At 40.1% G+C, this 144,179-nt stretch overlaps 5 protein-coding genes and 1 non-coding gene across 15 annotated transcripts; 2 read left to right on the top strand and 4 right to left on the bottom strand.

Annotated features, from left to right (window-relative positions):
* Positions 1-49,345: 49,345 nt before the first annotated feature.
* si:ch211-195b13.1 (STKc_SGK domain-containing protein) lies at positions 49,346-55,005 on the top strand. Its single transcript, XM_068333410.1, has 13 exons — positions 49,346-49,542; positions 50,039-50,114; positions 50,964-51,039; positions 51,127-51,167; positions 51,264-51,321; positions 51,412-51,495; positions 51,631-51,762; positions 51,862-51,974; positions 52,071-52,194; positions 52,301-52,396; positions 52,489-52,644; positions 52,738-52,827; positions 53,164-55,005. Exons 1-13 carry the CDS (start codon positions 49,473-49,475, stop codon positions 53,326-53,328), a joined length of 1,281 nt encoding a protein of 426 aa, XP_068189511.1. The 5' UTR covers positions 49,346-49,472; the 3' UTR covers positions 53,329-55,005.
* A 474-nt stretch (positions 55,006-55,479) lies between these two features.
* Positions 55,480-70,343, top strand: eya3 (EYA transcriptional coactivator and phosphatase 3). 3 transcript variants are annotated; one of them, XM_068333802.1, is made up of 19 exons: positions 55,480-55,598; positions 57,779-57,877; positions 58,623-58,669; positions 58,831-58,925; positions 59,004-59,084; positions 59,181-59,229; positions 60,343-60,449; positions 61,865-62,002; positions 62,187-62,272; positions 62,563-62,734; positions 63,549-63,718; positions 64,201-64,284; positions 64,375-64,464; positions 64,763-64,821; positions 64,974-65,134; positions 65,431-65,545; positions 65,643-65,764; positions 65,873-65,973; positions 66,570-70,343. In XM_068333802.1, exons 2-19 carry the CDS (start codon positions 57,830-57,832, stop codon positions 66,648-66,650), a joined length of 1,806 nt encoding a protein of 601 aa, XP_068189903.1. In that variant the 5' UTR covers positions 55,480-55,598; positions 57,779-57,829; the 3' UTR covers positions 66,651-70,343. The 3 variants fall into 3 exon arrangements, with proteins under 3 accessions (XP_068189903.1, XP_068189902.1, XP_068189904.1); XM_068333801.1 differs by having other exon boundaries at positions 55,484-55,598; positions 57,782-57,877; XM_068333803.1 differs by lacking the exon at positions 61,865-62,002 and having other exon boundaries at positions 55,484-55,598; positions 57,782-57,877.
* A 6-nt stretch (positions 70,344-70,349) lies between these two features.
* LOC137607808 (XK-related protein 8-like) lies at positions 70,350-73,377 on the bottom strand. The gene is made up of 3 exons (XM_068333804.1): positions 72,841-73,377; positions 72,183-72,376; positions 70,350-71,557 (listed from the first exon to the last, which is right to left on the bottom strand). The coding sequence occupies exons 1-3, from the start codon at positions 73,134-73,136 to the stop codon at positions 70,779-70,781; spliced, it is 1,269 nt and encodes a 422-aa protein (XP_068189905.1). The 5' UTR covers positions 73,137-73,377; the 3' UTR covers positions 70,350-70,778.
* Positions 73,378-76,240: 2,863 nt separating this feature from the next.
* Positions 76,241-89,730, bottom strand: thrap3b (thyroid hormone receptor associated protein 3b). The gene is made up of 11 exons (XM_068333800.1): positions 89,382-89,730; positions 86,801-86,949; positions 83,165-83,950; positions 81,908-82,501; positions 81,398-81,540; positions 81,134-81,245; positions 80,952-81,027; positions 80,131-80,312; positions 79,808-80,039; positions 79,198-79,350; positions 76,241-77,791 (listed from the first exon to the last, which is right to left on the bottom strand). Exons 2-11 carry the CDS (start codon positions 86,920-86,922, stop codon positions 77,561-77,563), a joined length of 2,631 nt encoding a protein of 876 aa, XP_068189901.1. The 5' UTR covers positions 86,923-86,949; positions 89,382-89,730; the 3' UTR covers positions 76,241-77,560.
* Positions 89,731-94,634: 4,904 nt separating this feature from the next.
* Positions 94,635-130,049, bottom strand: map7d1b (MAP7 domain containing 1b). Of its 8 annotated transcripts, none has more exons than XM_068333374.1 (18): positions 129,695-130,049; positions 114,034-114,243; positions 111,040-111,108; positions 110,759-110,779; positions 108,341-108,504; positions 107,397-107,505; positions 106,488-106,592; positions 103,553-103,672; positions 102,691-102,818; positions 101,828-101,952; positions 101,108-101,346; positions 100,126-100,477; positions 99,834-100,014; positions 96,545-96,649; positions 96,378-96,428; positions 96,240-96,297; positions 95,884-96,150; positions 94,635-95,241 (listed from the first exon to the last, which is right to left on the bottom strand). In XM_068333374.1, exons 1-18 carry the CDS (start codon positions 129,759-129,761, stop codon positions 95,231-95,233), a joined length of 2,382 nt encoding a protein of 793 aa, XP_068189475.1. In that variant the 5' UTR covers positions 129,762-130,049; the 3' UTR covers positions 94,635-95,230. The 8 variants fall into 8 exon arrangements, with proteins under 8 accessions (XP_068189475.1, XP_068189477.1, XP_068189476.1 ...); XM_068333376.1 differs by having other exon boundaries at positions 95,884-96,147; XM_068333375.1 differs by having other exon boundaries at positions 96,240-96,294.
* A 4,996-nt stretch (positions 130,050-135,045) lies between these two features.
* Positions 135,046-135,117, bottom strand: trnaq-cug (transfer RNA glutamine (anticodon CUG)). The gene has a single exon. It is a non-coding gene; the product is annotated as a tRNA-Gln (tRNA).
* Positions 135,118-144,179: the final 9,062 nt, after the last annotated feature.

Raw genomic sequence — 144,179 nt, 5'->3', positions numbered from 1 at the left:
AATATAGTTCAATATTAACTCCACCAGGTGGTGGGAAATCTTCCACTTGGACTTATAAAAAATCATTAAAAAGAGTTAAACATAAATTAGGTTGTTATATGAGGTATGTTGATGTAAACAAGTAAAGGGCTATCCTGTAGTTCAGACTGCAAAGAATGAGAGGAAGTGGCTTTTTTGCTTTTTCAAAAGTTGCTAGAATGGAAAAAATGTATATAGCCTGGGTATTAAGTTATTATCAGTGATTAAGTCATTGTAATGCACTAAGATAAATCACTGCACTGTCTATTACACTTCTTGTCTTTACAATATTCCATTTTTTGTTAGCACTCACGACACCCTGTACCTTGTGAGCAAGTTAAACCAGAGTCAAAGTCCTTGTTTGTGTGAACAGACTGCCAATAAAGTCAATCTGATTCTCAATAAAATCAATAAAACAAACCCTAAGATGGAGATTTCAAATTCTTAACCTCACCAGGGTTGTTTTTATGCGAAGTGAGTGTGAAGTTTACATGAAGGGGGTAATGGTGTTTATTCTTGTTTTCTTGGTCAATTAGTTCTTTGACTGTTCTGATCTCACATTCTGTACCATCTTATTCCTCTTTGTGGTAGCAAGAAAACCATATCTGCTCCTGTTCCAGACAGTTCCCGACTGTCATCACTAGTGCGCTGCAGGTGAAAGGTCATGAGAAATCTTACAAAAGCATGACTAAAGATAGTGAAGAGGATTAATAAGCAACAGCAGGACATCTCAGTTACATGAGATTAGTATAATTCAATTAAGGATAATGTTGTTCTGATATTGATGTGGTATTAAAAAAAATGAAAAATCAGTAATCAAACAGTTAATTACAGACAGCCCACCAAGCTCTGAGATTCCATAACACTTTCAACTGAATATGTTTGCTTTTGAACGTTTCTTGTCTGAACAACATGAGTTAGGAGGTTGAAAATCAGGATTTTCTGAGTCTTCAACACAACAATGAACAGCACTGAGACAAACAGCACATGTGGACCATTAAGCTTTTCATCAGGGTGCAGGCCATTCTTTAATAAGCAGAAGGAAATGAGGAGATGGATCAAGCATTAAGAAGGTTTGTCGAGATCATTTTCACAACATCCAGACTGAGTCATCCTCTTAGTGATGCACAGGCCTCAATGCAGGATGTTCTCTTTCTCTGACTCTGACTCAGCTTCTCGGCTTAAATTCTTCTACCCTATCACCCCAGGCCGTGTCCTTCTTCACCACCTTAACAGCCTTTACCTTCTCTTTTAGTTTCAATGACGATACTGAAGGCTTAGATCCTGGTTATTTAAGGACAGCAGAACCGCTAATATTCTTCTCACATGGTATATTGTCCTGGCTTCATGTGTCTAACCTGAGCTGATCTGCCAGAAACATTTCTCTCTACTGGTTTGAGAGAACAACATGATGAGTGAATAACATGCAGTCAGTGTCCTACTGCTGGCATCACTGCTAGATGCTGAACAGCCCCCGTCAGAGTAACGTGCCCAGCATTCATGAGACTTTGTGTCCGTGTCAGCACAGCACCTCTTACCGGCTTCTGCGTGCTGTGTTTGGATTTCACAACCTGCAGTGCTGGAAATAATATTAGACATGAGAGTTTACAATGCATTTGATCAAAATGTTTTGTTCTTGTTCCAACTAAACAGGAACTCTTCACACACAAAAGATATTTCACAAGGTAAAGCAGTAAGCCTTAGAGATAAAATGTCTTTTATGAGCAGCAGCCCAAGTTTTATTGCAGCTTGCTCAAATAGCTTTTTGCAACAGATTTCTGGGAGCTGATTATTGCTATGTTGTCACCTTTTGTTTGCGATTGTGGGTTGCCCTGTGAAATACAGCCCATAAAAATACCAGAGAAGGTCAGTTATTTACAAGGACAGGCAATGAGGGCCATCATGTTTGTTTGTATTCCAACTTGTCTGAAACAAAATATAGGATTTATAGGTGTTTGCTGTGTCATATCACCTTCTACCTATTTTGTACTTGATGGAAAATATGCTGCAGTCACTCCCTTCTTTCATTCATACGTAGTTGGCACATGAACCTGTTTTCACAATTGAGCTCAGCTGATGGAAAACTACTGAGATGCTTACCACATCAGTCCTCCATTGCACAGCAATTTACTTACATAGAAAGTTCCTTATTTGTTTTTGTTGTTATAGTTCTTCTTTATCAGGCACATTTAGGGGTTTGGTGTCTGCGAGTACAATATTTAACAATTTGGAGCAGATTAAAATAAACATTTATTTGAATTGAATTTTTAAACATGTTTTCATAGAAGACTGGTCTATTTAATCTGCTTATTCAAACTACAGTAATAGGGATACAAACCCACAACCACCAAGAGTGTATCTGAAGTCATTTGGATTCTGTATGTTTTATAGTTTCACAAGTCTAACCAGTTCAATGGATTTGTTATGAATACAGATCCATAAGTTTAATAGAATAATAATAGTTAAATTTTCTAACTGTTATTGACCATTACAGCAGTAAGAATAAGTCAATCACTAAATAATTGAGCTTTAAAACTATTAGAAACCTTCGAACAGATTTGCTCAAAACATTGTGGAGGAGTGGAGGAAGGCCAGATAAACCAGATTTTGGCACAGATTTGCACTCCACTGAGTGACGTTCTCCTTTTGTTTTTGTCTTCTGCCTATTCTCTGACTGAGTCTCTATGGTATGCAGGGAATCTTTACAATGAAAAAGAAGTTCCTCATAAATATATTGCTATTTATATAATCAATGTCAGAACTTAGCTTGGAAATAATGTTCTGCAACTACTATACTATATTGTAAACATCCCTCCATCTGCTTCACTACTACTTTGAGAGCTAAAAGCAGCTGTTTATCCTATCCATCACGTTCACAAGGAACAGATCTCAGTATTAGCTTGTTTCATTTCACCTCTATAACAAGATAAAGCTCAGTAAAGACATCTCCGCTTATGAGGCTGTCATTTTATTGCCATGAGGGCACGTCTGTGAGAATCGAATTACAAAAGGGTATGTTTAACCTCAGGACATAATAAATAAATGAATAAAACATACAAGTTAGTACAGAAGAAAAGTAACATGATTCATTTGATGTACAGTTTGTCAGGCTGATACTGTAAGGCTGCAGCAGAAACACGGGTCTGGATCTGAAGCCTGATTCGATTGCTGCAGCGATAATCACTCCTTCGGACAGGCTGTAATTGTGAAGCAGATGTGAAGAGGCAGAAGGAGGCAGGGGGCTAAGCACGTGCAGCTTGACAACAGGCCAGGTTGGGCAGAGGGGGGTCTGGGACAGAACATACTGATCTGCAACTCATAATTGGTCATTTGTTTCCTGGCCTACCTGTGGGCGTCGCAATGAAGACAAAGGCACAGAGTGGCAGTGACTCCTGCCCAGAGTCTAGCTCCCCCACCCCCTGTCTCCCGGGGTTTAATGAATCCACTGCAAAGACTTTTTCATCCACACAGGAAAATCTGGGAAATCAATTAAGAGTGGTTAATGGCGATGCAGGTATTTTTTTCTCTCATGGCTTTAATCCTTTGACACGTGTTTTAGGGACAACCCTGAGAGGGGAGGGTGGATGCTTGCGCCACCAGAGCTCCACATTTCTAAATGCATCACTGACTTTGACAGATTACTGGGTTTTTTCCTTCTCCTCCTGAAAGGTGTCCTGAGTTGGATCATGTTTTTACTCACACCACATATTGATACTGCAGAAAGCAAGTAGCTACAACTATTAGAAAATAGAAAAATATTTGTTGATATATAGATAATGGATAATCTTGCTGCCTCTGATGCGATTGTGTTCTTGTCTGACCAAATATCACTGAATGCTTTAGTGCACTCAGATTTTTCATGATTTAGTTCTGTGTCATTTAAAAGAGTAACTTATGGGACTTTGACAGAAGAATGAAGTCCTGGACCTACTTTTGTTGGTATCTTGTGGGGCGGCAGTGGCTCAGCTTCCTGCTGCTCTACATCAGCCTCACCTGCATGCCCACAAGCCTCGTTTGTGTGTGTGTGTGTGTGTGTGTGTGTGTGTGTGTGTGTGTGTGCGTGCGTGCGTGCATGCGTGCATGTGTGTGTGACGGGCCTGTACACACTATATATACAGTAGATGCATGCAAAGTACTAACCTGTGTGTAGAGTGGACTTCTAATTTCCCTTCGGTGATTAACAGAGTTTATAAATTCTTTAAAAATGTTTAAAAAAGAAAAATCTTGGGTGTTCATAAAGATCTGAGAGGTGTGAGGATTTTGTTAATGCATAAGCTGCAGCAACAGATGTGACAAACAATCTCCAAAATGACTGAAAAAATCAATATTTCTCATATAAATGTACCTATCAGTGTCAAAAGTTCTTGGCAATAAATGTTATGGTTTACTTAAGAAAAGGGTTGGGAAAAGAACTTTATACTACTCAACTACTACTTGGTTAGCGATTAGCCAAGGTCTGTGTACCACTAAGCATTAGCACAGAAAAAGCAGATAGCTGGTTCACTGATGTCGATACCCCCTACCCTAAACCCTACTGAAAACACCTTCATTAATAGAAGAAGAACAATCGGAGTACTGAGACAGAGAGTGAACCACCGCTAAGGCTGCTAGGTTTACCAGTTATGCCGCTGCATCTAAAATTTTACAGTTACACTATAAGAGATCCCCTCTAACTATAATAGGTTGTTCTTTGTTACATGTCCGTTTGAATCCAGCACCCACAAACACACACCAACAAGTATTATGTGGAGCTAAGATAATTTATATTTGATATATGAAATAGAAATGCATGCTTTTTTTCAATAAACTGCATTATTTAAGTATTGATCAAGTTTAATGTTTTCAGTTATGATGATCTCTTAAAAAAGTCATTCAGCCACATGTGTTTAGTCAAATTTGCAGAAATATTCATTAGTCTCCATAGTGTGGATGTAATGTACTCTATAAATAGGTTTCAGTGTTTCACATAATGTTGTGTTTTTAGTCCCCTGTCACTGATCATAGAGGGTACATGTCCAACTCTGCTGGGTGGAATTTTCCACCACGGCTGACGACATCTGATCAATGAGACCACCATAGTCTGCTGCACCCACAAACTCTGATTGAATGGAAGTTTCCACTTCAGCAGGCAGTGACTGCAGCTTTCAGTGAGCGCAGGCGGACAAGGAACTGTTTGTAAGTCTGTTATCTGAAGCCCAAATCCCACAGGATCCTTTGCTAATCTGACCTGAAACCTCTATTCATCACCCAGAACCAATGCATGTGTGTTGCTTCATAAGCAGAGTGACCACAAGACGTATAACAATTATTTCAGGTTTGGTGTATGGTCTTCAGAGCATAAACCTCGTGAGTGTGTTTATCATCAGCATGAATGTAATCTCTCAATAACCTCCCACTTCCCATCTCAGTCTGCTACATTTACTGTTTATTGCTAGTAAATGTTAGCTAACACACCAGACTAATGTGGAATTGTAAACTTTATACCAAAATAACACTAGCAAGTTAGTATTACCAATGTAAGAACAGGGGGGAAAAGTTTTCATTATTTTTTTTTCTCAACATTTTTGATTGTTGTTCAGATAAAATAGGAAACCTGAGGGCATGTCACTCAACCTGTTTAACCTGATTGTGTTATGACAATGAAGAAGTTATCATTTGAAAAGAGAGCACAATGAGGCAATGAGGAAGATCAATCTTACATAACATGATCTGTGGGCACAATAAAATAAAATTCATACAGCAAAAAAAAAAAATATATATATATATATATATATATATGTGTGTGTGTGTATATGTATATATATATATATGTGTATATATATATATATATATATATATATATATATATATATATATATATATATATATATATATATATATATATATATGCATTTGAGTAAATGTTCATGTTTTGCATTGTTTCATGACACTATCAAGTGTCCTGCATCATTTCTGTATGATCCTTCATAGATAGACTTTTTACATGGATACAAGTCACCAATATGTTGAATCATTTTGTATTTTATAATACAATTAATGCTTTATTTTTCTTTTAGTGCCTTTCAGTTCCTTTAAGGAACTGTTTAACGGCACATCAAAAGTTTTTGTGTCAAATGTATGAGCTCTAAAGCACACAACCAGATTATAAAATACTGACAACTTCTGACATCTGTCTCATGTGGCAGCTATAAATTTAAGTTAAGCTACAAAACCTTTCTGTTTGTGGTGAACAGAAAACAGTGGAGTGTTGTCTCTAGGCGAACTTTACTTAACCAGAGCCAATCAGAAATGAATAACAAATATTCATAACACCAGATGTCCAAACCTGTCCTGGGTGGCGAGCTGCTATGATTAACCAGACTCTTGTGAGTCAGAACCAAAAAATCCTCAGGTTGGAGGAAACTCCATCACCTACAGGGCTGCTGGGAACCACTTGGCTCACGTTTGATTTCACTCCAGAAAGTACTCATGAGGTAAAAAGAAGAGACTTCTGGAAATAGATAAATAAGACTCCCAGAGATTCCACCTGAGACGGACACGTTTTTAATGACCAACTTCAGCGTGTGTCTTTTCTCTGCATTAATCCATTCTGTGCTGCGAACAGATTGTGTGCAGCAGTGGCACACAGTGTGTCAGTTCACTCAGAACAGTTAGTACAAATCTGTGATTTAATCTCCTGACTCTTGATAGGTTTCTGATTTCAGCTTGTTTATGACCCGACTCCTCCAGCTGTTGTTGACCGACCTGATGACAGGCAGCGGCTCAGGACAGATTGAATGGAAAGTCCACAGAGACAAACAGCTGCCAGGAATGGGTGATAGCGAGAGTGTTATTGTTTTCAACAAGGTGATGTATTATTAAAAGTTGAGGTCACTAATGAGAAAAAATATTGTTTCCAAAAACTCTTGGTGCTGAATTTAGTGATAATAGAAAGCCTAAAACTATTATTTTCCAATGTGTCATGATCATAGATGACAATATGAATATTAATTAGTTGGATTCAGGTAAGACAACACAAACAAAACCAGCCTGGATGTAGAGGGAGATCAGCTTCACACAACTTCTCTGTTTAATCTGAATCCTGAATGACACCTGACAGGTCCGGTTATGGATAATATCTAGTCCAGGAGTTACATCACTGTGAGACAACTGACACAGCCTCCTGAGTCTCTGTATTTACATTCCACGAGGCGGTGATGTATTGCAGTTGTCAGTGTTTGTGTGTTGGTCCATCTGTTCATCCACCAAATACCTTCACAACCATTGCAGATAGAAAGATGAAACAAAAAGCACATTACTCGAGCGGCAAAGGGGATGAAAGTGAGATGATGACCTTGACCTTGAGAAAACTAGGTCAAGGTAAAATTTCAACTTTTGTACACTCAGGAACCCGGATTGGATAGTGCTTTGATCTATCTATGCACTAGCTTTGATCTATGGTCTTACTCACACTGGCTTTCTCCATATGAACTAGTCTATGCACTAGTCAGGTACTATTTTCAGGGTAGCTGAAAATTCAGTCAATTGCTTCCTCCAGGATTTTAGGCTCCTCTTTATGCTTAAATAAAAAATGTGCACAGTTGTAGGGCTTTCATCACAAAATTATAACAAAATGGTCACAAAGTTCAGCAACAGCAAAAAGATTGCCCACTCTTGATAGAACACAACAACCAGCAGTATTTTGTAAGTGGCAGTCAAACATCAGATTTAAAAATGAAATACAAATGATAGAAATATGACAACTCTGCTTCATCCAGCTACTTACGTGCAGAATAACAGGTCAAATGATTACACAACAATATAATTGCTGTTAGCTGAATTATGTAATGACTGTGACAGGCCTCATTCACACTCTGTTGATTGAGTCAGTGCTTTTCTAAGAACTGCATTTCTCTGTCGGCTGTTTTGTGGCAAGCCTTCCTGGTCTGACATTCCAGTTCCAGTGTGCATGTGTTTGTATGCTTTTTATTAATGAACTGTAATTGAATACACCACTTGTCAACAATGCATATATGTCCATTTTAAATAAATGTCAAAGTTATTTGAAATATGAAGGTAAATCTTATTGTTTTGACTCACACACAAACACCACACACACACACACACACACAGACACACACACACACACACACACACACACACACACACACACACACACACACACACACACACACTGGGACGTAACAGACCAACATGGTGGTGTAGGGGTTAGCTCTTCCGCCTTTCTTTACAGCAGGACGAATCTGTCTTTGTGGACGGAGCTTGAAGCATGCGGTGAAGATTTGTTCCTGGAAGCGGAACCAGCTGGTGAGAGGCTGATGGGTAAGGAGGAAGCATGTTTCCTTGAGCACTGCTAGATAAGGAAACGGTGTTTGGCTTGGTTTGCATTAAATGTTGTAATGTAGTGGGAACATGGACAGGTTGACTCCAGGATGCTGATTGTCACTGTTGAGCCTTCCTGAGGGGTCGTGGCCACTTGATAACCCAGTATAACCCAATGTGTTCTGTGTCAAGTTTGCTGACTGTTTTTATTAAATGTATTTTTCTTTTTAACATTTGGTTCTGCTGCTTTACTAAACTGTAAAGTCTTTTTTTCTGTAAAATCTGCCTTGAAACTCCCTCTTCATTTATCCATCCATCCATTCATAAATTCATATTAAGTGCTGCACTCTTCTCATGAACCCCTTCATCATCCTTCTGACAGATGATATCTAAGCCTTGTGGTTGAAAGTGGCTGCCGCTTTTTTTTCTGAATGACGGCGTTGCAGTGAGATTATTTGCCAGAATCATGCACAGAAGCTGAGCTAATCCCAATTACGCAGAGTAGATGTATAATCCAACCAACACCCACTCCCATCTGTTCAGGGAGAGGTAGAATATCGGCCAGTCTTCCACCTCAGACACATTAGACTGATGTGAAAGCTATCTGTCCATTTTATTTCAACCATTTTATTCCTTCATAATGTTGTGCTTTTAATAATTCTGTGGAAAGTGTCCAATGATCGTATAAATGTAATTTTTTTTTTAAAAGGATAAAGCGTATTTTAAAATAATGACACTTTCTTATTTTTCCACATGTCAAACAAGAAGATGGAAAGAGGTGGACAGCGCTGTTGTATGTATGCTGCATGGCTTATAATGATTGCACCTTTTATAATCAGACGTGCATGTCATCATTAGCATGGTCTTCTTAGCATACTGATCTCATGATGATCCTGGACGGTAAATTAGAGAAGTCAAGTTTTTATTGTGTTTAGGGAATGAATGTCTGTATTAGAATCGATCAATGATGCAGATATGAAAAATTACACTCTCAGACACTCCTGAAGTCTGCAGAATTCATCCTCGAATAACCAGGAATATTTGTACTAAATTCCATGGCAAGTCATCTAAAGATTGTTCAGATATTTCAGTCTAACCTAAAAGTTTTCTAAAAAAAACTTTGGGTAGATGAACTATAATTGAAATTCAATGCAGAAAAACTATTTTTATTGGCCTGTAATCCAGATTTTGCATGTTAAAACACTGCATCATGTGACAGAAAAGACTGATGACTTGTTCACTGTCTTGTTCACTCTTCATACATGAGTTATAGAAGGCACATGAATGGGTTAAGGTCTAAACTCTATTACTGATGCAGCCACAGAGAACTCTCTTCTTCATTCATGACATTGCTTCTTGTGTTCGCCAGCTGCACCAGATCTCTCTCGTGCACCACAATCTGAAAATGGTACAATAAACTTCTGTCATCTCTAAATAAACTAGCATAAACATTTGTGTATGGATACAGTGGGAATACCCAAAACCTCCTAGACAGATTTTCTTAAAGTTTGGTGGAATGATAGGAACGAAGCTGGAAATAACCCAATTAAAACTGAAAGAAGATACAGACAAAGACAGATCCAGGGATTATGTTTTTACTTTCTTAACACTTATAAATACCAAAAAATTGTAGGTATGTTCTCTACTGAGAGGCCTTCGTGGTTGATCCTGGGTTTGACTTTAAGAATGTGTTACATAACCATCATTTAAAGCCTGCTATTTCTTATATACTAGATGGTGTTGCTCATTTATTTCTGCCTCTCTGCAGTAAAAAGATTCTTCAACAGTTCAAGAACAGAGGAGGTTTTGCTGGATAAAATAGTAAATGCTTAATTACCTCTGTGGAATCTATGTACAGTAAAGTCCTTATTTAAAATCAACATAATACAACATTTACACACAGAAAGAGACGACATTTTCCCCTGTTGAACATTAATCTGATTTTTTTCCTGTTTTGTCACACAGGGTTGTGGTCCCGTGGGGTCGCATTAGAGTAATTCACGCAAATAAACGTTACAGACCAATCTCCTGCAGAATGAATGAAGAATTATGTAACTCTCATAGGACATTAGACTAATTCCACTCATGTGCTCCCAAAAAGGAATGCAGCTAAAGGGTTCTCGTGAGCAGAAACAAGCTGTGTGAGTATATATTAGTATACATAAGGAGCTGAGACTTTCATGTCTGCAGGCGCCGGTGATCAGCCTCTGGTTCCCGTGATAACGCTCATTGACCCTCATGATCCAATTGTAAAAAGCCCTTAGAGACCGTTCAGTTATGTTTATACTGTACTGACTATTTTGTGATAAACCATTATCTGAAGACTTCAAATGATGGTATGGCTATCTAGGATTGCAGATAACAGTCACATTGAGATAAATTTGCTCTGTTTGATTATATCAAGAGTGGCGTAAGGCTACTGTCATATCAAAAGAAAAAAAAGAACCACCATGAAGTTACAGTCCAATAACATTGTCAGTAGTATAACGTGATTAAATGAGCTTGTTGATTAATTGATGAAGTAAAATCATCTTTATTTATTTTTTATTCATTCGTTCATTCATCTTCTTCAACACTGTTTCTACATACGTGGGTCACGGGGTTGCTGGATCCTAGCCCAGCTGACTTACAGGCGAGAGGCGGGGTGCACTCCAGGCACAACGCCAGCACACCACAGAGTCACATGAAAGACAAGCATCTATTCCAGCATACACGGACACCTACGGACCCGGAACCGTCTCGCTGTGAGGCAACAGCAGTACCTGTGCCACCCTGTATTTATTTTAAAATTCATGAATCGTTTAATGAATGTTTTAATGCAGAAATGTCAAACGTTGGTTTCAGTTCCTGATGTGAGGATTAGGTGCTTTACTTTGTTGAATACATTTTTGATCTATGTATCCACGTCCATGCAACAGCATGTTTTCATGTATCTATAACACATAACCAACCAACTCTTAAAGGTCTCTAAAATGGACTTAAATTACAAACCTTTGTTTTCCAGCTGCTGTTGTGTACATGTAGCAGCACTCCATTCATATTTTCCTCACCAAGAGAAAAAACAGCATCTTTACATTGGGTATATTTTCACAGTGACTGAGCATTAAAATCACTATTGATGCTCAGAACACAAAGCAGAAGCTATACCAGGAAATAATCCCTCATGAAACACATCACCCTTTAAACATTATGGTCTGTGTCTTCTTCTGTGGAATATAATGCTTGTTTTATAGTTCATTCATTCATTTTCCACAACGCTTATTCTGCTTTCGCGGGTCACAGGGGTTTCTGGAGCCTATCCCACCAGACTTACAGGCATTAAGCAGGGTGACACTCCGGACATGTTGCCAGCACATTGCAGATCATGTCTGCAGTTCTAAACTGTTAAATAATCTTTATTGTAAGCACAGAATTATAAGCCTGTGCATAATGCACTTTAGGCTGGAAGTGTTTCCAAATGGGCCAAAAGAGGCGGTTGTAACCTCATCAGATACACTTCTTGCTCTGGTACATCCAGCATCACAGTGGCTGAACCCATATTGCACTGGGAGATCAGATTGGTCATCTCTTAGGAGCTACTGGAAGCTAAGCAGCAGGATCTGATGGATGATTGACTGAGAGGAAGGAACACGGCCCTTTGCCCCCTGGCAGTCAGCAGCTGTGTCTTCCCAGCGACTTTGAGCAGTTACATCGAACAGAATTCAGGTTTGGATCCAAAACAACACAGAGAAGCCACTGTGGGTGTCACTTTGGTTCTCACCTCCCCACTCACCCACTGTGTAGAATTTGCTGCCGTTTCTGCTTGTAGCAAAGCATTTGTTGAGGTTGATTTCACATCAGTTTTAAAGATGAAAACCTCACCACAGACATGAACCTACTCCAATTATTCTGGCTGATACAGACTCCCATGTGCCCATAGATTCAATAATTTAAGATTTTTACACTTTGAAGTGTGGAGGTGCCTGCAGCTCAGCGTGTCCAGACGGTGATATTTTACACTGGTGAAATCACTAGATAATTACTGCCTGTGGGAGTTGAGTGGTGGAGTCACCTTGAAAGTGGGACAGTTACATGAGTTATCCATCGTCCTTCATTACATAAACACACTCCATCCTGTGGTATCAGGTTGATATCAGGACACACATCAGAGATTTGCTGCTCGATTGCTACATTCATTTGCAAGCAGAGATTTTCAAAGTACCTGGACATGATGCAAGATGCTCTTTTATCCCAAATGGAAGCTGCACACAGCAGACTTCAAAGGTTGTGGAGCATCAGACGGTGAAACCAGAGACCATCAAAGCATCCTGTGCGGTGTTCCCTCTAAGCTAAGCGCCTGCGCAGCTCACACACTCAGCACACATGAAATTCTATGCTGCGCATAAAATAAAATTCGATATAAACGTATTGTGATATCCCGTGTGTTGTTACTGTTGTGTGTTGCTGCCCTGAGTTTTCCTGTGCGTGTGTCAGTTGTGCATGAGTTCACAAGACTTGGGGGGGGGGGTGAAAAGTGAGTGCTGAGTGGGATTTGAGAGTTCTAGATTATTCCCTGTTAAGGCTGAATGCCGAAATGAAGCTCGTCAAAAGATGTCCGTGGTTGTCATCCTTGCCCACATCACATGACACCCGGGGTGTTACAGTATTTAATACAGTAATATCTCATATTAAACCTAATCTAATTAATTAGACCAGTACTATTGTTTTATGTACCATTTTACATTGTAACTCAGTAAGTGACAGGTGTCCAGCCAATGATATGATAAAGTTCACTGATGCGACATAGCCAATCAGAGCATTAACGGTGCTGCATGCGCGCCCTGCTATACGCGCCATGCAGGTTAGCCAGGTAACGACTGGAGACAAACCTGCAGCAATACATCCACTCACCAAGCCAAAGTAAAAAAGAAACGCAGTTCTTTTAAGATGGAATGGCTGTCAGAGTTTATGCAAATTAAAGAACAAGCGGTGAAACGGTGAGATTTTTTTTCTTTTTGAGAAAGTTCAAAGCAAGAAGCAGACAAAGCCATTAACCTGGACAAAGTGTACAACTACGTGAAAAATAATGTGAAATTTAAGTCAGATTTGTGCATATTGTAGTAACATTTCTTATGATTTTTTAATTTATTGGTAGTAATCATTGAATAATGTTACTACTAGATAATTTATGGAGAGCAAAAATACTAATAAAAAATGAATTAGATATTTTACAGACAAAGAGTTACAGGAATTTACACTGTATCACAAGCAACAGCATATGTCATTGTGTAAAATGTGAACGTTGTGAACAAAATGTTATGTCTGAAAGGTGTATTTGTGTCATTTCTTCCAGAACAGGACCCTAAGCCAGACCACAATTGGACCTCACAAAGCAGGACCCTCACATATGACATACTACGCATCTCATGGAGGACAACATTTTTGTCCTTTCATTTCAAGTGGGCCAAATCACTTATATTAAAAGTAAACTAATGAAACTGTTTGCTGTAATTTGGTTCTTTTAATAAGCCATGTATCTTGCTATGATCCAAGGTTTTAAACAAGTGTGATACTCCTGTGAGGCCACAGTGTGCACATCTGATGTTGGTCAAAGTGGTACTCAGTGCGCTCAGGAAGCTTGTGTGTTTGCCCAGACACATGGAAAATTAGAGGGAACATTGATCCTTTGATCTCTGATCTGGTTAAATTAACCACCAGGCTCAAAGACATAGTTGTCTCTGGAAAAACAGACTAGGGGATGAAAGGTAGATGGAAGATGCTCGGTTTGTAAAAATTACATTTTAAAAAATTGTGCATAAATTTGTTTCAGGCATCAGATCAGCGCAATTTTAAAACTGCGATGTGCAGAAGAAGCATCTGCAAACACTCTGCATGTGAAACCGTGAACAGACTCGAGAGAATTGAACAACAGAAGTTGGTGAAAACATTGCCTCATCTGAATAGTCTCTATTACTGCTATGACATTTGATCAGACATTTTATTTGCACACTTTGGTCTCCTGTGTACCAGTTAAGCAATGTTTGAAAGCCACAGTCTACAGTCTATGACTATTAACCATGATGCACTGTTACGACCCTGAATGATGGAACTGTTGGGACAATAACAGATAACCAATGATAACCAGGAGTCCGGATTGTATACCAGGAGGAGAAAGTTTTATTTTTACAATCCAGTGTTCTCTAAAGACAAACAAAAGAAAACAAAATGTGCAGGAGGAGGGGAGCAAACGTCATGCCAAGCTTACAATAAAAATATTCCTGTCTGGCAACCTTGAAAGAAAACAAACAAAAATCTGCCTTCTCTAAAATTAGATATGAATAAATATAGATAAAATGGGTGGCACAAGCGCTCACCTAGTGTTTGTAACACAGAAAAATCTCCGTGCTGAAAAATGTATAGGACGCCCCCAAAATTACCTACTCCCTACCTCTTACCAAAGACATCACTCTTAGTCCTGCAAAACACATGACCGGCTGAGGCTTCCAGAGCATAAAGGAGAGTGAGATTCTGCTGTGTGCAGCTTCTAAAGGCCTCAGCCGGATGCTGATTGGACCATCTCAGACAACGGTTTTCAACTGGGCCACACAGGTGAAAATATTCCCTCATTCTCCTCCTTAGAGTAAACAGAAAAGGGGAAGAAGAAAACAATCAGGCTTCTACTGGAATGTAACATACACTATATCACAAAGTGACTTGAACATTTCAATAGCCTGTTGGGTTGAGACCGTCTCAACCCAACAGACCATCTTTGGGTTGTGGTGGAACAGGAAATTCACTTCACAGATCTGCAGCCAATAAATCTGCTGATGCTAGCATGTCAATATGGACTGACATGTGTATGTTTGTTGGCTCTGATCAGACCTCTATGTCCCACTGTGTAGTCAGCAAGGTGAATGTGTGTCTGTGAATGTTGTACTGTTGGCAAAAACCTAATCTAATCTAGGTTATTCACAAGAATAACACTTACTGCGTTATGGATGGATTTTTTAACGTCCGAAGGCTGACGTCCGTCCGTTAGTCTTTTTCTTCTTCTTCTCCTTTCGGCTTTTCCCTTCAGGGGTTAGTGTTAGGAATCAATCAATTGTAAATTGTCTTCTGCATTCTCTTCTCTCACATCAATTACCTTCATGTCCATAAACCTCTTTGGTCTTCCTCTAGGCCTCCTGCCTGGCAGTTCAAAACTCATCATCCTTCTATCAATAGGTTCACTATCTCTCCTCTGGACATGTCCAAACCATCTCAGTCTGGCCTCTCTGACTTTATCTCCAAAACCTCTAACATGTGCTGTCCCTCTGGTGCATTCAGTCCTGATTCCATCCATCCTGGTCACTCCCAAAGAGAACCTCAGCATCTTCATCTCTGCTACCTCCAGCTCTGTCTCCTGTCTTTTCCTCATTGACACTGTCTCTAGACCAAACAACATCGCTGGTCTCACCACAGTTTTGTACACCTTTCCTTTCATTTTAGCTGAAACTCTTCTATCACACATCACACCTGACACTTTTCTCCACCCGTTCCATCCTGCCTGTACACGCTTCTTCACCTCTTTTCCACACTCTCCATAGCTATGGACTGTTGACCCTAAGTACTTAAAATCCTCCACCATCTTGATCTCTTCTCCCTGTAACCTCACTCTTCCACTTGGTTCCCTCTCATTCACACATACTCCTAACCCTAACCCTAACCCACCTCCACCTTGAACTCCTCTGTCACACAGATGTCCTTTCGTTAGATGTCCACCAAATATCTTCACAACCGTTGCAGATAGAAAAATGACACAAAAATCACATTACACGGGTGGCAAAGGGGATGAAAATGAGATGATGATCTTAACCTTGAGAAAAGTAGGTCAAGGTCAAATTTCAACTTTTGTACACTCAGGAATCGGATACGAGGGAGAAGGCCAGTTTGAGTAAGACCATATATCAAAGCTATTGCTTTGATCTATGAAAATAGGTCAGGCAGAGCACTAGCCTTGATCTTTGACCTATGCAAGTATGAGTAAAATTTTGAATTCAGGGGTATTGTGGGATGTTGCAGTCTCTGGCTGTATTGTTTCTTGTTTTAATTTTATAAATATTGGCTATGAGGAGAGCGTCTTGTTGGATCAGGTTTCCAGGTTAGTAGTCCACTTCTCTAACCTCTGGGCTAACTATATTTAGTTGCCCCTATTCTATTTTAACTGGCCCACCAACATAAAGATGGCTAAACCCGACCCTGTCGTGACTTGGATGAGAACATGTGCAGGTTTGCCATTTCAGTAAGTATGTGTTCACATGAGTCACTTACAATATAAAATCAAACTGTCAAGATCACCAAAATTGATCTGAGGAAAAAAAAGTGCACAATAAGACTCGTATTGACAACCATTCTCGTTGTATGCTTACAAACTCAATGTTCCTTAATGTTGCATTAGTTGTTGTCTGCATGGAAAGTTCCAGCTGATGTCAGATAATGGTGGAACCATTTATTCAGCTCAGTTCAAGCCTGCAGATAAATTTAGATTGGCTGACAAACGCTTAAGAAGATTAGGCTGGTGGCGTGATTGTGTGATTTGGTGTCAGTTTGAAAGCAGTATACTGTCGTTCTCTCCACAGTTATTTTAAATGTGTGCATGAGGCTTCTTCACCATATCTGAACAGGATCAGAGCCAAATGGGCAAGGTAGATGCAGCATTGGTGTGGTGAACTGTGCTATTATTAAATGGTATTTACAGGCCATTGTCACTATAAATTAGTGGGTGGAGGTATAATTCTGTTGATGACAACGTGGTAATGCTTCACAATTATTTGATGTCAAACAAAAAGAAAAGCAGAGCAGCCTTGACATTGAGATGTAAAGACTAACATTAGACACTCGCTAATAAATCAGCGCACGATTTTGAACACTCACTCTAGACTATCATCTGTCTGTGTGACAGAAAGATTCCCACCAGGTGCAGACTGGTGTCTTCTCACAAATACATTTCAACAAAAGTCACATGCACTGCGGTGACCCACTTCCACCTGTATCTATAAAACAGTACAAGTAGAAGGCCGCTCTCTGTGGGGGAGGCATGGAAAATTCCTGTCTGTGGCCAAAGAAACAGTGTGAGGTCTCAAAGATCCATGCACAAACTTAGTATTGTTCAGAAGAACGGCTGCCTTATCTGAGGAATCCCTGGGCTTGAGGGATACAGATGCACTTATCAGTACAAAAACATCAACATTCCTCTGAAAGAAAGAAAGAGGAGACTTAAGATTTGATGGGACAGTGTTTGAATTATTGATTTGAAGACATGTGAACTTTAATGTGACCTAATGTCCAATGAACAGTAAATGTTTAACCAACAGCAAAGACGTAAAACCAGTAAACATGTAAAACAAGACAGCAAACATCTAAAACCAGACTAATGATGTTTGCATGATGAAAAAATAATGGACCTGTCAACCTCTTCCTTTTTTCCACAAAGCTGTTTTTTTTTTATCCTCACCCTCCTTGACCATGTGAGCGAATCTCCAGACGACCCCAACTTTTAACCCCATTTTGTAAACAATCCAAAGGTCATTCCCATGCTTGTGACTTCCACATATCAAGCATATTTCCACCCACTGGACTGTTTATTGCTATGCAGTAAATCCTATTTCTCAAAACACTGTAAACCTTTTGATTAAACACATTTCATCGAGGCAGCTGTTGCCTCACAGCAAGCAAATCCTGGGTTTCTACCTGGAGCCTTTCTCTGCTTCTCTATATTTTCTCCCCGTGTCTGCATGGGTTCTCTTCGCACCACCAAAAACAGTCTAGATTTTGAAAACTATCTAATACTGTTCTACAACTCTCTTAGATTTATTCATTCATTTTCCTACCAGCTTCTTCCTCTTGCCCGGGTCAAGTGGAGCTGGAGCCTATCCCAGCTGGCATAGGGCGTGAGGTGGGGCCAACTGCGGACAGAGCCATGAAGTAGGTACCAACAGATATATCTTTATTTCGATAGATTTCTGTAATTTCAAATTCTCAAAGTAAATATTCGCAAAAAAAATCCAATATCTGTCATGATATTTTGTGCTTTACTGCTACTTTAAAAACTGCACAAAAACTTTAGTGGTGAAAAAACAAATTCTTTGAAAGAAGAGCACAGAAAGGGTCCCACTACCAGGAAGGAAATAGACAAAAGTAGGAAAAATGAGTGCGGACCTCAGACAAGGCTGGTCTACACACGTTTTTGGGTTTCCTGTCCCATGCATCCTCCCATCAAGTTTCATGGAAGTTGAAGTTTTGGTTCAGTAGCTTCTGCTAAAAAAAACAACCAACTAACCAACCCACCAACTAACCAACCATGCAAGCTGCATACAGTGAATAGAGTGAATACAACATTTTGTTAAAATGTCAAATTGATCACTAGAATGTACAGAAGAAAAAGTTATATTGTGAGTCCTCACTTCTAATCAGGATTCATTCAGCACTGTCACAATTCATGAGAGAAAGTGCCGGTTAGGAAAAGTGTGTCATGACAGGTAGCAGCTATGAGAGAGTCTGCACCTCCTACATTTGTTCCTTTGTGCTTTCATGCTTTAACCCACATTCAGTAACAGTGACATTGAAAGGGAATATTCTCTTTAACTTACTGGTAATTCACTGTTATTGTAAACTAATTGCAGGACTGTGGTGTTTTTTCTAGGGTCACACGGAATAACCTGACATGCATATAGAAGAGACAGCGCTCACAGAAAGACGACCCAGCACGGAGACAGCACTTAATACTTGGGATCATGTCAGAGCTTTCAGCCTTCAACATCACACAGCTCATAAGATGATTCAATTACTGGAATGGGGGGCAGTTACATAAGAAGAAGCTTGAGTGATATACGAGACAAGGCTGAGATGCCAAGCAGTCCCTACAGTCTTCTCAAGCCTTCAGTTAGGGAACAAATTAAACCCAAATGGGCAAAGAAGATTGAATCAAGTTGTTCTGCAGCACGTCTGTGGGGCTGAAGTGTGTTGAAGTGGCACCAGCCTGTTAACGAACAGCAGACTCACACAGGTGCACGGGATGGAAAATGGTTCTGGATAACATCAATGTTGTACAATAATAATATCTGCAGTTTATTATCTTGTCAGTCCAGCATGGTTTTGACGCTCAGTGAGGTAGCATGACCATTTATCTGACTCTGTGCACAATTGCCCCTCAGTTTTTGCGCTATAGAAATCTAATCCATCATCATCATTATCATCATTTGTGTTTTCATTTTACCAATAACATATTGGCCGGTCCTAAATTGCCCGTAGGAGTGAGAATGTGTGTAAATGGTCGTCTGTCTTTGTGTGTGGCTTCGCAGTGCACTGGCGTCGTGCCCGGAGTGTCCCCCGCCTCCCACCCTATGCCAGCTGAGATAGGCTCCAGCTCCCCGTAACCCGACGCGGCGGAAGATGAATGAATGAATGAATAATTAACTAGAACCAAGGCAGTCACAGACTGCAACCTCTCGCGACACCTTGAATTCAAAATTTTAGCCTGACTTACTTGCATAGGTCAAAGATCAGAGCTAGTGCTCTGACCAACTTTATAGATCAAATCTTCTTCATCTTCTTACCCTAAACCCAACCCTCAAGAAAAAAACAGCCGACCTCCAGTGGAGAATTTTACATGGTGCCATCGGTTCCATGTTTTTAACCCTGCTGTGTCCAGCCAGTGTCCCTTCTCAAAGCACTAGTTTGAGACAGTCTTCGTGAGACAGTCTTTCATGCTTTTAGTGAGTATGGGAGAGTATGGGAGAGTATAGCAGTGCTCTTCACTCTTCTAACAAATGTTTTTCATCTTTTCAGTGAAAATTTTAGTATCAGGAAATTCATCTATGGTGCTGGCTACAATAAATTGAATCAAAGAAAGTGGCAGCTTTTAAATTTTATCTCCAGAGAGGCAAAACTCGCAATTTATGTGACCAGGAAGAGGAGAGTTGAAAACAATACTGTTCAAGAAGCAGCTACTGTTTTTTGCTGTAACATCAGATGTCGTTTAAAACTAGAATTTGGTTTCTATAAAATGACAAAAGACCTAAATAACTTTAGGAACATCTGGTGTCACAAAAATGTCCTATGCACTTTAGTTGATGATCAACTCACTTTTACAAACTTTCTGATATAATGCACTAATTTTTAAATTGTATTTCCTTTTATTTATTGGTTTTTATTGTTTTTGAAGCACTTGAGTACTTTCATCTAATGAAAAATTGTAAAATGTTTGAATGTGATTAAAGTGTTTTTGCAAAAATAAAAAAAAATCTTATTCTTATTCTTATTCTTCTTCGTTGCCCTCCTGCCTAAAAAAGGTAATCTGCAGGACATCAAGAACTGGTAACCCATGTCACTGCTCTGCACGGATTACAAGATTCTGTCCTAGGCCTTAGCTACCAGGCTGAGGGACGCTATGGAGCAGGTCATCCTACTGTGTGCCCGGCAGGTCCATGGTAGACAATGTCTACCTAATTCGAGATGTTTTGGAGGTTTCCAGATCATTGGGTATGAATAGTGGTCTCGTTTCATTAGATCAGGAAAAGGCATTTGACCGTGTTGAGCACAGCTTCCTCTGGAAAACTATGGAGAGGTTTGGGTTCAGCACCGAGTTTATTGCCAAGATCCAGGTGGTGTACAGTGACGTTGAGAGTGTACTGAAGTTTAACAACAGTTTGTGTGCCCCCTTCGGGGTGCATCGGGGCATCCAGCAGGGTTGTGCCCTGTCTGAGATGCTCTATGCACTCTCTCTGGAACCCCTCCTCTGTTAAATCCGCAAAAGCATTGACGGTTTGATTTTACCTGGTGTTAGAGAGAACATTCTTTTATCCGCCTATGCTGATGATGTTGTTGTTCTTATCAAAAACCAAAGGGATGTTGATGTTTTGGTGGGTTTGACAAACTCATTCAATGTTTTAACTGCTGCAAAAGTAAACTGGAGCAAAAGTGAAGCCCTTGCTGTTGGTGAGTGGCATGGCAACCCCCCGGTTCTTCCTCAAAACTTGTGTTGGAAGACTGATGGTCTCAAATATCTCGGTGTGTACCTGGGAGATGAGACAACAACCAGGAAGAACTGGGAGGGCGTCATTGAAAAAATAGAAGGGAAACTTAAGAAATGGAAATGGTTGCTCCCCAGAATGTCGTACAGAGGTCGAGTTTTAGTGATAAACAACCTGGTGGCCTCACAGCTGTGGCACCGCTTGGCCTGTATGGACCCTCCATCAGGGTTTCTAGCCCAAATCCAGACCAAACTTGTTAACTTTTTCTGGAATGGGCTGCATTGGGTGCCTCAAGGAGTGCTGTCTTTATCAAGAGAGGAGGGGGGACAGGGCCTCATCCACCTGGCTAGTAGAACAGCCACGTTCAGATTACAGTTCATCCAGCGGTTTCTGACCGGACCAGCGGATCTGACGTGGAGAGAGGTGGCCAGCTGCATATTCAAACGTGTGAGTAACTTGGACCTGGATGCTGAACTGTTTTTAATGGATTCTAAGTTTCTAAAGTTAAATGGTTTGCCTCCGTTTTATCATGGTGTTTTTAAGTCGTGGGCCCTTTTTAAAAGCAGCCCAGGAAAAAGCTCTGACTCTCTGTTCTGGTTACTGAAGGAACCACAAGTACATGGAGCCAGGCTGGACGTCTGCAGTGGAGCCACACCTGGTCTGTCTGCTGCGCTTTGCAGAACCAGGACCATGACCCTCCAGCAGCTGGTGGACAACGCCGGGCCAGCGTTGGCAGATGCCCAGGCTGTGAGCTCCCTGCTGAACATCCAGTCCACCAGGGTGGCTCAGAAGGTGCTACAACTGTGGAGGCAAAGACTCTCCGGGAAGGAGAGAAGCCTCCTCCTGGACTATAGTACAGGGACTGTGCCGGACAGCAAAGATCCTTTCCCTGAGGTCCACATCAGTCCCCTGTTTGGAGAACTGGGGGGTCCTCTCCTCGGAGATGAACGACAAATCAGCCTGCACACCGCCAACAAAAAAATACTGTACAAACAATGTGTAAAAGTAATCAACAAGAAAAACCTGCGTGACAGAGCACCCACTACCTGGGCCAACAGGATGACGGGAAATGGACCTGACCCACAGTGGAGACTTCTGTACAAACCTCCCCTCAAGAAAAAAACAGCCGACCTCCAGTGGAGGATTTTACGTGGTGCCATCGGTTCCAATGCTTTTATCTCTGTTTTTAACCCTGCAGTGCCCAGCCAATGTCCCTTCTGTCCCCTTCGTGAGAAAGTCTTTCATGCTTTCAGTGAGTGTGGGAGACTTCACTCTTCACTCCTCTAACAAAAGTTTTTAATCTGTTCAGTGAAAATTTTAGTATCAGGAAATTCATCTACGGTGCTGGGTACAATAAATCAAATCAAAGAAAGTGGCAGCTTTTAAATTTTATCTCTGGAGAAGCAAAACTCGCAATTTATGTGACCAGGAAGAGGAGAATTGAAAACAATACTGTTCAAGAAGCAGCTACTGTTTTTTGCTGTAATGTCAGATGTCGCTTAAAACTACAATTTGGTTTCTATAAAATGACAAAAGACCTAAATAACTTTAGGAACATCTGGTGTCACAAAAATGTCCTATGCACTTTAGTTGATGATCAACTTCACTTTTGCAAACTTCCTGATATAATACACTAATTTTTAAATTGTATTTCCTTTTATTTATTGGTTTTTAGTGTTTTTGAAGCACTTGAGTACTTTCATCTAATGTAAAATTGTAAAATGTTTGAATGTGATTAAAGTGTTTTTGCAAAAAAATATATTTTTTTTTTTCTTCTTCTTCTCCTTCTATGGTTTCACGCAGATCAAAAGCTTTCTTTCCGAAATTAATATTTTTTGACAAGCTGCTCTATTTCTGAATGTATCTATGTCAGTATAAAAAAACAAAGTCATAATATAAAGCTCATCGAGATCAGACCACAAAGGATTGACATGAGCTGAGTAAGAAATCCATATTGAATACTAAACATCAAACTGTTTCAGCCGTCAACAACAAAACAAGCTGGAAAAAAGATACTGCTTGTAAATTAACAGCAACCTTGGAAAGTGAATGCAAACATTATTACAAAATCATTTCTTGAAATGAAATATGTTCATTTGTTTTTTTGGAACCTAACAGGCTTGTCAAAATGAGTTGAATGAGTGCATATGATTACTCCTGTTTTGTGATTGTTTGCTTGGCTGCAAGATATTTCAAAATGTGTCACTGTGGGATGAACTAAATCAATTTGTGGTGGATCCTGATAGAGATATAAAATCTAGTAAACCGTCTGAGAAACGACGTTCTCCTGGTATCAATTTGGGAGTATAATATAACCCCCTCCACTTTCTGAGAGCGCCCACCAGCAGCCTGCACAATACCTGCCCATTGTCAGCCTGCACACCCTCAGCTTTGAGTGTTTTACCTAGTTTGAACACAATATATCAACAAGAACCACTGCAGTCAGACTGCAACATCCCGCGACACCCCTGATTTCAAAATTTTACCCTGACGTACTTGCATAGGTCAAAGATCAAAGCTAGTGCTCTGACCTACTTTCATAGTCTTACTCACACTGGCCTTCTCCTTCGTCTTTCTAACCTATCCAGTTCCTGCGTGTACAAAAGTAAAAATTTGACTTTGACCTAGTTTTCTCAAGGTCATCATCTCATTTTCATCCCCTTTGCCGCCCAAGTAATGTGCTTTTTGTTTCATCTTTCTATCTGCAACAGTTGCGAAGATATTTAGTGGACTGATGAACGGACGGACGGACGACAAACGGACGGACACACAACTGCTGACAATTACAATCCATCTCCGCTTTGTAGCAGGATGTAAAAAACCTTCTTACCATTCATGCACTGTAGATGGATTTGACACAGCGCTACAAATTACTTTTTTTAGAAACCCAGTTCTCTGACTACTGAGTGCATAACATTATTTCAATTAAGTTTATCTTCCTCTTTATGGTCCATTTGACTGAAAATGGCCTGAAATTACTGATTCATCCTGCAGTGACTGGTCACGTGTGGTTTTGGTTCATCCTTTTTGCGCTTCAGAGCAGGGAATGGAGGTCAGCTCTTTTCATCGGCTGTCACATGTCTCAGATCAGCCAGACTGAGACTGGCAGCCTCCCACATGATGCGTGACCTCATCAAACTTCATTTCATCAAACTTCCACTTCATTTTCATGGTGAATGCATAACTGGAAAATATCAGAGGATTTTGGAGTTTATTGCTGCAGAAATATTAAATAATGTAATTTTATCAAAAACAATGCACAATTATGATGATTGGTTGGTTGGCTCTATGTTATTCATCATTACAGTGGGATTCCCATTTATTTTTATTTTCCCTCCAATAACACATAAAACGATGTGGTTAAATATTTCTGATCTTATAATTTAATCATGATATTGATCCATTGTATTCATGATTCATGTTCTTTCTTCACTTTTGGTCATAGAGTGCTGCTGTGATCAAAGACAGCAGTTTTTGTGTATAGTTTAAGTGACAAAAAAGATTTTGAAGGTTAATATGATAAAAATGGAATGTCTTTGGGGTTGCCCTGCCTTTTTTTTTTTGGATAAAACATCAGAATTGTTTTCACTTTCGGTGTATGAAGATTTTTTTGTGTAATGAAGGAAATAAACAGATAAATATTTCATGTGATGAGATTATAATAAAGCAGGTTAATCAATAATGAAAAGAAATGTTTATTCCCATGTTTACAGTATTCCCATGCTATTGAATTATATGACAGATTTGTGTGGAGAATTGAAGCATAGAATGAAGTCTGCAGGTAAAATCTGCAGACAAGTAATCTGTACCTGTCCTAAAGAGCTTGACACTTATTGCTTCAATGGTCCATCTGCCGTTTTGTGACGTCTGTAGAAAATGATGGTTGAATAGTTAAGAGAAAAAAAAGTTAAAATCCGGCATCAAACGCTAGAAAGACTTTAATCTCTTCGTAAATACCTCCTTTAAAAGAACCCCTGAGGGGATTAAGGCAGGGAGAGAGACGCATGAAAACGACTGAAGCAAGGTTTTAGAATAAATCACAGCATTTAAAATTTCATCCATGCAAATCTTTCAACAAAATGCCAAATATAATATCAGAGCCCGATGGTGCTTTCAGCTCAGTTGAGATATCTGTTATTTTCTTTCTGACTAATCTCCTTATCATACAAAAAATAAGTCCACGCTGCCATGTCTTCCAGCCCCACAGTGGGCCAATTACATGCTGTCAAAATGAATGGCAGCCCATACCAGGTCTCTGAACTAATGTTCAATTAGAGAGGCAGCAGCCATTCAAATCGACTGAACTGCAGGGGTTTCATAACTGCAATGGAAAAATTAATGAGATTTTAAAAATGATTCAATTGTTCTCTGAAAGTATTCAAGTGAATTAGACACAGCAAAAGCAGAATTTAGTTCATATAAAGGACTGCATGTATTATAGGTGTATGTATATCATATGAAAGCAGGTTTAGAGGATGCAAAAAATGCATATAGCTGAGATCAGACTGACTGGAGCTGCATATAAATAAAGACACCCTCCACTTGAGTGGAGAATTTCAAGGTGAGCGGTTCCAACAGTGGTAGTGCTGGTAAAATCACACCTCATCCTGCAAGGGCTTTAGCTGCAATATCACTTCATCATCTGGCAAGGAATCAAAATTGAACACAGTATGGAGAGGGCTTCAGTAAATAACTTAAAGGCTCATATTTCTCATTTAAAATGTGTGCAACATTAACAGCAATCATGTAATTTGGCTCTCTCTATCAGGACGTCTCTTGTTAAATGTATGACTTTTTTGCTCCATCAGTCAAGCAGCGTTAACCCAGATAAAGACTGCAAAGATGTAGAGAAAGCTTGCCTCTTATTCAACCCGAACATTCCAGCACCAGCGGTATGATCCTCAGAGAGGAATCAAAAGAATGACAACACAAATGGAACGAAACTCACTAGCAGATATCTTTGAGTAAAAGGCACTGCGTCACTGACTGCAGATCCCCAGGCAAAGCAGCCATGCATCAGCTAAACTGAAGGAAGCTAAAGAGCTTTTCTCTTTCACAAGGACTGGAGTTCCTCTGCTGCGCTGCCTTCAGTTTATGTAACAGAGAGACAAGCACTAAGAATATTCAGCCAAGACAAATCCAACAAAAACATTTCAAGTATTTTGATGCTGTAAACTTAATTGTGGTATTATTATAACAACTTTCTTTTCTTTTAAACAGTCACTGAGGCCCATTATGTTCTCCTCTATTATACAACCAGCTGTCTGTAGCATCAAGGAACTAAAAATGATTTTTTTGTACAGTTTTGCAAAACAAAAAGGGTTATGTAAACGCTTCCATGACTGCAGCTGAAACTGAGCTCAGCAGGAGCTGCATTTTCTATTCCACTAAGCCAGCATATTTGAGTTAAACATAAACACTGAGTAGGTTATTTATTAATATACAAACAGGAAAACATGACTCACATGATGTTTTTTTACTCCAGCTTTAATGGAAGTAGTACGAATATGTTTTTCCCTGTAAGTGGACCTGCAGCCTAACATGACCGGTCAAGAAGAAATGTCCAGCTTTGCTCCTTTTCCCTCCCCACAGCTGTGGTTTTTGACAGATACTCCACATGATCAATCTCTGATTTATATTTCTCAGCCTAGGTTTAGGGTGGGGAAAGTTAATCCAACAACGTAAAGACACTGTGATGAGCCTTTCTAGAAGGAGTCATATCATTAACGGGAAACACACACATGTGCATTTGTGCACAGACACACACACCTCTTGCACACACTCTTTATGTGTCACTGTAAACGCGTATTTTCATTCTATATAAACACATATACAGATCAGTCCATCTGCATACATTACATTCTATCTGTCGACATTAATGCAACCACAGGAAGACGATGTGCGAAAAGGTTTGTGAACAACAAGTATGTGAACAGTTCTTAAAACAGCCAAGAAATACAGAGCAGTAAAACCAGAGGTAAGAATATATGTGACAGTTGTCTCTGAAGGTTCAGTTTACCTCTTAAATTTAAAAGACTAGTAGAATTCTAGAGCAGCAAAGACTAAAGTGAATTACATAAGACATAGTTAAAATTCTATGACAACTGAGTCACACCAGGTAGAATGCAGATTGGCAACCCCTGACAGCTGCCAAGATGAAGTCACAATTTTTGACTGGGTTTCAATCAAAAAAAAAAAAAACAGACTAAAAACATGTAAAAAAGAGCTAAAATAACATGAATCTGAATTAAAGGAGCACTGGTGAAAAGATAGCAATAAAATAAACATAACTTGTGTCTAAAGTCCCTTCAATTAGAGGTAAGATCGGGCCTAAAAAATCCAGCCCGACCCGACCCGAGCCCGCGGGTATTAAAACCCGACCCGAACGTAATAATTGACATTTTAAGACCGATTTCGGGCTGGGTCAGGCTCAAAATGTCTTCGGGCTTAAGATCTTACCTCTACTTTCATTGCGTACAATCGGAAAGGTAAAATGACATGAGAAGATACAGCGGACGCACGGAGGGAACTGAGGTTTTGTAGATGGATGTTTCTCATACAGCGCCTTCTCTGTTTTATCTAAATTATTTATTTTATAAGGGTATTCCTTAGTTTAATATCTATAGATCATTTGAGATACATAATAAATACTGTAAATATACAGTGTACAGTCGTTAAAAAAATTCGGGCCGGGTCTGGCTTGGATCATAAGATCTTAAGCCCAAACCCGAGTCAAAAAAAAATACAGCCCGACCCGACCCGAACGTAATTACTGACTTTTTGAGCCTGACTCGGCCCGAATTTCGGGTCGGGGTGGGCTTGGACTCGGGCTTAAGATCTTACCTCTACCCTTAATCCTCCAGCACTACAACAACAACCAACTCTTGTCACACCCTTTGGTTTGGTCGCCAAAGGTGAACAATGTTCAATGAGTCACAGCTTTGGTGTCTTAGCCAGTGGGTTGAAATGTAGATTACTATTGAATTATCCAAATTTGAAATCTTAATGAACAGCCAAATGATCATGAACAACGAAGAGCAGACGGCAGCAACAGACATTGCAGCCTCCAGACTGATACCACCAGTCATGTTGTTGCTGTCATCATTACCACAGTCCATTCCTGTTTTCCTGAAAATTATGTATTTGAATACTATTGTTAGTGCAGTCAGGTTCCAGACAATATAAATGCACCACAAACTGTTTCGGCTTTCCAAACAGTATTACTGTTGCTTGGGAAGCTGAATGTTGTTTGGAATACCCCACTTGCGTCAAGCAAGGTAGTTGTTATTCATTCAACAAATCAACTAGGTGATGTATTATGTGATGATACTGACTACTCACTAGAGGTTTGTCTGTCATCATGAGCTTTATTCACAACAAAAGGTGTCTAATATTGGCTTCAAATATGTGAATTTTAGCAGCAAATGCTGCAGCTGACTGACTGTGACTGACATGATGGACTCTAAGGGTGTTTCCCAGGTTAGACAGTCAGCTTTAGATTTATTAGCAACGTCTCAGAGTGACACTATATTGACTATTCTTCATACACATGACCGTTAAGGTACTGAGTTCAAATTTGTTTGTCAGCCTTGGAACTCATTCAGGGAACAGACTTCAGTAACTAACACTACTCAGAAGTTTCTGAATGTTTCCCAAAAGTCACTCGGGTCTCATCCTCTGAACCTGGGATGGGTATTTTACATGAGCAGGTCACATTGCTTATAATTTTGAATAACTTTACCCAGGAGGGCCTTCAATCGTGTCATGGGGTTTAAATAAGGATTAACAGAAAACAAAGGGCTTATTTTGCAGTGATTTACGTTACGTTAGATGCTCGATATCTCAACTCCCCATCGGTAAAACAAGGATGATGTTTAGAAAAGGGAATTGGGATTGGGCCATAATGTTTGGTCCACAGAGACATCAGATAATTTAGCTTACCTTTGTGAAGATGCAAGTTATTAATAATGTTAAGCTGAATATATTATTTATATTATTCTCTGCTTTTCCAACAAACTTTTGTTGCTCTCTGACGTAGTTTCAACAGCAAACTATACATTTGTTGACATATGGCTATCAAAGTGTTGAGTAGCACTCAAATCTTTTATCCTTGTCATGCATAACTGATTTTATTACAGCATAGATAACATGAAGATGGATAACAAGTCGTAAGTACATATTTAATAAATTGTGTGACGGCACAAATTATTAATTAGTTGAGTTAATGTGAGTTAATCACGTTGGAAAGTTCTTGTGTAAACTGTTACTGAAGGTGTGATGACAAGTTTGAAGCCACTCTCATGTCCATACAATAATCATGAAGCTGCAGTCAGCTGTCAGTTTTCTTAGCTTAGCTTAGTTTACCATAGCCTGGCATAGTTTAGTTTAGCTTATCTTATCCTAGCTTAGTTTATCTTAGCTTAGCTTATCTTGACTCAATTTAGCATTGCATAAAGACATGAAGCAGAAACAACTAGTCTTTTAAAAATCAATAACATCAATATGTATGACCATGGGTCAGACTGTTACTAGTTCGCTTTAATGAGAAGAACTTTTGACAGTGTTGTTGTTTTGAGTTGGCGTAGGCGGTAGACTGATTCTGTAAGCAATGTCATCTATGATTTTTATTGTACAGTTCATGCCTCCTCTTCTTTCACTCAGTTTCTCAGCTTCAGCTATACAACTCGTAATCAGGTATAATCAACTCTCTGATGCACAAGCTTTTGTGATTTTTTTATTTTTGTAAAACACTGGTTGTTTTCACCTCCTCAGACTTGAAAACATTCAAACTAAACAGTATAATAAGGAAATATCACTACTGCCGTATTACTGCCATGATCTTTGATAAGAGGCAACAATACGGCTTCAATTAACAGAATTATAACCACAATTACTTGAGAACTGCTGTTTCATACAGGATTGGATTGATGCTCTTGATTATGAAAGAAAACACTTCAGTCAGAGACAGCCCACAAACTTTTGTTGAACCCTGCAGAGCCACGGTAGGATTCATCTGATATCTCTTCAACTGCAGCCAAAATTCTCTCTGGACAATGGGTGGTGATTCCAGTTTTGTTGATTTTCTAAATCCAGTTTACTCTGTCTGCATATAAAATGTTGGCTTTACTGTGTGATTCAGTATGAAGTGTGTTGGCGGGGTACGGCAGCCAAAAACATTTGGTCCTCCCACAGCGGTGGCACCTGCTGGTCGGAGTCCATTCTTCCCCGCAGGCCTCTTCTCTTGGAGCCTCTCCACTGTGGACTTTACATAAGAACCCCCACCATCCGTAAAAAGACAGAATAGTTAGAACACATTCAATTAAACCTTTATAGAAGAGGAGATATGTTATTACATAATCATTCAACTTGAACCTCAACCAGCTAATGATGAACAGTTGTCCAAAATTCCAGATGAATTATTATACGGCAGATTTAGAATTTTCTGTTTAGGCATCATTATGTAATATAAATATTTATGACATCATCTCTCCTAATTCCTCCCTTTGAGCCGAGTTTAAAATGGGTTTCAAGCAAAAACTCATGAATTTCATCTTTTCAAACATTTTCAACAAGGTTTTTTTTTTGTATTTAAGAAATCTTCAGCATTTTGACTGTTTAATCAATCAATCAACTTTTATTTATATAGCGCTTAATCACATCTGAAGACATTTCAAAGCGCTTTACAGATAGAAAGCCAGCAATGCCCTCCAGAGCAAGCATAAGCGATGGTGGCGGGGAAAAACTTCCTCATTGAGGAAGAATCTCCGGGCAGGACCCAGTTGCTCATCAAATACATGACATGAACACATCTGAGTCAACTTTTGTCATGCGAATTTTCAAAAAGAACCAATTTTTTATTTTTTTTACATTATGTCCTTTGTGAGAGTTTCTATCACTACTCATATCTAGTGCCCCAAATAAGGATTATTTTGTTTTGTTTATTTTAGGATAGAAATTGACAAAGAATGTCCAGCATAGTTCTAGATGATCTGGATTTAGATGTCTTGTTTCGTTGCATAAGCACACCAAATGTGTAGTTTACAATGGGATTAAATTGAAGGGAAAAAAGTACCCATAAATCCTTATGGCCTTATTATGACAGGCTAATGATCACCCAGACGGTTTTTCTCAAAGATACAAGGACGATGTGAGCTACTTGTTCTTCCTCTGTAACACTGGACGTCAGAATAAGTGTTTGTACCCATAAACACATGAGTGAATGTTCCCATGAGTCATCGTTACCACTTCAGGCTTGCACCTGCTCCATGACTCTGATCTCCAGAGCTTTTACCACAAACTCTGTCATGAGAGACAGACTCATTAATATTAAACTCATGACTCTGCAGCCTTGTTAGCAGCTCTCTAATGCCTAGCAAGAGTCATGTTGTCAAACTAAGATGATTCACACGGATGCAGCATTCACTTATTTGATGTTCACCTGAAGTTGTGAAACAGATTTTTTAACAGAAAAAATTTCTACTCGGCAGGTTTTGCAGAAATTGTATTTTCCAGCAATTAAAGAAATATTCAACACCATTAAGAATACTGTTCATTGGTGTCTGATGGGGTTAGGTCCTGCTTAAGTTCCAAATAAAATTTGTTTATGTTGGATATAAATATTGTAGTGTATTTCTTTGCAAATGAAGAGTAACCACTAAGGCTACCAACCATCAGCAATCACAAGTATAAAAGTTTGATGTCACTGTGTCTATAATAAAAACGATGGAACTCCATAAATGTGTAAAACACTGCTAAATCTAATCTAAGTTAAAACAAATGTATTGATCCATGAACCATTCAAATCTCGGAACTTAGTATTAAAAATCTCCTATTTTAAGCATTTATTGATCAAAATAATAATTGGTATATTATTACATGTTTGAAGTCACTGTTATTTGAGTTATCCTACCCTCAAACTCATCCCAGTTGGTCTTGAACTCAACATCACAGCTGCTGTCATTTATCCCAAACAGACAGGAGCTCTGGTCAGTGTTCAGCATCAGATGTTTAAAGAATCTTTTCCAGACACGGAAACTGGTGGTGTTTGGCAGACAGACTAAACACAGTATGAAGAGTACATGAGGATGACAGAGGTGGAGCTCAGGAGGAGTGAGATGAGATAATAAACAACAAATTGCTCCATACAGACAGTACAAACTGCACAATGTGTGCAATTACAATACAAACATATGCAGTTGAATTTCTTTACATTTTTTTTCAAAGACTTATCCAAACTAAATATCTCAGCAACATTTGGATGTATTTCTGTTCATTCATGATGGATGATGAATCCCACTGAGCTTGCTGTTCTCTGACTTTTCCCCCAGTAACACAAGCTAATGAATGACATGAATGAAAAATGAATGACAAATGACAAATCATTTTATAAATTGACATTTTTATGTTGATGTTCTTGATCCATAAATGCCAAACCTTGAAAATTGTTAAGTGCATTCGTATTCCACAGAGGATGATTCATATTAACTTAACTTATAGCCCCTGACTTTGTACAACTCCATCATAAACTCAGAGTTTCAGTTTGTCCAGGTCAACAATTTATATATAAAATTAATCCCAACCAAACAGTTAACTTTACATATACTGCTAATTGGCCAATTTTAGCACGCTAACATGCCATATTAAATATTATGGTAAATATTCTGCCTACCAAGCATCACTGTTAGCATAGACATTGTAATGCAAACACCTAGATGTCAGCATTAATTTCAAATCATTGAGGCGGTAGCTTAAATGCATATAGAAGTAATTTCCGAAGAATTTTGCATATATATACATCCTCAAAATAAAACAACATACATGTATAGGATTAGTGGTACTAATGCAGACTGTTGCGTATTACAACTGCTGTCCCCAACACATTAAGGGACAATTACTGTAAGTAATCCTACTCATTCTGTGAAGTGTCTTTATTAATACTTGCTGCTTCGTTTTAGCAGATACATTCATCTGAATTTGCTTCTGTCTCCCCCGCACACATACACACAACTGCATGAACATTCACATCATTCCCACTATCCCACAACATCCCTGTAATCCTCCCCAGTGGTGCAGCAGTTAGATAAGACTATGAGAAATGTTGTATAACTTTTTCAGTACAAAGTCTTTATGACAGACTTTTAAATACATCCTGTTCACTAGTCTGCAGCGCTGCACACACGCGCAATTTAATGCATGATCGTGCCCGACACACAAGGGTCTATAAGCTATCATATAAAAGCTATCACATAATTACTTTTTTAATGGAGGGGTTTAAGGCAGGACACAGTGACATCAATGGTCTGACCTTTAAATGTGACGCAACGCTTTTTTTCTGAGCAGAAAAAGAGAATTACATGTAATTGAGCAGGATTGAGCCGGCTATTTTTATCCGTTATATTTTCCATGCTCCTCTATCCTATGGGGAATGGCCACATGCCCTACCATAGTTGAAGCAAAGTGTGGTGTCCTCATTACAGACATGAATGAGTTTGTCACATTTTTAATAGTGCAAATGGCACAGCTGTCCTGAACGTTTTTCTTCTAATTCATTGAGAAGATCTAAAGTGGGTCAGTTATACTACAACCTTGACCTTGCCTGTGAAGACTGATACTTGTTTTACTAAGTGCAACCAAGTGGTCTACCACTAACATATATCCAGGGTGGGATTTGTTGGGGGTGGGGGGGGGTCTACATCTCTATCTCTTCTAAATGAATTTTATCCTCGGGGGTGTAGAGGCTTAGACAAGCTTTAATACACTGAGGTATTCCACCACACTTACGTGAATGACACACTGGTGCGCTTCCTGGTCAGCTTTATGTTTGATTACACTGTTTTATTTCTATTAAGATTCTCAGTTAACTCAACCAATAGTTAACATCAAAGAGCAAAACATTCAAAGTTCAGTGTTCAGTGCTCAAAAAAAAGTTAATTCTGCCAGGCTGAAACCTAACCCAGCCAACATTGGTTCCTACTTACAGTATATCTGAACACAAACTATCCCCAAGAGACCCAATACATCATTTAGTTCCTACAGGGGGACAACATCGTTAACATTTTTTTTAAAGGAAAAAACAGGAGGTTGTGACAGAGTTTTCTTTCAGGTAGTCTTCTTTTCCTTTTGGCTTTCAGGTAATTCTTCTTCTTCTTCTTCTTTCAGCTTTTCCCTTCAGGGTTCGCCACAGCGAATCAGTTGCCGCCATCAAACCCTGTCTTCTGAGTCCTCTTCTCTCACACCAACTACCTTCATGTCCTCTTTCACTGCATCCATAAACCTCCTCTTTGGTCTTCCTCTAGGCCTCCTGTCTGGCATTTCAAAATTCAGAATCCTTCTACCAATATATTCACTATCTCTCCTCTGGACATGTCCAAACCATCTCAGTCTGGCCTCTCTGACTTTATCTCCAAAACCTCTAACATGTGCTGTCCCTCTGATGTACTCATTCCTGATCCTATCTATCCTGGTCACTCCCAAAGAGAACCTCAGCATCTTCATCTCTGCTACCTCCAGCTCTGTCTCCTGTCTTTTCCTTAGTGACACTGTCTCTAGACCAAACAACATAGCTTAAAGGTAGTCTATAGTCTGGCATTAACTTTCAACCTGACCTGAATTGTCGTCAGTCTTGATGTTCCCCAACATCCCCATGCACACAAATACATTGTGGGTTAGTTTCCTGTGAATTAGGCTAAATCCTCTCACCATGTTGCAGTGATCTGCCCTTATCCATGATCCAGAAGTCTAACTGGGACATCTTCATCATCTTCATTGTCCACATCATGGCCAGTACAGAAAATTAAATTTTTCATGTCTTTCAGAATTTGTGTTAAACATAAATGTTCACCTCTTTTGAATTTTGTCTCATAGGGCCTACCACTGACCTTTTTTAGAGTAATGGTAATCCTGTTGAATGCTTATTTTTTTATACTAATACCTCTCCCCCCTCTGTTTTTTGACAAATCACACCCTGTATATATCTGTTGACAAACTCAGGTCTCTGTATTTCACACATAAATGTAACGTGATCGTGGGATTTGTAAATCATACTTATCTTGCTTGACTCCTTTCAGCATGTACGTCTCTAGTGGCTCTCAGGGTCTGATTATGTGTGAAGCCTCATTTATGTGAGGACAACACAAAGCATCTTTGTTCAACCTGCAATTACATACGCACATAGCTCACACACATACAACAAAAGATGCAATTATAGAGTCCAGGAAGTGACTCTAGGATATAAACAGTAGCTTATTTTCTCTGATATATTGCAAATAAAAGTGATCAATGACTTCTTTCAACATAACTTTCAGGTGCATGAGAGGATAACCTACAAAAGTACATTAAGATTGATCTGGATTTTTTTTCTGTATATTTTGGTAAAACTGCACACTGCCGTGCACTAAATACTAACTTGAGGATTTTTGCATATTTCATACATTTAGTAATATAATGTTTACCTAAACACATCTAGTGTCACAGGCAGATAACATCACCAGAGTGATGATTTATCCTCAAGGAAATCAAATTCTTATTGTGCTGTTTCCCTAAAACGTACAAACATTATAGTAACAGGAAATGAAGTCCTAGGGTGTCAAAAGTAACAAGGATCACTGATAAGGAACCCAGAATGTTGATTATGTTCAATTACGATAAATACAATTATTATAATTAGCTGAACTACTGCATTTCAGTGTGGATCAAACTGAGGGACTAGCCACCAAAATGAATCGATATATTTTTAATACACTTCCGAAAATCCTGAAATAAGCTTGATTGATTCCCCAGCCCATTGATTTTCATAGAAAAATAAATTTCAAACATCACAAGTTCAGATGATATTCTTATAACTGATCTCACACTTTCATAATTTACACTGTTAATTCAGCTGTGAGTAGTTCATCTTTAATCCGACAAAACTTTTTAAAACATACTGTATGTTCTCTCTGAGCAGAACAGTTGTGACTCAACATTTCACACTGAGGATCACACAATATTTAAGCTACTGAGGAAGCCCTGCCTGGTTCTATTTATGTGGCAGCTGGCGATAAGCTCTTTCATTTCTCGAGAGCATCCCCCCTCACCTGCTGGGTGACCCTCATACAGAAACTGACTTCAGGTTTCTCTTCAATGTGTGAAGAAATGCCAATATTTTTATTTTGTGCAACTATCCAGAAAGACAGTTGGTTTATATATGAGAGTCTCCTTGACTTCTACAGTGAGGGGTGAGTGACTGTACTCACACACTCTAACACACACACTGAACAGGTCTTACTCTGGTATGACTGTTGCTAATCAGGTTAAAGATAGAAAGAGATGAGCTGACGCTGTTCTGGCGGTGACCCAGTGTACAGACAGACTGATCTCAATCCCTCCTCCTCCATTCTCCTTGCTGCAGCTCACAGGTCGTCTGCCCTTACCATTTGCAAGCTGTCTTAGCAGCAATGTTCTGGCTGCAGTGTTGAAGGTGAGACAGCAGAATTCCAACACAGTAGAAGTATTTAGTCAGTAAGACTGACACAACGCTTCATGTGCTTTATGTAGAGTTGCCATCCATCAGAGGCTTAATTCCACAGACTTTTATAGTATTAAATATTGCTTTGCTGCAAAACATTATTGTCATGTCTACTAAATGTATTTATTATATTGTCATATATTTATATTATTATTATTATTATTATTATTATTATTATTATTATTATTATTATTATTATTATTATTATTATTATTATTATTATTATTATTATTATTATTATTATTATTATATGAACAGAAGAAGGGAGATGTTCAGTTTGTGGCACCTACAGAGGACTAAAGCTGATGAGCCATACAATGAAGTTATAGGAAAGAGTAGTTGAAGCTAGACTAAGGGCAAAAGTGAGCATCTGTGAGCAGCAGTATGGTTTCTTGCCAAAAAGGAGTACTACAGATGCAGTATTTGCTTTGAGGATGTTGATAGAGACTTAGAGAAGGTCAGAGGGTAGTGCATTGTGTTTTTGTAGATCTGGAGAAAGCTTATGACAGGGTGCCCAGAGAGGAACTGTGGTATTGTATGAGGAAGTCTGGAGTGGCAGAGAAGTATGTGAGAGTGGTACAGGACATGTATGAGGACTGTAAGACAGTGGTGAGGTGTGCTGTAGGTGTGACAGAGGAGTTCAAGGTGGAGGTGGGACTGCATCAGGGATCAGCTCTGAGCCCCTTCTTGTTCGCTATGGTGATGGACAGGCTGACAGACGAGGTTAGACAGGAATCTCCATGGACTATGATGTTTGCAGATGACATTGTGATCTTTAGTGAGAGAAGGGAACAGGTGGAGGAGAAGCTAGAGAAGTGGAGGTTTGTCCTGGAAAGGAGAGGAATGAAGGGACCCAAGTGGAAGAGTGAGGTTACAGGGAGAAGAGATCAAGATGGTGGAGGATTATAAGTACTTAGGTTCAACAGTCCAGAGCAATGGAGAGTGTGGAAAAGAGGTGAAGAAGCGTGTACAGACAAGATGGAACGGGTGGAGAAAAGTGTCAGGTGTGATGTGTGATAGAAGAGTTTCAGATTAAGTCAAAGGAAGGGTGTACAAAACTGTGGTGAAACCACAGAGACAGTGTCACTGAGGAAAAGACAGGAGGCAGAGCTGGAGGTAGCAGAGATGAAGATGCTGAGGTTCTCTCTGGGAGTGACCAGGAAGGATAGGATCAGGAATGAGTACATCAGAGGGACAGCACATGTTAGAGGTTTTGGAGATAAAGTCAGAGAGGCCAGACTGAGATGGTTTGGACATGTCCAGAGGAGAGATAGTGAATATATTGGCAGAAGGATGCTGAGTTTTGAACTGCCAGGCAGGAGGCCTAGAGGAAGACCAAAGATGAGGTTTATGGATGTAGTGAAAGAGGACATGAAGGTAGTTGGTGTGAGAGAAGAGGATGCAGAAGACAGGATTAGATGGAGGCAACTGATCCACTGTGGTGACCAATGAAGGGAAAAGCCGAAAGGAGAGGAAGAAGATTATTATATGAACAGAACAACAATCCACAATCTAAATGCATTCTGTTTACATAGCAAAAGTTAAATATATTTTAGTTTTTTGGTGGACTGATCAGTTAAAGCAACAGCATGTGTTTTTCCCTTTCTCCTCATGAGTCTGTCAGAATGGTCCGTTCTTCAGCTCACTGTCTCCTCCTCCTCTTCCTCTAGTGAACCCCCTGCAACTAAGGACAACGTTAGATCACACCTGTCTGATGTTGTATTCCTGCCCTGGCTTACCATCGGGTATCCCCGCATGTCAAATGTTAATATGTCGGATATCTGTCACGTGTAATTCTGTATAATCTACTTTTAGAGATTTTTATAAACTGCCTCTCGGGCATCAACTGTTTTCTTAGGAAACTCCTTATCTATCTGCTGTGTTCCTGGAAGTCTGTCTGTTCATCCGCCACCCCAGCATCTACTTGTCTCACTCTCAGCCCTGTCTGTGTGTCTGCACCACTTACTGGATTCTTCAAGTACACCTTTGTCTACAATAAACTTGAACTCATTTCAACCCATTCTTATGATCTGAATTGTGTATTTGACTCGTGAAATACAGCCATTGAGTACATTTCTGTCTCAATTACTTTCATGGGGTCCTTATTAATGTTTTGATGGGTTGTGTAAAGAAAATGAACAGTATTCAATTAATAGACTGTAATGCTTTTAAAATTATGTACTATATATCCTTAATCTGCACATAAATTGTGACAATGACAAGACTTGAGGACAACATGATGAGGAAGACATTTCGTGTGGCCATAAAATAACAAGATTAAACCAAAATTTGCTTCTATATTTGTTTTAAGTTCAATCCAAAAGCATTTAAATGTGAGCTTTAATGATGCTAGATCTTAGGGAGACCTAAGATAGGAGTTAAGACAGCACATCCTTTGTTACTGTTCTCTGTACTAAGCTAATAAATTCCTGGCTATTTGACAGACTATCGATTCCTTTCTCTCTCTTCCTCATTCTCTCTTTTCTGTTGCAGCAAACATGTCAGTTAGCTCTTTATGATTTACAAGCAAAACTTAAAATATTCAGTCAATTTTCCCAGCTGTGAAGCCAAAGGTTGTAGGTGACTAACAATCACATGTCTGGATCAACATGTCAGTCTGAAGATGCATCACTTCCCTGCTCATACTCTCCCCTAATTTAAATAACATGCAAATCTGTTCAGTCAAAGTACTTTTACACGTCCCACTTCTGTTTTTTGGTCTCATCTTGAAACACGCAAGTTCAAAATGAAATCACCACCACTTTTATCACTTTTATTCAATTTTCATATCAATCCATATTTATTTTCACTTTCCATACTACGAACCTTATGTCAAACAGTGTTGTTCGAGGCGATGAGCAGACTGGAAAAATATGTTTGTTGCCAACATTGCTTCATTTCAACTCCATACCGCAGATACAAGAGGTCTGAGTAAAAAGTTTTAGTCTTTAATATGAATCAATATTTTTATACACTTTCCTTGACCTCTTGAGATTATGAAATTCAAATAAGGCCTGTTCATCGATGGTGGTGGAGTTCAGTAGCAGTGAAGAAGTGAGCACAGCAGAGATTTGATTCATGCACAACACATGGGCCATGAAATACTTCACATTGCAAATGCAAGTGCAGTGTGTTCTAAATGTGCCTCAACACATAGCAGTGTGTATAAACCATGTCCTACATCAAAGGTGACCTACAGTCCTTCCTCCATGGCTTTTGGGTAAAATAAACTCTAACATGAATTCATTATAGGAAACGTGCTAGTGGTAAAATAAATGTTAAAAAGACAAATATTTTTACTTAGTGACAAACACACAATGACTCCAGGAAGGTAAAGGTGAATTTGGTTGAAGTTCATCCAGATTTGAGCAGCAAAGTCAAGCTTCAGAAAGTTGTTCTAATGATAATAACATTTTATCCTAAAGTAAAGGCTTATTTATGTCCCATTTATGTGACACAGTAAAACAGATCCATCTGTATCAAATAACAAACAGGGCATCATAGGAGAGGTTTGTGATGAAATGTGTTAAATAAAATGAACCAAATATAATGATGTATCAGTGGATGAGGAAATCATCTATAACTGTCACACTTTGGAACTCCTCAATGAATTAAAAGAAAAATGTTCAAGACAGTGCGGCACAGTGGTGCAGTGGGTAGCTCGCCACATAGCAAGGCGGTTCAAGTCCCGCTCACTGCAGAGTCAGAGCTATTTGCATAAATAATATCAGTTGAGTTCTTTTTCATTGTATCCATATATAATTGTTGGGCCTTTTTTGAATTGTAGCTGCAATATTCCTGCCATTTTTGTGGTATCACTCTGTTTCAACAGAGTTCTGAATCTCTAAAGGCTAGAAAGACTAATGATTGAAATAAATAAATCATCAAACAATGTTACTATTTGTCATTTGGTGTCAGAAAGTTCAGTACTTAGACTCTTCAATAAGATTGAGATCAAAGTCCTCAGAAACCACAAGATATAAATCTCCCCTTTGGAATCCACACACTGGTGGTGGTGGCTGATGACACTCAGTAATGAAGACAGTGATTTTGTGAAGACTTGGAGGTGAAGGTTAGGAGGAGGTAAACCTAACACCAGGGAGACATCAGAGAATTGTGTTTAAAAAGGCAGCAGCAAGATGATTGGCTGATAATGAAGGTGTGTCGCTATGCTATTGGATAGATGAGACCAACTGATGCTAAATGACTTTATGCTTTCTCTGGAGGGCATTGTTGGCTTTCTATCTGCAAAGCGCTTTGAAATGTCTTCATAAATGATTTAGCACTATGTAAATAAAAGTTGATTGATTGATTGAATTTACTTAGAGCTTCTATTGGGATTTTTGCAGGATTCAATGCAGCAATGACTTTGCTTTCAAGTATCAAGTTTTCAGTTAGTTCTCTCTCATGCAGAGTACAGTTTGAAATGTAAATTAAATCTCAGACCTTCATGTTTTTCATAGTCTGACGTTAAGTTTTATTTACATTACATTTGAGTGTTGATTCATTGTCCTACTCACTTGTAAATGAAAATGATTTGTCATATCCTATTCTCTTTGTACACTACACGCAGTGTGAATACAGTTCACACCTCCAGCCACATAGTAAAATCATAATTTAGGTCAGACTGTGACAAATGGCATCAATGATGCTGTTGTTTCTGTTTCTTCTAAGGTGGTTCTTGTGTCATGGAAACTGGTTCCCCCTCCAGCGGGAATCCCACGCTCATGGGAGCCGTAACCAGACACCTGCTTTTGTTTTGTTTTGTACCATGTTCTTCAGGTAGATAATAGAACATGTGAGGGTGGGGTGGCGGATGATTTGGGTATATAAAGGAAGAGAGGCAGGTGCATTACAGATCTTTGGTTTCAGCTGCTTGCTCCATTCAGAGCACTAAGAGGAAGAAGCGACAAAGGGAAAAGGGAAGTGTGGCGGGGAAAGTTATTTGCCTATGAAGCGAAGACTTTTCTGACCAGAGCTGCAGTGAAGGAGGAAAGAGACAGAGGAAGGCACATTTACAGGAGGATTACATCTTTCTAGTGGATTCGATCACCTAGACGTTCTACAACAAACAGACACTCAATCATCAGAAGGTGGAGGGCATGAAGACTGGGAAGAAATCCTTCATCGGTAGGTGCTCCTTTAATTCAAAGTCCATGTTATGAGCTAGCTCGGAAAATGATTTGTACCATCACCACAGCATAGGAGGACATTTTCCTCTTTTTTGGGTTAATACTCATCCCTATCCAACCAGTCTATCATCTGATGGATTGGTTGGATAGGGTATTTTACCCGTTGTTTTTGCTTGTGTTATTTATGACTGTTTATAAACAGATTAAGTCGCCCTCCCTTTTGCGTTCACTCTGCTTGCTTTGACGTCATTCGGACTACTTGTATTGCATTTTGACCCCACATGGAGTGAGAAGCAAAATTCAAAGGCATTATCTGTCTCTTTTGTCCCTGCTTTTGCATTGTCTGCTTAATGTTGTAACTTCAAAAGCAAAGCCTTTTACCTGCTCTCTGCAGCAACCAACCTTTTTTTTATAATCTCATTTGTCACATGAGAGGATAAAAGCTAATGCAGAGCCTCGGCATTGTACCCAAGACTGAAAGGAATTGGGTGTTCAGAAATAACTCCAAAAAATACTTTCATTCTCACAGTTACAGATGTACAGGGTTAGGGTTAAGAATGAAAATTGAAAAACTACACATTTTTCATTTTGTAAACGCCCATGAACCTTAAATGAAGTCTCTGAAATTGAGAAATGTGTTTTGAGAATTGAGAAATTGTGTTTTTTATGGCATTAAACAAACAGATATACAAGCAGACAGTCACCTTCAAAAGGAGCCCTGGTAGTTGTTTCCACTTGTTTGCATTTTTATGTTATACACTAAGGCTGTTTGCTATACTGTAGCTGAATTTTCTTTATTTTGCTTTGTTTGTTTGTTTGTCATCCTGACATTATAACACTTTTCAATAAGGATTGGACATGTGAGTTCTTCACATGTCCAAAAATTGGTGAAACAATACTGTTCATTGTCATCCCCTCACAATAACAATCAAGTATTAGAGTCATGCCTTTTGTTATTTCTTATATTTTCTTGATAATGTTGTTTGTTTTTGTTTGTATTTATTTCCTGTGACTTTATTTATCACTGATGATGGTTTCCAGAGCATAACTCTCAACTGCTAAACTGTCTCTCATTCCTAACTATTTCGGTAATGTGTTTTTTCTAACTTCTATGAAATGCAACGTGGTGCATCCTGAATATCCCATGCTTGTCGGCTGTGCATTTAAATGCCACACTGGATTAATTCTGAGCAGCTGTTTTCCAGATGAATACCTCATAGTGATAACTGATCTCGTGAGCCTCATTTGTGATGCTTTCAACACCCAGACGAAAACAGAAACTGGGTAAAATAATTTACATGGTGGTGGCTGACGTTGAGAGTAAAGATGGGTTTTCCACACACCGTAGTTCATGTGATGATCATGAACAGAGAAAGGGAACTACTCATAATAGCGGAAGTGTCCGCTGTCCGCTGATTCATGACGATTTGCCTAAATGGGAGGTGCAGTTAGTGAATGAGAGTCTGGTGATCTGAATTAAAATGTCTTTTTATCTGTTTCCTCTTCACTGACCTTTTCAGTAACACAGAGACCTGTATGGAGTCTGGTGTGGAATTATTTCATCAAACGAAGCTTATGAGTTGAAAGAGAACAAAAGTCACTGAAGCAAAAAAATATATAACAAATATGTCCGCCACATATTGCAATCATAAAATCAATAGTAAACCTTTAAAATCACATAATGTCATGTTACTGTACAATAAATCCAACTAAAAACATATAATGTCATATTATTAGCCCATAGCCCGCAATCCAGAAAAAGCGACTGACGACGTGACAGATATGTACAAGACGGTTACATTTTTTCAGTACCATATTAAAAAATAAACTTTAATTGTTTAAATATATTTGTATTAACCAAAGATTATTGACAATGTATTCATGGATAAGTACAGTACCTGTACATAAGTGGGAATGGACATCTTTAGTTTAGCCTGGAGACAAGTTAATTCGACTTACGTCTTTTTTTTCAACTTGCATTGCGTATTTCGGCACCTCTCCAGCTATCAGTTAGAAAAGTTATAAATAAGATGTTTTCTAACTGAACTATGCCACACAGTTTAGTTTTATTTTTACTGATCAGTCTTTTATCTCAATGCCAGCAGTGGCAGGCCGTGCAGCCCCACTCCTTTTATTGTCGCTGGCACAGAAGAATCCCACAGCCACACCTTTTATAGACGTCACACAACTACGTCACAGAACAAAACCGACTTAAATGACCATCATTTATGACACCACAGCTAGAGAAACGAAATACAGACATAGATTGACACAATACTAGATGTTGCATCACCTCAATCATGTATTAAACAGGCTATTTTCCAGCAGGGACACAAGTCTCTTTGTGTATTTCCACTACAATCACACAGCAGCGCAAGTGCACCACACTATTTACACACATTGCCGAAGAGCAAGCATTTTTTTCATTTTTAGTACATTTGTCATTTCATTCTAATTGATTTGATATAAATTAAATTAAATTTCAAGAACATTAAACCTGAAAACTGTTGAAACGGCTTATTTAAACACAAAATCCATCCTTCTTTCATTCCTCTAGAACATTCCGTTAGCTAGAATAGGTTAGCTAGTTCAGGTCAGCTAGCACAGTTTCCTCCGGGATTAATAAAGTATCTATCTATCTATCTATCAGGTTGGCTAGTTCCGGTTAGCAAGTTCAGGTTAGCTAGAACAGGTTAGCTAGTTAAGTTTAGCTAGTTCAGGTTAGCTAGAACAGATTAGCAAGAACAGGTTAGCTCCTTCAGGGATCGGACCCTTGTCTCACTACAGCTTCTCTTCAAATGCGTCTGCATGGCGCCGCCTTCTCAGAGTGAGTATCCAATCACAGGACACGTACATGTCAGGTGAACGTGAAGCCAGCTAGAGAAGGCCTTAGTGTCACCAACTCATGATCTGATTGGCTATCGCATCTGTCTGTTAACTATATGTTCCCGTTCACTCACTGTGCAGGGAGACCTGCATTCTAGATTCTGATGGTCCTGAGCAGATTTCATTCAACCTGGCAACACAAGCTAGCTGAATTACGATTGGATAAAACCCCTCTGATCTAAAAACAGAACACTGACCCAGTGATGGCCTGTCATATTATATCCAAGTGTATAATTATATATTTAAACATATATTTGAATATATTTATTTAAGGAAGATGCATTAAAATAGAATTGACTTTTATCATAAATATAATCATGATTTCTGGTTATGATCTGACTAGCAGGCATTAGATGCCTGCCTGAGTGCATTTCAATATTGAGAAACTTGTGGCACAGATTCGTTATTAAACCTCAAAAATAAGGTCACATTGTGGTAGCAACACCCAGAATGAAACCCACATGATAATCACCCACATGACCTTAAACTAAAGAGAATTGTTCCAACTGCACGCACGAGTGCCTTAGGTTTCCCGGGGGAAACATCTGATGAGTCGAAGAAGGATAAAAGGATGCTTTATCAAAAAAAGAAAAGCTCACATTACTATCCAAGCTTGGACATTATCAACTTTGAGATGGATTTTTGATTTTTTTATAATGAGTTTTACTCTCTTAGAAATTAGCATTGACATTTTACATAATGTTTATATTTGCACAAACAAGGCTGAACTTATTTAAGGCCTGCTCTATAGATTATTTTCATATACAGTGCCTTGCGAAAGTATTGCCCCCCACCCCCCGGACTTTTTTGACATTTTGCCACATTTCAGGCTTCAAACTTAAGGATAACAAACTATTTACAACAATCAACAACATGTGAGACACAATTGTGAAGTGGAACCAAATTTATTCAACATTTTATACTGTGTTTTGTTCCACTTCACGATTGTGTCTCACATGTTGTTGATTCTTGAAAAATCTTTTCAGTTTATTATCCTTAAGTTTGAAGCCTGAAATTTGGCAAAATGTCAACAAATTTTTGGGGGACCAATACTTTCGCAAGGTACTGTAAGTCACAAGACTACCTGTAATGTGAATCCTGGTCTACTCTGTTACACTTCAGCACCAGGACAAAATTAATCTGACCATAATCACAGCAATAATAGCATTCACATTAATGTGATTAATAGAGGCTTTGTGGTCAAAAATGGGCAGGATCATCCCTTTTTCTTGGCAGCAAATTAAAGTATTGCATGATTTGTAATATTTTGGTGACAGAATGTTTTGTGAATCATCACATGAGCCACCAAACACTTGGTTTCTTCTTGTTATTTCTGATGAAGCAGGCGCATGAACATGCATCTAATCCCTGTGCAGAATGGGGAAAATAAATTTTGCCTTAAAACATCAGTGGGGAAACAATCTCTGGTGTCATAAGTCAAAATCTGTCTCACTCACGGCAGCCTGAGGCTGCACTGCGATTCTGTCAGACCCGACCGCCACCTCCGCTCTGCTTCTCTGTGGGTCTCTATATGAGTAATGCAAAGTGGAAAGTGTATGTGATATAACGAAGCAGGCCACAGGCCGAAACAGAAAAGAGGAACTAGAGAGAGAAGGGGTTTTTTTTAGAGATCGGTTCTCCTGAAAGATCAGAGCTGATGATGTTACCACGACTACTTATGGGGGTGTGAAACTCACAAGGCTGTGATCCCTCCTGAGAGCAGGTCGACAAGACTCTCATTTTAATTAGAGATCATTCACACCATTGGCCAACAGTCTTTCTGCCGGCTCAACAGTTGGTCGCTGAGGGACGACTGACTAAACGACTCATTCGCCAACCTTCTGTCGCCTCCCACCCACTGCACACTGCGGGCGGGCAGCGAGGTAGGTGTAGGTTCAGGTTTCGTTTATCACTAACAGAGACATGAGTCAAAGACTTACACCTTCAATCTTCTGTTGAATAAATACCAGACCACCTCACAAAAGACCACCTCACAAATAGTGGTGAGTACTTTTTGATAAAAGAAATCCTAATTTTCACGTGGCAACACTCTGACACTGGGGGGTTTTGGTTGTGACTCCCCATGAGAGTTGAACAAGCTTTTGTTGAACGTAGTGGTGGTGGCAGGTGACTCACAGGACTGCTGTCAGCGAGAGGGAGTACTGCCTGTCTGCTCAGCATCGACCACACCATTGAGGAGAGTGATAGGAAAACGAGGCGGCTTTTGTGAAGCTGCTAAATAAAGCGTGATTAATCTGACACAGGAACAGAGGGAGACCTAAAAACAGACACCTGTAGAGTGTGCTGCTAGTATCGGTAGTGACACCCAAAACCCCGACAGAACAGATCACCACAAAGGAAAGGTTCTGTCAGAGTGACGTCTTTCACAATTTTTTAAAGCGGAAAAATACCTACAAGAAATAAAAAAAAAGGGGGGGGGGTTCCAACCACCTAAATATTGCTCTACCATAATCCACCTTCTGTTCCATCCCAACAGAAACCACACAAATCAAGAAAATACAGAATAATACCGTTTGAATGAAATAGTGTCTGTCCTGTGTGTTACCGGAGAGGATAGCATGATACGCTTGAATAATTCAGAGAGGCTACATGAGGTGAGAAAACGTCCACAGCCCAGTAGAGGTGTCGCTGCCGTACAGTTGGATCTGGTGTGAAAAAGAGCTGGAGATGAACCTTTGCTCAGGTGGACTCCCAGGAGGGCGGTACGCCATGGTATTTTCTCTCTCCACCACTGATAATAGATCTTAACTTCCTCTTTCGCCGATACCACAACTATCAGTCCAGTGAAGTCTCACTTCCATTAAATCAGGCGTGACTGTCACATGCCACACTTCGGGACATAACACAGGGGTTCCCAGGGTCAGAGCTCAGCTACACCAAAATGTAGTTGAGATAATAGGGATGTATCTCCGACAGATTTAGAAATGTACTTTTTTGCCGTTTTTGTAAAGGTGAGATCAGGCATTTTCCCAATTTTTCACTAATTACATAAAAACTGAAAGATTTCTACAGGAGTTAGTTCAGAGATAGACTGCAGATCAGGAACAAAGCCATTAAATCAGGATATAAGCTTGGTAACCAGGAAATTACAGTATTTTCCGAAATATAAATCGCACCTAAAAGCCTTTAATTTTCTCAAAAACCAACAAGCGCGCCTAATAATCCAGTGGGCCTCATTTTTGAAAAAAGTTTTGAAATAGGCCATTCATTGAAGGTGCACCTTATAATAAGATGCACCTTATAGTCCAGTGCGCCTTATAGTGCGGAAAATACTGTATATTATTTCATGAATAGAACAGATTCCTAAATGCTGTTAACTGGTTGGTCATGGGTCGGGCAAACAGTGCTGGAAAATTCAGGAGTAGTGATTTCCTGTCTAGTTACAATGCAGTACATAATTTCAGCAACAAATGTATCTAAATGACATCATTTTGGTATATTTAATATTAAAAAACACTGTAAAGAAAAAATCTGGTATTTTCTAACATATTACCATGAAACAGTGGAGTTCAAGTATTAAGTGGTGCTGGGATTCTTTGTGTAACGGAAAGCAACAGCTCCAAGGGAAATGTTTCATCTCTGTCATTGTTCTCCCTGTGGAATAAAACACTAATCGATCACTCTGAACACTGATCCAAATGCAACGCAAGAGACACCAAGTAACCTTTCACTCATGGAAAATTTGCTGTGTGGCTCATCATCCTCCTCCTCGGGGAGTATATCTCTGCATAACGGTACAGTTATATAACTTACAGGGTTAGTGGACCACATCTGTGACAGCTGGACTTACACTGATCCAGAGCATGATGTCATGTGTAAGTTCCCTGAATTTATGTAATTTGTGTGCCTTACAAAGTCACTTCATAACCTTGATCTCCTTGCCCAGGAAAATCCACTAATTATTTAGGATCTATAGCATTTCCCAGAGATTTCTGGGAATGGAAAGGATTTAAATGGGGGGTAGTGGGTTGCATGGAATCTGTTCCTTGGGGTGGCTTTTTCTGGCCTTTATGTGTATTAGCAGGTTCTTTTCCTGCAGCCTCTACGCACAGAAAATCCACGTACTGCGGGGAGGGAGAAGTAAAATGCGGTACTTTTTTTGGGGGGGGGGGCTGCATTCAATAAGGTCATCAGTTTTCTAAATCATTACATGAGTGATTTTAATCCCATTGTGGTCATGGTAATCACAGATGGAGCTTTCCACTGAGAGAAAACGAAAGAGAGGAGGATGAGGTGTGAGAGGCTCCCTCTTTGTCTTCCTCCTCCTCCTCCTCCTCCTCCTGCTCCTCCTCCTCCTCCTCCTCTGCGGCTTGCTCTCTTCGTCATCCCTTGCCTCCTACAGGCAAAATATGGCTGCGGCGGAATTCCGTGACGTCACGCCCCCTCCAGTAGTTGTCTTGGTTACTTGTGTGACGAAAAATGGGCGGTGCCTCCCAGCCCCACGTGATCCCTATATTTATTTGAACGAGCTGGCTCTCGCCGAGCAGCGTCAGTCGGTGGGAGCGTCTCTGTTGGTGGAGGTGTGACCGTGGGAAGATCGCGGGAGAACCGGAGCTTGATTTATTTCCTGTGTGTTTTTATTGGATACTGTTGCTCACTATGGCTGTGACCGAGGCTGGATGCGATTTCACCTACTGCAAAATGAGGGGGATAGTCGCCGTTCTGACTGGTGAGAGACAATTGTCACGACTCCTATTTAGAGCTGCTGAATTGCGTTGGGAATCAGAATAAAACTGTTCATTCATATGTGTTGGAAGGCAAATCCACACAGCTAAAAATAAATGAATGAAACATAAAAGTAAACTGTATTTTGGTTGGTATTTTATTGTCTTTTTTTTTTTTTTTTAAATAAAAATGTCATAATTCCCATTGATGCATGGCAAGAAAATTTCCTGAAAAAATAAAGAGCTGCGTTGTGGTTAGAATCCAGAATGGGAAAAGGCCTGAATGAGTGACCCGTCTGGTTGCATAACCTATAAGCTCGCTGCATTAGAGGTGTACAGTATAGACACGGAAATGTAGCCTATATCCGGATATGGAGAACTCAAAAACCAACAGATTAAATCATTAACACTTTATTCCCTACTGGAAGACAAAATATCTAGTACCATGAGTCATGAATGATTCTCACACTGACTTGAAATGTCTCCCACCTCTTTGTGCAGCTTTCATCAAGGAGAGAAAAATGGGGCTGAATGACTTCATCCAGAGGCTGGTGTCGACCCCACATATCTGCCAACAGTGAGTTCTTCCTTTCTTCTAAAACAAACCCTGTTAGATAGAAGATTTCATCTGTGCTGTATGTCGTGCATATGTGGTACACTTGACAATAAAACTGACTTTGACTTTGATTGGTCTTTAAGGACAGTCTTAAAAAATCTCGGTGTCCATTTGTTGCCTTCTGGCTTTTTTTTTTTTTTACTTCCGAGTGTCAGCCCATTCATTATCTGTCCAATCCTGTTAGCCACCTGGGTTTGGCAGGATATCTTGTGAACAGTTGAACGGTGTAGCCAGGGTAAGAATAGTCCTTTCATGACAAGCCTGTTAGCAACCTCTCTCCTGCCTAATCACCTTTCACGTAAATCCCTTCTGTTCCCTAGACAAAGATAAACCTATAATTCGGTTGTTACATGATGCATGACTCCTCCCTTCATAGCGTCCTGACATCTGGGTCGGGTTCCCCCACACACACACATACACACACACATGCACAAATACCCTTTAAGGAAAGGACATGTGAGTTAGAACACTGAATCCCGCAGAACCCGCCTGAGCCTTCTTGTATCAGGTCAGCGGCTTAAGCCTTTTCTCAGACAGGTTAGGCTGTTAGACGCCCATGAGCCTGTCTTAAACTTGACCTTCCTGGACGTTTCCGATGGTCATTCATCCCCCAGATGGGAAGGTTCATTCAGCTTTTGAGACTGACAATCATCCGTTCAACAAGAATTCAAATGCAGTCGCCGGTAATGAGTTTGTGAAGCTAAAAAAAGAAGAAAAAAACCCGGCCGATCACTAATCAAAGTTGGAGAAGGATCAAATTAAAGTTGTGTTAAAATGTGTCATGTGACAGACTGTGTTTTTTTATTCCAGTGTTGAAGTTAATAACTTCCTGAAGATTGATGAAAATCAAAATGTGGAGCATGAAAATGAACTTCCTGAAAGTCCGGTAAGCAGGAACAGGTTTAGTCCAAAGTATGTGTCAGTTTTCCCAGTATGATATTGTAAATTAAATTTTTCATTCCTTATCTTTCAGATGTGCCTAAATTCTCGAAGTTCATTAGCCGAGGAAACTCAGTGAGTAACCTTATAAATAAGTTTCTTTTTAATATACACTAAACTATATTGTTGAATACATGTGGGCTAATAAAATTCTCATTGTCTCTATGTTAGGATTAAACCTAGTGATTTTGACTACCTCAGAATCATCGGCAAAGGCAGCTTTGGAAAGGTGAGTCTATCTAATATCTCTTATAGACAGAACTTCACTTTTGTCATGGCTGTGACGGCATCGCTGATACAAGTTATTTGTGTATTGCAGGTTCTGCTAGCTCGACATAAGGAGTCCACCAAATATTATGCTGTCAAAGTGCTGCAGAAGAAAATAATCATGAAGAAAAAAGAGGTAAACTGTTCAGATATGTTTAAAGTCCATATCGGGAGATCAAGCCTGCAGAGATTTGTCACAATCTTTCTAGGTTTTTTTTAATGTAACGTAAAATGATAGAACTTTATCTTAACCTTAAATTTATCCTTCCAGCAAAAGCACATCATGGCTGAGCGCAGTGTGCTGATGAAGAACATCAAACATCCATTCTTGGTGGGCCTGCACTACTCCTTCCAGACTACTGATAAGCTGTACTTTGTGCTCGACTATGTCAACGGTGGAGAGGTGGGTTCAGATTTCACGATACCCAGAAATCAACAGAAGACAAAGAAACACATCAGAATATCAATCAGAATATTCTGACTGTTGTCTGTTTGCCTCCAGCTGTTCTACCATCTCCAGAGAGAGAGGATCTTCCTGGAGCCCAGAGCCCGGTTCTACGCCGCTGAGATTGCCAGTGCACTAGGCTACCTCCACTCCCTGCACATTGTGTACAGGTGATGGTCCAACACTTCCCCCTAGTGGCCATGTGCTAACATAATCTGTGCCAAAGGAACAACTTTGACGCTTGTCCTTTCTCCTCCCCTGTACAGAGACCTTAAGCCTGAGAACATCCTGTTGGACTCACAGGGCCATATTGTCCTCACAGACTTTGGCCTCTGCAAAGAAGGTCTTGAAGCCAATGGCACTACAACAACATTCTGTGGAACACCTGAGGTACGAAACAAATTACACAGTTTTATGGCCTTATTAACAACGCAGATCCTCCGCAGATTGTTATTATTTGACATGGTTTTAATTAGATTTTTTGCTTTTTACACAGTACTTAGCACCTGAGGTTCTCCAGAAGCAGGCGTACGATCGCACGGTTGACTGGTGGTGCCTGGGATCAGTGCTCTATGAGATGCTCTATGGACTTGTGAGTGAATTCTCAAAAATGTAGCTCTTTGTGCAATTCCTACTGCTTTTTCTGAAATGCAATCAACTCAAGTTATTGCTTTTGGCCAACAGCCCCCATTCTATAGTCGCAACACAGCTGAGATGTACAACAACATCCTGCATAAGGCTCCTGTGCTCAAGCCCAATGTGTCAAACTCAGGCCGGGAACTGCTCGAGGGTCTCCTGCAGAAGGACCGGACCAAGAGACTGGGAGTGAAAGATGACTTTGTAAGTGTGCATGGCTGACTGTCTGTCAAATCTGGAATCTACTAACTTTGTTTTCCAGCAGTCTGCTGATCTAAACTTTATTTTCTCCATCAGATTGAACTCAAGTACCATTCCTTCTTCTCTCCAATCAACTGGGATGACCTGATGGCCAAGAAAATCACGCCTCCTTTCATCCCCTCAGTGGTAAGTTCAAAATAAGACAAGCAACTCATGTAACTAAGATGTTAGCATACAGAAAGTGTCTGAAATTGAAACTAATGATTAAAGTAGTTATTCAGAAGTCACTGAGATACTAATGAATGGAAATATACGAAAATAAAGAACCTGCTCCCGAAACCCCATTTTGAAAACTACTGATATAAAATGTAACCGCAGATATTTACATTAAAATGTTGTGAATGATCGTCTATCATTTACGCAACCATGGTGTGATACCAAAATCAAAAACACCTATTAGCGTCTTGACATTTTCTTCATGAATACAGGTCTGATTCCTGTCCTTCCTCCTTGTTTTTCCAGACTGGACCCACAGACCTCCGACACTTCGACCCAGAGTTCACCCACCTGCCAGTGACCTCATCTCTGTGCACCGACACCTTGACCGTGACCAGCAGCGTCAAGGAAGCTGCCGGAGCATTTCCAGGCTTTTCTTACGGACCTCCAGCAGACCACTCTTTCTTATGAAAGCCAAAACCTTAGTTCATCTGTCCAGAGAACTTGCAAGAAATCGGAGTCTGGATTGACTTGGAGTTGCATGACTTGGAGTTGCATGCATGGAGACATCACACATCCTGATATGAGGGTCTGTCAAACATGGATGTTGACCTCTTATGCCTGAACCATCCAAGATTAATATAATACATGTGTGCCAATTACAGATGCTCTCTGGGGTCAAAAAACACTGCTCTCTGGACTTCAAAACTAGGTGAAGTGACAGTGCCTGGATTTCTAAAGGCATTTTGGATGACAGCAACAGTCATCAGATACCACAAAACCATTTCACTTGTTTGTTTTTGACCTGAGCACCAGCTGAAAAAGGTGATGCCTTCATTACATGCCTGCGTATGTTAAAACTTTCTCAGTTCACAATGTGATGTTCTAATGTTAATGCTCTATTGCACTTGAGGAAATGAGAGTTAAAAGAAATTAAACATTGTACTTCAAGCATCATCGATTTTGAATTAGATGGCTACATATCATTCCATTTATTTATTTTTCATATGCTGAGTTTGTGCAATTAAAATGGCATGTCAGCGATGCTTTGACCAATCTTTTGAGTGCTTATACAATTTTTTAACCAGCTTGTCCTCAAAAACCGATGATCAAAGTTTTACTGTACTGTGTAGAAGAAGGATGGTACAATTTATTTTTATTAACCAGAAGCGTTCTCTCTTTAATATTAAGAAAATTATGCATAAAACATAATGACCTAGAAATGTTTCCTAGTTCTTAATAATACATTTGATGAAAATTGTATTTCATATATGGTAATGTTTTTTTCTTGTTTTTCCAATATCATTTAAATTCCAACCAGTGACTGTGTAAGTCTATGTCTGCTGTTTGCGAACTTAATAACGTCTCTCATTAATCAGGAGTGCTAAAGAGTTCAACCAGCAATAACAGGCACTCATCAATAATGTTGTGCAAGCTATATATCAATTATTTAAGTGATTGCTGCTTTATTGTAAACACTCCAACCATAGAATTTGTCATTACAAATGTTGTTGGGTTTTTTTGTATTTATGCATTATGTAGAGAGGAACTGTGAATGTCTTGTGCCTGTCCAGGGCGGCCTGATCCATATTTACTGTATGCACATATCTATTTTCCCTAAATCCCCGTCTCCCTCCTCTAGAAAATAATTTCAGTGCATCATTAATGCTGAAGAAGAGCCACAAGGTGGAGGTGCTGGCTCCCACCTAACAGTGTTTAACAAAGATCTACTGTGTAATAAGGTTCTTGAACGTGCAATAAAACGTGTCATCTCTGAAAGAACAACTCATTTATCGCTTTTAGCAGAAGTGTAAGTTGTAATTTATTATTTGATATGCACTAAGTTATGGAGAGAAGATCATCACTTAATCAGATATTGTTCATGGCTTTGTTTTGTTCCATCTAGTCTCCATGTTGTAGGTGTTTCCATACTCTGCATTTTCAAGTCTGCTGAATTTTTTTTAAAATTGCTACGCACAATTCTAGATAATTTTCTTCCATATCTGGACTCTTTAACTTTCTGTTTCATATTTTTTATTTATATTTTCACTCCATTGCTACTGTATAAATAATCTAATGTACATGACGAACCAAACTATTGAACTGTAATCTGTGTCAGAAACGGCAAATAAATTATCTAAATGAAGATATGTAGTGTGTTAATTTTTTCTGCTGGTTATGACATTTTTTAAATAACACTGTGATTTGGTTTTAAGAAAAAAGTGAAAACTAATCTTTGGTTTATAATTCACACTTGAACTCAGGTTGCCTATCTTAACATTTACCGGCAAACATTTTCAATACATATTTATATGACACAACCTGGGACAAAAAGATTCCAAAATTAATTGTGTGGTCTCATTTGTTCGAATGCATAAAACAAATGTTTGCAGTGGTGGTTAGGGTTAGAGGTACTGTACCACCACACCTGTCATCTCCCGTCGGAAAAATTTTCAATCCTACTACGATGAAGGCACGGACCGCCTTACTCTATCTCTGATTGGCTAATACTTTACACTTTGGTTGATGATTGGTTAAATGGTGTCTCAATAGTAGAGTTACAGTAGTACATTCTCCATGAGTTGCGCCAAAGAACCTCTGTGAATCATTCTGCACAGGCGCAGAAGTGCAGCCCAGACAACTTCCTGCAAAATAGTGCTCCTAACAACAGACAAAGCTTGACAGTGTGGGTGCTATTGAAGACGCTTTAGTCAAAGCGTTTCCCAACCACTTCTTCAATGGTAAGACTGGTTTTCACCATTCTGGTGTTTTATGAATGTTTTGCGGTAAGCTTTGCCATTGTGTGCAGTGAGACTGTGATGCTCCCACACGATGCCATTTCAGTGCCCACTCCCAATGGCTGCTGGCTGGTGACCGACTAATATCTGGAAACGAAAACTTTCATGGTTAGCCCCAACCAAGTAACTCACATCTTGTTTTACCATTCAGCAACATTTACCTAAATATAATTTACTTAGCGCACACGTAAAAACAGCTGCGGTGGTCCAGTCGTTGTTTCCAAAAACGTTCTTAAGGGTGTAAATGTAGTCCGCACTTGTCGGCTAATGTTGCTGTTAGAAACCTTGCAAGGTGGCGGCTAAATGCTGGGTGTACGACGAAGGCGTCATTAATAGTTGGTCGCTGATGTAGTTGCTGATATGTAGCTGCTTGTGATGTTCTGTTGGTGAATCTGATGACATGAGTGACTGATTTTCTAGAATTCGTCTGATGTCAGATCTCATTTTCATAGCAGATTGTCAGTGGGCGGGTTACACGCTGACCATAGCTAACGCGATGCCAGTAAGCTAATGTTCATAGATGATTTCAGAAATCAGTGACAAGTTTATGAAGGACAAAAATACTTGACACTGAGTTTATTATTGAAATTGTTTTTAAAATTTTGTGGCCTAGCTCGATATTTTTTCATATGATACAAAATCATACAAAATAAACTAAAAATAACATCATACAGGGTCTTCTTCTGCGTCTTTCCGCATCAGTCGTGTTTATCAATAATATTTATCAGTAAACTTTTTAATTCATTTATTGAAAACAAGCTACCAAGCCTCCTTTCTAGATTTACAAGAAACCAAAAAATAAATAACATCTGTCAATGCCTAGTTTAGACAATGAAAAGATTTCTATCAAACACTGTTTCATTTGAATTGACAGGTAAAATGTGGACAGTGATTGTGTGACACTCCTGAATTACTGCTGGTGTAATCAGCATTGAGTATGTCCACAGTTAAACATGCAGAAATAAACTACTTTACATCAAATGCAGCAGCAGTGTTTTAAAGAGTTTTTGATAAATATGAAACAAACACATTTGTAATGTAAGATGTTTTGGGTCCAGTTAAGGTGCAGATTATGTGATTCTTTTGAAGTATCTTCTTCAGAGTTTGTACATTCGGTGGTTGAGTATCTAAACTATCACTATGTAGGTCAATTATAACGTTGGTCATCCAGTGGCCTCGTTTTCTTTCAAGGGTAAAGTGAGATCTCACCTACATAGATCTTGTATAACCTGATATATGTGCCGATTGTTCAGCCAGTCTTGGTGGCAGTTTTTGAATTCAGAGGGTGCATCATAGAAACATCCATCCTGTTTTGAAAGCATCACCTGGCCCACTTTTCTTTTTGTGAGAGTCTTATGTCAGTTAGATAAATGGTCCATGTCGGCGACTGTGAGGAAAAGGCCAGTTGAGAGAGATGTTGGCAAAATGAGGTTAGATCTCTGGACACAGATTCAGCATCACTTTGGATTGCTGTCCTTCCCTTGTAAAGTGCCCTCAAACCTGTTCAAACCTTGACTATCAAACATGATATTCTCGAATTTGTAGAAATTAGGCATTAAATCCTTCTTCAAACTTTAGTTTGATTGTGATTTTTCTTAATTTGGACAGTTCAGTCACGATGGAACCGATTTATTTCATCATCTGGAAGTTCACAGCTCTGCCCCATTTTTCCCCTTATCTTCGTGCATGTCATGTCATGTGTACTCTTATGGCAGCCTCTATTATTTAGACTTCCGATCTCCACATCATAAAGCAGAATTTCATGGACACCTCTGTCATTTTATGGCAAATGTGGAATGTTTTCATTGAAAAAGGTAGGTCACATATGAAGTGGTCCGCTTAATTCCACAGGAATCACAACTGTGTTGAGAAAGCTTGTCAGAATCGGCTCCACCTGTGCCTCACCTGCAGACCTCATACTGGAGATAATCTAGGGTGACCCAGTTACTCCATCACCACCACCACCTCGCTGCTGATCACTTCTGAGATGAAGGCAGGAGTGATGCTTTGATGAGCGTTTTGGGGGCAAGGGGAGGGGAGATGCACACATGGGAGAAGCTACATAAATCGTAACCCCCAGTCATTTGTTTGCCATGTGCTTGTTTTCCTCTGGTTGTGTGAAGCAGGGTCCAGACGAGCGTTCCAGGTGCAGAGAGTAGTCTGTCTGAGCAGATATGTCGGGTCCCTCTGCTGCAGAGATGGATGACTCGCAGGAGCTGCCGGTGAGTCTGCCCACAATGACGCCACCACAGAGCAGGGAGGAATTGTTCATACCAACTGTTTACAGATCAGTTGTAAGATGACACTACTTTTTTTTGTACTGCATCAATTATTTATAAAATATTTTATTGTGGCATAAACATCAGGTAAATTAAACATGGGTACTCAGCTGTGTAATGTTGATCATGGATTTCAGTTGATTTTGGGGTAAAAAAAATCAAATGGTAAACATGATAGCATAGTCAAATACTAGAGATTTACTGCTGAATCAAAGTTGACTGATTGAAACCTAATCAATGACAACTTTGATCATCTATATTTGGCACGTCTTAATCACTATTTACTGTTAAATGATGCAGTTGTCGTATTTTACAGACTGGACAAGTCTAGACAAGAATGGTTCACTTGCTAACCATTTTGACTTGAACAATAAGACAGTTAATAATACAACAATCATTCCACAGCGATTATTATTCATGACCATTATTTGTCCATCCTGAACTGTGTAATAAATTTAATTCTGTGTTTATCTACAATTTGTTGACATATTGATGCAAATTATTACTGAATAATATATCAAATACATTAAAGACTATTTCAAAGTACAATGAAGTGTTTATCTGTTTGGTCATTTTGTTCACCTTCCGGTCAGTGTTTGTGACATTGGTTTGATTATTTTCATCTTGATGTAGGTCGGAGATGCAGTCATAGCTACGCTGAAACTCTTTATTTTAATCTTGTGTGCAGACAAAGAAGGCCAAGCTGGATTCAGATGGACTGAAGAAAGAACAAAGGTTAGTCCTCAGCGTCTGCTTTTTTGGATTTTTGTCTGCTCTTTTAAATTCTGATTAAAAACCACTAAGAGCAAATATTGAATTTTAAATAAGCTGTTGTAGAATGTATTTGTAATAAGACATGTATATAATCAAAGTGAATTCTTGGTGTGTTCATCCAGTAATTTGCGTGATGATGGGAGCCCAGAGGCTGTGTTGTCTTCGTCGGAGCAGAGAAGCTCTTACCCCTCCCTGCCTACAGCCCACCTTGATCCAGGTACAGAAAGAAAACGTTACAGCACCCAGAAATGGTCGTGTAAAGTACAGTGAGATGTAGCTGGTGTGTTGTTTACAGGTGAACAGGAGCAGTCAGGCGCAGAGAGGAGGGTAGCGCCTCAGGCATGCAGCGACTCCATGAACTCATATGCACATTCTGGTATGAACAGAATCTTAGACTCGATGCTACACATTATCATTTGGTATCTAAAAAGGACAAAGTTTGTGTATTAAACTGCAGCTGTGTTTAATACAGACACAACAGCCACATCAGAATACACCCCAGAAGTGTATCCAGGAAGCAAGTAAGTACACTGCATGGATGAAATATGAATAGTAGTCATTGTGGAATGTCCTTTGTAATTTTTGTCTTAATTTAGCACATTTGACTAAAGCAGGTTCACCTCTTTCCTGACACATTAATAAATTACATATAGAGAACAAGTGCCACAGATTTTTCTTTTGTTATCCAGTCTAGTTTTTTTCTACCCTGCTTTGGAGACACTACCTCCACTACTGTACATGTCACAGGTTAACTGGCGGGTCCTGGTTATATCAAGTTAACAGTCTGCTGCCTCTGGCTATTCTGGCACTTCTAGAAATTAGTTACATCCCGCTTCAAAGCGGTGATGTATTGTGATCAGTGTTCGTCCATTCATCCGTCCGTTTGTTTGTATGTCCAACAAATATCTTCATAACTGTTGCAGATAGAAAGATGAAACAAAAAACATTACTTGGGCGGCAAAGGGGATGAAAATGAGATGATGTTGACCTTGAGAAAACAAGGTCAAGGTCAAATTTCAACTTTTGTACATTCAGGAACCGGATAAGATGGAAAGATGAGGGAGAAGGCCAGTGTAAAATCATAGTGTAAGACCTTAGATTAAGGCTAGTGCTTTGATTTACCTATGCACTAGCTTTGATCTATGGTCAAAGCTAGTGCATAGCTTTGACCTACCCTGAAAGGTCAAAGCTACGCACTTGTCGGGTACTATTTTCAGGGTACCCTGACCTACCCCGGAAGTAGTTCAGGGTAAGTCGTGGGATGTTATGTTTTTCTCTGTTTTTAACAGCACTCATCTCAGCCCAGTCTGCTCCATAGGCTGTGGTTCAGTACAAAGAACATTTGTTTTCATTCATGTTTGAAAGTATTGGATTAGCTAAAGGTGATTTTATTGCTCCTACTGATCTGGTTCCTGCTATCGCTTGAAACTAGACAAGTCACTAGCAGTTAATGTCTTTTTTGGGATTTCATAGATGAAGATGTGTCTAGTATCAGATCAGGGTCTGGGCCCAGACACTCACGAATACCTGTAGCAGCCCTTTATACAGTTTTAGACGACTCTAGTTGTGTGTCTCTAACTGGAAATCGTCCTCTTTGATGCAAATACTGATTCTTGTGCTCTCTTGTTTTCCAGCCCGGCAGTGACATCATACACCAGTCAGGTCTTTCCTCCTCTGGCCCAGTCGACTGTGTACTCCAACTTCCCCCAGACAGGCCAGACATACGGCCTGCCGCCCTTTGGTTAGTTTCAGCTTCTCTTCTAACAGCCACCTTTAGTAGTTTGCACGCTAAAATCCCAGAATCACACCTTTGATAACTTGCTTTAAAGGCCTTACTGTGCTTCGGTGCTGTGGAATCGAGTTTACTTTTTCGCGAACACAAAGATTGCGTTTTGACTAAATGACCAGTGGCGTCATATAATGACCAGTGACCTCCCAGCGTCTGCATAAATAGAAATTAACTTACCCTAGAAAATACTCTCATTTAAATAAAAACCTTACATCTATCTGCTGGTGCAGTTTCTTTTTATTACTTTTATCTTGGAATTGTCTGCCTGTGGAATTAGCCACAAATGCTCAGTGCAATGTTTCTGATTTGAAGAGATGGTCTTGTTGATCGTTGGTTCTCTGTAATGAGTCTTAGAAATGACTGAAAAAAGTGCGGAAAATTAATTTTTGTAGAGTAGATTGTGGTTCTTGCGGATGAGTTGGAGGTTAGACAAAACGTTGACTCTTCCCATTGCTTAGTGCTCTTAGTGAATCCACCAAATATCTTCGCAACTGTTGCAGATAGACAGATGAAACAAAAAGCACATTACATGGGTGTGAAAGGGGATGAAAATGACATGATGACCTTGAGAAAACTAGGTCAAGCTCAAATTTTAACTTTTGTACACTGAGGAACCAGATAAGATAGAAAGACGAGGGAGAAGGCCAGTGTAAGGCCATAGAAATGATTTACCCTGACCTATAAAAGTAGGTCAGGGTAAAATTTTGAATTCAGAGGTGTCGTGGGATGTTGCAGTCTCTGACTGCCTTGGTTTTAGTTAGAAAATGGATCTTTCACATGTTTAGCAATTTAACCAGAGTGCTGGCAACTACTTCAACACTGTCTTGTATGGCAGTATTGCACAGGGAGAATATCAGAATCAGTTTTATTGGCCATCGTTTGTTGAAAAGCAGACAAGGAATTTGTTTCCGGCAGGTGGTGTCTCCAACTGTACATTCATACATTAACTTTAACTATTCTAAATACTTTAAATACTATAAATAACTATACTATATACAAAACACAAGACGCAAATCGCAGTAGGTGGGTGAGGGACACAATGTACAAGTGCTGAGTGCATATGTAAACAGGTTGCAAGGACTGGAGACAAATAATTTAACATTTATTGTTCAAGTGTCTTTTGGCTTGGGGGAAGAAACTGTTCTTTAATCTGGTGGTTTTTGAGAGGAGGGCTCTGTAGCGCCTCCCAGAGGGTAGACTTTTAAATAGTCGGTGTATGTCTGCACATCGTCAGACCTTCTGGTGTGTGTACATCGTTCCTAAATGGCTTGAATTGGTTCTTAATGAGGCTTCAGGTTTCTCAACTTTGCCACCTTCCTCTCAGTGCTCCTTCACTCCCTGCTTCCCTTGCTGTCTTTCCTCCTCAGGTGCTATGTGGCCAGGCATTAAAACAGAGACAGGGCTGCCTGATGCGCCCTCTGGTGGCCAGCCTGGGTTTCTCAGCTTCAGCACTGCATATACCTCAGCACAGCCAGGCCATCTGCACTACTCATACCCCACCCAAGGCAAGCTGTCTGTCTCACAAGATAACACTGTCAAGCTCCTGCAGAGAAGAGAACCCAGACACAAATGGGATCTTTGCAGTGGCACAGCTTCGCTTTCTCCTCTTCCAGTCGCTTCAGATGCTTTGTGGAAATGCTTGTGTTTTTCCTCTGGAACCATTTTCAGTTGAGCATTTTATGTCTCCAGGCTCAAGCTTCACAACATCCAGTGTTTATTCCAGCATCCTCTCAGCTACGGCGACCACCACAACCCCCACCACTGTGGCCCAACAGGTTAGCATTCCCCAGAGACACCAGGAGCAAAACGTGTTTCTGACCATTTGAACAGCACAACAGAAAATACGACAATTCGTACAGGATGTTTGACTTCTGTCCAACAAATGCCCTTTTTTTTCTGACCAGAGCTTTAGGTGATTATCAGTGTAATGAAGCTTTTATTCAACCCTCTGTACTCATTTGTAATACTATATAATGATAGTTGAAGAACTTGGAAGTTGAGATTCTTTTGCATTACTTTTCTCAAATGATGCCGAATGACTCTGTTTGTTTTTAACTTCATCCAGGAATTTAGCAGCTACAACTCTCTGGGACAGAGTCAGTTCTCTCAGTACTACACTCTTCCTCCCAGCTACGTGCCTGCAGGCCTGTCCAGCAGCGACGACCACGGAACCGGAGTGGCTGAATACTCAGCAGTGAAGTCAGAGCAGGCTGCCTCAGCTGGACTGCCTCCCAGAGGTGAACTCAGCACTTTAAGTTGTTTTTATTGTTGAGGTAGATGCGTCATTTGTAATTTTTTTTTTTTTTTTGTCATTTACACCAACCAGAAATTCTTGTCGTATCATGCGTTCCTTTTTTATGGCTGTATTTTGTTTGAGAGTTCAACCCAACACATCTGGCCTCAGCGTCTTTGTGTTGGACGGAGAACAGAACATGTCATTCCCCCACAAGTACGGCGTGTTCTATAAAGTCAAATGTAATTACCATGTGCAATTTGCTGAAGAATGTGAGGATGCGTCATCTAACACATAAGTGTCAATGTGCAGCGGACATTATGGCGAAAGAATCCTCCCACAGAGCTGTTAAACACTGGTTTAGCAGCAGTCAACAATTCCAAGAAAAGTCCATGGCTTACCACGGCCACTGGAGATGCGGCATCCAGGAAATGCACGACTGATTTTACACAATATATGAGACACATGGCTGACATGTTCCCAGCATCAACAGCCACACGCGGCGCCATCATCTCAGGGAATCCTAATTCCTGGCCTGCGTGTGAAGCTGTCTTCTGTTTAATTAAGTTGCTTCAGAATATTCAGTTCTTGATGGAAAATCATCTCATCCGTTGAGATGCTTTCCAAACTTATGGGTGATGCGTTTATATTGAATGTCAGTATAATACTGCTGTTAGCCATTAGAGGTAGAGTAGACTATCATGGCTTCAAAAGCACAGTGTAATATCATTAAAAATGAATGTCCAGGTTTGATGAAACGCTGTGAGGTCTGAGAGATAAATTATTCAGGTGCTAAATTGGGACTCTCTTCGTCTAAGACGTCTCCCCTCCAGAGAACCTCCCAGCAGGCGCTGCCCTTCCTTCCAATGTGGCTGTTCCCGCTGCAGCCAGAGACCCGGACGAGGTCGGACGCAGGAACTCTGTCGGTAAAGCCAAAGGGAAGGGCAAGAAGTCTGACAGCTCGCCTCCGGCTGACACCGACCTGGAGGTAACGGAGTTAGCACTGCACACATCAGAGTTATGTGTTGTCCTTAACTTAGCAGCACTTTAGTTCAAATCAACACTAAATCTTGATTGGAACTAAACTTGTGGACTTAGTGGGGTCAATAAGTATTGGGCAACCTAAAATTTTTTATCCATTTAAAAAGATAAGAGGTTTGTAATTTTCATCATAGGTACACATCAAGCGTGAAAGACAGAATGTAAAAAAAATCCAGGAAATCACATTGTATGATTTTTAAACAATTTATTTGTGAAAATGGGTGGCCAATAAGTATTGGGCTTGATACTGTATGTACCTATGATGAAAATTGTAAACCTGTCTTTTTAAATGGGTGAACTTGCATATTTTTTAGGTTGCCCAACACTTATTGGCCCCACTGTATACGTCATTATTTCTGTTGTTAGACCTCAGAAACACATGAAAATGATTTGTAAAGTGAATTTTTACTCCTCTCTGCTGTTTTTTAGCGCATTTTTCTTTGGGATTTGGATGAAACCATCATTATTTTCCATTCACTGCTCACTGGCTCATTCGCACAGAAATTTGGCAAGGTTTGTTTCTGTGGATATTTCTGAGCATATTTGAGCACAGGACATGGAATTTAAAAAAAAAAAGATTGCCTTTTTTGTTTATGGGTTCAGGACCCAGCAACGGTGCTGAACTTGGGATTGCAGATGGAGGAGCTGATCTTTGAGCTCGCAGACACTCACCTCTTCTTCAATGACTTGGAGGTCAGTGAGAGAATGAGATGGTGATGGTGTCAACCACGATTCATAAGGGATCCTGTGTTGAGACATTTAAACAGGGAGTTATGTAAAGATGTGTGAGGATAAAATGTGTCTTGACAAGATTTTGAACTACAATAGCATTAAACTGATCTCATGCAACAAAAGCTAGGAAGTTTGTTTTCCATCCATCAATGATTTCTACTAAACAAGTCGGTCACAGATCCTTCATCTCAACCGTCTGATGAGATTCTCTCCCTTCAAACACATGAATTTATTATTTGGAAAACTTGTTTTGTTTCAGGAATGTGATCAAGTCCACGTTGAGGATGTTGCCTCTGATGACAACGGACAAGAACTGAGGTGTGTTACATGTCATCCTGCACCTGACACACACTTGACAGTCAAAAATGACCTCATCACACACAAACTGGATTTGTTGCATAGTTCATCATGAAAGAGAAGCAAACAGTTTTTTTCTATCATAATTAATCAGCCGTTTCCTCCTTCTTTAGTAACTACAATTTTTTGGCGGATGGTTTTAATAGTCCCAGTGGTGGGGGGGCTACAGGGACCACCGCAGGAGTCCAGGGAGGGGTAGAATGGATGCGGAAACTAGCTTTTCGCTACCGCCGGCTAAAAGAGATCTACAACAGCTATAAAGGGAATGTCGGAGGTGAGTACGCTTCGCTAATAAGTCTTCTGTCTTCAACGCCCTGTTTCTGGAATAATTGTCCCAAAAGAACATTTTGTGTTTGATGATACAACAATGGAAACACTGTTTGTCATGCTTTGGTTTACCAAGTGAATTCCTTCTTCAAATTCCCTCAAGCAAAGAAGTGTTTATGTTGATGATTAAACTTTTCTTGACTATAGAAACTTTAAAAAATGACTGATGGGAAGTGATAGCAGGGAGTTAATCTTCCACATCCCAGGTAAAGTTTCAGCTTCAGTGCACGTTGTGTGTTTCAGGCCTGTTGAGTCCCATGAAGCGGGAGCTGCTGCTGCGGCTTCGGTCTGAGATCGAGAGCGTCACAGACGCGTGGCTCAGCACCGCCCTCAAGTCTCTGTTGCACATCCAGTCCAGGTCTGAGAGTGTTCAAGGAGGACGGGACAGCGTTGGCTGTGATGTTGATTTGGCTGGATTTGGTTTTGGAAACGTGTTTGTGATATTCCTCCCACAGGGGGAAGTGTATGAATGTGCTGGTCACCACCACTCAACTCGTCCCAGCTCTGGCCAAGGTGCTGCTTTACGGCCTAGGAGACGTTTTCCCCATTGAGAACATCTACAGTGCCACAAAAATAGGTGCACACTAAAGGAACAGTTGGTCCTCATACACTGATATTTAAGAAATAATTACTGTAACATAATTACTAATCTAATGTGTCGACTTCGCGCTTTCTTTTTTGTCAGGGAAAGAGAGCTGCTTCGAGAGGATCGTCTCTCGCTTTGGGAAGAAGGTGACTTACGTGGTGATCGGTGACGGACGAGATGAGGAGTTTGCAGCGAAACAGGTAAACTTTGTTTTCATGTTGTAGGTTGTGTGTTAAACTATGTTCAGTGTACATGAGAGGAAGCAACGACTGCAGATTTGGAAAACAAATGTTTTGTATATTTGTGATATTCGTAACCAATGAGATGTTTGCTGCTTCATTGTTCGTATGAATATTAAGATGTTTTGTGGATAAACGGCGGCAGCTCTGTGAGCATGTTATGATATTGGTCGTATATCTTTAAGATGGGGAATCTTTGTCAGATTTCTACAGCAAGTACCAGGATTCGTATCATTGCTGCTTATGAGCTGTTCCGTCTGTTGGATTCTGTGATCGCAGAATGATGTAATTTTTGCTTTTGATCGTGTTTGAACGTTTGTCTGCAGGGCAGTGGGTGTTTTTTTTGTTTTTTTTTTTACAACCCGTTCTTCATCAGCCAAATACACAAGCAACATTCAGTATGCAGTTTACCAGCTTAAATTCAGCTCTTGTCCACCTCAAGACGTGTGAATTGTCACTTTTACTGTATTTGTTCATTGAAACACGAGAACTGTTTTGCGGATCCAGACTGAGCGGCCCAGACTAACCCATTACTGGTTGTGTGTCTCCCTGCGTAGCACAACATGCCTTTCTGGCGGATCTCCACTCACGGCGACCTCGTATCCCTACATCAAGCGCTGGAACTGGACTTCTTGTAAAGGAGGCGGCTTTGAATGTCACACACACCAAAAGGAATACGCAGTCACCATCCTGTTGGTTTGTTGAGTGACATCATGTAAGAAAAACCCTCCACAGCCTCAACAACACACACCCAGACATCAGAAGGCCCTATCTGACCCCCGTGTGATGTAATGTACTGAGGTGGATTTGGGGTCAGAGTTGACTGTGACAAACAGACTGGATGCATCATTTGGCTGGAAGGTTCCTATCGCCCAGCAGTCCTTCCTCTAAAGGCAGCTAACCTCACCACGGCACAAACTGGTACCTATTTGGACACAAAAGGGAAAACCTACATTCTTTCTTCCTGTTTGTCTCATTTTCTTTTCAGTATCTCAATGTCCTTTGGGAAAAGCAGTTCCTCTGCTTTTAATTTTTCCTTGTGAAAAAACATCAAAGATCATTTCTCACTTTTTTTGGTTGGTTTGCACTCATTTGAAGACTTGAAGGCATCATTTTCAAAATCAAGTCTCTCACGTTCGTCAGGTATGAAATGTTCCCCTCGGATGTTTGGCCGCATTCAGCTCGAGGTACTAAATGTGGAGGCTAACGTAGCCATGATTTCACATAACCGGTATGACCAATGCGCGCCCCCAGTTAGCTGTCCTGATGTCCGCTGTGGTGCAACAGAAGGCATGTGTTCTTCTCTTGATTCGGTATACATGATCTGAGGTCGGTGAGAAGCAGCAGAGAACTGGAGAAACGACTCCTGACGAACCTGAAGGTGTCAGGATCGAGTTCCTCTTGACTTTACACAGAAGCATCCGTCCCCCCGCAGCACACGCAGTAATATTTACAGGGTTGAAAAGACAATGCGTCCAACACCATGAGCTGTGTCACATATCCATGTTACACAATAGCTTTATAGGTAATATAAGAATGTATGAACATTTGTATATTTCATGTTTCATACTAACAAGAAATGTGTGTCAGTCTACTTCCAAGTTCAGTTTAATCCTTTAAATTCAGCAAATATTTTAAATTTAGGAAAGGATTTCATAAGTATCGTGGAGATGTATCACCAGCCACAGCTTCGTTGCATTTTTCCACCAGATAGTCTGCGTTGTGTCGTGTCAGGGCTTCATTTGTCACTTCACTCGTGTAAAGATGGCAGATGAAAACCGGTGGATTTGAAGGGTTGGCTTGGACACCAAGTTCATCCCAGAGCTGCTTTAGGCTGCGGTAAATCTCTGACCGAGTGGATGGAATTCACGTCACTTCTTTTTATTTAGCTGGTTTTCCGGGTTGAATTTGCTCCCTTATTTGGAGTGAAACTACAAAATGTGACTCCAGATGTCTGATCGGAAGTGACTTTAGATGGAAACCGGACTGATGCAAATCATTTCAAGCGGAAACAGCCTGAACTACAGGTTTAGAAGCAACACCTGTGAGCTCAGGTTCCCCTGAAGGACGCGTGTTAAGGTTAGATTAGAGTTAGGGTCAGGGTTATGTTTGGGTTAAGTTTAGGTTAGAGTTAGGGTCAGATTAGGTTAGGTTTGGGTTAGTTTAGGTTAGGGTTAAAGCTAAATTAGACTTAAGGTTGGGTTAAGTTTAGATTAGAATTAGCATCAGATTAGGTTAGGTTTGGGTTAGCTTAGGTTAGGGTTAAGGCTAGGTTAAAGTTAGGTTTGGGTTGAGATTTGAGTTAGCTCAGGGTTAGCCTTCTGCTGGCCTTTGTCCCAGGGGCGCGTTGTCTTTCAATCCACCTACTTTGACCAGTCATAGCCTCTGACTCAGCTGATTGTGTTTCAGTGTTGAGCGTTGATTTAACAGGAGTTTTTGTCGTGACTCCTGTAGCATCTCAGTGCAGTATTCATTCTGTGGGACAGTCTTGCTTATCTTACGTACAAAACCAGGGTAAAACATGTCAGCCTGTAGAGCTATATTTTATTACTGTTTTATTGTGTTGTGGTTACAAAACCTGAATTACTTCAACTTTAATGATCATTTACCAAAGATTTATTCAACATGTTTTGCAAGTTAAATTAGATGTAGCTGATATTCATTGTATGAATGAGTTCAAACTAGAGCTGCAACATATGAATTCAGAACAGAATCTGTTCTGATTGATCATTTTATCATCTGAGCTGCAACGATCTGGCAATCTGGAAAAAACTTTTTTTGTTTTTTATTCGTGGCTCATTCCGGGTCTTCTCCAGAAGAGCCTTTTTCAGACATTAGTTTGGGGACAGGAGAACCAAATTATTGAGAAAATAAACCTACAGAAATCCTAATCATCACTTACCTGAAGCCCAGTTGACATATTTAAATAATTAATATCCAATCAATAGTTTCAAAAAAGACATTAATATAATCATTAGTGAATTAGATGCACCACAAATAGAAGAAGTGCTGAGGCGAAAACCACCAATCAGATGTCGCTTTAGCCGCAAACTAATAACTATCCTGTCAGCTCGAGATAAAAAGGGATCACTCCCTTTTTATCACTTCATAGACGACCCCTGACCCCTAAAGGCGTGTCTGAGGACCGCAGAGGACAGCGACTGTGCAATACATTTCTGCTTCGTTCATTAACTGTATTTAAAAGGGATTTTTCATTGGTGAATGGAAAGAATAAAGCAGGAGGGGTCGACTTTCCCTCGTTTGTGTGAGATTACGACTGAACAATACTGAGCCTGAAGATGATTTCTCATTTACACGAATGCAGCTTGACCGTTGAGAATGTGTACCTCTTGTGTCATTTGTTTGTGTGTTGGGTGATATTTATATTGTGCCTTTAACCATCATTAGTACGGATAATCTCAAAGGGAAACATTAAGAGTTTTATTTGATGCATTAATCCCCACATTGTTCTATTATCCAAGTGTTAGCTTCCTTTTTTTCTAAGGTTAATATTTTTGTAAATGCTAGTGAGACTTTTTTTTTTGTTACTGTCTGCACTGTATTTGAAAGGTCTTGAAAACTATAGATCCAAAATGTCCGTATTGATTGCCCGGTGTTTAAAGAACACAACCTTATTGAAGGGCTTCAGACGGCTCGCGTCTGAGTACCGGTATGTCAGTTTGGAGCGACGCTGCACGGATTTTTTTCATGAACTGACCTTAGAGTCTCAATCAATTCGGCTTCGTGTTCAGTTTTTGCTGCCCTTTGAAAAGGATGTTGCATTTATTGTGTTGCTGTGAAACGCTTAGAGACAATCACATATAGCGTATTTAATCCTGATCAGATTTCTAAAGTGAACCGGGTGCGTTATTAGCTCAGCAGCAATGGACTCCTCGGCCCTGACGCACCACAGAGACCATATGCAATCTTTGAATTCGTTTCTGCATAACGAAAGTGTTTTGTATTTCTTTACTTCATCTGCATGTCATGTCTGTTTTGAAGTATACAGTGGTTGTTAAAAGATGACCATGTAATGTTTGAGGCTATATTGTTTTATGTCCTCTCTTTCTAATGCCAAATTTTGTTGTTTTTAATGCTTTTTGTTTTTTTAAATGTAATTCATCTCATCTTTGAAGACCTGTGAGGACACATGAGGTCATGTAGAAAGCCTGAATGTGATCATGTACACTTTAAACTACCATAATAATCAATGCTAATTTAATAACAGTAATCACTATTTTCCCCACAGTAGCGGGGACGTGGACACGGTTCTATAAGGTTTTCCTGTGTACCTGAGACACTCAATACAGTGTAAATACATTTTAAAAAGACTCAAGTTTCAGTTGTTGTTTTTTTACTTTAAAAATGACCTGTTTGAATTATGCTCTGGAGTTTCTGTTGACTTTTGAGACAAATTTCAAACCGCTTTTCAGCAATGTGTGATAAATCTCTTCAAAAAATAAAAATGTGAAGGCTCCTCTTCAGTAAGTAAATGGGAGAAGTGTGTGAGAAGTTTTCTTAGAGCATATTTAAAGTACAAATGCTGAAACCATTTCTTCTCAAATACATTTTTCTTCCATATATTATAATTTTTCATGCATAAATTATAGCATTATTTAATATAACTGTCGTCACAGCCAACATATCAATGAACACGTGGACATTTATCTGTGGTTCATCAAGGAGCCGGTCAGAGTTCTCGTTCACCCCACTTCCTAAAGTTCTGAGGAGGGTACGTGACTCTGGTGAATGTCAGGAGATCCAGGTCAGGAGTAAAAGTTCTCCGCTAGTCTCCTCATTCTTTTATTGTAATACTGGATATGTGGTTCTGGTGGGATGAATAAGCGGTGGTCCATTTGGTCGTCTGGAGCCTGAATCCGAAAAGTGCCTTTTAAAACATCTTTGCTCCCTGCGGAGTCTACGACGTCTGCGTGAGTCTGCGTAGGATCTGGTTTGACGCTTCCTTTTAACTTCTCTTTGGCGTCGTTGGGATGAAAACGGTGATAATACATAATTTTGAAGAGGAGACCAATGATATAAACTCCTACCACACTGACAGCGGTGATTAAAGCGGACATGAGAGACACTTTAAAGTGAGGGTGCTCTGTGTTGATCATGTTCCAGCACCACAAACTGCAAAGGAAGATAATATCAGCCAGAACCAACGTGTGATAAAACAGAGACATGCACTTCGTCCTGCCCCCGACTACATTAAACCAGTTGAAATACAAGAAGAGGCCTACGGTGGCTCGGTAAAGCCATTCTCCACAGGAGCTGTCCATGAAGTCTGTCTTACACTGCCAGACGAGGAAGAATAAAACCACCCAGGAGCAAAAGAAGTGGGAGACGATGAAGCAGGGGAGCATGGAGGCGAAGAGGGAGAGGGCGACAAGGCGGGAGGCGATGAGGAGCAGGTTCCAGAGGAAGTAGACCGCCGATGACATCATGTTCTGCCTCGCCTTGTCGGGAAGGAAGGAGCGCATGGCCCGGTGGTACATGGTGATACTGATGGCGATAGCCGAGGCCGAGCCGAGGGCTTTCAACACTGAGGAAGAGGAAGAATCATCATCAGAGCAGCTACCGCTGAAGGAGAATGACTGAATGAGTACGTTATGGATCCACTGATTGTATTGAAATGATTAAATTTGATATTATTCTTTACAGTGTACAGTGACATATCAGAGTACAGTATTTTCCGCACTATAAAGCCTTTCATTTTCTCAATTTCTTATAAGCCAATGTACCTTTTATATGAAAAAAGTTTTCAAATAGACCATTCATTGAAGAAGAGTTCTCAGATGCGTTTTATAATCCAGTGTGCTTTATGTACGATTTTTAAAAAAAATAGGTCATTCATTGAAGGTGCGCCTTATAATCCAGTGCGCCTTATAGTGTGGAAAATATTGGCTTTAACATAACTACTATAATTCTATAGTAAAATTAGTAAATTCTCTGCCCAGTGTGGTATAAATACTCAAGTACATGTAACTGATACTTGTCCTCCACGCATTGGCTTGCGTATTAGTGAGGAATTCTTTCGCCCTGACTGAATCGATTTGGCATCAGTGACAGTTCTTATCCTCTCCTATCCTATTTAACCTCTTAGGATAACCGAGATGAAGGAGAACCTAATAAACACATTCATCCCATGAAGGAGGCACAAGCAGGACCTGTGACAGGATCCAGCTGGCCCCGCTGCAGGATGATGGCGAGCATGAGGACGAGCTGGGGGGCGCTCTCGGAGAACGTCTCTATGAGCCGCAGAAGGCTGAGGTCGTGGTTCAGGCACACGGCCACGTCCTCGTGGACGTTGTCAGACGCCGTGCGGAAACTGCGAACGGAGATCTCCACAACACCTGCGTGCCTGAGAACACGCAGGACAGACGAAGAGAGAATTTATTAGACATTGGAACTGGTTTTACAGTGGAGTTATCAGGGTATCATCAGTTTTCATCTGTTTGGCTGTGTTGTCACACATAACATGATTAATCATGATCAGGAGCCAATCTGAGGTCAACACAATCAGTTCATCAAAGCTGATAAGCTGATATACTTTATAAAAGAAGCTGATGTTATTTGCATTTCTGGTATTTCTGAATTACCATGGCAACAGTATTTATGCAGTTCCTGTTGGAGAACCGGACACACAACCGTTTCGTTCATTCTTTGTTTTGCGTTTCCCGTGAATCAACTTTCAGGAACATGTGAGTCAAGTAAAACTATGAGATGTCAGATGTTAAAGGCAGCATTCCCACCTGGATCTTCACACTTAAGAGTAGAACAAAAGGAAAAGCGCTCCAGTACAGAATGTGAGTATATTTACACCACCTGATGAAGATTCCAAGCTGCAGCACATGGAACACCTTCAACTGCCTCATGCTCAGACATTTCTCCACCGTCGTCTCCCTCACACTTCCCTTGTAGCTGTACCACAGCCAGCTGAAGGCCTGAACGAGAACCGACGAGCCCAGGAGAAACAGCAGCAGGAAGCTGAGGCCCACGTAGGCCTTTTCCTGGTAAAATGTCACCACAGCCCATGTGTCCAATCCGATGTCAAGCAGTAGGAACACTAAACCCATGCAAGTGAGAAGGAAATCCACCGGGGAATATGTAAACACACCCATTGTAACCGTCACACTGAACTGCTCACATATCTTCTTTAAATTCCTGTCTCTGGTGTGGCTCCATGCTTCAGCACGGAGCTCTGATACGTCACTCTGACTTCAGGGAAAAGCAACCGAAAGTGTGTAAACGACGCAAGGTTCAGGGTTTAAATAAAGAAACCCCTCCTACAACCTGATCCTCCCTCAGGGATATTCGACATTTTAAAGGCACACTTATGCTGAAATGATCATTTCAAGTGTGCACTTAGATGTTTGTTTAGCAATTAACTCCTATGGTTTTCAGGAAACCAGGTCATCAAGTCGATGCAGCACAAGTTCAAAGAGAAGATTCGACTAATCTCTAATGTAAAACATTAACCTTGGGTTCTGCTTCCAGAACTGTTTGAAGCAAATAAACTGTTTGTATGAACTACAAACCAACTTGAATAGACTTTAAGATGCCTCTTCAGCTTTGAATAAACATGCTGCGTGAAATACCACTGGTGGTTCGTTTTATTGACTACACTGACAGGGGTTTTAAGAAGCAAACACCTGCTGTTAAATGGATTGGCATGTCTTTGTGAACACGGAAAGATTTATAGCTATTCACTAACATCAATAAAAATGACTCCTCTGACAAATGATCAAAACATCCTTTACCAGGTCACCAACCATAAAAAAAGATAAGAGGCGAATTTACAGGTGAATTTATTTTATTTATTTTTTTTTTATACTGGTTGATTCCATAAGGGGAATTAGTGGCACACCTCTAGTTAGTTGAATCACATGCATATATTAGTGTGTACAGGCCCTGAACACACAAACACATTTGGTCGTACACTGTACACTCAAAGACTTTCCATGGGCAAAAACGTAGAATGCAAATCATGTGTTCTATGTTTTATAGAACACACGATTTGTTCTATAAAATCATGTAGAACAAATTGTGTGTTCTATTATCAGCTACAACTTGAATGGCATATATATATATATACATGTATATACATATATATACTATATATATATATGGAAACTCCAACATAAAACAATAATATCAGATTTCATACCAAACATATGAAAACAAATATACTGGTATTATAAACCAAGCTCACCCATCATAGAGTTTTCCCACCAGCAGGTAGCATGATCCGGTCTGACCCAAAACTGGAGTCGGTGTTTTTAATACATAAATAAATAAATAGATAAATAAATAAACTTTATGACTCAAAGAAAGAAACAGATGAACAAATATCCAACTGTCAAGCATGTTTATCAACGCGTCTTCGACATGGAGCTGTCAGAAACTAGCTGCTTTTACTGTAACTCCGTCCATTCTGCGTGTACATGTTGACACGGGTCACACACGCTAACGTCACAGCGGTTTTTGTCGCAGGGAGACGCCCCCTGGATGGAAAAAGATTCGGTTACAGCGTCCACAGTGACAACGCATTTTGAAAAAACTTCACTTTGGCCAACGTTTTTGTTTTTTGTCCCGGATACCTGCGTTGTCGTGTGGACAAAAGGCGTAACCACAACAAAAAGCCTTTCTGCCCGATGCCTTAGGCCAGACTGTTCATGTGATTCCTTCTGGCAGATGCGCCATGATTGGTTGGCAGGTAGAGATTGACAGGTAGTGGGTGGAGTTAAAAGCATGACAGAGTGAGGTTTTCAAGTGAGCTTATTCAAATATATAGGTGGGGGGATATATATATTGATGTATATACTGTATATTATATTTGGAAGTACAGAACTGAACCTCAAAGGTACGGAACTGAACCCCACCAGTGTCATCATACACACTCACCAGACCCTTCTTAATTTTTTTTAAATTCAACAAACAGGTACTGTATATTTTTTTTACTGGTGCACAAAATGAACTGTGCATCAACATCACTGTGGACAACAAAACCAGCAAAACGTAATTTTCACATAAAAACAGAAAAATAATAATGAAAACTGTTACTTACTGCAAGTCAGTGTGATGTCCGCTGTTGCTGTTGGTAGAGGACCTGTTTGGAGCGAAATGTAAGACTAAACCTTAGACTTACATTTTGCTCCAAACAGGTCCTCTATGACGATGCTGTCAATCTTTTTATTAATGATCCCAAATAAGCAGCTGCCTCTGCAGGGTGAGATTCGATGTTGGAACATTGCTTCACAGTGTGAATTCTTCTGTTAAATGTGAGGATTCACCTTAGAGTCCAATGATCAGTTAAGTGGTAAATAGACCAGAGAAGTTATATTATTCCATATTTCTGCCATTTCAAATTTAGCTCTAGTCTAAATTAATTCAACTTTACATACATGATTTCTCTCGTTATTCTTCATCACACCTCTACACACACAATCTCATTTTCTGCAGCATCATGCTATGGGGGTGTTTTTCAGCTGCAAAGACAGGACGACTGGTTGCAATTCAAGGAAAGATGAATGCAGCCAAGTAAATATCCTGGAAGAAAACCTCTTCCGGAGTGTTCAGGACCTCAGACTGGGCCGAAGGTTCACCTTCCAACAAGACAATGACCCTAAACACAAAGCTAAAATAAGAGAGGAGTGGCTTTGGAACAACTCTGTGACCGTTCTTGACTGGCCCAGCCAGAGCCCTGACCTAAACCCAATTGAGCATCTCTGGAGACCTGAAAATGGCTCTCCACCAACATTCACCATCCAACCTGATGGAACTGGAGAGGATCTGCAAGGAAGAATGGCATAGGATCCCCAAACCCAGGTGTGAAAAACTTGTTGCATCATTCCCAAGAAGACTCATGACTGTGCTAGATCAAAAGGGTGTCTCTACTCAATACAGAGCAAAGGGTCTGAATACTTATGACCATGTGATATTTTTTTCTTTAATAAATTTGCAAAATTTTCTACATTTCAGTTTTTTTCTGTCAAGATGGGGTGCTGAGTGTACTGTAAATTAATGAGAAATAATATGAACTTTTTTTTAGTAAATGGCTGCAATGGAGTAAAACATTTAAAGGGGTCTGAATACTTTCCGTACCCACTGTACATACATGCATGATGATTATAAATTACAACTTGAATGGCAAAATAATATACCCTACAAGGGACAAATAAATGTTGATTATTCTTATTCAATGCATCAGAAAGATTCCAGCTGGTCAGAATTTACCATTTTTATTTTAATTTTCACTAAAATCCATCATTTTGCATACAAAACAATGATCTTTCCAGATTACGCAACACTGAAAATAATTATTACATTCCTATATAATGATTTTTTTCAATTTGATGAAACATGCAAGTCAGGTAAAAGTTAACACCACCACACCTTTTTATTTACTTGGTTTTAATAAGATCAGAAGAAATATGTTTGAATCAGCAACTATTCATGTTTCTACAGAGACAGCAGTGGGATATGAGACGCTAAACAATGAAGAAAAAAAAAATCATACAACACAGTGAGCTGTCTAACACCTCTACAGCCTGTTCTTTTGTATAGATCTCAAAAAGCTGAAACACAGAAACACCCTGAATGAAAGGAGAAATCTACAGAGTTCTTGAAAATAGTAAAAAAAAGTTTAAATCTTCAGATTAAATGAAAGTCCTCCAGTTCTCTTTAGGTCATGCAGTATGCGCCAAAATTGGGACGATGTGGCCTTGACATTTAAGAATCTCGTCCTATTCATTTGTCGATTCCTCTAAAAACACATGCTGTTGGTTTCATCCAATTAAAAGCTGTCATAAACGTTTGAAATTTACTGTTCCTGTTCAACATGTTGGCTTTTTTTCTGATTTTTGACTTAAAATTGAACGTTTGCCAATTTAATACTGTTGCACACACTCTTTAAAACATTTCAATGAGTATGGGCAAAGAGGATCTCCATGAATCTGGACACCAGAAATGATAAACGCCACTCATTCAGGGGTCGTGTGATAACTTGACGATCAGGAGCCCCGAGCTCTGATTGGTCCCATGAAGTGAGTAATGATTCAAATGTTTCATGCAGTAACATCAAAAATTTATGACAACCCCAAAACTAAACAGAAAACAACTAACAATAAAATGGAAATAATCCGCCTTTGTTGATCAACAGGTACAAAATTCTACCTCTTAGCCATTCCTCTCTCGTACCTCCAAACTGCTGATGTATAATTGTTATTTTCTAAGGCACAAATTAATGTTTTTTATGCGCTCAGAATATTAATCATTTCTCTCTTAAAATGATAGTTAACTAAATAAGATTACCACATAAAAAAACTCAAAATACCCCCACAAATTAATCCAAAAGCTCACAAACAAGAGTAACAAATTGCTGTTCTATTCAGGTCACTTCTTTTCTCACTTACAGCTCTGAGGAGCTTCTACTGACTCTATGTGATTAACCATTAAACAAAGGGACAATGTGGAGGGATGACAGAGAATCACCCCCCCCCCTCCCCCATCGCTCTGTATTCACAGGAACGATGGAGCTAGTGGTCTACGGCTTCATGCTGGAGGCGTCTCCAGCGTTCTTCACTTCTTTACGGTCCAGATCAATACCGTCGTCTCCCAGTCCTTCCTCTTCTCCCCCCTGGAACATGTCGTGGGTCCACTTCGGGCTGTTGCCTCCCCCCTTACGGTAGATGAAGCGTCCGCGGCGTGTCGGGAAGGAGCCCCTGCCTCTACCGCGATTGTCTATCCAGGTTTTCTCACCGTCGCGGTCGTCATGCTGGAGAGGGGCAACAAGGAAGACAATCAGAAGTCTGTCCATTCATCCGTCACAATCGTCTCTTATACGGCTGTTTGTCCGCCTTGGGGGGGTCACGAGTCACAGATAGGGGAGGGGCGCATGCAAATTCTGCACAAAAAAGGAATCAAACCCGGTCTCCATATCTTCTCACTGTGAGGCAGCAGCCCTACCCACTGCGCCACCATGATGCCGAACAAGTAGGAGTCCTTTACACAAAACCATCATCCCTCCTGGCGTTGATCTTATTTCATAGGATATCGAAACGGAGAAATTTAACACTAAAAATATAAATGAAAGAGTGCAAGACGGCATTTCATAATTAAGGGATTATTTTTATTCTTATGAGAATACTCAGGCCCCGTCCACACGATGACGGATTTTTTTGAAAACGGAACTTTTTAAAAACACATTGAAAACGATTCGCGTCCACACGACAGCGTTTTCAAAAAAATCTCCGTCCACACGTAAACGCACCAGTGCGTTTTAGAAGATGGCTATCAGCATGACAAACCATGTGGTGGCAGTATTGAGTCAAATTTTATCCAATAGGAATCCTCCATGTTTTGTTGTCACAACACATGGGCCCATAAATATGACGTCACAGAGGTTTTCGTCAGCGTTTTTAAAAAGTTGTGGATACACTGTAGAATATGGACAGGGTTCAATTAGGGATGCGGACACAAAGGATAGATTCCGGCCAGAGAATCCTTCAGCTTTATTCTGAGCAACAGGTATATGTGTGTGTGTGTGTGTGTGTGTGCTTCAGTGTCCATAAAACGCACACAAAACTAAGAACGAGAGTTCTCCGTGTCTGCTTTCATCATCTCTGAGCATGAACACATTAGCGGCGCGTTGCATCCGATGTTCACGTGATGGGGCATTCAAGCGCATCTCGTAAATACTAGTGCTGAGCGAATAGGCTTTCAGACATACACCTTCCACACAACACAGACGGACGGAAGGTGTAAACGCAACAAAAGAGTTGCTTTTTTTAAAAATCCGTCATCGTGTGGACGGGGCTTCAGATTACCTTCTAAATACAGGCCATTATATTCAAAGTACAATTCATTAAATTGCATGACAGCTCATAAAGGTCTTTTTCAATACAATAATTTTGTCTGATACAGTTGCAACTAAAAATTAGAATTATGTTAATGCGATAACAACTGGGTTCTATATCGGTTTAATGACGGAATATCTGTTTAGCGTTAGTGATTACCACGAGCTGAACCCTGAAGACACTGGTTCCACATCTGATTAGTAACATCAACACTGGTAGATCTGAACGCTCTTTTTTAATTACATTAAATGGTGACACATCAAGACGTCTTCTGTGAAAAGGGTCTCTGTTGGCTCCCAATGAAAGAACAGCTTCATGGACTCACCAGGTAGTACTTCCTGCTTTTTGGTGTGTATTCAGGATCCCACTCCTCCTCTGGAGGGCGCACTGCAGCAGGGTTCATATTAGCAGGGTTCCCATTGCTGTTGTTTCCAGGATAGTTCCCCCTGTTCCAACCTCTCCCTCTCACTCTGGGGAACTGAAATGAAAACAACAGGTGGCTTTCAACTCGGCTTCAGGGTACAACATCTATCACAAGACAATGAAAGAACAACGTATTTTATGACCTTGATCCAAGTAAGAAAATGGACCTGGTGGATGATGAGAATGACAGACCATACAAATAAAGCCATACCAATGGAAAGAACACACACTTGTTTTGTGATTAGGAGCAGTTCCTCTGATTTTTGCTACATTACCTTAATAAAAATCAAGCAGTGCATGGACTATGTATGATAGTGTCATCATCAAATTCATCATCGTCCACATTATGCTGCTTTGCATTAGCAGGAAGGAACAGAGCAGCGAAGTGTAGTCTACTGTGACGTCATTAGGACAGAGAATAGCAAGATGAGACGTCAGTACCTCAATGGACCAAAACAGATCCAGCAGAAGAAAATTAAAAAACAACAAAAAAAGGACGGAGCGGAACTTACAAATCCACGACCTCGGCCTCTTTCTGGGGCGTGGCCCTCAAAATCTCTAGGACCTCTGTCTGAGGGCCCCCCGTAGTCCCGTGGAGGATAGCGTGGGTGACCGTAGCCCTCCTCTGACGGCTCCATCCCCTCCCCCATAAACTCTTTACCTCTGAAGGACGGCGGATAAGGGGATGGAGAGGAGGAGGAAGAAGAGGAGGATGGAGAGCGATCCCGCTTCTTTTTACCCTTTCTGTGAGCACAAACACAAAAGTTGGAGGACAGTGCTGGTCTTTAGAGCTCCAACTGTCAACTTCCTACTGGAACCAACAAACTCAACGTACTTGGATTTCTTGTGGTGCTTCCCAGATTTCTCAGAGGATCTCTCCCGGCTTGGTCCTCGGGAGCCTCCCGGGCTCCTTCCCCCTTCGCGCTTGAAGTCACGCTCCTTCCCAGCAAACTTCTTACGTCTTTCAATATCCAGACGAAGGTCCATCACGTCACCTTTGAACCTTTGACTGGGATCCTGCAGAGATACACGTCTGTTAGTCGCTGCGGCAGCTTTGTGCGATACTGACGCTGCTTTTGATTGTTGCGTTTAATAAACGTCCGAATTCCCAGAGCTTCAGAAATATCTGTTGACATTAAAAACATACGCATACCTGAAAATAAACAAAGACATAACTAGTATAAATAGGTAGTTCTGTTTTGTGTTTAGAATAAAATGTGAAGTTGTTACATTTTATTTTTCTATAAGCGACTTTTCACCAACCAACCTAACAACACAGTATTTGTGGAATTGAGCAGCATGCATGTAGCTTATTAAAAGTAAATACAATTTCAGGTTTTTGAGGCTTCATGTTTTTTTTTTCTTTTTAGGAAAAATACTTACAAGGTAAAGGCACTGATAAGCGTCCCTTGAGAAGCTTGGATTCAGGATCTTAATTCACTTCCTTTTAGCCTTTGCTTGGGTTCGTACATACCCAATCAATAACCATATCTCATAGGCTGGGGGGCTTGCTTGGCACTTATATAACACAATTGGGCTCTTTTGATTTAGAAATATACATCCTTTAAGAGAAAAGCACAAAGCTGAAGACTGCTGCTTTGGATCATCTCAAATTTTCTTGCTCCAAATACGTCAAATTTCAAAAGGACTGGTCACCTTGTAGCTCGTCTCCTCCATATCCTCAAAGAGCTGAGAGCGCCTCTTAAAGGCACTGGGGGATACATCAATTCTCCTATAAAAGAGGGGGGAGTTCTAATGTCAGTAGGCAACGATTACAAGGAGAAGATAAAAAGGAAAAGTGTAAATACTTCGGATTAAATAACTAAATGTTTAGTTACCTGTGGATTTCTGGGCTCTTCCTTGGCTTCCTCAATTCTGCTTCTGCAGCTTTCCTTTGGTACATGGCAAACCGCTCACTTAAAGTCATGTCCGAGGAATGGAAGTGTTGAGCTACAAAAAAGCCAAATAAACAATTTTATTCCACAAACCGCAGGACCAAAAAAAATTCATCATAATCACAAAATGAAAGGCCCGATGGGTTTCCCAACAACTGTTGTGTGCTTTGGTCTGCAGAGAAGACGCGAAACCAGACCAAACTCTACCTTTAATGTAGTGCACAATGGAGACAATGTGCTGAGCAAAGAGCTCAGACGGGCTACGACGGAGCTGTGCTGACTGAATATGCTGGAAAATGGAGCGAAACTCTGGTTCTTTCTTAGACATCAGATCTCGAGACATGGAAGAGCTGACAGAAGAGAGAAAGGTAAAAAATATGATTAAGTACTGTAAATGAAGTTTCAAAGCAAACTGATATTTTAATGAAAACATACTTGTGCAGAGCTATTTCAGACCCATTACTGTGCACTGACATCAGGAGATAAATTCAAGTCTAACTGGAACTTGCAGATATGAAATGTGGCAACTAGAACTGGATTGTTCTTCAGGTTAAGAATTAGTGACTGCAGCAGCTACCAATATAAGAAACTTTCCTGAGGTCCATCACTGAAGCAAGGAGGAAACTTTATGATCCTGGGAGACTGAGGAATAGTAACTGCATATTTGAGCTAATATACTAATAGCAGTTCAGATTATATGAACAATATTACAAATACCTGGGTTTCTCATCTAAGGAATCCATTTTAAGCTCAAAGTCCTCCCTAGATGAAGATAGGCGTTGTGCAGGGGACTCCTCACGAGGAGGGAATGCTCCAGGGAACAGTGGCCGCACCTTCTCTCTAGAGACCACAGGTGAGGATGAACTCCTCCTGGACCTCTCCTTTTCTTTCTTCTCTTTCTTCTTAGACTTCTCCTCCTTCTTGGAGCTGTGTTTGCGGCTTCGGTACATCTCCTCCTCCATGTGTTCTAAGGATTCCGCCTCCTCGACATTTCTCCGGCTTTTGTCTTTTTTTGAATAGCTCGGTTCATCCCCCCACTTCCCAAAAATATCCCTAGATGAGAGGGTGGCTTTAACCTCACTATCTTCATCAATGTCCCTCTCTTTCAGCCCATGAGACTTAAGGAACTCCTCTTCTCCAGCGTCAAAGAAAGGCAAAGTTTTGTCTTCCTTGGAGTCGCCGAAGGAAGTCGACAAGATGTTGAAGAAGTCTGCAGGTTTGCTTCCTTTCTCTCGTCGGTCTGAGTTGCTCTCGTCCTTTTCGCTTCCATCCTTTTCAGCAGTCTGCTTTTTGTTTTTATCAGCCAGGAACCTGAAACAGGGGCAAATGGAACTTTAGGCACATGACTGTTAGGTGTATTCCAAAAGCAAATACCTCAGAATGAGACAAGCAATGAAAGAGTGAAAGATAACAAGCAAGTACAAGCAAGAAAAACATACATTTTCCGTTTTTACTCACAAAGGAAAAAACTGAAAAAAAAGAAAAAAAGAATGGGCGTTATAAGAATGGGATTTATGAGAACATTTTCTTCTTGCTGAATCTCGTTACTATTATGAAATGTTTCTTTGCTAACTGCCAGTCGTGCATCAAAAGGGAATATTACGTTAAATATGTGCACAAGATTCCTTTTAAATAACAACTGATGCGATTTGTCGCCTCCCACTCCTGTATTCTGGACTTAAAACACTGAGCATCAGCAGACTGGTTTTAATTTCCCACTTTGATCATATGTTTACAATCCGAGTCCCTAAACCTCACAGTGTGGGTCAGGACTCATTATGAAATAATCCCACAGACATCACTGGCAAGGTTTCGCAGAAAAAGATAACAGCCATCTATATCTTCCATGCACATGACTCTGTTTTTTTCTAACTAGTGCTCTTTTCAAGGATTTTTGAAAAAGGTTAACATAACACAGAAAAACAAAAACAAAAAATATAGCGTTACATTCAAATAACCTTAAGAGTAACATACTTTTTGAAGGCAGCAGATATCACGGTCTTATCTCCAGCTTTGGCATCCTCTTTTGTGAAGAACCCAAAGCCGCTGAAAGATGCTGTTTGTTCTGACGTTGGGGAGCTCTTGGGTGAAGACGGTGATGTGCTGCCCACAGTTTTCCACAGCTGATCTCCACTCTCAGACTCTTTGACATCAGCCTCAGTGGAAGCTTCTTCTTTCTTGGCGTCTGGGCTGGTTTGCTTAGGACTGCGATCATAGTCAATCCATTTACCTCCGGATGCCTTCTCAATGGCGCTGCCATCTGCTGCCTGGCCTGACTTTTCTGATTCATTCTCTGCTATCTTGTCTTTAGCATCCTTGGAGCTCGGCTTGCCCTTGCTGGTGCGATGGCGCGGAGATGAGGACCGCGAGGAGAAGCTGGAGCGCTTGGAGCGGCGAGATTTCCCTGAAGACGAGCGGTCAGAGAAGCGGGAGCGGCTTCGGCTGCCCGAGCGCTTCTTAGGTGTGCGCGATCGTGAGCGCCCCCTCCTAGGGCTGTGTGTGTGATGGTCCTGGTCGTGGTGCCGATCGTGCCAGCCGCCACCGCCATGCCAGTTGGGCTTGTAGCCATAGCCCCCACCTCCTCCCCTGTTCTGGTAATGGCCGCGTTGGTAATAGCCACGGTTTCTGCCACGGTAGTGGTATGGTCGCCGATATCCTCGGTTGTAACCTCTGAACCCACCTCTGTTGTTCTGATAGTCTCTGGAAGGATAGGTTCTGTAGGACGGAGTGTGAGAACGAGAGCGGGAACGAGACCTAGAACTGTATGAGAGAAAAGAGAAAATACCCCAGAAGAAAGAGAAAAAAATGTTAGTGGGGATCAAGCATATGGTGTGGCCTGCACAAAATTTACAACCTTGCATACGCCACAAATAAACTTTTCTGGTGGGGAGTGCAACACCAGTGGAAGACCAAGGAGTCCACAGAAAACACAGAAGAAAAAGCAGAAAGAAGAAACATGAATGAAAACCAGACCAAAAAAAAACCTTCAACATTAAAGACGGATTCATTTCATTCTACACTTCATGTGAAAAATCAAAGCCAGAAAACAAAAATCTGAACAGAGGGATCTCTACATTTCAACCTGTCGGATGTAAACCTGATTTTTTTTTCCGCATATTTTTTTGTAAACTGACGTATGGTCAAGAAATACTTGTTAACTGCATCTTATTTCATTATGAGTTGTTTCCATATCCTGTTATTGTTTCTGGTAAGTCTTAGGGAATAGTACTTTCATATTTAGAGTAGTGATGGTATTTAAATAACCACAAAATGGCAATTATAGATACAAATTTAATAAATAAGGACTTACAAACAATTCAGTTTACAGACAACCTCTCAGAAAAAATTGTGTTCGTTGGATGAGGACTACCTGTATATCAGGAGATTTTAATCAGATTTAATGTAGGTGGAAATGCAGATTGTTTTGTCCTCTTTCAAAGGCCTCCTGTTTGTCCCTCTTGCTCTCTCCTGTGGAGCATTTTAAGAGTCAATCTGGTTTGACAACATTAGTTTTCATCAAATAGATTGACACTTCCTTGCGTGTATGTCGGCTACTTGTGTTGCAACCACATGAACACACCTATTGTCTTTGGTATGTTGTTATTTATAACTCCCATTATCTGTAAAATTCCTGGCCATATATCTTCTCATTTCAGCCTTACTAACTGAATTCCCAGGTTCTATTCTCAAGACTTACTTTGTTCCCCAGAGCAACAACAGATCTTGGTAAGAAGTCTTTTCACTTTTGTACACCTTCTTTTGGAACAAATTGCAAATTAACAAAAAATCTGGATTTTGGAGGATTCATAATTAGAGTAAAATTAAATAAATCCAGGCTTTTGATCTGCATATTTTCTAACTTAAGTGACTTTAAGTGGAACCTCTGTGTTGCAACTATTTTTAGCCTGGTCTCCCCTGTAAAAAGAGTTTTTTGAGAGACAGAGTGAAATTTGACATTAGCTGAATATTTTAACAGTAAACCTCTGTCAGCTTTTTAAATGACAAAGCAAACTAAAGTAAAGGCCAGATGTACAAGTCCATAAATACAAAACCACAAGTGTCATTTGTCCGCTTACCCACTGCGGCTTTTCATTCCCAGCGAGCAGTCTTACTCTTAACTACAGCACCACAGTAGAAATATCAGGACAGCCTGCCACTTTAAAGCAGAAAGCAAACAAAGGACACACCCAACACACAATACGGTACTCTAGTTTACAGAAGGAGGCGTAGTGAAGGGGGAGGGGGATAATCGCTCGCTCTTGATACCATTTGCAATCATTTACATGCTATGTAGCAATACTCTGCAAAGAAAACATCTGCCCCAGCAAATCCCTGACTGCAAACCAGATCAACCTTTGAGTTTTGAACAGGTTCATGGACATCGACTGTCATCAAAGCACCCAGCATGAGAAGTGCCTTCACTAAAACGAGAAAATAATCTAATCTTTAATATACTTTTAAATTAGGTATATTGTCTGTAAACTTCAACCGCAGGTCACGAAAATGATGGAAGATTCTTCATAAGACTTCAGACGAGCTGATGTAAATTGTGTCTCTCATGTATGAAAAAGATGCAAACTGAAGCAAACCAAGAATAATGTTGAGTAAGAAGAACAATAGGAAACTAGAACCAAGGCAGTCAGACTGCAACATTCCGTGACACACCTGAATTCAAAATTTTACTCTGTACTACTTGCATAAAGCACTAGTTTTGATATATGGTCTTACTCACACTGGCCTTCTCCCTTGTCTTTCTATCTTATCCGGTTCCTGAGTGCACAAAAGTTAAAATTTGACCTTGACCTAGTTTTTCTCAAGGTCAAGGTCATTATCTCATTTTCATTCCCTTTGCCACCCAAGTAATGTGCATTTTGTTTCGTCTTTCTATCTGCAACAGTTGCGAAGATATTTGGTGGACTAACGAACGGACGAATACTGACAATTACTATTCATCACCGCTTTGAAGCGGGATGTAACAATTGAAGGTATGTTTGTGTTGAACCGGAATTAACTTGAATAAAAAATATAAAACAGGTGGTAAAAAGTGTCCAGTACTGGACAGTTACTATTCCTAACCCAGACAAACTACGTAATGGAACACTTAGCTGATTCACTTTGCTCATTCATAACACAAACATTTCCTATAATATAACCATCAGAGATGCAGATATGCTCAGCTTCAATAAGACACACTCTGGCATTTTGACGCAATCTATTTATCTTATTATTTCCCACACTCTTATCGACTGTTTAAAGCACTTTTTTGTCTCACGAAACTTCGCGACTGATGGAACAGAGCACAGTTCTAGATGTAGTCAGCCAATAGAATCCTCATACGGTATCACGTGACTCCCGACCAAAAACAAAAAAAAAATCGGCGATGAGGTGGAGTCGCAAGCGTTGATGCACGAATGCACACTGTAAATTATTTTTTCTTTCTTTGCAGCCCAGTACCAAATGACCCACGGACCGGTGCCGGTCCACCGCCTGGGGGGTTGGGGACCACTGCTGTAAAGGACTGACTTTGAAAACTTCCATGAGTCAACCCAGGATGAACACATCAAGGTAATGATGTGGCCAGGTGTCAGAGTCAGTAGAAATTGGATTTACCTATAACGGCGTTTCCTGGATCTTGAGCGCGAGTTACTCCTTGAGCGAGATCTCGAGAATGATCTGGATCTGGACCTCGACCTGGAGCGGGAACGAGCTGGAGAGGTTGGAGCCTTTGACATCTTTGCACTTATGTCAATAAAAATATCCTGAGAAGAAAAAAAGAAAAACAAGTGAATCTTGCTGTTAAGGTCCTTTAATGCAAGTGTCTTACTTGCATAATAAACATTTATGTTTACATTAGAGTTCAATAGCTTGGAAATGGATACTAATCCATACTAATAATAAAACCTTTTTGTTTCATCTTAGTATCTGCAACAGTTGTGAAGATATTTGGTGGACTAACGAACGGACGAACACTGACAATTACATCACCGCCTTGAAGCGGGATGTAATCAAACCCAAATACGCAACTACACAGAGGCCAACAGGTTAACTTTAACAACTGCAGCAGACAACGTGCTAACAAGCACACATGAGCCAGTAGCAATGTGAGACAGACTGAGCTTCTGGTAGTCAGCTAGTTCATACACACTTTATTCAACGTAGTAAAGACATGACTAAGTCCTTGTTAAAACTGGATCAAACTGTCAATCTCACATTTTTACAACAAAATATATCTGACATACACAGCTAGGCATAATCACATCTGAGACAGTCCTCTATCTTACTGACAAGTGGATAAACACTGACACAAAATGACAATGTCAAAAAGACACAAAAAGAAAGTCAATTTTTTAAAATGACAATGTATTCAGAGTTACAGAAAATTAAATCTCATTTTTGTTCTCTTTGTACACATGTGTTCCACATGGATCAGGGAATCAGAGCAACTACAACAAAAGACGTTGATTATGTTCACTCAGGCAATGAGAATGCACTTTATACGACCAGGACTTCAAATGATTAAAATAGTACCAATTACAACAATGTGCTCTTCATACAGTTAGGATCAAGTCTGAAGCATTTCAATTTTATTACATCCTGCTTAAAAGTGGTGATTTATTGTAATTGTCAGTGTTCGTCCGTTAGTCCACCAAATATCTTCGCAACCGTTGCAGATAGAAAGATAAAACAAAAAGCACATTGCTTGGGTGGCAAAGGGGATGAAAATGAGATGACCTTGAGAAAAGTAGGTCAAGGTCAAATTTTAACTTTTGTACACTCAGGAACCGGATAAGATATAAAGACGAGAGAGAAGGCCAGTCTTTGAGACCCCCATCGCTTAAAATTGGTTTTCACAAACTTCTGTGCTTTGTGTTTTCTGTCATTTGAAGACGCAACAGTAGCTATGTGCCACATAATGGTGGATTCATGTTCATGCAGGGTTTCCGTGTCTGTCCAAATGTAAAGCAGGACCCTTGAATATTTTTACACTGTAAACCAACCTGAAACATAAAAAGTGCTTTGTGTCTCCTACTAAACCACAAGCTTCCATTACACATTAAGACAAGTGATGCCTCTTTTGTTTGCTGACGACTAAAATGGGGTTTTTTTAAATGCAGTTGAATGAAAAATACTGAACAAACCAGTTCAACAAACAGTCAAAGCTGTGCCAAGACCGGTAGAAGTTCAAGGTGGTTATAGATTAAAGATGTAGTTGTGTAGTTGTGTAGTATGTAGTTGTGTAGTATGTAGTTGTGTAGTATGCAATTTCCTCCGGGATTAATAAAGTATCTATCTAGTTATTTAGGTTTTTTTGTTACCATTGTGTGGCCAATGCAGTCTATTTTTTCCCCAGCAAAAGCACAAATTAGCAATATGTCCCCTGACTGATAATTACAGAGAAGCGCATCAGTGACTCATCACAGCTCAACTGCGTGTGGGTAAAGCTCATCTCCCATTTTACGTTTAAACAAACCAGGAAGTGAAACGTAGATTGAACAAATTCAGTTTCCCCATTTTGTGCAATTTGATTATGTATAGTTTGCAAAGAAAATAACTTTGTTTTTTTTTAAACGTGTGTCATCAAGCAACATGCAGCGTGTTCTGTGAAGTAATTAATGCTGTTCTAACCGAGTCTGACTAGTTGTGCGTTTTGTTAAAATGTGTTTTTTTAACAGATTGGATCAACAGCAGTCGAGGGTTTGGTGACGTTTCCGCTCATCATTGTAATCCAACAGGTTTCCTCATTCTAGCTCAGATCAAAGATCAAACTTGTCTGATCGCAGTGAACAGTGGATATAGTTCAAGTAACGCGTTCACAGTTAGACACAAACACAATGTTTTCTTAATCTTAAGAGCAATTGCTTTTTTTGGTAACTCTTACAATCATTACTGGAAGAATAAATAAAGAATTATATCTTATCTTACGCATGTTGTAATTTTAATGCAGTGTTACAACGACGCAATCGACGGAAAAACACGCATTAAAAATATTTAAACAAACGCGGTGCTGCTGAATGTGTAGCTGCAGGCACACACACACACACACACACACACACACAATAGTTACTCAGTAGGAAGTCCAATAAAACCGATCAAAGACATCGATAACGTTACTCGGTCTTTTTAATATTAGCAAGGCCATGTGCTTTTTAAGTTTTAGCTAGGCAACAGAGCAAAAGCACGTTGGAATTACCTTTTCTCCGCTTTCACACGACTCAACAGGATCCGTGTAGCTACGAGAATAACCTTTGAGGCCAAGCCGCCTGGTCGTCTGGTCCCTCCTTCCTGGTTGTAATGCTCGAACCGAAAAGCGACGTATGATAGCAACGTAGGCTAGTTAGTGATAGCAGATAACATGTTAGCGCAATTCACGACCACACTAAGTCACATACGCAAGAAAATAGTTCGAAATTACTTTGCCGCCCGCATGAAATACATGTGGGGACAGGTCTGAGTGTTTTAAACGCCGTAAAAAGGTTGTTCTTGGAAGCATCCAAATTAGACGGCGCGAGCAAACGGCAACTGTTAGCTCACGGGTGCTGCTGAAGTCTCGCGAGATGAGAGGTTTTTTTCGCGGTGAAACGTAGATATCCGGGGTTACGAGGGGTCACGTTTCCTCACGCGGCAGATCATCAGACGAGGAGCTTTGAACGATGAATGGTTGACGGTGGCAGGCTCAGTTGTTTTTGTTGATTTTTTCTCGCGTGGGATAAAAGCTTTGAAGGCCCAGCCTGACGTCACCAACTTCAAAAATAACCTTCATTTTGTGCTTTAATGTCACTTCCTTTGTCTTATATGGAGTGAGAGAGTATAATGTATGCCTTTATAATTATATCCCACCTCAAAGCGTCGATGTGTTGTAATTGTCACTGTTCGTGTTTCCGTCCGTCCGTTAGTGCGTCCACCAAATATCTTCAGAACCGTTGCAGATAGAAAGAGGAAACAACAAGCACATTACTCGGGCAGCAACGGGGATGAACATGAGATGATGTTCTTGACCATGAGAAAACTAGGGTCAAAGTCAAATTTCAACTTTTGTAAACTCAGAAAATAAGATAGAAAGACGAGGGAGTCATGTAAGACCATAGATCAAAGCTACTGCTTTGATCAATGACAGTAGGTCAGTGCACTAGCTTTGATCTTTGACCCTTCCAGTAGGTAAAGGTAAAATTTTGACTTCACGGGTATCGCAGGATGTTGCAGTCTTTGACTGCATTGGTTCTAGTTATTAATTATAATCATATAATGTGGTTTGTTTACTCTTGCTTTTTGAAAATTGGTTTGCTGAACACTGATAAAAAAATGACAGTTTAAAAAATGAAAACAGAAAAAGGGATTTGTTGCGCTTCACATGTGAATTTATGAACAAGAATACTTGAATATTATTACATGCAGTATCTAAATCAGGATCCTCAGACTGATTATTCCCTTTGGATTAATTAGAATGTGCCTTTGAATAAAAGATGTTTACCAGCAACTGAATGCAGTCTCCTAGCATCCCAAACACACAAGTGTATTTTAGTTTGCAGGTGGTGTCATTAGAGCCGATGTTGTTCGTAGTACAGTGTACTATTTTTATCAGACGAAAAGCCCCTATCGCAGACACAAATTCCATTCTTAATGCCACTTGGGGGCTACTTGGCCGTAGCCAAACAAACACTGTTACTAAAATTACATTCTGTCTCATCTCATTGACCTATCTTCTGTTAGAGATGTGAGAATCAGATCAAAACTAGTATATTGATCAGTGACCAGTCACTACCCCAACCAAGGCCTAGCAATCACTTTTAATTCAAGCAAACCCCCATTTCAGACTCCAACAAGGCACATGCTACATCAAAATGACATGAGGATTTTTTTAGATAATTAAATAATGGTCTTCTTTTCCTTTAGGCTTTTCCCCTCAGGGGTCGCCACAGCGAATCAGTTGCCTCCATCTAACCCTGTCTTCTGCATCCTCTTCTCTCACACCAACTACCTTCATGTCCTATTCAAATAATAGTAATAATACTAAAAAATAAATTAAACTAAAACTAATAAGATCTCCAAAGCCCATCTTAAATTTCTAAGTCTTTACCGAGCTTTGAGATCATCTAGACACTGTTTGGAGCTACAAACTGGTACAAGAAGGGATGTCACTGTCTATGTTTTTACACAAGCATTGAAGGCATTATCAATACTGCTCTGCACAGCATGAAGTGATGGACTCATCCCTCGTTGACCTTTGACTAGTATCATTCACTGTCATCTCCTTTTGCAGGACAGGTGTTTGGATGCTCTGATATACCAAAGTTAAAATTAACCCCAGACTAATCTGTTCTTTATCCACAATGTGAGACCACCATCGCCTCCTTGTCTGTTTGTCACTGTTATGAGCTGCTTATGGTGTCGCTGGAGGCTTAAACTCCAAGAGGCAGAGGACAAGTTTATAGAGTGGCTTCATAAAATGAAAGAGTATCAGTGCCAGTAAGATAAATAATAAAACTGAGTTTACTCACTTCAAATTGTGAATTAGTCATCGTTCAACACAAAGCAAACAGGCAATTGTTCAGTACAGCAATGTTTCTCTAGTCTATCTCTGTACAACAACCAGCTCTTCTCTCTGGAAAAAAATATATGATAGGAGTGCATAGCCTGTCTTACCGTGATTGCATTACATCTTTCGTTAAGTAAGTGAATGGGATTTAATTGTTTCCTTCCTTATTGTTTTTTTTTATCCCTTTTTAATTCATTTTCATCTAAAAAGAATTCCATCTGTTTTCAGTACTATACACTCATACCTCTCTGTAGTGAAAGAAGAAACCTGAAACTTAATTTACCAAGAGAAATTTTAGAACTTATTTCCAAATATCTTAAAGAATACTGCAGCAGACAGGGTTTTAAGCATTACACCTACAAACATGTTGGAGAACAAAAAAAGAACTTACCTTACGGGAATGAAAGAACCATGAAACACAGAAGAGCGAGATGTTCCTGTTTCCTCCCTTTCTTAAGGGCTTTGAAAACGTTTGACAACCAGTTGGTGAAATAACATCTCAATTACAAATAGTTCACTCTCTGGAAGCTGTTTGGGTGGAGGTGTTTGAAAGATGTGCTTGTGATGTGATGTGATGTGATTAATCAGACACACATCAAGTATTTAACCCTACGTATGGCCTTTCTTAATTTGTTACGTCACATATGGCAAATTTAATTGCTCAGCTATGCTCCATTTTTTGAAATTTCGTATTGCCAGAATGAATTAAACCAGTGATCACGCTTCCTGCTCAGATTCAGCTAAATTCAGAGTTACACTGGAGTCGTCCAGTTGTCTTTGGCTGCTATCTCTGGTTCCAGCCTGGCTTGATAATAAAGCAACAGCTCAGTGTGGAACAGCAGATAGCAGCCTGAAAGAAACCAAGTGTGTATTATCTTCCATGGCAGCACATATCAGACCTGGACATGTTACTCCTAATATCAAAAATATAGAGAAATGGTGGGGGGGGGAACCCTCCACAAAAGGAACACCAGCATGTCACCATGCTGACAATAATAACACCATGTTTAGGGTGTTTCAGGATCTGAACCAATTTTATGGCATTCTAGCAAAACATTTCCCTTCTCTCCACATATATTACATGTGCCTCTTCATATAGAAGTCCATCTAAAAAAACATTCCATCTGGCATTAAAATAATGTAAGCTTCACTGATGAAAAGTCAGGTGACCATTCATCTCCATCCTCTATGAAGGCCTGTAGAGTTTCACTGCAAACTATCCAACAGTAGGTGAGATATTAACGTAAATATTACATATGATTGATATTAAATTTGACTTTATACTGCACCAGACTCTTATTCCCGTCTCCTTTGACATTGTCAAAACCCTCTAACCAGACAAAAAGTACATCAAGGAACATGAACTGTAGCTTTTCTCAAACAGAAGAGCAAACAGGGACCCTATCGATGGAGGTGCCGCTTTAGTATATATTGTTAATAAATTTTGTAATTTCAAAGTCACCGTCCAAACTGAAAAAAGAAAAAACCAGTTCCAGACATCACATCTTCCACCTGAGGCTTCTGTCCAGTTTCACATCTCTTTATCAAATAGCAGTGTGGTCATAGTGAATCAAGGTCCAGTGTGTTCTTCAGACGTTTCATGGGCTTGCTGTCCTGTGACGGACAGACAGCGACTGGAACTCGCTGGATGAGGTAAGATGGAGAGGTCATCTAGAGGTCAAAGTTACCTGGGGCCGAAAGGAGGACAAGACTTCTCATTTGATCGCAAGAGGGCATTACGGCAGGTGGTGGGCAAATCTCACGCACAGCTTTTAGGTTTTACTCCCTGGAGTCAGTTCTTTTCTCAGTGTAATATAAAAAACCACAGCCAAACAAACAGGGTGTTACTGAAAACAGACACTCTGTCCAGGTCTTCACTCTCACATGAAACTCAGTTCAGTCAGAGAATAGAGGACGAATAAAATGTCAGGATTTAATCTTATTACAAGGAATGTGGTTGTATTTAGTCAGAAAGTAATAGACTGCTTTAAAGATTTCACTGAATTATATTTAGTAAAAAATGTGTTGTTTTGCAGGGTCAGATTACAAACACAAAATAACATTGGAGTAAAAACCTCAGCAGAGGCTACAAAATCTCTAAAAACAATTCTACAACTACCCAAACATATCTCAGATTATGTTTGGGTATAAACGTACACCCTAGAATATGTGATTTTTATTTTAAGATCTTGATTTGCAGTCAAATACACCCTCCTCCTTTTTTATTATTAGTGAGGAAAGTTCTGAAAATAAATTAAAAAAATAATGTACAATCAGATCCTCATCTCTATGGTCCACATCCAGTGTGACTGGGTTCATTTCATAGGAGAAATGTTGAAAATCTCTCCAGTGAAAATTAAAGACATTATTGAATCATATCTACTTAAAAAGGTTCTTTGTTTTGCCCCTGGTCTGATTCCTCCACAGAATTTTTCCTCCAAAAATATTTCACAGAAACTGGCTCAGTAATTTCCTGTCATATTCTCTGTAGTCATGTTCTGTTCATACCGAAAACCTTACATGAACTGCACTCATTTTATACATTATGTGTTATATTTACACTGGGAGCATAAACCAGTGGAGTAACTGTAAAATGTCTGCAGACTTTAGAGGATGTTTGCCATGTATGAAAAAATAACTCGTGACATTCCTGTTATCTCAAGTTTGGGTTGAAAAGCCTTCAGAGTCAAAAGAGGTCAAATGAAGCAAAGCGACCAATAAAAAACTGGACTAATGGTAAAAATAAAAGTCTTGGCACCCACTGATTTATATGATTCTTGTTTGTCTCCCTCTCTTATTTTCCTCTCATGACTTCTATCTAATCACGGGAGAACATTTAAATAACTGATGAATGTTTTGAAGGATATATAATGTCTCTGCAAAAATAAATGCAGGCAGACCGACTCAGAATCCCTTTCATAAAACTTTATTTGACATATCCCCTGTAACAAGAGGCTGAGGCAGCCGGGCTCATTATACATTTACATATACTGTCTGTGGCCGGTCCTTACTCTTCTCCCCATGTTAAATAACTCAATGATTCAAGACGAAACAACAAGCACACACTGTTCAACTTAAGATAACAATAACAATATTATAATGACGCTAATAATAACAACCATTGTCAAATATTAAGTATTTCCAGGATCTTATACTGTATTTTCTAAAATTTGTTACATAGTCAGTCATCTTTAAGGTGCACCATAAAATCTTTATGTGACTTCTCAATAGAACTTAACAAATGCTGCACCGTAACACGCAGTCAACACAGAGAATACATTGCATTTTTTATATATCAGATGAAAGTTTTTTTGTTGTTTTTTTTCTTTAAATTCCTGGCAGCTTTCCTCCTCCTCGTGCTTTTTCTTTGTGGCAGACACCGTAGATGTGAATCCATCGCAGTTCATCACTTGTTTGGCACACTATTTTATAAGCTGCTGTGGAGTGGCATGAATCTTACAGCTCAAGCCGAGACATAAGGCGTGTCTCTTTGGGTGTGTGGGCACTCACAGGACCTCTGCAAGGAGCCCAGAACAGATGAGATTGAAGTGACATGGTGGCAAAAACAATAATATGTAGTTTTGAAGTCATTTATTTGACTGTAATGGAGTCTTGGATCAGAGTGCTAACTTGAATCACCTATAGGGAGAAACACACAAGTCTGACTGGGTCACTGAGGTAAAAGTTACAATTTGTCAAACTGACATCTGAGAGGCTGATGGTCACATTTTGAGGAAACTTTATTTTTATATTTCTATTCCATATTTAAAGACCCCCAAACTGGGTTCTAAGATGAATATAAGAACGCTTATATTGACATGTGCTTGGCATAGTTATCAGGTTATTAGTCAAAATGATGACAAAAGTCCTCTCTGATGGTTTTAAGGAAGCTTTTAAAGAATTCTCAGATCCAGATCCTGATCATCAACCAGGTGTAGTTTCTAGGACGCTCTTTGGGCATCCTAGAGACTAATTTTTCAGACTTTCTCAATTTTCTGATAAAAATTGTGTATATGCATTAACACTAGTTTATAGAACTTCGTCAAAGGAAACAACATAGCTAATCTGGTAAAAGTTATAGACTTCTTGTCAGAAGTCATAGACTTATAATATGAATATTACAAAAAAAACACGAAAAAAAAAAAAAGAACACTTGTACCTGCAACATGCTGAGGCTTCATGGTGCCTGTCTTCATCAGGAAGGGCTCTCCACCCTCGAAGGCCAAGATTGGCTCGCTGACCAGCCCGCTCTGATTTTGCGCTGGGTTTCCGCTGCTGCTCAGCTGCATGATTTCCTCAAAGTCAGCCGCCTCGCCATTGGGTGAGACTCCGTTCTGGTGAGCAGAAGGCTGAACACCATTTATTACGGGAGGGGACACACTTTGTGACGGGCCGAGGATCGCCGGACTCTGTATGTTTCCAGCTGCTTCAGAAACAAAAGGAATAAATGTGACTTCTGTAATTTTTCAGGCTGTGTTAAAGACATTCCAGCTGCTTAGAGGAAGTGACACTGACGTTTACTCAGCTCTGTGTCCTTGCCGTTGACATGTGGCGATGATTTAACATCTTTCTGCTTTCAAAACAACAAAGAGAGTGTTTGTCAGAGAAAAGACTAGAGTATTTTCAGTTCTTCTTAATAAGAATCACACACACCTTGTCTCCTGCATCACTTTTACGAGTCCTTTTCATGATCTCCTCAAGGCGCTGTGAAAATCACACAGATTAGTCAGATAATCATATTTTTTCTTAAAAAAAAAAAGTGGAAGCCAAGGGGAAATGAATGACATTCTGACCCAAGAGGAAGATGTTTTTCTCCTTACCTTCTTCCTCTCAAGTCGCTCTTGCTCTTCTTTCTGGAAGTGTTTCTCCCTTTCTAAACGTTGACGCTCAGCCTCCTCACGGGCTTTGGCCTCAGCTTCCTCCCTCTTACAAATAGAAAAAAAAAACATGTGAAAAAGACACTTTTGATCATCAAGTCACACTGAAGGGACAGCAAGCTTTTGGTTTCTAGAGATTTTTATTTTAAATCTGTAGTACAAAAAAGTTCTGGAACTTCATGTAAATGTACACAATGGGTGACGTATCAGATGGTCAAAGCAATCCACACATGCCTAATTAAAAAAACTCAAATGATATCTAAAATCCATTTAAATTTGCTAGAATGTGCTAGCTCCTTGTGAGTGTTGGACTTGTGCCTCCTCTAAGGAATTTTAATCTGTTTATTTGTTGGTTGTTTGTCAGCACGATTACCTAAAAACTGTGAGATGGATTTCCATAAACCTTGGTGTAAGATTTGAGCATTGGTCAGGGAAGACATTTCTTGCAGATACTGATATAGGGGAAGATCCCGCTTCTTTTCCCACTTACTTTTACTTTGTGAGGTAGAACATTCTTCAACATTCCTCCTATTTAAACTTCCATGTAAACTTGCTGAAGCATGAGTCAGGCAAACTAAACAGAGGTGAATTTATTGAGCGTGGTAGAAACAAAGACAGACAGCCAGGAAGGACGTTAGCTGGAGGAAGCGAAGGGCCCTGGAGGATCAAGCCTGAGCGGTCCAGCACCAAGTAGTCACATTTTGTCTTTCAGACTAAATAAAGGTGGACTGAAACCTCTGAGGGATGGACCTTGTTCCTAACACACAGTCTTTTACATGAATCCCAGAAAAAAAAACATTTTCCCCTGAAAAAACTCAATTTTTGATGATATGGAGGGATAGGTCACACTCTTTGAAAGTGAGCAAAATGATAAATTGAACAATTATGAGGTCCTTAAAGCAAATCTAAAATGTAATTTAATTCTGTCCATCAGCTTTTTAGGATGGATGGAGGAAACTTTATGAAGCCACTTTGGAACACATAAAAATTAAACCATCATATTTGTATCCTGGTTTAACACTGTGCATTTCTATTTTGATCATAAATAATCAGCTTCTGAATGACTGATTTAACGTGATTTAACTTTCATTCTTTAAAATATAAGTAGAGCATAATTTAAACTGAATGTAAATGTCTGTGTTTTTCTAGGAAAACATGGTTTTCTTAATGGTAATCCATCTTCTTCTTTTCCTTTCAGCTTTTCCCTTCAGGGGTCGCCACAGCAAATCAATTGCTTCCATCTAACCCTGTCTTCTGCATCCTCTGCTCTCACACCAACTACCTTCATGCCCTCCCTCATTACATCCATAAACTTCCTCTTTGGTCTTCCTCTAGGCCTCCTGCCTGGCAGCTCAAAACTCAGCATCCTTCTACCAATATATTCACTATCTCTCCTCTGGACATGTCCAAACCATCTCAGTCTGGCCTCTCTGACTTTATCTCCAAAACCTCTAACATGTGCTGTCCCTCTGATGTACTCATTCCTGATCCTATCTATCCTGGTCACTCCCAGAGAGAACCTCAGCATCTTCATCTCTGCTACCTCCAGCTCTGTCTCCTGTCTTTTCCTCAGTGACACTGTCTCTAGACCAAACAACATCACTGGTCTCACCACAGTTTTGTACACCTTTGCGTTATTCATGGTAATCCATAAAAAGAGGAAAGTCAAATCACTGTAAATAATCCTAAATAAAAATAAATTACATCAGTATATCAAAAACAGCCCAAATTAATCTAAATACTTCATGTGAACTGAAAAAAATCTAAATACTTGTAATAGAGGTAAACGCTTGACCACTAGGTGGCGCTCATGCCCAGCAGCTCTCCAGCCTTCACAGCAGCGTTTATAATAGACATCATGTGAGTAACTCCATCACTCGTTTCACTGACCGTCACTCAGCGTCAACCGAGCAGACGTGTTAAAATCATCTATAAAAACAAAAATCATATGTGCATAAACACATCTGTCAAACTTTTTGTTTCAAAATTCAACAGTTTGACAGAAGCGACACCACAGTGAACTTAACTGTGTTCTGCATCTGCATTAGATTATATTTATATAAGCATACATCCAGTGAAACATTTTCATGATGGGGAGTGAAGGGTATGTGTACCTATGTATGCATGGTTGCAGCAATAAAAAAGGATGCAAATGCATTCTCCACACCCCCCTGTGATGAGCCTTGAATTCCGGGGGGAAGTACCAACCTTACATCTTTTACAACTGACCACTTTTAGCCTTTTCAAGTATTGTGTGACACATTTACGTAGCCAATTATATAGTTATTGAGAGTAAAAAATACCAAATACAGAGTTAGATGAGTAGATCTGATAGAAAAAACACTCTTTCATTAGGTGAAAACTATATCAGCAGCCTGATCTATTATTCGGGGTTCCCGCTTCGAGATTGCGACTGAGTGTGACCGGAGCGGGAACCCGAGATCTTGTACTCTGTATTCAACTGTGACCACTCTACAATAAACCATTTTTTGAACTCTGAGGTAAGTTCTTTTAAATTTTAGCATGTAGGAATTGTCTGTGAGAGGGAGATTCTAACAGGAGCTTGCACACTTTCACTAAACTGAGCCCACTCCAGTCTGGAATGTCAGAGCTGTCAGGCTGGAACATTGGACCGATTGAGGAATCAGTCAGAGCACTTCAGGCATGGCGCATCCCGGCTCTGCTTATCCCACCATCATTCCACTGCAGAGCCAAATGCACAAGGCACTGAGGGCCTGTTACTATCACAATAGCTCCTTCAGCCTCATCACCATTATGGAGGTCACCAACTGGCTTCTGTCCAGCCAGACAAGGGGCCTCTAACATATATCGTCCATGACAGCAGCGCATATTCTCCTCCTTTAATCTGCCTAGATGCCAGACAGGCGAGTGGAGAATGAGTCAGGCCAGCGGCTGATGTTAGGCTACAGCTAACCCACCCCCTCTAACAGCTAGGCATCCTTACATCCATTAATCTGCCCAGATGGTAATGGGCTTAACACATGCAAATCACTGGAATTCATGTTGTTTAATGGAAAATTAGAGGGATTTCAGTGCACACTGTGTTTACAGCTCACACTAAATAATCATTTGATGTGTTGGGCCCACTCGTTTGGTAGTTTAATGGGTATAAAACAATGTACATGATTCACTAGTGGAGGATGAGACGAAACAAACTTGAGGTAAAAGAGACCCTAACGTTTGGGCAGCTCTACGGCTGCTGGTCGCTGACCTGTTTCTGCAGCCTCTCGTTCTCCTCCTGCTCAGCTCTGGCTTTCTCCTGCGCCTCCTTTTCCTCTTGAGCTCGTTGAGCTTCATCCCTCAGACGCTGCTGCTCCGACATGAATCGAGCCTCCTCCTCTCTGCGCTTCCTCTCTGCTGCTTCTCGAACCATTGCCTCCTCCCTAAGGATCCTAAAAAGACATGTGCACGTTAGATTTATGCACATAAACTTTGTATTTCCTGAAGAACGAGCAACTCGTGGGATAAATCTGTACAACTCTCTCCAGGAAACATCCAGTGACCTGTTCTTGTGCTCCTGCTCCAGTCGCTCCTGCTCCTCTCTCTCCCGCTGCTCTCGGGCTTGTCTGCGTTTCTCTGCCAAAACGCGAGCTGCTTCTTCTGGGTCATTGGTGCCAGCTGATGGCTTGTTGACCGGTGCAGCCGGGGTGGAGGCAGCAACTGGAGCAGTGGTGGTGGGTGCAGCAGCAGGAGGAGCAGGATTACTGGTGGAGGCTGCAGCAGGAGGAGCAGCTGAGGCAACCGTGTTGTCTGTGTTTGGCACAGCTGGTGAGGCCGCAGATACAATCGGTGGGCTGAGGGAAGGAGGGGTAAGTGGCGCCGAGGAAACCACGATGGCAGGAACATTACTGGAGTCTGTCAGAGAGACGGAAACGAGATACAACAAAAACACGGACGAAAAGCCATTAATGACAAAGTTATTACAATATCTGAAGATCAGGAGGAGTACCACGTACAATGTCACAGTATGAAGCCGAGCCAACTTTGTCCACTGGGTAAGGGGGCAGGATCAGAGAGAATACAGCATAATATATCAAAGGCAGGCTGTGAGCAGCAGAGCCAGTATGGAAACTTACAGCAGTCCGTTAGATGCTAACCTCACCCTAATCCTATTGTATCATAGACATTCAGTTGGGAAATGCCACAACACTCCCATTTGTTTCTGGGAATGGTATTTTAAAACTTTAATAGAGATGATTGGTGCTGCGTCACGATGATAAATACCCCTACATGATTAGCACATATGGAGACTAAAGGGAAACAGGCTTTGGGATGGACGCACTGGGAATGACTGGTCGGACTGGGTAGTCCTGAGGGAGTCACGGGGAGAGACAGTTTTCATTTTTCATGGAATTTGTGAAGTTTGTTTTTGTGGTAAAAACTAAAGGATGAAAGTGATTTACACATAAGCAGGGAGTTTCTAAAGCTGATGCATTAATGAATGTAAGTAGAAATGTGAGTTCATCTTAAAGCCTGGACACCCACTCTTTTTCTCCTCTGGGGGTGCAGGCCGCTGGGGTTCCTGCTCTTTCTCTACGGTGACCGCCGTCACCATCGGGGCCTGGACCCTGGCAGGCGTCTGGGCTCGTTTGGGTCTGGTCTTGGTGCCAGGAGGTGTCTTCTTCCCCGTGGGGGTTTTGGAGGATGCTGCAGACACCAGGGGGGACAAGGGGCGGCTTTTTGGGGCGGCGGGTGACGGAGGTCTGTTTTTGGGCTTTGGTGAGCTGAGGAAAAGAGAGGTAAAAAATAGTAGAGGTGAAAACTGAGCGGTGAGTTGGCAGCAGAGGAGTTGAGTCTTCACAGCGGTAACAAGGTTCCCAGTGGACTACTTGAAGCCCATAACTAGGTCAAGTTGAAGATCTGAAATTCCACACTCAGTGGCCATTACTCTTTAGGTGCAGGAGGGGTGTAATATGAGAGCAGGGGCTACAGGAAGACATCTTGACCCCCCCCCCCGCACCAGTCAGGAAAACCCCACTCTGCCTGAGAGACTGTGTTGCTGAATGATCAGTGTCCAGGAAGGTTTCTTCAGCCTGTTAGATTACTGCACCTCGGCCTAACTGTTAATCAAAAACCTGCTCAAAGGACGAAGCACATGAGCCCCCCCCCCCCCACCTCGGCCTCTCGTGTTCCTCCTCATAGAATTTTACACATAAGACTTCATGGCTCACATCCACCTACATAGCTGGTATAAGAATAAATTACCTGGTCTCCGGTCTGGATCTCTGGGTCATGGTTGTGGGCGATGTCGTGTGTCTCTTCTTCAGCGCATTTTTTTCCTTTTCATTCTCCCGCTCCTTGTCTTTCTTCTCTTTCTTCTTTTTGTCCACCTTCAAGGAAGACGTGACACTAACAATCAGTCATGGCCACAGGCTGAGGTCATTTTGTTCGATGCCAGTGTTGTCACCTCGGATTAACGCCTACTCATGTTTTAGTTCTGTTTCTGTTTCCTCCTGAGGACATGGTTCACCAGTGGCTGTCTGAGTGTTTCAGCTGCTTCATGTTGAGTAGGGAGGCTTTTAGAGCTCTTTCATTGTAAATGATGCTCATGGAGCAGTCAGAGTGAAACAAAACAGTAAAGTGGCAAAGAAAACTAAACCATTGATTGGGATTATGCCAAAATGCTTGACTGGGGAGTGGAAAAGTGGCATCAAAAGATTTGTTTTTTGTTCGTTTTGCTAGAGCGGCCCCGTTAAGAAGGTAATCATGTGACCGAGGCAAGCATCATGACAAACGGTGAGAGTGACTGATAGACAGATATGGAGGAGAGAATTTCGTAATTTTCCCCAAACAAAACATCATTCAGAATCAGATTAAAAACAAAATGTTAATAATGAAAGTTATGTATTTTTTCTGTATGTCCCGGTACCAACTGACCCACTGACCAGTTCCTGTCCACCGGTGCTGGGAACCACTGATTAACCCATTGTTAATTTATAGCAAATTAGTGTTGATGTGAAGTCCACAACTCATTTTTCATTTCCAAGTAAAAGTTCACAAAAAACTCAAATATGATGGAAATCCAGAATTTTTATCAAATGTATCTGTGTATGCTTGTGTGTTCATACCGGTGTGGAGTTTCGTCGGCGTACGCGCTGGGAGATATCGGGTGTGCTGGCGGAGGAGACCCTCCAGCGCTCGGTGGTGTTCTGGTTGGAGTGGTGGTGGGAGCAGGCGGTCAGCGGGCTGCCAGAGACTGAATGGGAGCAGTGATGAGAGTCTGAGTAACACATGAACATGCAGAGAGCGGCAGCAGGGCCGAGGTCAGGGCCCGACACATACAGAGCATGTAAAGGGAGGCCACACTGTGAGCACAACACACACACACACACACACACACACACACACACACACACACACACACACACACACACACACACACACACACACACAAACACAGATCTGACAGACACACTAATGATGTAACGAGAGAGGGATCTATTTCATGTCTTTGAGTTACTCTTAATAACTCATTTATTCTTTTCTTTTTGTTGTTGTGATATTTAATAATAAAACTTTAATAATAATAAATGATTAATAAGAATTTGTTCTACAGGAGATTAATAAAGGTTTTAATTATATTTTTATTTTTATCATTATTATTATTATTATTATTATTATTATTATTATTACTGTTGTTGTTGTTTCTAATTGTAGACACAAAAATCAATCTATAGACATTGTTGGGGCATCTGAAATGACTATTTTGATATGGTGTGATAAAGTCAATTAAACCAACAAAATCTTGACAAATAAATTACTATTGATAGATAATGATTAGCTGCAAACCTGATCTCGGAATAAACCAAATATCACAATACATTATTACATAAATATCTGACATTAATACAAAGAGAGAAGGAGTACAGGAGGGACAAACATTAAGACCTCACTGCTGCCATGGTTACAAGATGGAGATGTGACACTCACGAGAGTCGCTGTTGTTGAGGAGAGTGGCAGCGCTGCGACTGCGGGCCAAGAAGGACAACGTTGGCGTCATGAGCCGTTCCACGATCCGGCTCTCCCACGGGCTCAGGCGCAGGCTGCGGGCTGACACAACAGGAAGCCGTAAGGGTCAAATTACTGTCAGGGCACACAAATTCTCACAGGTGCTCACCACCAGAATTCCCTCTTGTTTCCAGCATACTCCTCTACTTTCACACAGGAACACACTCACACTGCAGGAGGTGTAGCACTCCTCACATGACACATGTCAAATGACATGACAGACCCCCCCCCCCCAAAACACACACACACACACACACACACACACACACACACACACACACACACACACACACACACACACACACACACACACACACACACACACACACACAGACACAATTACTAACAAATGCACCTCGCTGCAGAGTGGAGTTTTACACTTTGTTCTGGTTGCACTGGAAACAACACTGCATGACACTGTATCCTCAACTTTAAGGAAAGCTAAAAAAAATTAAAAAAAGATATAAATCCACCTACAACAAGAAATAGCTTTATTACACTTGTTTTTAAGTTTGAACCAGGAAATTAGAAAAGTGCATCAATTTCCCTTGAATTCGAGATACAGTAATTTGATCTACTGCCACCTACTGTAGCGGATGTGTACTTACACTTCATTTTAGTACAGCAACGAAAAAGTAAACGTAGTGCATGTTCCCCAGGATTTTCTTAAAGATTAACTCGATTCTGCTACAACAGCAAGTTGTTGACAGAGTCAGCCAGTGATTTAATCTATCGATAGTGATAATTTCCTGAAAAGTTTCTGTTGAAGTCTAGGCTGCACTCATATCATCAATAATCGCTTCTCACACAAGAATACAAGTGCAGCATGGATTATGTTTCAACGCTGAACAACAAAGTCTAAGACTTCAACGTTTTGGGGGTACAAATATTATGCCGTTTGTTTTCTCTTTCAAATAAAAAATCCAGATTCAATACCAAATATTTGATCTTTCATTTTCTGCCCATCGGACCCATTTTTAATGATGTTGGTTCATCAAATACAAAAAACTAGCTTTCCTTAAAGGAGCCTGCTTCATCTTTACATCTGTGAGGTTTAACTCATCCAATGAGGTTTTACTGCGACTAGGATGTGTTCGTGTAACTCCAGTCTGCCTGTCACACTAATGTCACACAGGATGAATGACAGCTTTAGCCACCATGTCACACACGACCAGAGATCACACACACCACACAGTTAGCTTCCTTCGTTCACCCCTCAGCCCACCAACTTTGACAGCTAGCCCAGGTTGTACAAATTTCTGCTAACAAAAACTTAAACTGACAACATGCTGTGTACAATGTCAGAACACCAACCCTGTGCGCTGCTTCTTTTCAGTACTCCATTCTATCGCTGTGATGACATACATAATGGTGAAAACACCGACCACACATATATGTTAAAATAGTGCGATCACAGTTGATGTTCACGTGCATTAAAAAACCCCACTTTCTTATGTAAAACCTTCAATTCAACTCCACATGAGTGAAATCATTCTAACATGTTTTACGACTAACTGATAAACCAGACTACATCCTGTTGCTTGGCAACAATCTTTTCCCTCCTCCTCTTCTTCCTCCAATGCAGCAAGAGGAGGCTGAACTGAGCTGAACCGCTGCCTGGTGAGCTGCTGTTAAAATAAAGGTGGATTGATGATGTCACAATTCTGACAACCCCCACTACACAATCACTGTTCAGAGCATCACCCACTCACAGAAACACCAGCTCTGGTATCAACCATTCCAAATGGTCACTGTCTGTTCAGGGCAGCTGTGACATACGATCAGGCACAAATGATGGATATCTACTGTGGAATCAGAGGAGCCGCGAGCTAAACTGTTGATGCACTGTGGATGATATGATCTAATGACACGTTATGAAGCGTGACGAATCAGGGACATGTGGCGACTCAGACGATGAAATGAGTTAGATATAACAGGTTAATTAAAGTATTTATCATCATGCAGTAGCGTAGCACTGCCACCATGACGCAAAGACTTTTGTTAAAATATCAGTTATTTCAGTTCTTGGATGCATTAAAATTGTTTGCATTATTTAAATTGTATACAGACATTCATGTTCCACAGCGGATGGATCTTTATCACTTTGGTGGTGCAGCTTATTCTTTCAATAAACTGCACCACGAACATCGAGATTACATTTAAGTCTAGAGTTTTTAAACAAAGAAAATGATGAATTCATATGCAGTAGAATTAATCCAGTTCGTTTCACCTTTTCCTTTAATTGTTTACGGTGCAAAAGCAAGCAAAACATACGTACTCCACCTGCTACCTATCTGACTTAGTTGCTTAGTTGTAGACAGCAGCCCCCCCCAAAAAAAAACAAAACAAACAAACAAAAAAAACAAAACAGGGTTAAATACACACAAAATACACGTACATCCAAAATAACAACAATAATATCAATCATTACAATGCATGTATCTATTTTCTCTATTTTCATTAGCGACAGTCACACTATATTACCCACCACCAATAGCAACCAATGAAGAAGGCAAATAGAGAAAACTACATCACATAATATGGCTCGGTGATGTTGATGTGAAAGGGAGGCTGATCAAAAATGCAGTGGAGACTCAAAAATCAACGACAACCACCAACGGAAATTAAAAACCACAATGCATATGAGACCGACAGCATGATACGAGGAAGGAGTCAATGACCAGTCACCAAGCACAGGCAGGCAGGCAGGCCACCAGAGACAACAGTTACAGCACTAAACGAAGAAAAGCAAAAATCTGATTAGGGTAAGAGGAGGGGAGGTGGAGGGAGATGAAAAGGGTACGGTAGGGAGAGGGGTGGGGGAGCCTGGTGGACACTGGCGTCAGGTCGTCCTTACTTCTGTTGGGGGAGTTCCACAGGGTGGCTGAGGACTTGGACAGCCTGTTGTTAATGACAGGGTCCACCTGTCTCGGCAAGTTGACCGTGGAGGCCGAGCATCTGCCTGCACCGGAGAGAACGCAACAGACAACAACTGTTCACAAAGTAGCCGGGGGGGGCAGACGGCTCCAGCGAGGGACCGATACAGAGATGGACGGCAGCGGGGACTCTCCGTTCTCCGAGGGCAAACTGGCTTCTAATTAACATTTAGAAGGGGATTACTCTGAATTCAGACTCGTGGAAAATGGGAAGGAAATTTAAGGAAAGTGTGGGAAGGGAGAGTCACTAGTTAAGAGATTTCCTGCTGCGAGAAACCGAAAAATCACACACACACACACACACACACACACACACACACACACACACACACACACACACACACACACACACACGCTCATGCACATCAGGGATCTTTCACACGCTGAAGGAGAGAAAGTTGTCTTGACCTCAGTGTCACAGGTCCAAATGAAGCAGGACGTCTCATGTTCGACACAAAAAAAATGTGTCCGGAAAAGGAATTAATGTCCCAGCTCACTTATCAGAACGTTGTTTACACTGCTAATCTGGTGAAATGTGTCCTGGACGGCTACATGATCCTCATCTTTTTGCCTCTTTGATCACATTTAAATGGAGAAAAATAGTACTGAACTTTTTTTTTCTGCCTAGAACACCAGAATTTACTGACGTCATAAATGACTGAGTACCCCTACCCACGCCCTCATCGCAGCACACCCTTCACAACAGATTTCTGTGAATTGCATCAGTTGGACCAGTGAGTCACGGTCTCTGCAGCGCTGCTTAACTTGAAAGCATGAGTTACTGTGAAGATGTGATGAATTCCTGTTAGTCTCTGTGTTTTAAGACTCACTCTCTCTGCGAGACGTCTGGTTCAGTCCGCCCGCCCAGGACCACCTCTGCTGGCGGATCTCGGCCCACGTCTTCTTTGTTGACCTCTTGATTGCTGCCTCGTACCTCTCCTGCAGGGTCACACGGTCAAAACGGAGTCAGAGCTTTCTCATCCTGACACTCTTAACAGTTAATGCTGTAAATGTGAAGTTTCTGAAAGCAACTTAGCTTTAGTATAAAGACATGTCGGAGCTCTAACAAAACCACCTCACAGGTACTTTGATGCTGACAAATTCATACTTTTGGCTTTTGGTGGTATAATTGGTGGCTTTTTGAGAGGCTACGTATAAAATGTTCATACGTTTCAAGACATTATACCTATTTTCCTGTGTTTGTGTTAAGTTAAGCTAACTGGCTGCAACTTGACTTTTAGAAGACAGATTAATGTGGCATCAATCTTCTGGTCTAATTCTTAGAAAGAAGGTGAACAAACATATTGACTAAAGTTTTAATGTACCGGTACTTTTATTGGTAAGTGAGATAGTGAGTCCGTTGGCTGTGGAGACATCTAACCCTGATAAAAACTGAGATCCGGTCTCAGCTGATGTTGTATCCCTCCGCCAACAACCAAAAGGTGTCCCAAAGCGCGGTCCAACACTTGTTTGTCAAACATCTCATATCTCAAGTTACTACTGTACCTTTGAGGGTGAATAATAATAACTATGACATCTATTACTTTCAAACCATTGCCCACCTCAGTAGTTCCCCCTCACTAGTTCTTGCCAGACCTTTTAAATCTGCTGCACTTAAATGTGTTTAAAAAATAAATGGTGAGTAGTGTAGATTTATTGTAGTCATTCCTCTCAACATTTAGTAACATAAGGAAGCTTTTCTTGATTGTTGGGATAATTGATTGTATGCTTGAATTGTTTTGAGGAAGGCTAAACTTGTGATGCATCTTCTGACCTTATTCTTTTCTAGCTTCTGTCTCTGTTTCTCCTCCAGCAGAGCACGACGTTTCTCGGCCTTCAGCCGTTGCTCCTCCAGTTTCCTCCTGCGACCCTCCAGCTGGCTCTCCCTCAGGCGTCGAGCCTTCTCCTCCTTCTCCAGCCACTGAGCCTTCTTCGCCGCTGCAACCACAAAAAGACAGAAGTTAAAAACCAAAGAGAAAAAAGAGAGTAAGTTTGAAGTTAGGAAGCAAGTTTCTGAGCATCTTTTTTTGTTCCTCTTTCAGAAAAGGTTGAAGTTGAAGGAAAAGCAGAATCTTGTACAAATCCGCTTACCAAGTTGTTTTTTAAGTGTTGTTAGGATACTCCATACTTATTTCTTTCTTTACCATGTAGAAAGTTTTTATCCTTATTATTTAAAAAATTCTTTTGATATTTTTAAAATAATGTTTTATTGTGAGACAGCAGACTGAAAGTGCACAGAAAATGTAATCGGTCATGTTTTTTTAGGTTTAGCCAGACAGTAACTTCAACATGTTAACATGCTGACAAAGTTAACATCCTGATATTTTGAGGTAACATTTATGTAGTTTATTATTATATGCTGGTAATGAGAAGATCATTAATGTAATAAATGAATGTCTGCAGTAAATTACATGGTAACATATGTTAAGTCAACAGGATTCTGTTTGTGGAAGCCTTTGTTTGAACAAAATGGTTTTCAATCCATCATGGAAACATGTCTGTAGATAAAAGAAAGCTTTAAAATTTTTTAGTCAGGGAATCAAAAAACAAATTCTCTAAGGAACACAAATTATTAATTTGCAATAATGACCATAAAGCTGATCCAATGTGGTGGACAGAACATTAATGTCACTGGAACAAAGCTGCTATCACTCCTAAATCTAGATCAACCAAATAAAAGGCTTTAAACATAATCTATGCACAATAAATGTATTCTACAAATATTTTGACTAGTCTCATCGTGTATAATCACTCAACTCTTAATAAGCCTCTACTACCAGCATCCAAACAGAATGGCTGCAGCAGATGGAGGACGTTGTGTCTGCTACACTGTAATCCTGATGACAGTAAATAAACAGGAGTTTCCCGCTGTGTTTACAGCAGCTTCCAGCAGATAACAGTTTTTGTTCACACACACACGCTGCTGTGGCTCATTTCTTGGAGGAGCAATTAAACAGCAATCAATCCTTTCATATAAAGACGAGTTCCGGTGGACATCAGATGAGTTACAAAAGAGTCTCATCACTGCTTATTGTTTAGTTAGCAGAACAGGTGAAGATATTCATGATGGATTTCAGTGAAAAGTTACAAAGAGGTAGGATATGGAATAATAAGGCACTCCGATTGGAGGAGGATATGGAACATAGTGAGGATCTTTATTGGAGAGACTACTTGCAGCTCCACTTTCCTTTTCTTGTGTTTTCCATAAAAAAAACCCCCAAAAAAGCATATTTCTAGAATGGGGGTAAGGTCGAACAATGAAAGGTTCAGTGTAGATGATGATGCTCTGGGTCACAGGCTGCACCCAACGAAGGTAATTGTGTGACATGTTTTGATATCTGTCTACATTACTATGAGTTAAATGATCAGGAACAGGGCGTGCTACGAGTCTGAGACGTGTTTTGTATTTAGTTCAGTATTCTGCTGCTCATCTCCACGAATGAGCCAAAGTCTGTACCTCATGGACAATAAAAAGTCTTCTTCATTCCCCCATAAACCCAATTGTGTTTGCATTCTGTGCAGCAAAATTGAGAAATGTTAATATTCGTCAGTAAGATTTTTCACATTTGTGCTTTTAGTATTAGCAGTGATGCAGTTGTACTTTTAACAAGTTTCAAGTATTTGGTATTTGAGGAATGAACTGCATATTTGGCTATAATAATAATATACTAATCTATCTGAGAGGCCTGGTCTCAGTTATTGCTAATGACGGCTCATTTTCCGCGTCTCTGCAAGGAAACAAACCTCATTCTCAGTTCGAATTGGCTGCTCATGTTTTAGTGTTCATCCAAAGTCAGGGAGGAAACCCTGAGTTTGAAAGCTGGATATAGTCTTTTATGTCTTTGGGTTAACATATTATTTCCTTAAGAAAGATGTCTCATTCTGTAGACCACAAAGACAAAACAAAATTATAGATATGGAACATGCACACTGCGTGGGAATGCAGAAGAACCTTAAATAAAGTTACACGAAAACACGAGTATGAAGAAGCTAACTTATGAACATTTAAATGTTTCCACAGACTGATGAGAGAGAAAAAACAACATTATTGATTCATGGAGGGATTATTTTATAAATTGATATAATCGTTCAGGCCAGGGGGATGTGAAAGGAATGAATCATCATCACAAGTTGAATTATTCCCAGATGGCAGAAGTGGAATGTCACTGAGGGTTTTGATGAAGCCCCTTACCTTGCAGCTGAGTTTGCTGTTCTGAAAGCCATGCAAGGAGAAACAATAAGACATTGACAACCATCAGCAGAGTGACAGAGAAAAGAGGAAAGTTAGAATAGCATACTGTAGATTAGATTAGATTAGAATAGAATAGAATAGAATAGAATAGATGCATGCATCAGATTAGTTGTGACACATACAGTATATGTATCAACAAGAGAATCAAATATATTTTAAGTTGAGCTAATTTCAGGCCAAAATATTTAATGATGGAGTTACAGTACTTTATCATTTCTTACCGATATATCTGGCTCTTTCCTCTCTTCGCTCTTTTGCAAGCTTCTGTCGTTGCTCTGAGGTCAATGAATCTGTAGGGATAATAAAAACATGCACTTTAGTTTTATATTAAATGATTTCTTTGGGGGGGGGCTGATGTACACACATCTGGCATATTGTAACAAGCTGATTCTTATTTACATCTCCAGCGGTTACACAGCAGCACCTGCATTTATTTGTAGTCATTTTCTAGTTGCCTGACACATGTAGTTCCAACACCAACTCTGTTTTAGCGATAGTTTTGGTCTCTACCATAACCTGAAGGAAAACGCCTTTCACATTACACAGACGTCATTCAGACACATAACAAATAAACATCAGATTTACAGTTATGACTAAAACAAACTTTCTCTTTTCCCTTGAGTCGGTGGGTCGTTCAAGCATCAATATCTTTGAATTGATGATTAAAGTCTAGCAAGATGACCAAAGCGTCCTGTTAGAAGACGAGGAGCTCAGACGTCCAGAAGGAGTCTGCAGAGAAACTCCAGCTCTTTCAGATCAAAGCAAACTTGTTGACATGATAACTTCAAGCATCTGGTCAGGATGCGTTCCAGATGTTTCCTTTCTACAGGTTTTCCAGTAACAACTAAGACTGAGAAGGAACCCCAGGTAGACCCAGAACCCAAGGGGATTACGTAATTCGATTTCATGCGGGTATGTCCTGGGATGCAGGAGAAGAGGAATGTCTAGGTGACATTCAGGTAAACCACAGAACAGAGAGATGTGAGTGGTTACAGCACTCCAAAACGACTCTAGAGGAATCCACTGAAATGTGACATCCATGAATCAATACCCACATGTCAAGTAATCCTGAAAGCAAGCAAGAAGAAATCAAACAACAAATTTATTTGAAAGGATAGAGTTAACTTTAGATAACAGTAAATACGCAATTTGGTCATTTGAGTCCCTAAAATGTCACAAATATATAAACCTTTACAATCTATAAAATTAAAGGTAGAATAAATTGACACTTGCAGGTTTTGTTTCAAGGTCAAACAGCCTTTCTGTGTCTCTGCACTGATGATGATGTTTCATTTTGCTTCGGCTCAGCTGTGTCTGTGATGTGCATGAATTTTTCAGCTGATCTAATTCTCAGTCTTAATGAACATGGATCCTGGTGCCCTTCAAAAGATGCAGCAGTGCAACATGGGATTTGTGAGAATCTATCCGCACTTAAAACTGTCTCTGAAAAGCCAAGACTGAAGAAAACCCCGACCCCTGGGGTGCTCACTGAGCCCATCTCCTCTGTGCTATGTAATATGCATGCTGTGTATTCTCAACCAATCACAGAGGGCCCTGCAGCACTTCAGCACAGTCCCCATGGCAACCTGAATATCCCCCTCCCTTCCCCGTTTTCAAAGAGCTTCCTACACAGACGTACACTTCAGTCAGGACGATATGCAGACACTATGGAGGGAAAATAAATATTGCTGTCCCATTGAGATGTCACTTGATGCATCAGTCCCTCACCCCTTCACCTCCCCCATCCTCCCATCTGTCCTCCTCCACACCACACATCCTGTGTCCCCATTGCAAATGAGGATTTGGCTTTCTGTAATCTGCATCTGTGTGCAATGGTTCAATGTATTATGAAACTTCTATTAGAACAAATATCTAAATAATAATGTATGAATGGCTTTTGGTTCCTTTCACATAATGTGTAAAGCAGGAGCAACTGAGTGATTAAATTAACATAGAGCAGGTTTTGATCGGGAACATATATGCAGCCTGAAACAAATACACAGCCTATAAATGCTGATTCTATATTTACATTCATAATATATTTAAACACTAATGTATAAAAATGTCCCAGTTTCTGATTTCAAGCAGTGTGTAGAAGACCCATTTGTCCACTCTTTATTTTCCATTACAGCACCACATATGTTAAAGTTACCTTCTACATTCTGAATGGCTGATTCGTATTTCAGAGTCAGTGTTTCTCTACATCGCTGTGCCTTAAGTATCTTTCAGTACTTTTTTTATATAACAGCACTGATGATTGATTGATGCAAAAGCAAATAGTTCACAAATAGTTCCCTTTAATGTATTATTCCATACAAATGCATGAAAATGGCTTGTTTAAACTGTTCAATAATAATAATACTAAAGAAATGGCTGAAGTCAAAATGTGTGGAATCAAAAAGATTTACCTGCTGCTAGAATAATCTGACAGATGTTGTGACCCATAGAGGACATACTAGAGGATTAATTTCATTCTAAATTTGTAGCAACACAGAGGAAACCAAGGCCCCGTCCACACGATGACGGATTTTTTAAAAACGCAACTTTTTTGTAGCGTTTACGTCTTCCGTCCACACGACAACGCAGATATCCGGAACGAAAATGCAACTTTTTAAAAACGCTGGCCGAGGTGGATTTATTTAAAAACGCTTGGTCTGCGTTTTCGTGTGGACGGTGTATCCACAATTTTTTAAAAACGCTGACATCTTGCCTTCGACGAAAACCTCTGTGACATCATATTTATGGGCCCGTGTGTTGTGACAACAAAACACGGAGGATTCCTATTGGATAAAATTTGACTCAATACTGCAAATTCAAGGAGGTCCTCAGGTGGAATTGAACCCAGAACCTCCTTGTTGTGAGGGATTAGCGTCTGTTTGTCTGAATTAGGAATACATGCATTTTTATGCTTCACTGCCTCGCTCAGACAACTCATTTTACTAATCAGTCAAGTTCTGATGAAGCCCACTGGCCTTCAAGAAAAAAAAGATCTTAAATAAAAATTGTTGTTTTGGTTATTTGATTGGTCTTATATTTATATTTAGTGCTTCATTATTAAAAAATCCAAGTGTATTTACGGAGGGCAATGCACCAGAATAATCATCAATCCTCTGTTAAAAGATGCCACCTTTAAAATGCCACCATTAGCCGACCTCTAGGTTAAAGACAATTTCCATTTGGATTGGCTAAACCAGGTCAAACATTTAGAAGGGCACCTTTCTTGGGCTGAGGGCTGCTTCCTGGAGTGGAGGGCCCGCCATCTGTCTTGGAGGATGTGTCTGTCCTGGTGGGGGTCTCTGTTTTAGGGCTGGAGTCGGTTTTAGGAGAGAGGTCTGTGATGGCGGAGTCTTCTGAAGTCAGAGGGTCCTTCTCCAAAGACTTGTCAGCATTCTGGAAGGACTGGGACTCTGTTTGCAGCGGCAGATCTGGAGGACAGACCAGGATCAACCGATAAATAACACGACACAATATGTCATAAAATAAAAAAACAAATAACCAGATATAAAACATACAGGTATAATACAATCAAGGTGATTTATTTAAAATTATTATTATCATTATTATTAATATTATTATTATTATTATTATTATTATTATTATCTGTTACAAAATCATTGTAATATATGATTAAATGAAATGATGACAGCCTCCTGTGGATGCAACAGAGGTAAATGAGACCGAGCGTGGGAATAAATCTGTGCAGCGCATTCACAGAAAAGTAGAAAGAGAGAATAAAACACACATCGATTTGTCCTCTAGAGCAGGGGTTTAAACCCATTTTCACCGAGGGCCACATCAGCACAATGGCTGTCCTTAAGAGTAGAGTAGAGTAGAACTTTATTGATCTCTTAAGGAGGTTCTGTTAGGGAAATTAACTTCTCCGTCACACTACACACAGCACAGTGAGCACACGAAAACACAGAAAAAGCACACAGAAAGTAGCACCAGCACACAGAACATAGAAAGTAGTACCAACACCAAATGGAAAGAGTAATAAATAACCCATCAAGAATATACAAATACAGAAGCATAAATAGGCATAGGAATAAAAAGGCATAAATAAACAGGCCTAGATAGGCATGGGTAAAGTCAAGTGTCTATAGTGTTTAAAGGGCCAGATGTAACATCACTAAACTAAACTAAATTAACCCAATGTAATGTAATTATTGTAACTACTCCTTAATGTTAAATAACTCTGAATTTATTACTTAATCAAATTACAAACATTACAGTTGCACAGAAAAAAATAGATTTGTTTGTTTCTCTGTTCTAACATAAATCCTTTTAATTTGTCAGGTTATTAAACCCACAGAACTTCATCAATCAAGGATCAAATTATCCAAGTGAATAAAGAAAAATAACATCAAACACAAGTTAGAACATTAACTTAGTTCAAAATTTTTTTGTCAATGTTAAAATGGGCTGAAATACTGAATTGTGGGAAATGTAGTTTGCTCAAAGCACACTTTTGGCCTATTTATTTTTAGACACTTTGACGTTTTATGCTCTCGGGGGCCACATTAAATGATGTGGCGGGCCACATTTGGCCCCTGGGCCTTGAGTTTATCACATGTACTTTAGAGGAAGAGGAAAAGAGCTTGCTGATTAAGTCCTTTGAAAATGGATGTTTACATAGTGAATATAATGGGATTATTAATGTATTAATTATTATTTCACCCTCATAGAAACACCGAAACTCTTCTAAAATCCCTTGATTTCACTGTAAGGCACAAACTATTTGCGGATACTGTAGCTGACTTTTGGTCAAGTCAGCAAAAATAGTCTTACAAATCATTTTGTTATGTTGCCTGTATTATGATCGGCTCTTCATATGCAGGTTACTCAAGACAGACAGCAAAGATGATTAGCTGAGCCAAGAACAAGCATCATTAATTTTTCTATTTTCTAAGAACTGATTTGCAGCTACTTTATTGCACGTTTTCTGCCTTTGCTGAGCTGGCATAAAGAGCTGAAAATTAAAGATGGTTCTTTATGAAGAATGCGATCACGCCTAAACTTTACTGCATCTTACTGTACCCTATATTTCCCTGTATTGTTCTGTTTTTGTCGATCCTAATAAGTTGTGTGTACGCCTAAGAGTTTTAACCACATTCTCCTTATGATTTAATTATTGACTCTTTCAAACTGCAGATGAATCAGTGGAGAATATATAAATATTTGGTGTGCTACATTCACTAGTATGTATATTTTATGGATCATAAAGGAATTTGCATGAAGTCTAATATTAGCACCACTGATTGCTCCACACTCATCCGGTCAGACATTCTGACCTCTGCAGAGGATGACAAAGAAGAAACAACGAGCTTCAGAAACATCCTGTCTTAATCCCAGAGTTTTCCTCCTCAGCTGCAGCCTGTTTGAATCTCTCTCCCTTCATTCCTCTCTGAATGGAAGAGTTAGTAACAAACCGCATGGAGCTGCATGATGAATGGCAAATGGGGGGGGGGTGGCACGGCGGGAGAAAAACGGACAGTGTGTACACGTCTACAAGGACGTATTGAAGGAGAGGAGGAAGGCAACAACAGGGAGGAAAAATGACGCGGGATTTTCTTTTTATTAATGATGGAGCAGGAAACGGTGTGAAGAATCAAAAAGGGAAAAAAAGCACAAAGACAGCCCAAAACATGAGAAATAATGTGAGAATGTGAACCATTAATGTAGGAAGGCGAGAGGCCGGCTTTCCACTCGCCTGTGATGGGATGCTCTTGTCGGGCCCATCCAAACCCTCATAGAGCTGCATAAATCACAGGTTAACACTGGGCTCCACTCCAGCTACCCCCACTGTACTTTAACACAGAGCTTAATACACGGGTCGCACTACAGAATACTAATGAAGAAATAGTACAATTGGACTCTGAGTTTTTGGAAGAAGAAACATGCAGGTCCTGAGCGAACAGGATTGTACTGCTAGAAGCAGTTGATATTAAAAGACAAATGGATTAGGATTTAGCAAAAACAGGACTACAGCTTTCCTCCTGAGTTGAGAAGATGACTTTTTGAGTGTGATCAGTTTACTAGCCGTACAAGGATGGGGGAGACCCCGAAGAATACAAATAAGGATGATACAGGATTACTCAAATTCCTAGAATCCAAAGTATTCCAGGGACAAAAAAAAAATAGCAGAAGTCAAGACAATTCAGGTGTCATGTTGGTAGTGCTGACTACCCTGAAACAAAAATGAAAAAAAAAAAAATGTAATCAGAACCACTGATCCCTCAAAAACCCGAAAAAGCCCAATACCATAAAATACTATCCATATATCAGAATAAATAACACAATAAATAAAATATTGTAAAACTAAGGATATCTATAGTGCCTGGTTTCTTCCTCCACCTCATACTCCTCCTCCTTCTCTAACTGACTTTTTTTCATTATTTTGTATTTCAATTATTTGTATTACCAGTAGTTTATGAGTTGGGAGGTAGCGCCACTTTTCATTAGATGGAAGCACAAATAGAAGCCCAAAAATGACCAAAATAATAGCTGAAGCTTTCATTTAATGTGCGAGAAGCTGCAGCTCAGTGGTTCAGGTTCCATCTCTGGTTGGTGTTTTCAGACAGGATAATGAACACATACAGATGTGGGTGAGGTTAGAAATATTGTGTAGGACTGTGGATGGAAAACTAGCGTGTCGGCCTCTGTCATCAGTGTGTGAACGGGTGAACGTGGACGTGGGGTGTGGATCTGTTCAGACGTCCCACTCTTCAGCAGTACCTGCTAATGAAACACTAAAAATAAAATCCAATGTAAACCTTGAGTCCAGTGGATTACATATCTAATGTGAGGGTAGCTGACTTGAGAACAAAGACAATGAGATCTCTACAGTTTTACTCTATACTTAAGAGCTGACTCCAGCACGTTATTATGTGAGGCTGGATCCGGGTGTGGCTGTTCGGGGTTTTAGTGCATCTAACTTTGCTGGGGGGGGGGGGTGAAGTGTTGCTTTTTAATGCAGGAGCTACAGACTTACAGAAGACACCCACAGGCTATGCTGCCTCTTAGCAGTGAATTAAAACACAAGAATTGATCAAGGGCTTTGCTGCAATAGTCTTACTATTAAATTTGAGATTACATCGGCTAAAGTTAGCTATAGTTTGCCAACTGAGTAATGACTGAGTAATTTCTCATTTGGTACTGTCAAGCTACGTGATTCTTATAATACATGTATATTTTTGCATTTTATCATTGCATTTGTGGCTATGGTTTCAAATGTCTGACTAATGATTTATAACCGTTCCTATCTGTCATGGATATTAACGCATGAAGCCACTTATTCTGTGTGAGTCAGACACATCGAGGATAGAATCACCTCCAATGTTCGTAAATGATCTGAACATGTGTGAAAAATATTATAATAATTTAATCTGTTACCAAATTTTAGAAACACACAATTTAAACTCTGCCTGGGAATTATCATATTAAAGTTTGAAGTCTTCTTTTGTTTGAATATACATGTCAACACTGAAGATTTAAACTAATATTAGCTAATTCTGCGTAAAACAGGGTATAAGAAATATGTAGCTCACCGTAACCATGGTAACACTAGGAGGAAACGGGATACAGGACTTATCTCCTATTTGCATTCTCCCAAAGCAGTATGGGAGGCCTTGTCTTTTACAAAAGTTAAAGCACAATTCCTAATATGATCGCATTTACTGATAAAACCATTTTATTACATTTAATTTTAGATTTTTTTAAGTTAGTGTGTTTTAAAAGGTACCAATCACAAAATGTTTTTGCATTTGTTATTTTTTTTGTTATTACTCCTTACCTCTGTGGGATCCTCACCCTCACATGACATCTCAGGTTTCTGTGTCACTGTGACAGATTCTGGCTTTATAAATAGCGTTGAGCACCATACTGAGAATGTCAGCCGTCAAAGGGTTTGGCTTCAGTCGAGCACCTTGGGACAGCACAGCAACCACAAAGTGCAGCATGTGGTGCGCCAGATTTACTGAACAGTAACAGAGGATATTTAAATGTGTCTGGGTGAGCCACATTTGCTGGTAAAGTCCAACTGGGATAAAACTCAACCAGTACAAGAATGAAATGGGGACGGCCATCCACACACGAGATGCTGACTGGGAGACAAATTTAGCTGAACTAAATCTCATCCACAGCTGAGATTTTGAGATTTACCAGTGTTGATCAGCCACGCTCACACACACACACACACACACACACACACACACACACACACACACACACACACGCGCACACACACACACACACGCCACCAACGCCTTTGATTAATTTTATAATTACCACCTGTGCTCTTTCAATGGCAACATGTGAAAATGTATTCTGTGAAAACAGTCTGTTGAGGATCGCTGAATAAAACCGTTTCATATCAATAAATGTACCAACCACGTATTATAATACTTGATAACTTTTGTTTTTGCAGAGGAGGTCATGCATTCCTGGTCTCGAGTGAAAAGACAAGACCATTGTGCAAAAAGAACGGCCAGCATTGAGCAGTGAGATCTTAACTAAGGATTACAGATTTGATTAAAACATAGATTAATTTGCAAGATAGATGTACCAGTCATGTGAGAAACCGCCAGGCATCATAAACTGGGAGTAAAAGCTCAGTAAGAAATGAAGAATGAATTGTGTTGTGTGTCAAATTCACCACTGCAAAAAGATAATCAAAGACCTTACAGGATCTTCTTCATCGATGCAATGGATCACTAAATACCAGACAGAAAAAACTTTCTGAAAAAATACTGTGTGATGAGACCAACGGAGAGGTTAACACCACTCCCAAATCTGCAGAACAAGTAAACAAAAAACCTACATATTAAAATTAACAAGTCTTACATGACCTGTTATTCACCTGCTGCTGAGTGTAGCTAACTCAACTTGATATATAAATTAACAGCTAGTAATGAGCTGATCCAAACCTTAATGCAAAACCTACTGAAAAATACTGCAGGTTAGTAAGTTCAATTCAAGAATACTTTATATTTACATCGAGTAGAAGGAGCATTTATGTTTCATTATACATGATCCTATCCCTCCACTTCCTGTGAATGTAATATCAAAACAAGAATTTTATATAATATCACAATACGCCTCAAAATATCGCAATACCTAACAAGACTGCAGTGCATCTCCCTACTAAATAACATGGCATTATAACCTTGAACAGTTGAATTAGGCTGTATGAGCTTGATCATGGTGTGACTTTCAAGCTACAAAGTAAACAGTTTAATTAAAGATAATAAACCGTTTCACTCTTGCATCCTGGGATGCACTGATATTTTTTGAAAAATCAGTTGCATGCTGCGATAAAACGGACGGTTTGATGCATCTCCTGTGAAATGTCTATTGAGTGTCTATTTATCTTTGGAACGCTGCGTAGGAAATAAAGAAAAATAAATGATCTATTTCTGTCTTTAAAAGATGTGGAGCAGAACTCTGTGTGGTGTGAAGCAGGTCAGTATGAAAGAGACAATATTTGAACACGCATACAGTATGTGTGTGTGTGTATGTGATGAGTGGGGCATGTTGGATCTGGGTCAGGCCAACCTCAGGAATCTCTGGCATCCACATTTTCCCATGCACATGTTTATACAGCATATGTGTGTCTTTGTGTTTGTCTGCTTGGCCTGCATGAGTCAAAGAATCAAAGGAGGATTATCAACAGACAAGGACAATATAACTTCCAAAAAAACACCAATTCAGATGAGAAGAAAAAAAACCATTGAATTTTATTCATTATAGTTTAGAAACCTTTTATAGAATATGCTTAACCACTTACAATTTACCAACGACCAATGTCTCCTTGATGGACAACTACACTTTGTCAATTTCTATGAACAGGAACAATGGAAGCACTATTGTATAACAAGTATCCACACCCCGGGGAAAAGCAGAGGAAGAACATTCCTGGGATGTTGGGGCAACAACATCCAGAACAAACGTTGAGTTTGCACATCTGAAGAGTTGTTAATAGTCAGTGTGAAATATTCTCAAAGATAGAGAGTAAATATTCAAATTTTACAAAACTTTACACAATATCCCAGCTCCATTTCATGACAAACAACAACATCACTGAGTAAACTAAAGGATCACTGAGCCCAAATTGAAGCATGCAGAATATAGGAAAGGCCTTGTTAAGCTCAGGTTTAAAGTTGCAGATGTTTAGTTTCCGTTACAGCATCTTGTTGATTTGTTACCACCAACACAAAGATCGTGGTCTGTTAGAATTACACAAAAATTACAATTTTGGTGCATTTCTTGATGTAAAATATGTAAATTTGAGTGATAAATCCTTAAAACAATAATCTTCAGTAAAATATTATTTTTCCTTTTCAAATCTAATGATGACCAATGCTATTCCAGATCCTAGGGGTAGGCTTTCATGGTGCAAGCCATATTTTGATGATCCAATTGTCAGGACACTATTCGGTACAATGGTATAGTGGTGAAACTGAGATGAATTCTGTTCAGTACAATATAACAACATAGTAAATAGTACAAAAATAATATGTAAAAAGCTTGAAATAAAAGGGGAAAAAACCACAAATAAAAACCAGGCAGGACAAGTTGTTCAAAGTATGAGTACTTTAGTGCAGGAGCAGGCAACAGGATGTTAGCACACTTCAAACAGGAGCAGTCTCAACATGCTGCAAACAGCACAGAACTGTGTTTCCTCGTCACAAAGACTTACAGCTGAGCCAAAGATGAATCATATATGGATCATCTATGATTCAATTTTTCCATCTCCTCTGGTCATTAGCTAAGAGTAGATACTAAAACAAGGTCAAAGGTGATCCAGCGGAAAAAAGAAGAAAATCTTGTCAGGTCCTTTTCAGTGGCAGATACTACGAAAAGCTTTTCTCTGACAAAATAGCTGAGGCGTGGTTTGGAAACAGAGGCTGCAGTCATGGAGTTTCACTTCCTTAGGCATGACCTCATCATTCGCTCATCTGCACGACATAACAAAGTAAGCATGGAGCATAATGTACACACACACACACACACACACACACACACACACACACACACACACACACACACACACACACACACACACACACACACACACACACACACACTCACACACACACACACACCCCAAGTTCCCATAATGTCTGTCTCGTTTTATATTGAATTAAAATAAATCAGTACCAGAATTGCTCTGTCACCAACAAACACTTCACAAGGCTGTATGATACCAGAATGAACGGGATGAACAGAAGTAAGGCTACTGCTTTTATGGTGAGAGAGTTTAAAGATGAAGACACAAAAAGTTAACTTTAGCACCAAAATATCAAAAATTATCCTGCCGTGACAAGTGTTACTCAACCTGTGGTCTGATTTGTCATCCTAAATATTGTTTGTTCAGAGTATTCCTGATTCAGATCAAAATATGTTTTATTTATTACAGCTGCACACGCAGCGGCTCCTCTCTCTCTTGCTAGAGCAGTTCTTTAATGTTGTTTTTTACTGCCTGTGTCTGACAGGACTGTAGTTTCATCTGTGCTGTATGTCGTGCATACTGTATATGGTACATTTGACAATACAGTTGACTTTGAGGAATCATTATTTTTGTATTACCTATGAATATATTCCCTGTAATGTAATGAGAGTAAACCCTCAAAAAATCAACCCAACTGTAGTTCATCCATTCATTCACTCATTCATTTTCTAAACCCACTTCATCCGCTGTCGCAGCTCGCAGTTTGCTGCAACCAAGAAGGTAAAAAAAATGTCATCTGACAGCACTTGAGACAAGAACTGAAGTCTGCAGCTTGGTCTCCACCTTTTTTCGAGGACATACACCTTCAAGCAGGGGTGCCAAACGTACAACTCGAGGGCCAGATCAGGCCCGGGAACAGGTTTAATCTGGCCCACAAGGTGATTTTGCATGTGTAGCATAAAAATTAGTTGCTATTTTTCAATGAAAGACACTGCTGTTCTAAATGTGTCCATTGGACATCACAATACCAAATCTGTTATGAAAGCAAGTTCTTTCTACCGGGACTGAGCAAGAATACCTGACAGCTCTTATTGTTCTGCCCATTATGTCTTCTACTTTCAACATTATGTGCTTTTTCGTCCAAAACGTCTGTTAAAAAGATAAAAATGTATGCAGCGTTTTTCAAGGAAACTGGCCATCATCCTATTTATTTGCAAAAGTGATTGGAAACGCATGTTTGCAGGTGTTCACAGTAGGTTTCAATGTAGAAAAAGTATAACCTTGGGCACCTCTAGGAGACCGTTTTTGCTGAAAAAATACAAGAATTTGAAAAGGAAAGAGAAGAAAGAAAGTGAATGAATTGTTGGCGGCAGAAGAAGAAAAAGCAGTCTGCGTTTACTCGCAGCCGAGTGAATCAGCGACGCTGCTGTGAAAGCTAGTGCAAATTCGTTATCACTAATGAAATTGCACTGGCTTAAAAAACATTGAGGGAAGGTAAATTTGCACGCTGAAGGGTGCAGGATTATGTTCCCTGTAAAGCATCAGGCTTCAGAAAACATCGGCTGACATGAAACACAGCTGCAGACAGGATTTCTTATCTTTCAGCAAATTTGGACAACCATTTGAAGTAAAGTAATTTATTGCATTTTATGTATGTTTTTCAGTTGATAAGAGCATGGACATTACAGATGTTACACAACTGACAATATTCATCTGCACAGTTTGACACTTTGACCATCACCAAGGAGTTTGTACAGTTTGTGCCAATGACAGATCCGACAACAGCGGCTGATATTTTCACTGCTCTGGAGTGGACTGGTCCCACAATGACGGCCTGGCTACAAATGATGCACCATCAATGATTGAGAGAAAAGCAGGTATTGTGAAAGGATTCAGAGAGAAAGTGCAGATTTCAAATAGAGTGTGTTATTTTTGGATTTTTCACTGTAATTTGCATCATTGGATAACATCAATAAGATCGTCATCCAGACTGTTTATTTCATTTGATCCAAAGTCCTGAATCACCATCAGTTTGACAGTCTCCTCAGAACGACCACAGCCATGTAAAATGGTTTAGCCGAGGCGCTGTGGGACATGTTAGATAAAATAACGGGAGTATTGCAAGAGTCTGAACAATGTTTTCAGAATTTTGATGAACTGGAGACAGATTTCAAAGCTTTTTGTTCACCAGTCACCGTGAATGCTGCTGATCCGCCTGTCATCAGCCAATTTATTTGCCGTAGGTGGCTCAAAACATTTTATCAGTATCTCTTGCCAGATTCTCCCAATTTGACAGACCTTGCTGTAAAAGTGTTGCGCATGTTTGGAACCACGCATGTTTGCGTTCCTTGTCAACAAGACAAAGCTGTGCACAAGGCTCCCAACACATCAAATGAATGGCATCTTAAAATTGGCTCTAATGCAAGATATGATGCCTGAAATTGAAAGCAGACATGAAAACTAAATGTTGCCAGGTCTCAGAAGTAAAAGTAACAGTGGGTTACTGAAAATGCTGCATGAAACAATTCACCTAATATAGTTCTGTGAAAATAAATCTCTGATTTATGTGATAACTGTAGTAATATCAGTAACTTTAGTTCATAAGATTGGTTTGTGGACACTGTTCATCCACTGAACTGCTATGACTTTTCTATCAATAAGTAAATATTGTAAACCATGATTTAACCGGTCCAGCCCACTTCAGAATAAATTTTCCTTCACGAGGCCCCTGAAATAAAATGAGTTAGACACCCTTGACACCCTTGCTTTACGGAATAATTTCAGAGTGGAGACATACAGCAAGTGTGGTCATCTTTTAGCAGAGTCACTACAGCTCATGTGTGTAATGGAGGACGCAGCGGGGTGTCACCACAGACTGCAGGGGTAATCAATCGCCTGCTGCTGCCTGCTGCAGGATGAGATGCAGCATTTTGACTGCTTTAATTCTGCCAAGATACAGATAAACACCAAGAGATGCTTGAAAAGAAATATTGTTTGAAGCTTACAGAGAAACCGTCCCCAGCACCACAAGACAACATCAAGATTTCACTTGTTGTTTTATCTTGTCTTTGAGATTCTGCGAACTCGCCTTCTTTCAGCCATCATCTGCACTCTAATATTAGAGGCTGTGGGTCCTATGACTGGGATGGTGTGCGATTGCACATGCACACACACACACACACACACACATGCACACACACACACTCACTCACTCTCTGAAGCAAGAGGTCTGGAGGACGCATCTGTGAGTGAATCCCTTGACACTCTATGATGCATCATCAAAAACATCCAAGTGCAAAGGGGGCATGGGTAATTGGGACACAAGTATAGGACAGGGAGCCTATCCCAGCTGACTTTGGGTGGGAGTTGGAGCACACCCTGAACAAGCTGCCAGTTTATCACTGAGCCACATGAAACACAAATCACACTTAATTTAGATTCATAAATAGTCACCAATATTCACCCATACTACATCATTTTGGTGGTGGGAGGAAGCTGGGAGGAAATGCAAACGCCACGCAAAATAGTCCCAAGCAGATTTGAGTCCTGTCAGAGAACAGGACTGTCTTTAATATCGATAGATTAAATTTAAACAGAATATATGTGCCCAAAGGAAAAAAAACAGTAAAATTCAGAGCGAGAGAGAGAGGCCTGTGCTTCTGCTTTTGTTTGATAGACCCTGATGACATAGTATTGTGACTATTGTAACATTAAAAAAATAATTTTCTCCTTGAAGCTCCAAGAGCAGAATAACATAAAATGTACGTGTCTGGTCCCAGCTGGTCATCAGACCGCTGAAGTCTTTTTGTGTGCAGCATCACCTCTTGAACCACAACCGCTTTCACTTGACCGAAATCTGATATAAAGGGGCAGTAATTTTCAATCTTCACAATCAATGTGAAAATTTAAAAATAAGGTGTCCAATGTATGCAATGAGAAGATCAATGTTCACTTATAAAAATAATCAGATTATTATAACACGAAACATTAAAAAGCTACTCTGATGAATAATGAATAATTCTGCCCCTCTTCAAGTTTACAATAACACAAAAAAGTCCTTGTAGTGCTGAACAATTTAAATTATATCCGTAAGATTTTATTAAGAAAGTAAATCAATGGATGTGAATAGAGTGAGGGTTATTTATCTTTGCGCTCTTCTCTGCACCCTGAATATCTGTCTCTAACATCTGTCTAATACACCCATTCACACGAGAAGCAAAGGTTTTCTTTTACCACACCCTCCACATTAGGTCTGTCATAGTCCCAGAGGTGTAGGTGTAGCTACTACTACTCTCATCTATAGGAAATGTGGAATGACAATTGCTTCTGTTGCTAAACTCTGCCTTGCACCACTTTTTAATCGGATTATTTTGCAAACAGGATTATCAATATCAATGTCCCATTCATGTCTTTTTCTGAATGCCTGATCTGAGGGGAGGGATCACAAACATGTGGATAAGCCCTCGGGAAGCAGATTCTGCATCAGGATGGATCGTTTCCTTTCTCTTCTTGTGCGAGCAGTTGGTGTCGGTCTGGTGATGGACACCATCTGGGGACTGCTGACGTGTAGCTGAGGCCTCATCCTTCCTCCTTCTTCAAGGAGCCGCTCAAACTACAACAACCCTGCCGTGTCATCGTCAGGTCTCACAGAGGTATTACAACAATCCCCCCCACATCCACCCAGCTGTATCCCACCCGCATGCACCAGCATTCCAGCTTCAAGAGGAGGGCCTTACTCCGGGTTTCTGAGTTTTAGTTAAGCCCTTATAAAAGGATCATTATTAAAATACTAAACAATTCAGAAACTACATTTGAACAATTTGAAGTGGAACAACTAATCTCCTTCTTCTCCTTTTGGCTTTTCCATTCAGGGTTCGCCACAGCAAATGAATTGCCTCCATCTAACCCTGTCTTCCCAACTACCTTCACGTCATCTTTCACTACATCCATAAACCTCCTCTCTGGTCTTCCCCTAGGCCTCCTGCCTGGCAGTTCAAAACCAATATATTCACTATCTCTCCTCTGGACATGTCCAAACCATCTCAGTCTGGCCTCTCTGACTTTATCTCCAAAACCTCTAACATGTGCTGTCCCTCTGATGTACTCATTCCTGATCCTATCCTTCCTGGTCACTCCCAGAGAGAACCTCAGCATCTTCATCTCTGCTACCTCCAGCTCTGTCTCCTGTCTTTTCCTCAGTGACACTGTCTCTAGACCAAACAACATCGCTGGTCTCACCACAGTTTTGTACACCTTTCCTTTCATTTTAGCTGAAACTCTTCTATCACACATCACACCTGACACTTTTCTCCACCCATTCCATCCTGCCTGTACACGCTTCTCCACCTCTTTTCCACACTCTCCATTGCTCTGGACTGTTGACCCAAAGTACTTAAAATCCTCCACCTTCTTGATCTCTTCTCCCTGTAACCTCACTCTTCCACTTGGGTCCCTCTCATTCACACACATGTACTCTGTCTTACTGTGGCAAACCTTCATTCCTCTCCTTTCCAGGACAAACCTCCACCTCTCCAGCTTCTCCTCCACCTGTTCCCTGCTCTCACTACAGATCACAATGTCATCTGCAAACATCATAGTCCATGGAGATTCCTGTCTAACCTCATTTGACAGCCTGTCCATCACCATAGCAAACAGTGACTCAGAGCTGATCCCTGATGCAGTCCCACCTCCACCTTGAACTCCTCTGTCACACCTACAGCACACCTCACCACTGTCTTACAGTCCTCATACATGTCCTGTACCGCTCTCACATACTTCTCTGCCACTCCAGACTTCCTCATACAATACCACAGTTCCTCTCTGGGCACCCTGTCATTAGCTTTCTCCAGATCTACAGAAAGACAATGCAGCTCTGTCTGGCCTTCTCTGTACTTCTCTATCAACATCCTCAAAGCAAATACTGCATCTGTAGTACTCTTAAAGTGAATTTGAACAACTAATAAATAACTGAATTAGTTACACACAATTAGTATAAAACAACAAGACGATTACTGCTACCACATTATTAATGATGTACAACAATTTCTTTTAATTCTTACGTCAATTATCACCTCGTGGATGACCACAAGATGACACACACACAAACACACACACACACACATACACACGTCTTGTGATTGTAAGCCAACAAGGTTGTAAAAGTTGGAACAATGGCTTCAGATATCTGAAGAAAGATGTTTTACAATTTAGACGACTGTCAGCAGGGTTTTGCAGCCAGTCTTACCTTAAACAGTTCTGGTTTGACTCGTGCTCTCAGGGAATCCAAGAAAAGAAGCTGCCGGCAGCGCTAATCAAAAAAACAATCTTTTCCACTCTGACGAATCACCTCACAAATCCAAGCAGGCATAAAAATGCAGATGATGCAGGGGGATGACAGGAAAGACGAGGTCAGGAGGGTATGTGTATAAAGTTGTGCTCCCTTCTTTTTTCTTTTTATCTTTGTTTTTTGCAGGATCAGAATCACAGTTTCCAGACAGGAGTGAAAGAGAATGAATGTTTCTATTTATCCTACGCCCCTGCCTTTTTTGGCATCAAGCATTCCTGATAACATAACATGTTGATCGACCCCGCCGTTTGCTGGAGCTCCTTGTGTAAGGCCTGCAACCAAAACATGCTTTGTTTTTTATTTTAGATCCCATACTGATGGGTGAATCTGCTCAGAAAACAACACAGGCTTCAAATACACTTCCGACAAAAAAAGATTCATTTTTTATTTATTTAACCTTTATTTATCCGGGTTTGCCTCATTGAGATTAAGAATCCCTTTTTCAAGTGGGACCTGGGCATGGTTGTTTTTTTATACCTCGAACAACTCATTGCTACAATTTTATTAAGAGCATACGCTTCAGGATCCATCAGGCTGTTTGTCACGATTCTCCTGGCAACAGCCAGAGTACATACAGTAGAGACTCCCACACATGCAGTGAGGGAGGACAGTGACAGTCCGCCTTTTGTGGTGATCAGAACCTGCACTCATTCCTCCAACCATCCAGTGCTGTGCACATCTAGTGGCAATGGGGGTAGGGTGGCCAAAATAAAACAGAAAGTCACCTTCCACCAGCACTCGGATCAAGGGGACGTGTGTGATGGAGGTGAAAGCAGCAGGAGATTCATCCTGTGCTTTTATGTTTCAATATGTTTGACTTTGGTATGTTATTATATGTGTGTTGTGTAGACATGACATCATAAATGTATTTAAATAAGAAAAGCTCCTTCAGGGATTGTCAAACTGTCAATGTCAACAAAAACTGATATTGACGTATATACACATCTATGTATGTATGTATGTGTATATATATACATATATATATATATATATATATATATATACACATATACATATATACATACACACACACACACACACACACACACACTCACACAGTCTATGCTCAGATGCTGAGGTCTGCAGCAGCAGCCACTATCTGAAGACCTTCTGATCAAGAAACTAGATTAGATCAGTTGTCCTGCGGGGATCTGCGTGAAACTGCGTGAAAAATGAGCGGGTGTTTCTGCAGAGATCCGTGTTTGTTTTCACCACCAGGTTGTCCAGATGTACACGTTGGCCATTTTTCACTCCACGCATCAGTGGTGTGTTTAGTAATGGAGATCACAGCTCAGTGCAGCATTTCCACAATCTCTCCTGTTTCACCTGGATGTTTACTACAGGTAGGACAAATATCACATGATTCAAGGAAATCTGATGCTTTGCAGTGGTTAGATTTAAGATGCGTGTCATGGACCAGCCTGACCGGAAACCCCAACACTTTAATCATCATTGATTGAATAAGATAAAGAAAAGCATCATTGATATTAATGTAATTTATTAAATCACAAAGCACCATCGCACCTTTATCTTAATTCTTGCCTTTTTTAATATATATTTATGTATATTAAAAGATACTCACATTGGTCTGTTAGTGTCAGTTTCTCCTCAAAATTATGTCCGAGCTCTTTATAATCCATTGTTTCCATTCAGTAGAATCACAGATTTCCAGTTACTGTCATTCCTCAGAGTGGCTCAAGTACAGGAGAATAAACTCCTGGTCCAGATCGCCCAAACACGCCCTTAGAAAATCCAGCCAAATAACAACGTGGGCAAAACAAGATCCGGCTTGAAAAAAGATGTGAATTTTCAAAATGTTAACTTTAGATAAAACTTGTTAAAATGTCTTCTCAAAATTAACGACCCAGTGTAGTTCAGTAGAACTAAAGAGGAAAATCTACAGTGCGGGAATAAAAACGCTTCCAGAGCCCTCTGAGCTCCAGTACCGCAATCATAGCAGTATGAATCAGTAAAGCATTTCCGGTCATGTTTTCCAAAATAAAATAAAGCCGCAAAAAAATTTTTATTTAAATAAAACTTGAATTTTGTTATATGAAACTGATGTTCTAGAGATGTCAATTGCATTTTAATATTTCTTTGATCTCGTAACCTTGAAGGCTGAGAAACTGTTCCCCGGTGGAAGTGATACAGTACTAATGATGGCTCCATTTTTTAAAATAAACTACTGTACACCTTTAGTTAAAGTTGTTGCTATTAATGTTTCCAAAATAAATAATGATTCATCAGTGATTAGTAAAACAGTAATTGGTAAATCATACAATGTCTAAATGGCATATGCCCAATATATGCACCCCCCCCCAAAAAAAAACCCCCCAAAAAAACCAAAACATCATCCTGTACAGTTTCGAGTTCAAAATTGGGGCGGCAGTGGCTCAGAGATAAAGCGGGCGGTTCAATTCCGGCTCCCGCCAATCAACCTCGGAGTGTGAGCTGACAGTGGGAGGTGTCAGCTCACCTCCGGAGCACTGCTGAAGTGCCCTTGAGCAAGGCGCCGTCCCCTTTACAAGTTGCTCATTAGGACGCACCACGCAGGAGCTGCCCGTCACTCTACCTCCCCCACACTGCATGCCTACAGGCCCTAAGTGTGTGTTACAATTATATATGCATCATATGCATGTCTAAGAACTAACAGTGTGAAAGAGTGTGCAACTAACTAATTTCCCTTCAGGGATCAATCTCTCCACCTATATATATTATATGCTTTATTCACCAGGACCGAACTCATGAAGTCGGTAACGCTTAAGCGGACTTTGTCTTTGCGTTCGTCCATCGGACACAGCAGCTTGTTTTCTTGTGACGGCGAGGAAAAAAAGAAAACAAATGAAGTCTGATATTATTGTTTTATTGTGAAATTTCCACGGGTTCCCACTAGTATAGTATATAATATGTTAAAAAAAACCAACTTGCACATACATTAAAATTAGAAAACTGTCAATGCATCTTTAATTTCTGTAATAGTCACATACACCATTCATTTTCTTCCGCTGTATCTGCCGCAGCTACCCACTGCGCCGCCGTGCCGCCCAGTCACATACACGACTACTTTACATCACTTTATATCACTACTTTGAATCAACTGAGTTTTTAAATCATAATTTTATTCTGATAGCAACTCAGTTCTATTTCCGGTTGTATTTTCTTCCTCCTCGTTAGCTTGATGCCGCCAATCCCCGAGAAAAACCGCATGCCTGAAAACAGGCTGTACCAACTGTTCTGCTCGGGCAGAAACGGATTTTATTTTATTTATTTTGTCGTATACACAAAACTTGTCATTTGGTATCGTATAATGAATTTTTACAAACACGACGTATTTTTCATGAGGCCTTTCTAGAAATGTCTTTATCAGTGTTAGTAACACGGAAGTGTCCCCCCTGTTGCTGGCCCCTGAATGGTTGAATCCATCAGGCGGCTCCTAGCAGCTGATCTGCCCGGTTCCTCTGGGCGGAGTGGGCTGCTATTACTGTAAACTGCATAAAATGGACAGGACCATAAGCTTCTATACAGACTTTAATGAATAGTTAGCACACAGGAAGGCTTTTATGTACTCCATAGACAAGATACACGTCAGGAAAATTGTGAATTATAATATTAATGTCATAAAGATGTAATACTGAACGTCTTGTTCATCACAAACGTGAAATTTGATGGAAACGTTGCTGGGATACAAATAAACACTGAGTTGATCAATCTTAAGAACAACATGAAAATGATTTTGCTCTCTTGATGCTTAAATCATGCTTCCGATGTGAGAAAAGAGACGATTTTATCTGCAGCAAATGTTGTTTTTAACATTGTTGATGACAAGTCAGTTAAGAGTTAATTGACTTTCCAGCCACCGCAACAAAGAAGTTAGTTTCTTCTGATACAAAAAGGAGGATAAATAAATTATTATTACATGAAACGTTAACTGTCAGCGGAATATCATCTTTGATCCGCAGAAAATAATATCTCCAGGGTTGATGGGGAGTGACATTATTTTTTAAATAAGTATTTCATAAATACTCTGACCGGTCTTATCATCTGTACTTTGTCAGTAGTGTTCGTTGTAATGATCAGTGTTTGTGTGTCTGTCCACAAACATTTTCACAACCGTTGCAGATAGAACTATGAAACAAAAAGTACATTACTCGGGCGGCAAAGGGGATGAAAATTAGATCACAACTTTGACCTTGAAAAAACCAGGTCAAGGTCAAATTTTCACATTCATCCCTTTTTAGGTACACATCTGTGAAACCTGATGAGATAGAATTCGTTGCTGCGACCATTATGAAAGTAGATCAGTGTGAAATTTTGAAATCAGGTGTGTGTGCAGTCTCTGACTGCCTTGTCATTAACTATGGATGAAGATCTGTGTTCATATTGTTCATGTAGAAAAATGTGAGATCTATCTAAGATACATACAGTTTTGATATTACATTAGTTGGTTGTCTTTTTCATTATTAAGTACTGACTTACATTCAACCTTTTCAAGCAGGATTGTAGTTTAGTGTCAGCTCTTCAATTTCCATCTTTCACTGACACAATTTCTACAGAAATGGATTCACTAATTAATCTATTTGGTGCTTTGTGTCGGATCTATTGGAGGCAACTGGCTATTAAAATGTGATTACTTCTTTCATTTATAGTATATATAGTGTTTTATCGCTTAACTATTATAAACAACTAACAATAACCATTTATTATGAACAAATATTATATAGTGTTGTATTGATTTATTGGGCTATCCACTGGGGACATTCTCCCCTGCTGAAGGAGACTTCTGTGTATTTTGGTGTTTCTTACCCAATGAGAACAGATAGTCTGAATAGAGGAATTCATAACCCAGGTGTAATGTTGCCCTCTGATATACAGTCTCCCTTGCACTCCCACTGTTGTTGCTTTTGGCCTTATTGGGCTTTAAATCCTACAGACATGCTTCTAAGGCTTAGTGGAACAGTCTAGTCTTTTTTATTTATTTCAGGCAACAGATTATGAAGCCCAACATTCTATCTCTATTACCTTTTCCCACACTCTCATCAACTGTTTAAAGCACTTTTGTGTCTCACGTAAGTCAGAGACTCACGGAATGGAGCGCACTTCCGGATGCCGTCAGTCGATAGAATAAGCGTATGGTATCACGTGACTGCCTACCAAAAAGTAGCAATGAAGTGAAGTCGTGAATGATGCGTGAATACGCATCCAAAAACCTGAATTGAATCTTTGCACAAAAATAATTTCGCTGTGCCTTTTGCAATTTTATTTTCTTGATATTAATGTCAGAATTATTTGATTCATCTCAGCTGGTTTGGCATGAACCTTTTCTAAATTCGTAGACATTCAACCTTTCAATACATTGGCATTTTTTATCTCAGCTATATTGTCTTTACTTCTCATGTGTAGAAGTTTCTTGTCATCTCTGGCATTACCTATTTCCCTACCTTGTTGATAATGAGATGTGTGTTTTTCTCTGTTTGTTCTTGTAGAGACAGAATCTGAATAATGAAAAGAATTGGAAGTCCCTTGAGGCCCCCGCCCTCTGCTCTGAAGTTGTTTTGATTCAAATTGGCATTTAGTTTTGATGCATACTTTTTGTGTTTGCTTTCTTTCTATCAGAGGTTGATGTAATATCATGAGAGTTACCCACGGTTCTTGCCAGTCTGTTTCCAAATTGGCAGTTCCTGACTTTGCTGGTCGGAGTTTAATTTCCTCAGGTGTTTTTAATCTCTGTTCTTTCTGAAGTTAGCTTTCAGTTTTGGACTAATATGTTTACTTGTGGGGGGGCACGATGGCGCAGTGGGTAGCGCTGTCGCCTCACACCAAGGTGGTTCTGGGTTTGAGTACCCCTCTGTCAGGAGTTTTCGTGTTCTCCCCGTGTCTGCGTGGGTTCTGTCGGGGTTTTCCGGCTTCCTTCCACCTCCAGAAACATGTGCTTCATGTTACTCGGCCGTTCCAAACTACCAATCGGTGTGAGTGCGTGGTTGTCTGTCTCTGTGTAGCTCTGCAGCGCACTGGTAAAGTTTCCCCCACCTCATGCCCCAATCCAGCTGCAATAGGCTCCAGTTCCCATGACCCACTACCGAGGATAAAGCGGTGTAGGAAAATGAATGGATGTTCACTTGTTTAATAGAACTTTTGCAGAGGCAACATTGGGGCGGCAGTGGCTCAGCGGTAGAGCAGATGTCTTCAAGACAGATCGCTCAGCCATCGGTGGCTCGAGTCCCGCTCCCGCCAGGACATCCTCCGGAGTGTGAACTGATGGTGGGAGGTGTCACACTCCCAGCCATCGCCAAGGCGCCCTTGAGCAAGGTGCAGTCCCCCCTACAAGCTGCTCATTTGGGGCGCGACCCATGTGGGGCCTGTTCAGGGGCCTGTATTTAACTATGTATGTATAACCTAACCCATATACTGTATATGTAACTGCATGCAACTGCAGTATAGAGTGTGAAAGACAATTTCCCCATTGAGGGATAGTGGACTTTCTTTCTTTCTTCTAATAACACGATCCCACCGAGGTTTGAGCTGTGCTTGTTGGATTCACAGTCCAGTGTGCTAACCATTACACCATGGAACCAGATGGCTAGAGCCAGAAAACAAAGGTCACGGTATGTGCAAAAGTTCTTGGACTTGTATATATGTCCCTCCCGGATGACAAATCATTTAGATACAATATCTAGTTATTTATCCCAGTATTGTCACTACTTAGCTTAGGTAAAGGTAGCCCTCCACCAATTTGATTTGAAGTTGTGTTGCTTCATAATTGATCATTATTCGGCGCACATGCTTGTATATTCTTTCTTTTTTTTAAAATTTCAGGTAGAGTTAGCAGTTAAGCGCAATCCCTTTCTGTTTGAAGTTGTTTTGTTTTAAAATCAGTAGTTAGTTTTTGTGTATATGTTCCAAATTTTCTGAATGAAGGCAGACTTGGGAAAACTGAGGTTCCACTGAGATTTGAACTCAGATCACTGGATTCAGAGTCCAGAGTGCTAACCATTACACCATGGAACCATACAAACCAGGTGTGTCAAAGTCAAATACACAGAGGGACAAAAAAGCACTTTTGCTTTGAGCCAAGGGCCAGAATGGTTCAATTTTTATTAAAATATACTGAAACAATTGCACATAGCCTCTTGAACCAAGAGTTTAAAGCAATATTTTCTCACGGATGTGTCAGTAATTTGAAGGTAAAACATTTTTCAACAGGTTCAAAGACAAAAATAAACTCTCTTCAAAGAAAAACCACGTCTATGTGTGTTTGAGATGTTTGACGGTTCCTTCTTGGATTATATTCTTTCATTACAGCCAAACTTTGTCCACACAGAAGACACACAGGTTTCCATTAGTCTTCCTCTTCATTGCAGTGTAGGGTAAGGGATAGAAATATTATTGGGATGGCACAAAACAGCCAACAGTTCAATGTGGTTCACAAGAACAAGACGAGTCCTCCTTGTTTCGTCTTATCACTCCGGTAACATCCCTGTCAGCACAAACAGTCTGGCAGCCTTCAATGGAAACGTATACTGTATATCCAGGATTGTAACCATGTTTCACTGAAACACATCAGACTGTGTCCTGCTAGGTTAGCTGCTCCATCTTGTTAGCCAGGGACTCTCATTGTCCATAATGACTGTCAGTATTGATGAGCAATTAAAACCTCAAAGAAACAGAAGCTAAAAGAAATAATTTAAACAGAAAACAGCAGAATGTAAATTTTTTATTTAAATCTTGAAGAAATAACACAAACCCATAATGGGATTAAGGACTCTCAGGTCCCCTTCCATCCATTTTCATTGAAACTAGAAAGAAAATATTGCTTTAAAAGATTGCCCACTGGGGAGAGCTGTCTAAGCATAATCCAGGTTTTGGGTTATCCATGAAAGCATCCAGTTTTGCTTTCCCACACATGTAGTTAACTAGCTGACAGGCGAACATTAGTTGTTTGAACATATTTTATTGCAAGAAAACAAAAGAAATAAAACACTTGTTTTTGTGCGGTCATAGTAGCATCATGTTTGGTTGGAATGATGGTAGAAATGGGATCCCTGTCCACTTTGTGGTTTTGCCACAGCTGAGAACTTGGGCTGACAGCACTGTACCAACTGCTGGGGGGGGGGGGGGCAGAGGTGTGTCACTGTGTATGTGAGCGATGTGGCTGAGTGGGTGTGAAGCCGGGATAGAGTTAACCCAAAAGACACATGGACCACTCCCTTTATCAGACTTTTGAAAGGGTTACAGGAGAAGGTAGAATCCACTCATGTCATCATCTTCACCAGTCTTTTGTCCTGCCACGCTACCTCCATCACCCTTTTCATTGTACCTCACAACTTTGTCCCCCATCCCTAGGTCTGACTTGCTCATTTTCTTGATGATCTTTAGTTCCCCTCTGCTCTTCCTGAACGTTCCACAGACATTAGTTTGTGCTCCCAGTAAACACTTACACAAATTTGCTACAAATTTGTAAAAAGAAACAAAAATGCCCATATACACTGTATAACCATGACCTGGGAGACAATCAAGGAGAGAGACCACTATCTGTGGTTGAGTACTAGCTAGAGAACAGATGAAGAGACATTTTCGGAGGAACTTATTCCAAGAGGGGCATGCCCAAAAGAGAGCTACAGTGGTTTGGCTATGAGTAAGTTGGGTAACCTTTGTGAGAATGAGAGGTAGTAAATGAGCATGATAGAGGTCTAGGGGGAGTAGCCACGCTGGCGCTCTTCAGTCGTTGTATTTTTGACTTCCACTACTCATCTGATGTAAGCACTCCACTGATTTCCCTTCAAACTCCTGTAGGGTTGAGGTCATACATTGCTCAATTGACTTGAATGTTCCGATTTATGTAGCCTCTGATATTCCCTGTACTGTCATCTGACTCTTTAACAGTTGTAGTGTATTTAATCTATCTGTTATTGTACCAACTTCTTCTCTTCTTTTCCTTTCGGCTTTTCCCTTGAGGGGTCGCCACAGCGAATCAGTTGCCTCCATCTACCCCTGTCTTCTGCATCCTCTTCTCTCACACCAACTACCTTCATGTCATCTTTCACTACATCCATAAACCTCCTCTTTGGTCTTCCTCTAGGCCTCCTGCCCGGCAGTTCAAAACTCAGCATCCTTCTACCAATATATTCACTATCTCTTCTCTGGACATGTCCAAACCATCTCAGTCTGGCCTCTCTGACTTTATCTCCAAAACCTCTAACATGTGCTGTCCCTCTGATGTAGTCATTCCTGATCCTATCCTTCTTGGTCACTCCCAGAGAGAACCTCAGCATCTTCATCTCTGCTACCTCCAGCTCTGTCTCCTGTCTTTTCCTCAGTGACACCATCTCCAGACCAAACAACATCGCTGGTCTCACCACAGTTTAGTACACCTTTCTTTTCAAGTTGCTGTTTCACCCCCATTCATTTCTGGTTGTGAATAATCAGAATTAGCTACATGTTGTGTAATTTTAGTCTTTACAGTTGTTGCTTTATTTAACTCTTTAAATCATACAATGCAAATGTATTGCATACACAACCTTTAAATATACAATCCATTTAAAGGTGAGACTTATGCAAACAAATGCATCATAACTGAAAATAAATGTTGATTTTAGAATCCTGTCAATTTACAGATCTCAGTGCCACTGCAATACCACACTACCACACTACAAAGAATAAAGCATTTCATTCTCCGTATGGGCCACCATCTATAACAAGTCTACCTTGTATCTGCAGTTGTTGTTAATACTCCCAGGGGATTTTTTTTTCTGTCAACCATTTCAAAGTATGTTAAAGACATCAGAATAAAAATGAGCATGAATTTATAACAAAAATATGAGTTTATCAGTTGAAACATTATTGTTCTTAGACTGTAATCAATTCCATTTGTAGATTTACAAATCATCAAATTCTCTTTTTATGAACACTATAACATCTCAACTTTTTTCTTGAGCCGAGCTTTGACAATATGCCAATGTAGATGTAGTTCTTATTTAAATTTGTGCACAATAGTAAATAAGCCTATTTCTCTTAATGACTGATCTTCTTGAAAACAGAGTTTCCCCGTGGAAAGTTATTTCAGAGATTGATGTGGAATTTTGTGTTAATCAGATTCTGCTGTGAACATGGAAACTAATGGTAAGTTGTTATTTATGCCTCATGTTCATTTCCATGCGCAGAGACAAAGGATGGTATTTTAACCCTGTCATCTGCTTGTAAGGAAATCAGTGGCAGACTTTTCTTCAGCTCTGTTCTTACACCAACTGCGGACATGCTGGACTCCCACACTGTAGCAGCTGTGGTTATATTCAGAGTGTGACTTCAGCTGCATGCCCTCCAAATATGTGCACTCACCCTGTAAAACCAAACCATTGTGGACTTGGGGGGTTTACAATGAAATCTACATCGTATAACTCTTTTGCAGACAGGCGTATACTCCTCCTCTGTTCAACCATATAGGGATGATCCAAGCAAATGTGTAAATAAGTGGAACTGCAGTCTTTTCGCTTTTATGGTAAGTTGTAAGAGGGGCAATTAAGCTCCCCATGTCTCATTCAGATGCAGGCAAGTACTGTATAAACTTTTTTCTTCTTCTTATGCTTACTCTGGAGTGTTCTGTTGGGTTCTGTTGCCTATTGGGATAGGATAGGATGGCGGCACATGCACACGCAGCGGTCTTCCCTCCCGCTAGAGTTTTTTTTACACCTAGTCCTGGGCAGACCCAGGACCAGGCAGAGGGATTACATCTCAAAACTGGCCTGGGAACACCTTGGGATCCCCCAGTCAGAGCTGGTGGATGTGGCCGGGGAAACGGACATTTGGGGCTCCCTGTTGAAGCTGCTGCCCCTGCGGCCCAACTACGGATAAGTGGTGGAAGATGGATGGATGAATGGAGGTCTGAGAGGACTAATTTCATCTGTGCTGTATGTCGTGCTTATATGGTACATTTGACAATAAAGTTGACTATTGAATAACAGTTGGATAACATTAATTGAATTATTTTTTGCTGTTTTAATTTTTTCTTTTTTTTTAAATTTTATATACTGATTTTGATCCCCGAAGGGAAATTAAGAAAGCATCCTCTAGTTAGTGGTTCAAATGCATGCATACATATATTAGTGTGTACAGGCCCCTGTAGCACACACACACACACACACACACACACATACACAAGGGGACCTGTAGGCATGCAAGGGAGGTAGAGTAGCAAGGAGCTCCTTCTTGGAGCGCCTCAAATTAGCAATTTGTAAAGGGGGGACGGCACCTTGCTCAAGGTGCCTCGGCAGTGCTCCGGAGGTGAGCTGACACCTCCCACTGTCAGCTCACCTCCGGGTATTTGTTTTGGGCGGAAGCGGGAATCGAAACGCCAGTCTTGAATCATAGGACGACTCGCTCTACCACTGAGCCACTGCCACCCCCCTTTAAATGGTTATAGTAAGTTTTAAGTAGTTAGATAGCTTCTTAGAAGTGCTTCTCACTCTTGTGAGGGTTTCAACTGCAGTTTCCCGTCACTTGGAAGGGCACTTGTTTCAGAAGATTGGACTGAAATTCACTCAATGACCAGGAATCCACTCTTTTTTCTTTTATTTGAAAGTCATTAGGCCACACAGGTGAAAAACCTACAAGTACAGAACAAAGCGAAATTCAGAAAAAAATGTAACCCAAAACCACATTCAAACAATATACCCCAAAATCAAATAAATTTTAAGAAATTTCAACAACTACAAATTAACCCTGAAGATAAGTAGAAAATACCATCATTTAAAACACCCAAACAAATTAGATACATTTTAAAGTGTCATTCCAACTATTTTAAACTTACAAATTTTGGCAGCTTTTAACTTCCGTAAATACAGAGATCACAATTATCAAATGACTTTTAACTAGAATTTTCTTTAAAATGCACATTTTTAATTTAACTTTTCATCCACACAATATTAAATAAAGGACATTTTACCCTTGACATTAATCACAACTTCCTCAATACATTAGATTTAACGTTACCACACGATTAACCCACCGCTCCACTGATTGTTTGTTCACCTCCAGCGCAACAATTAGAAACTGAAGTAATGACCTTAATTATTTTCCAGAGGCTTTGGGCTTTGTCGACAGTGGTTTTATGTTTGATCACACATCTAATTTTTGAAGTGGTTCTTATAGGTTGCTCGAGCCAATGAAATTAACTCATCTTTGTAACCTACTGTCCAGGTTATTAAATACAGCATGTTCCTAGCCATTTACCAAGTGCACTGATCACAGAGGATCAGTTAACGGGTGTGGCTGATCTAGTATTTGATAACAGGGCTATTCTATCATATGCTAAACCAGATTAAGCAGGGTGGACACTCCGGATGGTGTTGCAGTGAGTGCAAGGTGAGTCTCCTCATCACCTATAGTCCTTTGCTGAGGACCAGACGAATATCTAGAAAAATCAAAGAGCAGATCAAAGGTCACACATCAAAGGTTTTGATGAAAAAGATTTCAACTCTGCAACATCATAACAATATATGGTTTTGATGTCTGAAATAATTACTATATAACTATAATTTTATCCATCCACCCTTTTCTGTGTCCGCTTCTTTCGCCGTAATTGCAAATAATTATTTCAACTCATTGAAATGGCAAAAGTGACAAATGAGGTTTTCTTGAAAAAAGAAAATAATGACTTGAAACAAAAGCTCTCTGTAACTGAGAAATCACTGCATAAAGAACAGCTTCAGGTTACCAGTTTACAGAATAAGGTTGACAAAATGGACTCACTTGTTCATAAACTGAGGGCTGAATTAAACAAATGCAAAACAGATCTTACAAGTGAGAGGAACCAGCGATTGAATGAGAAGTCTGAGTCAGACAGTAAACATCAGAATTTATCGAGTAATATCACTGATTTGAAAGACAAATGCAGAATTGAGCAACTGAAGAGACAAGAAATGGAACACAAGCTTGAAATTCTTTGCAATGCAGAAGCTAAGAACAAAATGTTGACCTTGCAGAACCAAATTTTGAATAATGAGTTGGAAGAGCTACAACTATATAACCAGTCAGCCAACAATCAAATACAAGAACTTGGGCAAAAGTTAAACTCTTCCCAGACAGATCTTCACTGGCAAAATGAGCAGTTAACAGAAGCAAAAGTGTATATGAGAAATTACAAAAAACAGGAAGAAATGCTAAAACAATGTCAAGACACCGTTCGGTTTAAACAAGTGGAAATAGACTCAATGGTTAATGACATGGAAAAATACCAAAAGCAAAATGAAGTTGATATGAGAGTGAAAGCAGAGTTGAAAAACAGTATTACCAAGTTGACATGTGACATTAACCATCAAATGAATTTGACTCAGGCACAACAGCATGAGATAAGTGCATTACAACAACAAATTCAACAGCTAGATCTACTATTACAGAATAAAATTAAAGAGCTCAAGCATCAATGTGATGAAAAGAAAGTTATGGAAAATACTCTTAAAAACAATAGATCTCATATTCAGACTCTCCAAGATGATATAGACAATAACACCCATCTCATTATCAACACAGGCAGGGAACTAGGTAAAGCCCGAGATGAGAAGCAACTTCTGTGCATGAGAATTAAAGATAATATCAATGAGATCATGAGTGGCAATGCATTGAAAGCACAAATGAGAAAGAGTTTGGAAATGGCTCACTCCAAACTGGCTGTGAATAATCAAGAAATTAACCGATTGAATGTTTACACCAAAGATCTGAATTTAGACATCGATGACAAGAAAATTAGGTTGAATATGGCGCAGCAGACCTATTCTCGTACCAAGAAGGAACTGGTCAGAACAAAGAAGAAGTTGCACAAAATTCAGGAAGAACATGAAATACATAAAAGCGCTTTTACTGAAGAACAGAATATTGCAAATAAAAAAATAAATATGATGTCAGAACGTCAGACCAATCAGGAGAAAGAGTTAATGCAAATGGCTAAACTTACAATGAAGCAGCAAGAAACGATCAAAAACTTAGATCACAGGAAGCTAATGCAAGCAGGAAGGATTGAAGAATTGACAGAGAAAACAAAGTCTCTCGAACACAGGAGCAAAAAACTTAAAATTGACAGTGAACGAGCAAAATCTAAAATGATGTGGTACCTCAGTAAAAAATGCCAAGGTATCAGTAGGGATCGTTTGTTTGACTCTTTGGTTGAGAAAACCAAAGGTTCTGGTGTATCAGCACAAGCAAACAAGACCATTAGAGAGCTACAGCAGTCTCTGAGAAAACAGGACAATGAGATCAAGGAGTTAACAGCCACATTGGCTCGACGTCCCAAAGATACAGTAGAGAAGCTCCAGAAGTCTCAGTGGACTAACAGAGAACTCAGAAAAAAGTTAATGGACATGCAAGTAACTCTCACCATGAATATGAAACAGAGCCAACTTGCGATGGAGGAGAAAGAAAGGTTGAAAGATGAGTTAAAGAGGCTGAAGTTGGAGACTGAATATTCACCACTAAGTGTACAGCTGTATCCAACCTTCACACCAACGGCGCATCCACTCCAAACTGCTGGACAGCATCAACCCTCAATTACAAGACCACATTCACCTCCAATTCTTGGTCCAGATCCACCCTCAACTCCAAGATCACCTTCAATCACAACTCCTTGTCCAGAACCACCTCTGACTACAAAAGATGATTAACTGACTGGCTGCCATTAACGTCTATAGACACCAAATATGTTTGTTAACAGGAAGGCTCGAGAGGAGGTCGTCGGTGAAAATCAGGCTTTTAATAATGGAATTCAACACAATGACAACTCATACAATTATGGAACAGAAATGGTGAATCAGAGGAAGAAAAGTTGCGGCAGCTTATGATGCAATAAAGTTTGCATATGTCACAGCTCCCCGGGAACACACTCACTCTGGCGAAGCTTCTTGCGATTGGTCAAGAACAGAAAGAAAACACCAATAAATGCCCGGAGCGTTGGAGAAAGTCCGTGGAAGGAGATCAGTGGGGACAAAGCACTGGCAGCCAATGCGTTAAGATATTCATTCTATTGTTACATCTGTATGTGTTAAGGTTCTGTCCTTTTAGGCAGGATATTCCTTATTGTCTGTTCCTCCTGCTTTGATTACTTTTTAGAGCACAAAAGAATGTGAGTGATGCTAGTACAAATATCTGGAGTCTGTTCCTAGGTATACTTCTGTGGTTTTCTCCGGGTGCTCCGGTTCACCACCAGCAACATCACACCTGGTTTAAAAAAATCCATTTAGACTATCTGTTCCCATTGGGTGAGAAACACTTAAATCCACAGCAGTCCCCCTCAGCTGTGAGGAATGCCCCCTAGTGGATAGCCCAAGTCAATGCAGTTAGGTCAAACAACTCTCCAGCAGAGAGAACTCACAAAAGAATGCACAGGTATGTGTACATTGTGGAAAAGTTCAAATCATTATATCTACCAGGGAAAGCATATTTTCAGTGATGAGGGTGTGATGCGATGGCCGGGGCACCTGTCTATGGAATTTTTACAATTCTATAGGTCTATGTGAACGTTTACTAAGAGCACAAACCAGTGCCTGTGGAACAATTTTCTATGTTGTTTTTGTTGCATTGAACAACTTGAGGTGTCACTAAAGCTAAAAAAATTAGCAAATAACAATAAAGCACCAACAGTTCCACACCTCGTTTGTTCCACGCATTCGACGCCATGTATTGTTAAACGTACAAAAAAATAATCCATAAACTATAATCCTCATTTTCCCCTGCAGTATTGCAGTCTGCAAACTTTCTCACAAAATCCACATTAATGCAGCCAAAACCTGCACGCAACTAAGTCTTGAGAAGCAAGGCCGCCACCTGGGGATTGTTCATTATTGATAAGAACAAGTAACAAAAAAAGAATGATCCAGATAAAATATAGACAAAGAACACCTCGTGCACCCAGCCTGAAACACAACACCAGAGATGGAGAGGTAATCCAGATCTCGTGGACTGAAGCATTTGCTTCCTGGTAGCATCAAATATTCCAACAAGGCAGCAACTCCGTGTCGTCCAGTTTCAATATTTCATTCCTCAGTTGTTATTTTTCACTGTTCATATGCAGAAAGGAATATTTTTTG

This window comes from Antennarius striatus, chromosome 14 (assembly GCF_040054535.1).
Source record: "Antennarius striatus isolate MH-2024 chromosome 14, ASM4005453v1, whole genome shotgun sequence".
NCBI lineage: Eukaryota > Metazoa > Chordata > Actinopteri > Lophiiformes > Antennariidae > Antennarius > Antennarius striatus.
Note: the sequence above shows the minus strand (reverse complement) of the source record. Positions and strands in the feature narration are given on the sequence as shown.

What these genes read in the sequence shown, in the direction of transcription:
- si:ch211-195b13.1 (XM_068333410.1), top strand. Translation starts at nt 49,473, where the DNA reads ATGGCTGTGACCGAGGCTGGATGCGATTTCACCTACTGCAAAATGAGG. An exon ending in ACCCCACATATCTGCCAACA is followed by an intron (nt 50,115 to 50,963) that starts GTGAGTTCTTCC and finishes TTTTTATTCCAG; the next exon opens with TGTTGAAGTTAATAACTTCC. An exon ending in CTCCTTTCATCCCCTCAGTG is followed by an intron (nt 52,828 to 53,163) that starts GTAAGTTCAAAA and finishes TTGTTTTTCCAG; the next exon opens with ACTGGACCCACAGACCTCCG.
- eya3 (XM_068333802.1), top strand. Translation starts at nt 57,830, where the DNA reads ATGTCGGGTCCCTCTGCTGCAGAGATGGATGACTCGCAGGAGCTGCCG. An exon ending in GAACTCATATGCACATTCTG is followed by an intron (nt 59,085 to 59,180) that starts GTATGAACAGAA and finishes TGTTTAATACAG; the next exon opens with ACACAACAGCCACATCAGAA. An exon ending in CTGTTGCACATCCAGTCCAG is followed by an intron (nt 65,546 to 65,642) that starts GTCTGAGAGTGT and finishes TTCCTCCCACAG; the next exon opens with GGGGAAGTGTATGAATGTGC.
- LOC137607808 (XM_068333804.1), bottom strand. Translation starts at nt 73,136, where the DNA reads ATGGGTGTGTTTACATATTCCCCGGTGGATTTCCTTCTCACTTGCATG. An exon ending in CAGCTTGGAATCTTCATCAG is followed by an intron (nt 72,377 to 72,840) that starts GTGGTGTAAATA and finishes GCGTGTTCTCAG; the next exon opens with GCACGCAGGTGTTGTGGAGA. An exon ending in CCAGCTGGATCCTGTCACAG is followed by an intron (nt 71,558 to 72,182) that starts GTCCTGCTTGTG and finishes CCTCTTCCTCAG; the next exon opens with TGTTGAAAGCCCTCGGCTCG.
- thrap3b (XM_068333800.1), bottom strand. Translation starts at nt 86,922, where the DNA reads ATGTCAAAGGCTCCAACCTCTCCAGCTCGTTCCCGCTCCAGGTCGAGG. An exon ending in AAGCACCACAAGAAATCCAA is followed by an intron (nt 80,040 to 80,130) that starts GTACGTTGAGTT and finishes TTGTGCTCACAG; the next exon opens with AAAGGGTAAAAAGAAGCGGG. An exon ending in AAAGCAGGAAGTACTACCTG is followed by an intron (nt 77,792 to 79,197) that starts GTGAGTCCATGA and finishes GCCCCTCTCCAG; the next exon opens with CATGACGACCGCGACGGTGA.
- map7d1b (XM_068333374.1), bottom strand. Translation starts at nt 129,761, where the DNA reads ATGGAAACAATGGATTATAAAGAGCTCGGACATAATTTTGAGGAGAAA. An exon ending in GGAAAGAGCCAGATATATCG is followed by an intron (nt 110,780 to 111,039) that starts GTAAGAAATGAT and finishes CATGGCTTTCAG; the next exon opens with AACAGCAAACTCAGCTGCAA. An exon ending in CCAGACGTCTCGCAGAGAGA is followed by an intron (nt 106,593 to 107,396) that starts GTGAGTCTTAAA and finishes TCTCCGGTGCAG; the next exon opens with GCAGATGCTCGGCCTCCACG.